Genomic DNA, 144,179 nt, shown 5'->3' with positions numbered 1-144,179 from the left:
GCCAGAACCTGAAAAAAAACTAGATGCCCATCAACGGAGGAATGGATACAGAAATTGTGGCACATTTACACAATGGAATACTACTCAGCAATTAAAAGCAAGGAAATTATGAAATTTGCAGGGAAATGGTGGGATCTGGAAAAGATCATCCAGAGTGATGTATCTCAGAAGCAGAAAGACACACAGGGTATATATTCACTTATAAGTGGTATTAGACATATAATATAGGATAATCATACTAAAATCTGTACAACTAAGGAAGCTAATCAAGAAGGAGGAGCCTGGTAAGAGGCTCAATCCTCACTGAGAAAGGCAAATAGGATGGATATCAGAAGAAAGAGAAAACAGGGAACAGGACAGGAGCCTATCACAGAGGGCCTCTGAAAGACTACCCAGCAGGGTATCAAAACATATGCTGAGATTCATAGCCATCTTTTTGCAGAGTGCAAGGAATCTTATGAAAGAAGGGGGAAATAGAAAGACCTGGAGGGAGCAGGAACTCCACACTGAGAGAAACAGACCCAAAATATCTGGGCACAGGGGTCTTTTCTGAGACTGATACTCCACATAAAGGCCGTGCATGGAGATAACTTAGAACCCTTGAACAGAAGTAGCCCATGGCAGCTCAGTGTCCGAGAGGCTTTCCCAATAATAGGAACAGGGACCATCTCTGACATGAACTCATGGGCTGGCTCTTTGATCACCTCCACGTGAGGGGGGAGCAGCCTTACCAGTCCACAGAGGAAGACAAAAAAAGCCAGCCCTAATGAGGTATGATAGACTAGGGTCAGATGGAAGAGGAGGAGGACCTACCCTATCATTGGACTGGGGGAGGGGCATAGGAAAATTTTAACTACAGTAAACTTGTCAAAAAAGCATAAAGAACACATTTGCTGGATCTTGAGGTAGCACTATTCCTAATTTTCTGAGAAAGTGCCAGACTGATTTCCAAAGTGGTTGTACAAATTTACATTCCTACCAGCAATGGAGAGGGGTTGGTTCCCTTTTCTCCACATCCTCTCCAGCATGTGTTGTCACTTTAGTTTTTGGTCTTAGCCATTCTGATAGGTATTGTTTGATTTGCATTTCCCTGATGACTAAGGATGTTCTACATTTCTTTAAGTGTTTCTCTGACATTCAGTGTTACTCTGTTGAAAATTCTCTGTTTAGCTCTGTACTCCATTTCCATTTTTAAATTGGATTACATGGCTTGTTGGTGTTTAACTTCTTGAATTCTTCATATATTCTAGATATTAGCCCTTTGTCAGATGTAAGGTTGATGAAGATATTTTCCCAGTCGGTAGGCTGTCTTTTGTTCCGTTAACAGTGTCCTTTGTTTTACAGAAGCTTTTCACTTTCATGAGGTCCCATTTAAAGAGGATCTAGACAATCCTGATGAGATCTGATAGGCTAGGGTCAAATAGTTGGGGAGAAAGACCTCCCCTCTCAGTGGACTAAGGGAGGGACATGGGGGGAGAAGTGGAAGAAAGGTACCTGGAGGAGATGAGGGAGCAGGCTACAGCTGGGATACAAAGTAAATAAATTGTAAGAAATAAAGAAATAAAGAAAGAAACCTTTAAAATTAAATTTAGCTTGCTCCACCAATGAAAGAAAATAAGCATTAATTCTAAAAAAAAAAAAAAAAAGAAAGAACGCATATGCTAAAACATTATCTAGGAAGTTTTCCTTCTTGTAGCACACTGTCATCACACATTCTTACTAATGTCTTGTCTGTCCTACTAGATCACTCAGGATTATTCTATGAATAGGTGTGACTTCCTCAACCATCGTTCTATAGGGGTTTTGAAAATTATTCAGAGAAAGGCCTTCTATTGGCCAAGGGGAAAAAAAATAAGAAAATTTGTGCTTTTTTTTAAATTGTTGTAATGATCTATTTCAAAATCACCTGCTGTACTAATTTTATCCCAAGCCGATTTTTTTTCCAATGTCAGAAAATTAATCTCTCGACCAAAAATTTCTAATAAACTTTTTGATTAGTTGATATTGTCACAGAATCTTGTTCACAGTGAAAAGTATTTAATAGTTTTTTTTTAATGTAATGTATATTTAGGTATTTTAAGCCTATTTGACTATGAAAGTAGAAATTTTCTCCCAAGCCTATAATAAAGCATGCAGTTACGAAGACACAACCAAGTGCAGACATTGATCATGGGCTAACAGGTTAACCTGGCAAAATGGGAAGCTCCTGTCCATAGAAGTGGTCAAAAGCATAGATTTAGAGAAAACCAGAAAGATCTCATTAACATTCAATCTGTATTCACCACATGACACTTTCCAGTCAGGAAGTCCTATATTTGCTCTCACATGCACTAGCACCTGCTCTTTTACATTGTATCAAGAGAAGTTAAATAGCAGAGTGTCTTAATTGCTATGTCTCTCTTTAAATGCTGACCTGGTACTTCCAGAAAATTTACATGAGAGCTTTGGGCAGTGTCTCTGTCAATATCTTTTGTTTAGGCATATTCTTCTCGCCTAGTTTACACATCTCACAATTAAAGATAAGAAAATTGTTTTCTGGAGGGTGGCATATTTGTTACTGAATATATAAAATTCTGAAGGATGAAATTTAGACAGATGTAGAACTCTGTTCTTTTCTTTCTGGGTTTCCATTGTCTTGTTTCTTCTTTGTCGTCCACCCCGCCTTTCTCATGGGATTCAGCCATCCTTTTCTCACAATCCCCTTTTCTTTAGGATCATACGGATATTAGAACAAATAAGACTGAGATTCCCTTACAGGCCAGTTTTTTTGTTTCCTATCTGAATGCTTTCTGATATGCCTGCAATATCTCCTTTTCATATTCCAATTACTGAAGGAAATGTTCCTTATGTATTTAAACCCTCTATCATATAATGAAGTGGGAATGGCTGATATTTACTGTGTGCGACATGTGGTATTTGATTTGCATGTTAAAGTGTATTTAAAATAAAATTATTGTTTGTCTTATGTGTAATATTTTTTTCCCATTTGGAATTCTAAAATCTTTACATTTTATAGACAAAAATGGATGTGAGTTTTTCTATCTTTTTTACTCTCTCCCTCTTTTTATTTGTAACTTTATGATGCCACCTAATAGAAGTAGAAACAGATAAAGTGTCCTTGAACTTAACATAAGACTAGAACACACTAGATGGTGCTGTTATCCAAACAGCAGCTATGCATTGAAATTAGTGTAGTGGAGAGAAAAACTAGAGTGAGGTAAGTAAGGCCCAGTGTGCATATTGGGCACCAGAGGATAAACCAAAATAAAATTACATAGCTCACTTTCATTGTGTTTATATTTATTCAGAGACAACTTGCTGAAGCTTGCGTTAGGATGGACAGTGTATCTTTGGGAGAACGGCAAATCTTGAGATTCTGCTGGGCCTTTACTTTTAGGACCCTGACAGGCCACTCACCTTGCAGAGCAATGACTCAGAAGGGCAGCTAGGGAAGAGACACAAAATAATTAAGGTGTGAAACCTCACATTCTCTATTCATTCATCTAATGGTTGTACTGTAAATATGCGTGTGTCTGAGACCATGAAAACATTTGGGAAGAGATGGGAAGCAGGCATTCTGGTTGTATCTGACTCATTTCTCTATTTTATGGCATTGTTTCTTTTTTTTTTTTTTTCAATGCAGTTTATTCAGGAACCTTGAACAATCCTCGAACAACGGGGAAAGCCAGCCCACAGCTTAAATAGCCTCTGGGTAGCCAACCCCAGCGTGCCACGTGGGCAATGCAGATAGGTCCACATACATGGAAGCAAGCCAGATCCTCGGCCTTAGCCAAATATGGAGTTGTTTGTGACAGAGAGCACTCACCATCAGGAAGGTGGAAGGTGGAAACCAGCTCCATCTTTAAGGCGCGGCATTACACAGCTCTCTGCAGTTCCCCCTTTTTGTTTTAGACACATCAGACAAGAGTAGAGGTCTGATCTCTGATATTAGAAATAAATTGGGACTTTGTACCGATGTTCATTTAGGTGTCATCCACCCAAAGAACATCAGACCCGTCTGATACCTTTTTCTCAGAGGCGGGACCTGGGGCATCAACCCGCATGCAATCAGACAATGGCATTGTTTCTTGAAGCAACACTGTCACTAAATACCAGTACAGACTTTCTGCACATCTTCTTTCACATCTGGAAAGAAGACACCCCACATCGTCTCCTCCAAGTGAGATATCACCGCCACGCATTTCTACCAATATCTTATCCATTCCAGAAGAACAAGCTCATACTCTATGCCTGCAAAAATGAATTGGCTCAAAAAGAAATCATTCTTTCTGATAATGTGATCAGGATCTGGCTTTAAAGGGGATGTTTATTGAACTGTGATTTGATCTTAGTTTATCGGCAGGTTAAGGCAGTCAGATTTGCAGAATCATTTGAAATAAACATCTTGGTTATTTTATCTAATGTCTGGAAAAGTGATTAAACACATAAAGCTAAGGACAGTTTTCCAAGTGTTTAGCCAACGTGCTAGTTATATCATCAACTTTTTAAGACATCTCATCAATTATGTTACTGTTAACACAAAAATCACTGGGTCATAGAACTAAAACTGAGTTTAAATCATTTCTAAGGCACTTAAAATCTCAATTTAAAATTTAGTATTAACATGATGAAAAAACACACATGGAAATTTCTTAGGTTTTTTTTTTCAACATCTGATCCATATAATGATAAAATATTGAAAAATATTGTAGTGACAGTATTGAGAATTCATTGTCTAATATATTATGATTGAAAGTAGTATGCTCACAGTGATGTGTATTTTCTGAATTTTTTCTTACAGCTATAGAAAGGTGGCAACTTAGCTAACCCATGTTTTGGGAAAATTAAATGATGTAACTTATATAAAACATGCTGCAAATAGCTGGATGTCTGTGCTTTTCACATTCTGGCTCATTCCTCTATAGCCATTCACTTAATAGAAAGGGTTCAAAGTAAAAACAAAAGATTATAGAAAAAAATACTCAAAATATACTGAGAATAATTATCAGTATGTCTTGAAAGCGAACCACGTCGGTACTATATTCTCCTGCTAAGTTTCAATTTTCTCTCCCTTTCCCTGGGAGTTTGCGGTAACGCTTTGCGGTCAGGATGTTGAGCGTGACCCTGTGCAGGTCTACTTAACTCTTCTGGAGTGTTCCACTGATTACTGTGTTCTGCATGATCTATTAGCCTGCTAGCAAGTATCCAGTGTCCTTACAACTATTTTCAGATTCACCATCTCTCTTGATGCATTTGCTAAAAGATTGCCTGAAATATTAAACCTTTATTACTAACATTTTATACATATTTAAAGTGCTCTGGAGAGCTCTGGATGCCAAATTGGGGATGTTATCATGGGAATGGCTGCGTTCCAAGGTCTCTGCCTCTAAGAGTTGTATTTTCAGCTCTCTCTGAACTGTCTGCTTTACTAAACGTAAGGAAGAAGATTATATCCTGCATGTTCTCATGGGAAGTGTTCCTTTCCTGGCTCAAAGCATATATATATAATGAATAAATCCAACCATATCAAGATGCCTTTTCTCCTATACATTTTAATGTCTCTCTTGGTGGCAATGGTTTAAGGGAATTCTCTTGTACATTTACCTCCTTTCTTGAATGTTTGGCACTCTGTGGTGAAGGTTTTCGTGATATACCAATCACTTGATATAAACTGAATAAAAAGGCACTGCTTGACTATTGAACCACATTAATTTAACACACTTTGTCTATACCTCTAAGCTTTAAAGGAATTATCTTTTTGGTTTGTTTTACATTCATAACTTGTAACAACACACATAGGCGGTTAGACACATATTAGAGGAAATATCCAACAAACATTACTATCTGATCTTATCTACAGGTCATTGTATAACAAGTTTACATTCCTCTGAGAATATGACTTAAGAAACTACAATATGATAATCATCAAAATTCCTTGAAGAATTTTCAAAATCTGTAAAGTGTTAGCAGTTCGTATCCAAGAAAATAATAAATATTCTTTCTTAAAACTGTCAGAGCTCACAAAAGACACTAGACCAAAATATGCCACCAAAGGTCTGTTAAAGTCTTCTTACAATCCATATGAAAGAAGAGGTCATGGATTTTGAAAACCTTTGTTGAGTCTTGGTTCTTGGATATCTATTTCCCACACCACTAAATGTTTATTAATATCAAGCATGGTAAAACTGTATTATGTGACTGCAGAGTTTTGATTGATAAAGCTAACCAATCCATTCCTATGAAGGTTACCTTTTTGTTTGGCAAGAATCAGCATTAATTAATATTCCATTATAAGGCAAGAAAACCCAAGTTTCACTAAAGTCAATACTGTTAAATTCTTCCTGACCAGGCAGGACACTTAAGAGTTTGTAGTTGATTGTTTTGAAGCATTAGTGTGAAATAAGATATAGAAATAATCCAAAGCAAAAGATGAAGAAGATCCCTATCAGTGGACTTGAGAAGGGGCATGGGTGGAGAAAGGGGAGGGAGAGTAGAGATGGGAGGGGAGGAGGGAGGAACTACAGGGGGGGATACAAAATGAATGAACTGTAATTAATAAAAATAAAAAGATGAAGGAAAAAATAATAAAAATATAAAGTATTGGAGAAGAGCCAGAAAAAAAAAGATGGAGAAGAATCAACTTTGTATTTCTTTACAATACAACCTCAGTAACACAGAATATGAATGGATGAGTAGCCTGTCATGACAAACTTGCAATAAAGGAATAAATAAATAAATTAGTTTATTTATTTCCTTTTGTTTTTAAACTGCATTGATTTTCCTTTTTTTGTAAAGACATGGGGACATGGTCTTTTTTTTTTTTTCTTGTTTCTCCAGTTAGACAGTTTCAATACCAGACTTCTTTTGTATTTTATTTGAGAATTTTATCAGAGTTGTATTTATATCATTTATACCTCTTGATTTCCCCTCCTACATTTATTGTGTTCCCCCTACTTCCTTTCAAATTAATGCCTCTTCCTTTAATTATTATTGTATATACAGAGGCACACACAAATGTATATATAAATACAATATAATGAGTTTATTTGATGCTGTTTATATGTTTTTTAGGGATGACCACTTGGATTTGATAACTTATCAGTGAGCCTGTCCCTAGGAAAGATGGCATCTCCCTCTCTCAGAGGTCATTAATTATCCGTATTTCTTCATCTAAGGGTTGGGCCTTATTGCTTGTTAACTGGCCTCAATATGCTGGTTTTGTTTAGGTAACCCTGTGTAACTCTGATGAAGCTTCGTTCAGCAGCAGTTTGAAGAGCATTTCAGAAATCCATAACTAGTTAAAATGCAGTTGGCTGTAGAGTGCCCAATCCCATATTATACATCTACAATACAACATTTGTATCTAAAGCTCCTGGAGAACATCACGGAAGAGAGAGTGGAAGAATTGTAAGAGCTAGATGGCCAGGGTGTCTACTACAAGATTGTGTCTCCTATATATGACAGGGAGATGGTACCCATGAAATATTCACCTTCTTCTACCAAGCTTATATAGTATGTAAATAAACAGTAATTAAAAAAGAAGTCTAACAACAGAGCAAAATTTAAAGTGATTGACTGTAACATGAATTGTTTGCTTCTATGCACCTGTCATGATGGAATAATGACAATATGATTTTAATTTTTCATAATGAGATTTTGGTATGCATACAATTAAAGAACATTTTCAAATCTAGAAGTGCTTCTACTAACATATTGATGGGATGATGTGTACATATTGGCTTTTGAATGTTTCCATGTTAGCCTTCTGAGACCTCTGTGCTATCTACATATATCACAGAGTAAATCAATAAGTTAAGGATGTAAATTCAGAACAGTATCTGTCTTATTCCCATGCTCAGAGTGGTTGTTTTTCCCAGCCAGTACCCTCCCCCCTACTCTATATTTTGCTTAAGTCTGAACTTTAGCATTAGTACAATAATGTAGTTAGCTCTTACCAATAACTTTCTTGTCAGGAGACATCTGTTCTGTTATGAAAAGACTTTCCTAGTAAAGCATCAATCATATCGCACTTGTAAAGCCAAACACATATTTTAGTCCCTAGAAAGCAAAATACTGCTGAGAAAACAAACTGTGCAGAAATATTAACTGTGGCATATTAATGCATGTGTCCTGAGCATCCTTTATTTGTCTACCCTGAGTATCATGTGATTTTGACAGCACTCACCACTGACCTCTTGTCTCTGAAGCCACAGAGGACTCATCAATGTCCTCCTTAAAAGCACGATAGCGAGATGAGTGCCATGGAGATCCATATGATAAGAATATGATGCTGCATTTCAGCCACTTTGTGTTCATGTGCTAAAAGCATGGGTGTTAAAAATGGCTGCAGTTGTCTGAAAGGCTTCCAAAGCTGTGGCTACATAATATCAAGCTACCTGAAAGCTCATGGTCAATCATCTATATATTTTCAAATGCATAGATGATTTGCATCCTGGATGTACAATACCTCTTTGATGAACATAAACTTCTACCAGATGTCTTGATGTTTCCCTATTATATTGACATACTCACCACATCATTTATAAATAAGGATTCTTCGACTGTGAGATCCAGATAAAAGTCTTCTATGTTCAAATAAACCTCATAAATGTATAAAATATATTGAGTGAATTGTGAGTGCATTGCTCTTTAACTAGGGCAAGGCTGATATTGGGTAAAACATAAATATTTTGAGTCACTGCTTCTGTACCAACAATGACCTTGGGCATTGTTAGAATGAAAACTAATACATCAGTCAGTGTGCACTTAGAAAAATAAAACCATACTAAATAATTCAAGTAAAAGAGAATTGAACAGAGAAGATTTACAAAGACTAGAAGAGAGAATGAGAGAAAAGATCTGAAGGGACATAAATGGAAAGTGTGATCTAAAAAGATAAGGAATTTTGCTAGTATCTCTAAGCCATTCCCTGCAGCAATAAACAGCTGCTAGCAATGGATGCTGTGGTAGAAACTAGCAATCAGAAACTCCTCAGTCTCTTCTGCTTTCTGATTAGCCGAAGCCACTTCAAATGGCAGAGCTAAACAGGAAGCAAAAGGAAAAAAAAAGTGTGAAAAACAAAAGTCCACAAATTAGCAATCCCAGGAAGTAAAAGTCAGATATAGCAGGGCAGATATAGAAACTAGAGATAACAGGTACATTTGCTGGAGATAGGCAAAGGTTTTGGGGCAGTATATGTCTTACAACGACCAGAGTCTAATTAATATCAAGAACAAAATATAAATGTTGGAGACAAAGAGAGTTGTACAAAAAAGGGAAAGTTGACATAAAAGCACAGCAAAAGAATTATGGGGTGTATAAACAGAGGAATGGCATGTTCTTACATCGTCTTTGGCCTGCCTTTTAGTATAAACAATGACATTAGAACTTTTCTAAACTTTCTTTTAAGGTTCTTAAGTAGTAAGTGAATATATTCTTCTTATAAATTATTAAAATTTATGGATGTTGGGTAATCTCCTTGTGGATGCCAAGCCAATCATTATATCTTTCACAGAAATAAGTATTGTGAGTTTGAAATGGATTTCAAGAAATGAAAATATATTTCAGCTGAGCAAGTAAAATCCTTGTAACATGTTTACATATTGCTTGTGTGTGCGAGGGTACACATGTGTACAATACTCCTAGAGAGCAGGAGGGAGAGAGGAGAGCTATAATGGAATTTTGTAAGGAGATAATGTCAACTCAAGCAATATCTTCTAGGACAATGAAGTAGATATTCAATGGTTTTGTAAAAAGAAAATGGACTTTAAGAATGTATTTTGCCCTTATGCATTCAGAAAAATACAGACTAAAGTCATATTTTTTCATTAGCACGTGTCTCAAGAATTGTGGTTTTTACCTGCAATTTGCCTCAGTATATAGGTAATGACAGATAACCTAACTCTAATTTATTCATTTCCCATGTACTGTTCAGTTCACCACCAATGTCTAGGAATAGCAGGAACTGGGAAAATTGACAGCAAACAACTAAGTGAAGCAAACTGAATACACTTATTAATAACTTATAATTCTTTACTGCCAAAAACATTTACAGAAAAAAATTTCCTGGATTCTTGAATTTTTTCTAGGAGCTAATATTTGTTTTGATGTGTTTTCTGCTTCCTTTCTTTTTCCTTTCCTTCATTCCTTTCAATATTTAGATAACATATTCATATAAATAAAAATAATTAAATGTGAAAATATAGTAATTATCTTTATGTGAAATAGTCAGTAGTATACCCTAAAATTATATCTAAGGAAGGAATAGCTGAAAGAAATATTTTAAAAATAATTTAAGTAAAATACAATTAAACAGTTTAAGCATTGAAGCCCATTCCATGTTGTTTTATGGTCTTCCCAAGGAAGCTCCTAATGTGCATGTGTATGTGCATGTGTGCAGAAGTTATAATCCTAGGGAGCAGATGTGAGGGTTAACTGAGTGAAACCAGGAAGAAGACGATGTCACATAAGAAATGTTATCAAATTGCCCAGCTGTGTGTGCATAGGACAAATATTTGATTCCCCCATGACTTTCTAAGAAATATTTTTGTTTCTTTTTTACATTAATTAACTTATTTTTTATTCACTTTACATCCTTGTTGTAGTCCATCCTTTCTCCTTTCCCAGTCCCATCCTCTGTCCTTCTTCCCTTCCCCCTCACCTATTCCTCAGAAAAGGGGAGCTCCTTTCCCATCCAGTCCAGCTTATCAAGTTGATTAAGGTCTGAGCATTTTATCTTCCCTTGTGGCCTGGCAAGACAGTCCCATCAGGGAAAAGTTATCAAAAAGCTGTCAGTTGAATCCATGACAATGCAGTCCCCACATCCCTTACTAAAGGACACATGTGAGACCTAAGCTGCCTATTTGCTACATCTTTATAGGGGGCCTACGTCCAGTTTGTGCACGGTTTCAGCAAACCACTCTGAAACACTGTCAGTTTAAAGGATGAAAGAAAAGTTGCTTTCTGTCTGTTTTCAAGGACTTGAAAACATCTGAATTTTGCAACTAGTGGCTCACAGTTGAGTCCCTTTGAGTTATGTTTTTAGGAAAACAAAAGGTCATGTGTAGGCTTAGATGCCCTCCCCCAAACACCTACTTTATTTAGTGTTCTTATACACTTCTACCTACCATCTAACCCACTGACCAGAGGTAGGGAAGAAAGAAGGTTATTAGAAAAAGGGGGTTGTGGACCTTTTTAGACATAATTCCTTTGGCCGATTCCACTTTTCATTGTCCCTATTGTCCAGATACCAGCAGTCCAGTCAAATAGCAAACACCAAACAGGAATACAAATTAACAGCAACTGTGCAATTTAGTAGAAACAGCAAGACCCAGCAGGAGTGCCATGAGGAGTTCTCTGGAGCATTTGTCTTTTTGAAGTCAAGTGTTGAAAGACAAAGACCAGTGTAGCCACATTGGACCATAGCAAAAGGCAAAGATCCAAAAGTGTCCCCTTCCTGTCCGTGGGCTTCTATTTACTGATTCTCAGAGTCCACACAGGCTGTTTAAAAACCACACCCCTTGCATGAGACAGCTTCCAACAGAGCATCACTAGCCTCTCACGTGTCCCTTTTCAGCTGACCAACATGCCAGGCCCTCTCACATGTTTGTTTTTCAACTGAGGATGATCTAAAAACATTTTCACACCTCACATTAGGGACCAAAACAAAACAAAACAAACAAACAAAAACACATAAAAGAAAGGAAAACTTATACTACAACCATGAATATTTCCTATGTCACCTGGGTAGAAAAGATGCTATAAAGGAATCTGGGAGGGAAGAATCAAGTGTTGTGGATTAACAATTGTTGAGCCATGTCCATAAAAGAGGACAGCATAGAACTCATCACCACTGCTGTAATTGAGCCTGAGGTCAGGACACCTGAGACAGGATACAAATCACTGGATCTACAATCATACAAAACTGTCAGAATTTCAAAACATTGGTCATATATTGGTAAGTACACACGGATGCTATATCAATAGAATTTTATCTGCCTCTTTCTACTACAGGGCATTAAATAAGGAAGGTTAGATAAAATAACTACATGTATCTTGAATTAAAATCTATTTGGATGCTTAAAGTACTATTTGAGAGCCTGACCAGTCTTTTAATTATTTCATTGTTAAGTGCAGAGTAGGAGAACAGGCCATGAAAAGAAGTAGTAAATATTCAGGATTAGTAGGTAGTATACAAGAACATGACCTTCAAGGACAGACAAAATGAAAGGAAATCCTGCACACTGCTTTCTTTGAATATCAGAGAGATTTGAAGGAGTGAACCTTCAACATTCAATGTCTCCTGTTTTCCCCCTTCTTCTAGGAATGAAGACTGAAAGGAGGAGAGGATGATGAGAGGAATTGGGTGGGAGACTGTGGCAGAGTGGGAGAGAATTGAATACTTAGCCAAAATACACCAGATACATTGTAAATCATGTTTCTTGATCCCAATACATGGTGTTAGTGCATGCTCAGACTTTGATTTTCTCCCTTTGCTCCATTATTTCATACGTCTCTTGAACTGTTGGTCATTTGTTATCTTAATGTTCACCCTGTTCAACTCCTAGTTAAAATTATGGCATTAATATAGTTGTTTCTGAAATAACATGAGCAGAGGTGGAAGTTACAGAAAAATTTCTAGAGTCATCCCAAGTTCCTGGTTTTACCTTCCCTAGCTTCTCAGCAATTAAGCCAAACTTTAGAGAATGGTACTAGCTTAAGTGAGGACTGTCTGATGCAAGACTAAATCCGTTAATGATGTGTCTCGGCTTATCCACAGAGTCGTCCAGTCTGGGAGCAATGCTGGCTTCTTTTGCCGTTGGTCTGTTTACATGGAACTCACTTGATATTTTCATCTGTTTACAAAGTGGTGCAAAGTGTTTACACAGTAGTGACCTGGTTTTTCCTAATCTCGGAGTGATGTTTGCAGGAGAATGTTTTCTAATCTGCCATGAAGCCCTGGTCATTTGGGGGCTTCAGTTCCAGCTGAAGGGAGTTGTTTGGAGAAGGGCTCCACTTTAACCTCGATCTTGTTTTCTTTTGTCTTTGGAAGAGTGGTTTCAGGAGCATTCCTCATACACCAGACTGTTTGCCAAAACAGTGTTCAGAATTCCTGAAAATGAGTACTTTTTAATTAGAGTTAAATTTTTTGAGACCATAATACAATTACATCATCTGTCCTTCTGTTTTCTCCCTCTAAGCTCTCCTATCTATACCCCTAGTCTCTCTCAAATCCATGGCTCACTTTTTCTTTAATTTTTGTTACCTAAATATGTGAATGCCTAAACTCTTCTCGGTTTACATAATGTCACTTGTTTTCAGGGCTAACTGCTTTGTACTTGATAACCAATTGGTATGTTAGTCCCTGGCAAAGACTATTTCTTCTGGTCTTAGAAATCTTTAGTTACCTGTGGTTCTGTGTCTAAGATTGAGACTGCTTTCAACATCCATTTTAGCATGTACTTTGAAATCTTTGCCTAGGTCATCATTAAGAAATCAGAATTCCATCTACCTTATGCAACAATAAACCACCATCATCATTATCAACATCAGAGAGTTTAGCATAGACTCTGGTTATTCACAATTTTCTCAGCACCATATTTCTCATTAAGTGTATCAAACTTACCTTTGATCTAATTAAACTGCTCTTGGATCTACATCCAGAAAATACAACTGAGTTGTCCTACTTTAATATGATATTTACTTATGGGGACAGAGAACCTTTCACTTAAGGCTAGGCTGTAAATCTCAGTGATGAAGGAAGCTGGGATGGCCCAATTCACCGTACAAGGCTGATGTGACGGTCAAATGTAGTAATGAATACAGCAGCATCTGGTAAGCAACAAGGAACTCAATGTGAACCGAATGTGTGTTAGCTAATATAAATGTGCACTATGTTTGACCCCAGCCCAGAGCACTATTCCTGGACTTAAATTCATTATTCAATAATGAAATGTGAAGGCCACAGAAAATTAGAAGTTGCAAGCCTTATGATTTGAGCCTCAGTGTTCTCATAATATCTGGTTTCTCACTTATCTTCTTAGGGTCTTTAGCAACCAGGTTAAGTGCTTAGTGAATCCATCTCAGTCCTGTAGTAGTTTACATTTTTGAAAGCTTGGATATGTAGCTTACATTTTTGATGGAATAGAAAAGCCTTTTGTTGCATTGCCTAACTAAAAAGAAAAGGGATTTTGAACTTTTTAGTTCCAATTTTTTTGGAAAAATCTTTTATAATTATATCTCTTTGCAACTAGATTTGGATTTATAATATACTATAAGAAAGTGATTACCATTATTTTCAAAATAATAGGCAATTTGAAACAAATTAGGGTGACAATGTCAAGAGGAATTTACTTTGGCTTTTGATGTGACTATAAAAATCCTTGGACCATATTCCCAGCCTCCTTCCATACCTGAGCCCATAGAACTGATTGGTAGATTTGTACATTAACGGTTCATCCTTCTGACCAATGTTTCTCAAAGCCTGGTTCTTAGATTGTTAATTCTATAAGCTCTTATAGAAAAAAAATATGACTAATGGCTTCATGATTAAATAAATGTTTGTGACAGTGGATTCAGGAAATATAAGTAGATGTCTTAGTCATAAAACTTTCTCAGAGATTTTAGATGGGAATTCTGTTATTTCCAGTACATAGGGACAGTGGGTATGTGCTGTACAACTCTGACTTATCAGAACGACTTTTTACTTGAATAATTATAACAAATGACCAGGAGAAGGTGAAGAATGTGGTTTTGTGTATTTTATAATTTTAATTTAAAAATTTAATTTAACTGTGTTTCTGTCTTTCATCAGCATGTATGTATGTGTGGGAGCAGATGTATGCCACAGAACACACATATGTGGTGAACAGAAGACAATTTGCAGTTGTCCTGGGAATCAAACTTAGGTCTTCAAGCCTGAGAGAAAGTAATTTTACCTATGGAGACAGCTCCCTTTTAAAATTAACACAGGAAAATAACTATTTAGTGAAACAGTAAGTCTTAAAAAGTTATGGGAGACATTAATGGAAAATTTTCACTATTCACGATATAATTTTATAATTCTGAATAATATGGAGTTATCTTTAGCTTCATATTTACCTGAAACCATATTTAGCATGTCACTTCCACATCTTGCTGTGTTAATGAATCCTTATCAAAAGTCAATAAGAGAGGAAACAAATTTCTAGGTTGAAAAACAAAAGGCCTTTGGTAAACAATGAGGATAAGATAAGGTCATTAGAATGGAGCTCCCTTGATTAAATCTTGGTGGCTTTATACAAAGAGGAAGAATGATTAGAAAAGACTCACATGTAAGTTCTTTATCTCATGCTAAGCAATATCCTGTACCTGCCAAGAATTGTGCCTGGAAGAAAGCAATCACCAGATGTGGACCTTGGAACTTGGACCTCTAAAGAATGAGCCAAAATAAACCTCTTTTCATAAGAACTTACCAATGAATAGTGCGTTATTAGCAACAGAAAATGACTAATATGATATTCCACCAGCTAACTAGGTTTGCATGTTAGTCAGTCCACACAAACATTTCACCAGTGTTTTGCATACTAAGTTACATCTTCACACACACACAGTGTTATGTAGCTGGTTAGTGAAGGCTTTATGGACCTCTTATTTAACTTTTCTTTCTTTTTTTAGCAAGCACTCACTGAGCATCAATTCCCAAGACTTTTTCCAGATTCTGGGGCTGCATCATTGATCGCTTAGAGAAGAGCCTTACTAAATAAGTCATGACTAAGTAGGAGAAGGTTCCATGCATTTTAAAGCTGTATCATGTGACAAATACAGAGCAGAAAATCAATGAGAAAGAAAAAGATCAACCAATCCTTTTTTCTTTAAAAAAAAAATGCCAATAAATGTTTTCCAGAGAGACATCTATATGAATCTTGAAAGGAAAATATAAGTTTCATAGACAGAATATACCAGTTGATTTGAGCATCAGTGTTAAATATATCAGAGCCAAGGACATATGCAGGAACTTGCTTGGGGAGATAGTCTAAGTAATTCTACATTAATGAAAAATGAAGTAGACGGCGCAAAGAAGAAATCTATAAGGCTTACACTTTGGGAGCAGTCATGTGGTTTAAGCTTTCTGTGCTTTGTAAAATGACCCTCAGTCTAACCAGGGAATAAAGAACCATGAAGTGCTTATAGGGCTTCTAGAAAGGCTAAAGGTAGGGTGATCCGTTGTCAGGTACTGACGTTTTCTAAGTGAGATATGATGGATAGGACACTAGCAGTGTCCCATTTGGGTGCCATTGAATATATTTGAAAAGTTATTGATGTAAATTTAATATTTGGATGCAACCTTGGGGCTTTCCCAGCCACAGGACTTCTGGTTTGAGAAAACTGATGAGTGGTGATGTTTGAAATATGTAAGGGTTGAATTACGATTTTGTTTCCAAGTGTCAAATGCAGGTACCTTTTTATTCTTTCCTCCTCCTTCTCCCCCTATTCCTCATTTGTTTTTTGATAGAGTCTCACCATGTAGCTTTAACTGGCCTTTAACTTACTAAGCCTGGCCCAGAACTTACGGATATCTGCCTGCCTCTGTCTCCAGAGTGTGCGACACTTCAGCTAACTGCAAGTTTTTCACACATAAAATCAAAAGAGCTGCACTTGTCTTATGTCTTACAGATGTACTTTGCTTAAAGTAGTATTCATGTTTCAAGAGTCTTTGGGTGGTATTATAATAATCCTAAAAGGGATGTATTCTTAGAAGATGATATTATACTAGAGGAGATAAAATACAGAACTCACCATTATCTCAAAACAAAGATATTAATTTATGTGGTGACACGTGATCAAAATTCTAGCCTTTGGAAAACTAAGGTAGGAGGATCATGAGTTTGAGACCACTCTGAGCTACATAGTGGCATCTATAAGGTGGAGTTATAAACAAAAAAAAAAAAAAAGAAAGAAAAAGAAGGGTTCTAAAAAAGGAAAATGAAAAGTTCTTACTCTGAGGTCTAAGGAAGTCAAATGTGAAATGCATAGAAAGAGAGATGTTATGGTTGTACAAAAAAATTAAATAAATAAAACAAAAACATGGGGGAGGAGGTAAGGAAGAGGGAAGAAGGTAGAAGAAAACAGAGGAACGTTTTCAGTATATAAGTTACAATATTCCTCAGCCTGAAAGGAAAAGTTGACAGGGAAACGCCAACAATGAAAGAACTACTTAAAATCTCTAACTGAAGCCCCAAGCTTAGAAAACCTGAACTTTAATGGGCACTACTTCCAACAGATGCATGTTTTCAGCTCCTCACTTATATGGCTGCCATGGCAATGCAGGTTTTTAGGGAATATGACATAGTAGGTGCCATGATACAGAGAAAAACGAGGTGATGGGTAACTTCAGAAATGAGCAAACACTCTCAGGAAGTATCTACTTTATAAATTTTCAACCAAAAACAAACCAGTAAAACCTTTTTTTTAAGTTTAATAGTTTAAGTTTATTCTTTGAATGTTTCATATGTGTATAACATATGTTATAAATATGTCTTTACCCCTCAAACTCTCATTGGACTTCTTGAAACATTTTCCCTAATAACTTTATTTCTACTTTTTATTGATAATAACCCACTAAGCCCAACTAATGCTGACAATATTTGAATAGATGTGAGTTCATCCACTGGGGTTTAGGAATTATAACACTGGACACAACCATAAAGAAAAGTGACTCTTTCTCATTCCAATAGAGCTTCAGTTTGAGGAAGAGCCTTGAGAGATCTTCTCTATTTATGATGGAAATTTTATTATTATTATTTTATTTTTTTGAAATTCTTTTTTAAATTTTAAATATTTAACTAATTGTTATCAAAACTTTAGAAATCATATCTACTGTAACGGACATGCCAAAAAATTAAAATTTACCAAGTACCAGTCTTATCTAGTCTATTTATATTCTTATTTTTAATTATACTTTATTTACTTTGTATCCCCCCTCTAGTTCCCTTTTCACCCCTCTCAATCTCTCCCTTCCTCCCTTTTCTCCACACACTCCCATCCCCAAGTCCACTGGTAAGGGAGGGTTTCTTTTTCTTCCTTCTGATCCTAGTCTGTTAGGTCTCATCAGGAGTGGCTGCATTGTCTTCTTCTGTGGCCTGGTAAGGCTGCTCCCCCCTCAGGGGGAGGTGATCAAAGAGCAGGCCAATCAGTTCATGTAAGAAGCAGTCTCTGTTCCCATTACTACAGAACTCACTTGGACACTGAACTGCCATGGGCTACATCTGTGCAGGGGTTCTAGGTTATCTCCATGCATGGTAGTTGGTTGGAGTATGAGTCTCATGAAAGACCCCTGTGCTCAAATTTTTTGGTTCTGTTGCTCTCCTTGTGGACCTCCTGTCTTCTCCAGCTCTTACTATTATTTCCCACTTCTTTCATAAGATTCCCTTCATTCTGCCCAAAGTTTGGCCATTAAGTCTCAACATCTGCTTTGATTGTTTGCAGGGCAGACCCTTTCAGAGGCCCTCTGTGGCAGGCTCCTAACTTGTTTCCTGTTTTCTTCTTCTGGTGTCCATCCTCTTTGCCTTTCAGAGTGGTGGTTGAGCATTCTAGCCAGAGTCCTTCCTCTTGATTAGTTTCTTTAGATGTACAGATTTTAGTAGGTTTATCCTATATTATATGTCTATATGAGTGACTATATACAGTGTGTGTCTTTCTGCTTCTGGGATAGCTCACTCAGGATGAATTTTCCCCTTTCCTTTCCTTCTTCCAAACCCTTGTTGTTGTTGTTGTTTTTCTTCTCTCTTTCAAATTTATGACACCTACACCCATTCCATGTGTTACTTATGCATAAATTATTTCAGCTATGACCATTTCATATTGGATAACCAATTGGTTCTGCTCACAGAATTTCTTACTTGTAGTTCTTTGCTTAGGATAAAAAATCGAGAGCTCTCACCCTTCCTTTTTTAGCATGTTTATTAGTGTCATACTTATTTTCAGGTCATGTTTAGGAAACCTTGTTGGTGACACTTTCTGGCTGTAGCGTCTAACATTCTTCTTTTCGAGATTCAATAAAAATTATCTTTACAATTTATTATTATGTGTTTTTATACTTATAATGAGATGAATAAATTTTAAGATAGAAAACATCCTTTTCAGAATTTTATAAATTTATAATTATATTTTTATACCTTTGGTAATTGTCTGTTAAAATTTTGACAATAATCTGTGTTCTGATATTATAAATGTGTGTTTAATGTGTGCCTAGCTGATTATTTTTTGTTTCACACTTTCTTTATTTTACTTTTTAAAATTAGTTACAGTTTATTAACTTTGTATTCCAGCTGTATTCCCCTCCCTCATTCCCACTCTCATCTCCTCCCTGCCCCTTTCCAGGTCCACTGATAAGGGAGGTCCTCCTACCCTTTCATCTGACCCTGGTTTATCAGGTATCTTCAGGACTGGCTGGCATCTGATATTCTTAGGAGACACTCTCACAACTAGTTCCCCACTCCTCTGGTCTTACAATTTTTCATCACCTCTTCTGGGATGATCCCAGGCCATAGATGTAGAAGTTGTGTTATAGATGTATCAGTTGGGACTAGGTTCCACAACTTGGTTCCACAACCAATTTTAATTGGTTGTAGTTTTCTGCAATGGTTTCTATATGTTGCAAAAGAGAATTTTCTTTGCGGGAAGATGATGACTCCACTTATCCATAAGTATAAAGACAAATATTTAGAATGTAGTTATAGCTTATGTTGGTTTAGTAAAGTGATGGTTGTAGGGTCTCCTTCAAGATCCTTGATGACACTAGTCCTGAGTAGTTAGCTGTGATTCTAGTGCCAGGCATAATTTACCTTTTGTTGAGATGGCTTTCCATTTAGAAAGTTGTAGGTTACTGCCAAGGCATGTGGCCATTATTTTAGCATTAGGGTTATTATGCCATGCTGATTGTTATTGTTCATAGGAATTTATATATTGAGGGTTCCTCTGTTCTATGTCCCCAAAGTGCATACTGTCCTCAGCAATAGGAACTTCTACGTCTTGGGAGCACACAAAGGCAATAGCAATAGCCAACAAAGTTTTGAGCGTATATTAGACAATGCTGACCAACAACTTAAAAGAGTTATTTTCATGTCTGGTATGTGGTTTGTTAGATGGTCTGTAGCATATGGAGGGAACACTGCCAGCCCAGATGAGAAAATTTCATTAAAGAGTATATATATATATATATATATATATATATACTCTCTCTCTTTATATATATATATTATTGGCAGTTAGTTACTACTATGATTCCTCATGGCTTTTTTGTCCATGTAAGCATAGCTTTTCTGATTTGCTATGCAAAAGACATATAGCTTCAGAGGACAGCATTTCATCACTCTTCCATCTTATAGTTCTTACAGTCTTTCTGAAACCATCCTCTATAATGTTCCCTTGGCTTTACTTTGGCACAAGCTTGAGATAGATGTCCCATTTAATGAAATCTAGCAAAAAGATAAATGATAATACTTCAATATTTAAGTCATCCTGGACATTAAGTGAGATTGAGAGTAACCTATATTTTAAAAATAATTTTCATATTCTTATATTTGAGTACATGAAAATAAGATATTTTCTTTTACTGATAGACTTGTCAGATCTCTTTATATATTGGATAAATGAACTTGATGTACTGAAAAGATTTATTGTACTTTAATCTGCTTTTATCTTCTCATATTATCTGCAATTTTATTCAGGTCAGGAATAGCTTTATAGTTAAGTATTCCATATATCAATATGTTCTATTAAATCATGGAAGGTTTGGATTTCCTTATAAAATGATTTTTCATGCAGATATAAAAATATCTGCTCTCATATTTTCTCCTGTAGTGTTACAGCTTTCATTTTTTACACATTTACATATGTGGTGCTAGTGGAAATTTGTTTTGGCATAGGAAGCATGCTAGGAGTATAATTTAATATTTTCCCAAAGTACACAAATACCTCCACACATGTTTTCTTTTTTTTTTAATTTGTTTTTCTTATCAGTTATATTTTATTAACTCTGTATCCCAGCCGTGTCCTGATCGATCCCTCATTCCCTCCCAGGCCCTCCCTCCCTCCCTCATCTCCACCGTGCCCCTTTCCAAGTCCACTGATAGGGGGGGACCTCCTCCCCATTCATCTGATCCTATTTTATCAGGTATCTTCAGGACTGGCTGCAAAGCCCTCCTCTGTGGCCTAACAGGACTGCTCCTCCCTTGGGGGATGGGGAGGCCAAAGAGCCAGTCATTGAGTTCCTGTTAGAAATAGTCCTTGTTCCCCTCACTTTGGGAAACCAATTGGTTACTGAGCTACCACAGGCTACATCTGAGCAGAGGTTCTAGGTTATATCCATACATGGTCCTTGGTTGAATGTCAGTCTCAGAAAAGACCCTGTGCCCAGATATATTTGGTCCTTGTGGAGCTCCTATCCTTTCCCCATCAGACTAACTCCCCTTCTTTCTTATGATTCCCTGTACTCTGCCAAAGGTTTGGTCATGAGTCTTTGCTTTGAAAACATTGCTAGTTAGAGTCTTTCAGATGCGCTCAGTAGACTCCTGTCATACGTTCAATGCACATCCCATCTGTCTTTCTAAACAAGGATTGATCATCTTACCCCATGTTTGCTCTCTTGATTATCTTTTTTAGGTGTATAGATTTCATTATGTTTATCATATCTTATAGGTGTATATAAGTGAGTATATACCGTGTTTGTCTTTCTCCTTCTGGGATATTTCACTCAGAATGATCTTTTCTAGATGCCACCATTTGCCTGCAAATTTCATTATTTCAAGGGGATACAAATCGGAAAGGAAGAGGTCAAAGTTGTCACTATTTGCAGATGATATGATAGTATACATGAGCGACCCCAAAAATTCAACCAGAGAACTCCTTCAGCTGATAAATACCTTTAGCAAAGTGGCAGGATACAAAATCAACTCAAAAAAATCAGAAGCCCTCCTGTATATCAAAGACAAAAATGCTGAGAAAGAAATTAGGGAAACAACACCCTTCACAATAGCCACTAATAACATAAAGTACCTTGGGGTGACTCTAACCAAGCAAGTGAAAGACCTGTTTGAGAAAAACTTCAAGTCTCTGAAGAAAGAAATCGAAGAAGATATCAGAAGATGGAAAGATCTCCCATTCTCATGATTGGTAGGATTAATATTGTGAAAATGGCCATCCTGCCAAAAGCAATCTACAGATTCAATGCAATTCCCATCAAAATACCAACTCAATTCTTTACATGTTTTCAAATACTATCTTTTCCCACTGTTAAGCAATACTATTTTTTTTTTTCTAAAAAATACATTCATGCAAATAGTTGGGTCTATTAAACGTTATTGACCTACATGTTTATGGTAAGCTACTGCTTAGACTACATTATTTTTTTAAATGTTGCCTAAAGGATTCAAGTGGTTTTCAGAAATAATTCAAGTAAAGATAAGAACCTAAAATTCATGTATTTATTGTTAGTAATGAATACATTTGAATCTCATTATCTTACTATGAACCAGTGAGTTTTTTTAATGTTAATAATTATTGACTATTTACAGAGTCAATCATGTTGTTTTGGTTATTTTGGTTACAGGCTGAGTGAGTGGCAAGGAAGGCTGGTGGGAAGAGCCAGAGTTTGTAGGTAATAATTGGTTTGTGGTCCTGAAAGCTCCCCATTCTTCATCTCATGCTGTAGCTGCAGGTAGAAGATTGTGAGCACTTTGGGGGTAAAGAGAAGATTGTGCTAAGATTGTGTGTCCCTGAAATGGCAATTTGAAGATAAAGTCCTAAGGCACAGAAAACAAGTACAGATATTGTCTCTGGAGATGGATGGGCATGTATTTAACTTGGTCTACAAACTACTTTTCAGTGGTTTGTCTAACAAAATGTTTCCTTAAACATTATGTGTTTGTTTCATGTTGATATGTTTTCCCCTTTCTTATGAAGACTGTAACAGAAAGAAAAGTTTGTGCATTAGTTCCCTATGTGGCTTTTACTTCAAGGCTGCAAGTTTTTTTTTTTTTTTCAACCACCCTGAGTCTTGTTTTATTTTATTTTTTCCATAATTTTATTTTTCTCATTAGTTACATTTTGTTAATTCTGTATCCCAGCTGTATCCCTCATTCCCTCCCCAATCCCACCCTCCCTCCCTCATCTCCTCCCTGTCCCTTTCCAAGTCCACTAATAGGGAAGGACCTCCTCCCCTTTCATATGACTCCATTTTGTCAGGTATTTTCAAGACTGGCTGTGTAGATGTACCACAATTTCTACATCCATTCTTCAGTTGAGGGGCATCTGGGTTGTTTCCAGCTTCTGGCTATTACAAATAAAGCTGCTACAAACATGGTTGAGCAAATGTCCTTTTTGTGTACTTGAGCCTCTTTTGGATATATGCCCAGTAGTGGTATGGCTGGATCTTGAGGAAGCGCTATTTCTAGTTGTCTGAGAAAGCGCCAGATTGATTTCCAGAGTGGTTGTACAAGTTTACATTCCCACCAGCAGTGCAGAAGGGTTCCCCTTTCTCCACAACCTCTCCAGAATGTGTTGTCACTTGAGTTTTTGATCTTGGCCATTCTGATGGGTGTAAGGTGAAATCTCAGGGTTGTTTTGATTTGCATTTCCCTAATGGCTAGTGAGGTTGAGCATTTCTTTAAGTGCTTCTCTGCCATTCGGTATTCCTCTACAGAGAATTCTCTGTTTAGCTCTGTTCCCCATTTTTTAAGTGGATTACTTGGTTTGCTGCTTTGCAATGAAAAATAAGGAAATCATGAAATTTGCAGGTAAATGGGATCTGGAAAGGATCATCCTGAGTGAGTTGTCCCAGAAGCAAAAAGACACACATGGTATATACTCACTCATATAGACATACAACATAGGACAAACCCACTAAAACCTGTGCATCTAACGAAACTAAGCAAGAGAGAGGACCCTAACAAAAATGTCCAATACCAATCCGGAAAGACAAAGAGGATGGACATCAGAAGAAGAAGAAAACAGGAAACAACCTAGGAACCTACCACAGAGGGCCTCTGAAAGCCTCTACCCTTCAGACTATCAAAGCAGATGCTGAGCTTGATGGGCAACTGTTGGGCAGAGTGAATGGAATTTTAGGTAAGAACTGGGAAATAGTAAGAGCTGGAGAGGACAGGGTCTCCACAAGGAGAGCAACAGAACCAGAAAATTTGAACACAGGGAACTTCCCAGAGACTCATACTCCAACCAAGGACTATTCATGGAAATAACCCAGAACCCCTGCACAGATGTAGCCCAGGGCAGTTCGGAGTCCAATTGGGTTACATAGTAATGTGAAGAGGGACTGCCTCTGACATAATCTGATTGGCCTGCTCTTTGTTCACCTCCCCCTGGGGGGGGAGCAGCCTTACCAGGCCATAGTAGAAGACAATGCAGCCACTTTTGATGTGAACTGATAGACTAAGATCAGAAAGGAGAGGAGAACCTCCCCTATCAGTGGACTTGGGGAGTGGCATGCCAGTAGAGGGAGGAGGAAGGGTGGGATTGGGAGGGGAGGAGGGAGGGGCTTATGGGGGGATGCAGAATGAATAAAATGTAATTGATGAAAAATTAAAAAAAAAAAAAGAAAAGAAAGAGATTAAAAAAAAAAAAAGACTGGCTGCAAAGTCCTCCTCTGTGGCCTAACAGTACTGCTCCTCCCTTGGGAGGTGGGGAGGTCAAAGAGCCAGTCATTGAGTTCCTGTTAGAAATAGTCCTTGTTCCCCTTACTATGGGAAACCAATTGATTACTGAGCTATCACGGGTCACATCCGAGCAGAGGTTCTAGGTTTTATCCTCTCATGGACTTTGGTTGAGTGTCCATCTCAAGGCTGCAAGTTTAACTCTGCACTTTTAATGAAAGGATACTTTAATATTATTATTGGGCTATTTTACCTTGGCATTCTTATAGGTTTCTGAAGCAATTTACCATTTAGAGAAATCAGTTATCTTACCATTTAGAAGCTTGGATATGACTTACAACAAACCTTCATAGTTCTTGTAAGTATAAAATAGAGTTTATCAGCCAATTGTATCAAATATGAGATAAAAAAGAACTGGTTCACATTTCAGAACACTGTAAAGGATATTGGCAGATTCTATCTCAAATAGAATATACACATACGACGGTAGAATAGTTTTTCTTACCGAAAGTAAAAGCTACCATCACCACTAAAATTAAGTATAGATTTAATGAGAATAGCATCTTCAGAAAGATTTAATTAAATTCACATTTCCTTCTTCTCTTTAATTAGTATAACACAACTGAAGGAAAAAAAAACCCATACGCTGTCTACCCATAAAATTTATTTCCACCTCCCAAGGGATCAATATGTACCCCTAGAGCCATCCTCTTTACCAATGGAGTAAATGAAAATGTCTCTGTGTCTATGGATGATAGCTTGGTTACCATTGACTTAATGGCTAATATCTGCTTGTAAGCAAACACACAGCATTTTCATCTTTTGGGTCTGGGTTACCTCATTTAGAATGATTGTTTTCTAATTACATCCATTTGCCAACAAATTCCATAATGTCATTTTTTTTAATATCTGAGGAATACTTCATTGTGTAAATGTACCACAATATCTTTATTCTTCTGTTGAGGGGTATTTAGGTTATATCCAGTTTCTGACTATTATAAATAAAACCACAATGAACATGGTTGAGCAACTCTCCTTGTGGCAGGATGGAAAGTCCTTTGGGTATGTTCCCAAGAGTTGCATAGCTGTATTTTATGGCAAATCGATTCCCAACTTTCTGAAGAACTGCCATATTGATTTTCATAGTGGCTATACAACTTTGCACTCCCACAAGCAATGGAGGAGTGTTCCCCTTACTGAACATCTTCACTAGCATGAGTTGGTTTTGTGATTTTGATCTTAGCCATTCTAACAGGTGTAACACAAAATCTCAAAACACTTTTCATTTGCATTTTCCTGATGGCTAAGAATGCTGAGCATTGAACATTTCTTTAAGTGTTTCTCAGCCATTTAAGATTTCTCCATAGAGAATTCTCTGTTTAGATCTGTACCCGATTTTTAATTAGAGTATTTACTTTTTCTTAATATACAGTTCCTTGAGTACCTCATATATTTTGGATATTAGTCCTCTATCAGATGTGGAATTGATAAAAATCTTTCCCATTTTGTATCTTCCTCCTTGTCCAATTGACAGTGTCCAATGCCTTAAAGAAGTTTTTAGTTTCATGACATTTTATCTTTTTTGTTCCTCCATTTACTTAATCCATGAGGTTCTTGAGAACAATTTTATTTATCTTTTTTTTGAGATTATGTACATGTGTATACATATATATTACTAAATATAACTTGTTCAGCCCATAAAATGCTACTTGTATGTATGTTTTAAGGTCTGACTGATTAGTACCAGACAAGCAATTGGTATGCTGTTTCCTGGGAAAAGCTGTTCCTCATTTGCCTATAATTCTTTGTGTAGGGTTGAGGCCTTTGCGCATTTTCATCCAGTTTGACATGTTCACTGGTGACATCATTATTCATGAGCAGTCATGTTGCTGAGACTTTATGAGTTTCACTTTTCATATTACTAGAAGACACAATCTCACGGTAAAAGTTTTAATCCCCTGGTTCTTACAACTTTCCATCTTCATTCTAAAACTGAGCATCATTTTAAAAATAATGAGAATTAGTGAATTGCTTAAGTCTGGAGAGCATAATTCCTAAGTGGATTGATTGGTTGTAAATTAAGATGATTGTTACTGAAGGGTTTTCAAGATGGCAGCAACCAGTGTGTACTGTTTCTAGAGGGCAGAAGATCAGAGTCTGTGATACCGGTGAGAAAAAGAGGCAGCTGGCTCCAACATAGTGACTTTGGTGCATGTTGAGAGTCGGGATGATCAGATTCTGCCCTTAAAATCACCTGTACCTGCATACCTGCCCTTTGAGGCACCCAGGCCCCATCACTGCCGCATCCCTGCCTTCTGAAACACTCACCCAGGCATGGCTGAATCGAAATTCCTTTTTCCCCTGGACTTATCTTGCCATCATGAAGACTACTCCAGACTCCAGAGATGGGCAGATCCAGTCTTCTGTGCAGCTCTTCTAGTTGAGGAGACCACAGGTCCTCATCTGATGATAAAGACCATAGAACTCCAGCAGCTTTAGCAGCAAATAACCAAAACTACAGACAATCAGATGGCTAAAGGCCAATGTAAGAACACAGTCAACAAAAATCTGGACATCATGCCTCTACCAGAAACTCCCCCCAAAAAATGGAGAACCATAATGCAGCTGAAACACAGGAAAAGGACCTTAAATCTATACTTATGCAGTCACTAGAGTCATATAAAGAGGAAATTAATAAATCCCTCAAAAAACACAGGAAAATACAAGCAAATAAAGTCCATCAAGGAAACAGAAAACTGCAATCAAACAGATGAAGGGAATGAATAAAACAATACAACACCTGAAAACAGAATTAGAATGAATAAAGAAAACACAAACTGAGAAAACCTGGAGATATAGAATTAGAGAAAAGATCAGGAACCACAGAGGTGAGTGTCACCAGCAGACTACAAGAGATTGAAGAGAGAATCTCAGGCGCTGAAGATACAATTGCAGAAATTGATACATCTCTCAAAGAAAGTATTAAAATGGGAAAGTTCCTGACACAAAACATCCAAGAAATCAAGGACACCATGAAAAGCAAAACTTAGGAATAATAGGATTAAACAAGAAAGAAGATTCTAGACTCCAAGGACCAGAAAATATTTTTAAGAAAATAATAGAAAAAAATTTTCAAAAAAAATCCATGCATCCTAGCTGTAGCCCCATCTTTTATCCCCACCCAATCCCATTCTCACTCTTTCTTCTCATCCCTTGCCACTCCCCCAGTCCACAATGCCTGAAAGACAATGCATGGAGAGGACCTAAAACCCCAGCTCAGATGTAGTCCATAGGTTCCGTATCCAAGTGGGTTCCCTAGTAAGGGGAAAAGGGACTTTCTCTGGTATGAACTCAGTGACAAGTTCTCTAATTACCTCCCTCTGGGGGATGCAGTCTTCCAGGCCACAGAAGAAGACAATGCAACCAGTCCTGATGGGACCTGATAGGTTAAGGTCAAATAGTAGGGGAGGAGGACCTCCTTTATAAGTGGTATAGGGGAGTGGCATAGGGAGAAAAGAGGGAGGGAAGGTGAAATTGGGAGTAGATGAGGAAGGGGGCTACAGCTGGGATACAAATTGAATAAATTGTAATAAGTGATAATAATATAAGTGATAATAATAAAAAATGTTAAAAATTTTGTCCAACCTAAAGAAAGAGATGCCCTTCAACATTTCTTACAGAGGCTTACAGAACACTAAATAGACTAGACCAGAAAAGAAACTCCTCCTGCCAAAAAATAATAAAATCTACAGAATAAAGAAAACTCAAGTGATAACACATGCTGGAGAGGTTGTGGAGAAAGGGGAACCCTCCTCCACTGCTGGTGGGAATGTAAACTGGTACAACCACTCTGGAAAGCTATCTGGCGCTTTCTAAGACAAATAGGAATAGTGCTTCCTCCAGACCCAGCTATACCACTGCTAGGTATATACCCAAAGTTTGTTCAAGTACACAAAAAGGACACTTGCTCAACCATGTTTATAGCAGCTCTATTTGTAATAGCCAGAACCTGGAAACAACCCAGATGTCCATTAACGGTGGAATGGGTACAGAAATTGTGGTATTTTTATACAATGGAATACTACTCAGCAATCAAAAAGGAGGAAATCATGAAATTTGCAGGCAAATGGTGGGATCTAGAAAAGATCATTCTCAGTGAAATATCCCAGAAGGAGAAAGACAAACATGGGATATACTCACTTATATAGACCTATAAGATATGATAAACATAATGAAATGTATACACCTAAAAATGATAATCAATTGAGCGGACATGGGGTAAGATGATCAATCCTCGTTTAGAAAGACAGATGGGATGTGCATTGAACGTGTGACAGGAGTCTACTGAGCGCATCTGAAAGACTCTAAGTAGCAGTGTTTTCAAAGCAAAGACTCATGACCAAACCTTTGGCAGAGTACAGGGAATCATAAGAAAGAAGGGGAGTTAGTCTGATGGGGAAAGGATAGGAGCTCCACAAGGACCAAATATATCTGGGCACAGGGTCTTTTCTGAGACTGACATTCAACCAAGGACCATGTATGGATATAACCTAGAACCTCCACTCAGATGTAGCCTGTGGTAGCTCAGTAACCAATTGGTTTCCCAAAGTGAGGGGAACAAGGACTATTTCTAACAGGAACTCAATGACTGGCTCTTTGGTCTCCCCACCCCTGAAGGGAGGAGCAGTCCTGTTAGGCCACAGAGGAGGGCTTTGCAGCCAGTCCTGAAGATACCTGATAAAACAGGATCAGATGATTGGGGAGGAGGTGCCCCCTATCAGTGGACTTGGAAAGGGGCACGGTGGAGATGAGGGAGGGAGGGAGGGACTGGAAGGGAATGAGGGATCGGGACACGGCTGGGATACAGAGTTAATAAAATGTAACTGATAAAAAAAATAAAAAAAATAAAGTATTATATATCAAAAAAAGAAAAATATTAAAAGCAGAAAGAGAGAAATTCCAAGTAACATATAAACATAAACCTATCAAAATCACACCTGACTTCTCAACAGAGACTATGAATTCCAGAAGGGCCTGGGCAGATGCCATGCAGACACCAAAAGACCACATGTACCAACCCAGACTACTATACCCAGCAAAACGTTCAGTTACCATAGATGTAGAAAAGAAGATATTCCACGACAACACCAAATGTTAACAATATCTGTGCACCAACCCAGCCCAGAAGAAGATTCTAAAAGAAAAACTCCAACCCAACATGGTCAACCCAAGAAAACACAGCGTATAGATAATTTCAGGACTGCAAAACCAAAAGAAAACAAGGACACAAACACACTATCAGAACCAACTCTACAACAAAAGGGCAATAATAATCATTGGTCACTAACATCTGGAATAGCCATTCTAATATCTAATAAAATAGACTTTAAAGAAAATTAATCAAAAGAGAAAGGGGAGGACAGTTCATTCTCATCAAAGGAAAGATCCACCAAAAGGACATCACAATCCTGAATATCTATGCCCCAAATACAAGGGCACCTGCATTTGTAAAAGAATCATTATTACAGCTTAAGTCACACATTGACCCCAAGACATTAATAGTGGGAGATTTCAACACCCCACTCTCACCAATGGACAGATCATTAAGACAGAAGCTAAATAGAGAAACATTGAAGCTAACACAAATCAAACGGACCTAATTGATGTCTACAGAACTTTTCACCCAAACACAAAAGAACATACTGTTTTTCCATCACCACAGGAAACTTTCTCTAAAATTGACCTCATAGTCAGTCACAAAACAAACCTTTCTGATACAAGAAAATTTCATTAACCCATTGTTCTTTATCAGATCACCATGGATTAAAGCTAGACCTCAACAACAGAAACAACAAAAAGCCTACGCCCTCATTGAAATTGAACAACTGCCTGCTGAATGATCACTGGGTGAGGGAAGATACAAAGAAACAAATTAAAGACTTCCTAGGCCACAGAGGAAGACAATGCAGCCAACCCTGATGAGACCTGATAAACTAGGCTCAGATGGAAGTAGAGGAGGTCCTCCCCTATCAGTGGACTTAGAGAGGAGCAGGGAGGGTGGGGTTGGGAGGGAATAAGGAAGGGAGCTACAGCTGGGATACAAAGTGAACAAACTGTAATTAATACAAAAAATAAAAAATTGGGAAAAAAGAAGTAGGGACAGTATGACATTCCTCTATAGGATGTTATGGCTGGATAGACAAAATATTTACAATTTTAAAGGTATTTGCATTGAATAACTACTTAGGCTTCAAATATATATATGTGATAATTTATGCAAAGTATTACCTCAAGGGATATGTTTCTTATTGACTCAATGCACAGAAAATAATCTTTATGTTTTAGAAAACTGTGCAATAATAGGAATGCAATAACTTGGAATTAAGAACTTTTTAATAATAGCATTAAATATGCTTACAACTTAAAAAAAGACTTTCTAGAATTCAATGAAAATTGGAGCAATTATCTTACCTCAATACCCAGCTATTCCACTCCTTGGCATAAACCTGTGAAAGATGTTCCACCATAAAACAAGGTGCATTTGTTCAACCATATTCATAGCAGCTTTATTGGTAATAGTCAGAAACTGGAAACAACCTAGATGTTCCTCAACTGAAGAATGGATAAAGAAAGTGTGGTAGATTTACACAAAGGGATGCTAACAGGGAAATCATGAATGTGCAGGCAAATGGGTAGAACTAGAAAAGATCATCCTGAGTGTGGTAACACAGACCCAGAAAGACACACATGGTATATACTCACTTATAAGCAGATTTTAGTCATATAATAGAGGATATGTGTACTACAATGCATAGATCCCAGGATGTCTGATGGGCATCTTAGGCTTCAAGTGGGCCCACTAGTTAGGGGAGTGGGGGATATTTCTGACATGGACTATGTTGTCTGCTTTTTGATCACTTCCCCTTGATGGAACTTTCATACAAGGCCACAGGGAGGAAAATGAACTCATTCCTCATGTGAATAGATGAACTTGGATGTCTGGATAGGAAGGCTCTCTATTCTGAAGAATAAGGGTGAGGGGTTGCTGGAGAAAGGTTAGAAATGAGATGAGAAGAGGGAGAGCCCTATGACCAAGATGCAAATTTAATTAATTAATTAAAAAGAAAATGAGAGCAAAAATTACCCAAAATGAAAGCTGTGCTAAAAAGAAAGTTCAAAGCACTAAGTGCCTTCCTAAAGATTGAAGAGATCCCATTGTAGCAACTTAACAAGTTACCTGAAAACTTTAGAAAAAAACAAAAGTAAACACACCCAAGAAAATTAGATAGTAGGAGATAATAAAACTCATGGCTGAAATCAATAAATTTAAAACATGAGAGCAATACAAAGAATCAACGAAACCCAGAGTTGGTTCTTTGAGAAAATAAATAAGATAGACAACCTCCTAGCCAAAGTAAGAAAAAAAAAAAAAAAAAAAAAAGACAGACACAATACCCAAATTAACAAAATCAGAAATGGAAAGGGCGATATAACAACAGACAATGAGGAAATTCAAGGAATCATTACATCTTTCTTCACAAGCCTGTATTCCACGAAACTGGAAAATCTATAGAAAACTGATGATTTTCTTGACAGATTTCACCTACCAAAGTTAAATAAAGAGTAGGTAAATAGATTAAACAGCCCTATAATTCCTAAGGAGATAGAAGCAGTTATGAAAGGAAGGAAAGAAGACCTCTCCTATCAGTGGACTTAGGGAGGGGCATGCATGCAGAGGGTGTAAGAAGGGGGGAAGTGAATAAAGTGTAATTAATAAAGAATTTAAAAAAGTTTCCCAATTGGTTTCAGTGCAGAATTCTACTAGACTTTCAAAGAGGAGCTAACACTAATACTCCTCAAACTCTTGCATAAAATAGAGACAGAAGGAATATTACCAAACTCATTCTATGAAGCCACAGTCACCTTGATACCTAAATGACACAAAGATTCAACAGAGAAAGAAAATTTCAGAACAATCTCCCTTATAAACATTGATGCAAAAATATTCAGTAAGATACTTGTAATCAACGGGCACAGGCACCCAGTGAGGCATGCGAGTAACCAGGGCATACCTAAATTTACTAGCATTCCAGCATTGGGCAAAAAAGCAAGTATCATTACCACAATTACTTGGCTCTATCTGGCTAATAATGAATAAAAATGGAGGATATAGACAAACAGTTGCGGGCTTATAGGAAATATTATGAGAAGCCTTAACCCCTCGTTGGAACATCCTGCGTCAGTTCTAGAACTAGCAGTGGTGGTGTCCGAGGTCAATATCAGAGATCAGACCTCTACTCTTGCCTGATGCGTCTGAAACAAAAAGGGGGAACTGTAGAGAGCTGCGGAATGCTATGCCTTAAAGATGGAGCTGGTTTCCGCCTTCCACCTTCCCGATGGTGAGTGCTCTCTGTCACGAACAACTCCACATTTGGCTAAGGCCGAGGATCTGGCTTGCTTCCATGTATGTGGACTTATCTGCATTGCCCCCGTGGCACGCCTGGGTTGGCTACCCAGAGGCTATTTAAGCTGTGGGCTGGCTTTCCCCGTTGTTCGAGGATTGTTCAATGTTCCTGAATAAACTGCATTGGAAAAAAAAAAAAGATACTTGTAATCTGAATTCAAGAACACAGCAAACACATCATCCACCATGATCAAAAAGTCTTCATTCCAGGGATGTAGGGATGATTCAACATACAAAAATCCATCATTGTTATTCATCATATAAACAAACTGAAAGAAAAAATTCACAGGATCATCTCATTAGATGCAGAAAAAGCCTTTGACAAAATTCATCACCCCTTCAATGATAAATATCTCAGAGAGATCAGGGATACAAGGCCCATACCTAAACATATAAAAGGCTATATACAGCAAGCTGATAGCCAACATCAAATTAAATGGAGAGTAACTCAAAGCAATCCCACTAAAACAGGTTTCCCACTCTCTCCATATCTTTTAAATATAGTACTCAGAGTTCTAGCTAGAGCAATAAGACAACTAAAGGAGATCAAAGGGATACAAACTGGAAAAGAAGAAGCTGAAGTATTACTATTCTCAGATGATATGATAGTACACATAAGCAAGCCCAAAATTCTACCAGAGAACTCCTGCAGCTGAAAACTCCTTCAGGAAAGGGGCTGGAAATAAGATTAATTTAAAAAAAATCAGTAGCTCTTCTTTATACAAATGACAAACTTGCTGAGAAGGAAATTAGGGAACCACACCCTTTATAATAGACACAAATACTATGAAGTTTCTAGGAATAACTCAAATCAAAAAAGTTAAATACTTGTATGACAAGAACTCCAAATATCTGAAGAAAGAAAAAGAAGACAATACCAGAAGATGGAAAGATCTCCCATGCATATAGATTGGAACATCTGAAGGAAAGGGGATGTTTAACAGTAGCAAAAAGGAATAAATAAGGCATTGAGTTCAGGATATATTGAGTATCAAGATTTATTAAAGCACAGAGGTTCAAAAAGTTATTGATGCCACTGTGGAGGAAAATGAGATGCTGAGCTACAAGTTAAAGATTTCAAACATCCTTAGAGTCTCATCTCTCACTGATGAGATTTGAAAGAATCAGAATCAAACACTTCAGCAGGAGAGAAGAGGAAATCTGAGAATAGAAGGTTTAGAAAGCCTAAAATCAAGCCGCTGAAAAGATGAGATCACATTGTGTGGTGGGGCTTAAAGGAGAATCAATAACAGGCATGTCAGAGAGCGGAGGACAGTAATTTGAAAGAACCAACAATGGTTACTGGTTAGTTGCCACAGCAGCTTTTGATGGGGAACACTATGAGGAAACTCTGAGTTGGGCATTGAATAGGGCATTCTGTGCACTGTGTGAGGTGTTCTATTTCAGATTTAAGGACAAAAGTCAAGAGGGAGTGATAAGACCCAGTGCATGATGTGGGGACAGAAGATGAAAAATCATGCTATGACAATTTTAACTGAGCACTCCAGTTACACACTGAAAATACTTCTTGATCGTGTTCTATACGCCACAGATTACTTTGATGTTAGATTCACAACTAAATAAAAGGCATATTACGGATCTCTTATGAGTCCATCTTCTATGAGGAGGAGGGGGACATATAAATACATCATTACTAAAGTAATTTTGGGTGATACCTGACAAAGAGGCCCAATATGGTCTAATATTGACACTAAGCTACTTACAAAAACATAATATAACACAACCTAATAATTATAATTAAACTAGTGTAAGAAACTTCAAGTTTTCTCTAAGGTATGAATTAATGGAGTTTGATTGATGGGTATGCTTGGAGGTCTATACTATGTTCTCACTCAAAGCACAGTGGAATTACTGGTTTGAACAGGATCCATTATAGTGATCTTTATTGATATTTCTTCACTGGTATTTCAAAACCTATATTAGAAGATTTCAAACATTTTCCCTCTTCAAACAATGTTTCCCTCAATATCCTTGTATATCTCTTTTTAAGAAAAAAAAATTTTAAGGGAAAATTAAAAGATGAGATTTGCAGGGAAGTAGATTGACATAGAACATATTATATTTAGGTGTCCCTGGTTAAGAAAGATAAAAATTGCATGTTCTCTCTTATATACAGATCCTAACCTTTAATATTTGTATATAGGTAAATAAGGGCTATGATAAAAGTAATAGGCTATGAAACTAGATAGGAAATCTTTAAGATTTGTAATAAGGGGTGTTAATGGGAAGTCAGGGTTGGTAAAATTCATATAACATGAAGCAGGGAAGATGAAAAGGAAGCCAGAGACAAGAATGAGAAAGAAAGACAACAGAAACAAATTTTGTTTCGATAATTGACTCAGTAAGACATAGTCAAACATTAAAAAAACAAGATACTATAACATGATGTTCTTGCTTACAATGTAAGAAAAGCCACAAAACTGTTAAAATCAGCAGAATGATACAGTAACTAGGATATAGAGTTTAAGGAGAGGCAAGACTTAAAAGTGGCAGTTTAGTTTAGACATGCATATTTCTAGTCCTCTGAAAGTTCAAGTGCTTATTAGTGACCAGGTACTAGTTTTAATAAAACTTTTACCTTTTTACATAATTGGAGAGATTTTTAAAAAGGTTAAATCAGGTGAGACAAAACACCAGGGCAAATAAACTATATTGCATCACTAATATAGCATGTCATCCTTTGGGGAAACCTTACCAACTAGGAAACTGAGTGGGACTGTATGTAAGAAGACACACCTTCTGCTAACAGAATAAAGCTTCAGGTGTTAGAATTGACACAAAACTAACTAAATAGCTATAGTAATTAAAAAAAAAAGGGAATTATTTAACTGTTAACTTTAACATGACTATACGTATCTGTATCTTACAAAAATGTAATTAAACAAGAAACACAATTTAAAAATTGTTTTATCACCTTTCTTGAAGAGGAGAAAATATATAATAAAGACTTTTTTTTTTTTTAATCGCGCTATAGATCTTCTTATGTTGTTTCTGTTCAAATAGCTTGTCTGTATTCTCTGGTCTTTTACCCCACTCATCTCTTTCTAAGCATCTCCAAAGAAAAAGGCAAAAACAAAACAAGAACCTAAAACAAAAACAAATACAAAACAACAACAAAACAATATACCTTTCTACTTCTGCTCTCAATGAACTCTTTACTTTTTTTAATTCAATAAATTAATTTACTTTCTTAGTTTCATTCAGTACTATGTTTCAGGTTTAACTGTCAAAATGAATTCCAAGGAAATTAGATGTAAACAAATGCCTTAGAAGGGAAGGGAAAAGTGAAGGTATGGGGGAAATGCATATGTTAATAAATTTTATTTTAGAGATACTTTGGTATAGTGAAATACTGGATGAAGAGATAATGCTGAGGTGATTACTTGTCATTCCATTCACTGTTTTATGTTTAAAGACTTGTATGAATGCCACCAAAAAGTACTGTCCTTTAATTTTTGTGGAATAAGAATCAGAGGGAGAGGAAAAAGGAGAGGGAGAGGAGAGGAGAGAGAGAGAAGACATAAACATTTTGTCTTTTCCTTGGTGACTAAAACAAAAGAATTGAGTGACGTGGTAGACCACAACAAAATAAGAGATATGCCATCTGCTGTACAAGGCCAGCATTCTAGCCAAACCTTTCAGGTGTTTCAATACTCTCTCTCTTAATTCATACATCCTCTCAATTCATGATGTGTTCTAAGATGATTTTCTACATTTTCATATTTATCTGATGTTCAGGCAGTATTGAACATTTTGCTTAAATTAGCAACAATTGTTTTATTTTTCTTGTAACAAAACTGTATAATTAAATACATATTAGTAAATACTGAGGTTATAGACAACACCTTTTATAATGACAGGAAAAGGTGGATGAGAGATGGTAATTTAGGGGCATAGTGGGCTCCATTTAAGTGAAAGAACAAAAATATTGTTAGTAATGGAAGACAATATTGCACATAGCACACTGAGCTCAAATCATCAAATTACATAGTTCTAGAATTTTCTAAGAAAGCCATTTGGCCTACTTTGGAAGTATATGAGAAGCATGAACAGTTTCAAAACTTGGGTCAAGGTGATGGCTTTCAGTGGCACAGGGCAACAAAGTGAAAATGATACCTCCAGAAGATCTTTTATTGTAGAGGATTGTTTTAAAGATTCTGGGTCTCTTGTTATTCCATATGAAGCTGAGAATTTTTTCTTTCAAGGTCTGTAAAGAATTGTGTTGGTAATTTGATGGGAATTGCATTGAATCTGTAGATTGTTTTTGGTAGGATGGCCATTTTTACTATGTTGATCCTGCCAAGGCATGAGCATGGGAGATCATCCCATCTTCTGATGCCTTCTTCTAATTCTTTCTTCAGAGAATGAAAGGTTTTTTTCATACAAGTCTTTGACTTGCTTGGTTAGAGTTACACCAAGGATATAGAGTCCCAAATCAGGATAGAGGAACTTTGAGGGAAGTTCCAAAGTAGCAGAGCCGAGAGGTCATGGTTGATTGAAGAGGAAATTGTATTTCTTACTGGATGATAGGGGCATCATGGGCTGCACACATGGCTGAACACTGGAGCAAAACTCCTATGTTAGACTGGACAAGCCAGAGCATGACAGGCTGGGTCTTTTACTGGGTGTTTGAGCCATGTGTTCCAGGCTCCTGAGGGAAGATTCCTAGGTTACAGTAGATAAAAAAGTGAAGAATTTTAATGTCTTCCTATTGTTATTGAATATGTAAGTATCTAATTAATATAATGTTAGATTGTACTGTGTTAGAATTGAGTGGCAGATTTGAAATTTTTAAATGTTAAACATATTTTGGTTTGGTGTTAAGAAACACCAAAATTATTGTTATTTTCTTCCAATTTCTGAAATGACTCTAGACATAATCCTGTGATTTGAACTATAAATGTAAACAAATCATTACCACTTATAAAATCAACATTGATTTGTCTGAAAAGCATTGAGGATATTCTATGTCTTTCAGGATCACACATCTACCAATCACTTCAATCCCATTAGTACACAAATTTACTTCCATCTTTATAATTATAAAAAATGTATATCAAAGAATTATTATTTAAAATAAATGTATGATTTTTATCAGTAAAAAAAAGAAAATGATAGATAGTCCAAAACTCTAATTATTCTTTAGAAATAGATTAAACTCTAAGGGAATTCTAAAGCCAAACTAATAAAGCTTAGAACTGATAAGGTAATGTTGATATGACTAATATCAAAACATATTTTGATTCTGTTAACTACCAAAGTTTTAATATAATTTGCATAAATATTAATTCTGCATCAGTTAGAAGGAATGACAAAGCATTTGGTGCAGGCTGGAGAATGGATCAGCAAGAACCAGAAGGCAGCTTTTGTAATTTTTTTAAAATTTATTTTATTTTTATTAATTACAGTTTATTCACTTTGTATCTCAGCTGTAGGCCCTCTCCCATCTTCTCCCAATCCCACCCTCTGTCCTTCTTCTTCTCCTATGACCCTCTCCCAGTCCAGGATATAGGGTAATCAGAATATCTCTATTCCGTGATTTTATCTATATTATCATTACTATTTGGAGTACTTGTCATTCCCCTTTTTAATAAATATTTTATTTATTCTTTGAGAATTTAATACACATATATAATGTAATATATCATATTTACACTGCTTCTCCTCTCTAGCCTGCTGGTGTCATTCCTCTTTCAACTCCTCAATCATAAAAATTCCCACTCTCTAGAATCTGCTACTCCGAAAAGACAGGTGTCATCCCATAATTATTACAAAAGCCAGATCCAAAGATGTCATGGGAAGTTAAGTTTTGTGGCCAAAAGAATTGCAGGACTTTGTTCTTTTATATAAACAAAAATCTAGACCATCCGCATGCATCTGAATTCCTAAAATCATTAACCAAGAAGAGAGACAGGCTGAATCTACCAATCTATATGGATGTGTCTGAGATTCTAGATTTGGTGTGTTGGGTGGAGCCTCTGGACCTTGTGTTAGTTGTTTACTCAACTGGCTGACAGATTCTGTGTTCAATGTTGATCCCCTGTAAACAAAACCGAGATATGAGAATTACCTTTTTTAATGTAAAGGAACAATCCAAATGGTTTTAGAGATATGAATGCTAGAGTAAATTTATAATATGTAAACCACCTACTTTTTCTCCAAACATGCCTCTCCAGGAGGCCACAAAAAGATTTTCTGTTTAAATGGGTTTTGAGGAAGGTCCTGATAAGGTCAGGAGTTTTAGAGTATCTTTTAATGTTAATTGGGTTTGTTTTTGTTTTTGTTTTCTGTATTGGGGGTTAAGCCAAGAGTTTCATGCATACCACTCCAGCACTCCAGCACTGAGTCATACCTCCAGTACTAAGGTAACTTTTCTTTAAAGATTAATAGGAGGATTCAGAATTGTTATAGAAGCATTAGGAATATCATGTAACAAGACAGCAGAGTTTAAGCATTAAGAACAACATAGACTCAACTACTGTAATAAACAAGAAGGCTGGTATGTTAATGTTAATCAGAGTGGACTGGCCCCAAGGAAGTGATGTTTGATTATGGATAATTTGCACAGGTTCACCCCTATTTCATAAATAAATGATCAGTCCATTAAGATAATACATTTATTTATTTGTTTGTTTATTGCCTAGAAATTCCTAGGCAATTCCTAGGTAATTCAAGTAAGCAGAACCCAATGTAAGTCACCATGAATTTGATTGATACCCCTAATTCTCATATCTAAGTAGATTCATATACTCAGAGGTGGAATTAGGTGAACCCAAGTTGGACAGAGTATGTTTAGCTGGCTGGTGTCTATAAGGCCACAGTGTTCTTCACTAAGGTTACAGGTTGCTGGCGTACTGACCCCTCAGCTTTTAGAAGATATAGATAGGCCACAGAAAGCAATGGGTTTTCAGGACAAACACAGACCGTTACATTGACCTATGCGTTGAACATTTTATACTGTAGAAATTTCATTGTGTGGCATGTTACACAATTGGAGAGCCTTAACATGAAGCACCCTTATAACAAACTCCTAAAAGCATTTGGAAAATGCTCCTGCTAGGCAATCCCACAGGAACAGCTCTCTTTATCTCTCAATCTGCAGACTGTTAAGTTAGCTGAAATGTGTTGCAATGGATGGGAGTTTCAGATGATTATTCTGTGCAGAGAATAGTATTCTATTCTGACCAAGGATTATCTAGATTTGGATATAGGATCACATTGTACAGTATGTCAACTAAGAAAAAGAACCTGCCACATGCTTTTTAACCAACATAAGTACATTTACACAATAGATATATGTATCTAAATATGACTATATATATACTGATATAGTATGTTAATCTCCATAACTATGTATTTATAAGTACACTCATATTCTTTCTGAGTTCTGCAAAAGAGAACTACTTACCAATCAAAATAATAACTATAAATCGATACCACATTTAAAAATCATATAAGGCCTTGATACACACAGGTATTAATCACAGGCATGAATTCAGCACAAAGAAAAGGCCAAATAACTTTTTAAAACTGAGAAATTAAATGAGTGCAATTAGAAAGCAAACTGACAGCATGATAAGAACACTATGAAATTAATAAATGATGTTGTACCTCAAAAACATTGACAATATGAATTACCTTTATTGCCCACCCAAAATGAAACTGATAAAATTTCTTCTATTCCACCACGGCAATAACACCAGAGAACATTTTATTCTCCCCATAAGAGCATCTGCAATAGAAATTCACCATATGAACTCAGGGTTCCCTTGGTTTTTTAGCTTTGGAATTTATGTTTAAAGGGCATCAGACTGAGGAACTTCAAGAATTGAGGCGTTATAATCTCTGTCCACCTTGGTAAAAACTATGGATCTCACAAAACAGGAGGCAGAATAAAGCCAAACCCACTGCTCTGCTCATCAGGCCCTACAAAAAATTGTATCTTCTACAATCTTCAAGAAAATTTCCCATGTTTTCTTCTTAAAGATTTTAGTGAGCTCTTTGCCTTATAGAAGGACTATAGGCTTGCATGAGATACTCTGGGTGAATGGAAAGACCGCCAGGCTTACTAGAAATCCAGAGAAGTGGGGATTTCTAGCATATTTAGGCAGTTGTGCAAGTTGCTCTGAAACTCAGCCCTTATTACCCATTTATTTAGTTAATTACAAAGCTAGTAGATGATTAATTCCTGCCACCAAGGACAGTAAGAATGCTGCAATATATTTTGGGGAAGAACTTAGGTCATCTTCAAACATATCTCATCATGTCACCAAATTTTAAAAGGAAACCTAATAGAGCCCAGAGACAACTAAGTAAAAAGATCCCTAAAAGGACTTACATCTTTTAGAGGAAATTTTGTGGGTGACCCAGCAGTCTAAGAAACCCTCACACAGAGCTTTGGACATGCAAAATGGAACCTGGAACTGAAATTAGGGAAGAAGCATTATAAAAGGGATTCATAATCATTGTTCAAATGAAGGTTCTGATCTTCCCTTGCTGTGATATATATTTGTTTACATATTTTACATTTTTTATTGCTAAACTCCCTCATTATCGTATACAGGGTTTAATTTATTCTATAGCTGGCACGTTATTGAAACAAAAATTCAGCAGAATCTGAGCAATAATTGAGTTGTTCAGATCTAAGCCAGGTGCAGTAGCTCATTTCTCTAGGAGTTGATATGCATATGATTTAAATCCAATTCCATGGCATAGTATTATCACAAGCAGAGATGATTTTTGTAAAATATGAACATATTATAAATTATATGTGGAGATAAAGACAAAACAAAGGGGTAATTAGACATTTTTCAACTTCTGTCTGTCATGCAGCTGTACTTCCTTGATTCAGGGAACTTTCCCTTCTAATCCAGGTTGTGTTAGAGAGTGAAAAGTATTTTCTTTTTTTTTGTGAACAATATTTTCAATCTTCAATTTTTTTTCAGGTAACACAGTTCAAAGATAAAACCTTTTTTTTCCTCTCTCTGTCTCTCGCTCTCTAAGATTATGGTAATTACGCCTATTCATCTTTAAAAGCTGAAGAAATTACATAGAGATTTGTGAATGATTTAGGGAGATCATAAGATATCTCACAAATCCTGCAACAGCAGCTAGAACAAGAAATAGTGGAAAACAGGATCATGTCCTCAAATAACCTCAAATTTACTATGTAATTGAGGGTGACCTCGAATTCCTGATTCTTTACCCTCCCTGCACTGTATCACTACACCTGATTCATGCACTATTAGGAATGAGACTCCGAGGTTTGTGTGAATTCTAGGTCAGTGTCTATAAGACTGTTAGTAGAAGATAGCTCAGATGATGATGGTTAAGGAGGACGGAGGGGACTAGGAATATTGCTGGTGAGGTTATAAGGGCAGTGTAGGAGAAATAGCTGCCTAGCTCAAGGTAAATAAGGCAATTATAAAATCTAACAGGAGTCTCTGTCTTATTATTTGGGATAACAGTTAGATAATACTGCATGATAAAGTTAGGGCTGCAATAAACACTATATGGCCCAACACTCATTTTTTTATTTACAACAACACATTAGTAAATGATTTGGTCAGTTCATGTCATTGAAATTTTACAATGCCATCTGCTTTATCTACTTTGCTTTGATATGTATTTATTTTGACCATTTATACTTTAATATTTGAGTTTTCAGTCGTATTTTTGTTTTAATTTTGTGCTTAAAATTTTTCTAATTATACAGAACAAAGAAAAAAATGCTAAAACCTGCAAGGGAAAAAGGCCAAGTAACATATAATGGCAAACCCATTAGAATCACACCTGACTTTTCAACAGAGACTATGAAAGCCAGAAGGGCCTGGACAGATATGCAGACCCTAAGAGAACACAAATGTCAGCCCAGGTTACTATATCCAGCAAAACTTTCAATCCTCATAGATGTAGAAAACAAGATAATTAATGAAAAAACAAATTTCAACAAAACATGCACATAAATCCAGCATTACAGAAGACACTAGAAGGGAAAATACAACCCAAGAAAACTAGCTACTTTCAAGAAAATACGGGAAATAATTAACCTCACTACAGTAAAACCAAAAGCAACCAAGCACACATCCTTATGACTACAGCCAACATCAAAATCAAAGGATCTAACAGCCACTGGTCATTAATCTCTCTCAACATCAACGGACTCAATTCTCCAATAAAAAGACACAGACTAACAGAATCGAGGTATAAACAAAACCCAGCAATCTGTTGCATACAAAAAACACACCTAAGTCACAAAGATAGTCATTACCTGTGGGTAAAGGGTTGGAAGACTGCTTTCCAAGCAAATGGACCCAAGAAGCAAGCAGGAGTAGCCATTCTAATATCTTATAAAATAGACTTTAAAACCAAAATTAATCAAAAGGACACTTCATACTCATTAAGGGAAAATTCCACCAGGAAGACATCACAAGCCTGAACTTCTATGCCCCAAATACGAGGGCACCCACATTTGTAAAAGAAACATTGATAAAACTTAAATCACACATAGATCCCCACACATTAATAGTGGGAAACTTTACTGCTCCACTCTCAATAAAGGAGAGGTCAACAAAATGGAAATTAAACAAAGAAACAATGTCTCTAAGAGGTCATGAATCAAATGGACCTAACAGACATTTACAGAACCTTACACCCAAACACAAAAGAATTTACCTTCTTCTCAGCACCTCATGGAACCTTCTCCAAAGTAGACCATATAGTGGGTCACAAGCGAGCCTCAACAGATACAAGAAGATTGAAATAATCCCTTGTATCCTGTCTGATCACCATGGAATAAAGCTGGACCTCAACAACAACAGAAATAGCTAAAAGCCTACACACACATGGAAAATGAACAACTTGCTACTAAATGACAGCTGGGTCAGAGAAGAAATAAAAGAACTTAAAGTCTTCCTAGAACTCAATGAAAATGAAGACAAAACATACCCAAACTTTGGGACACAATGAAAGCAGTGGTAAGAGGGAAGTTCATAGCATTAAGTGCCTTCAAGAAGAACATCTGTACAAAGTCCCAATATATTTCTAATATCAGAGATCAGACCTCTACTCTTGCCTGATGCGTCTAAAACAAAAAGGGGGAACTGTAGAGAGCTGCGGAATGCTATGACTTAAAGATGGAGCTGGTTTCCACCTTCCACCTTCCCGATGGTGAGTGCTCTCTGTCACGAACAATTCCACATTTGGCTAAGGCCGAGGATCTGGCTTGCTTCCATGTATGTGGACCTATCTGCATTGCCCCCGTGGCACACCTGGGTTGGCTACCCAGAGGCTATTTAAGCTGTGGGCTGGCTTTCCCCGGGATCCGACGATTGTTCAATGTTCCTGAATAAACTGCATTGAAAAAAAAAAAGAAAAAAAAAAAAAAGAAAAAAAAAAAGAAGAAATTCGAGACAGCTCATTTAAGCAACTTAATGGTTCACTTAAAAACCCTAGAAAAAGAAGAAGCAGACACACCAAACACATTTATGAAGCCACAGCCACCTTGGTACCTAAACCTCACAAAGACCCAACAAAGATTCAGGCCAATCTCCCTTATGACCATTGATGCAAAAATACTCAACAAAATATTTGCAAACCAAATACAAGAACACATCAAAGATATCATCCACTATGACCAAGTAGGCTTCATCCCAAGTATGCAGGGGTGGTTCAATCACATCAATGTGATCCACCATATTAACAAACTGAAAGAAAAAAAAAACATATGATAATCTCCCTAGATGCTGAAAAAGCATTTGACAAAATCCAACATCCATTCATGTTTAAAGTATTGGAGAGATCAGGGATACAAGGCACATATCTAAACATACTAAAGGCGATATACAGCAAACCTATAGCCAACATCAAACTGAATGGAGAGAAACTTAAAGCAATCCCACTGAAATCAGGGACAAGACAAGGCTGCCCACTCTCTCCATATCTCTTCAACATAGTGCTGGAAGTCCTTGCTAGAGCAATAAGACAGTTGAAGGAGATCAAGGGGATACAAATTGGAAAAGAAGAAGTCAAATTATCACTATTTGCAGATGATATGATAGTATACGTGAGTGTCCCCAAAAACTCTACCAGGGACCTCCTACAGCTGATAAACACCTTCAGCAAAGTGGCTGGATACAAAATTAACTCAAAAAAAATCAGTATCCCTCCTGTATACAAAAGACAAAAGAGCTGAGAAAGAAATTAGGGAAACAACACCCTTCACAATAGCCACAAATGACATAAAGTACTTTGCTGTAACCCTAACCAAGGAAGTCAAAGACTTGTATGAAAAAAATTTCAAGTCTCTGAAGAAAGAATTAGAAGAAATCAGAAGATGGAAAGATCTCCCATGCTCATGGCTTGGCAGGATTAACATAGTAAAAATGGTTATCTTACCAAAAGCAATCTACAGATTCAATGCAATTCCCATCAAATTATCAACACAATTCTTTACAGTCCTTGAAAGGAAAATTCTCAACTTCATATGGAATAACACGAAACCCAGAATTGCTAAAACAATCCTCTACAATAAAAGATCTTCTGGAGGTATCTCCATCCCTGATCTTAAGCTGTACTATAGAGCAACAGTGAAAAAACTACATCATACTGGCATAGAAACAGAATGGTGGATCAATGGAACCAAACAGAAGGCCCAGAAATAAATCCATACACTTATGGCCACCTGAACTTTGACAAAGATGCCAAAACCATACAATGTAGAAAAGATAGCATCTTCAACAAATGGTGCTGGTCCAACTGTATGTCTACATGTAGAAAAATGCAAATAGATCCACACTTATCACCCTGCACAAAAGTAAAGTCCAAGTGAATCAAAGATGTCATCATAAAACCAGACACATTAAATCGGTTAGAAGAAAAAGTGGGGAATACCCTAGAACTCATTGGTACAGGAGAAAACTTCCTGAACAGATCACCAACAGCACCTACTCTAAGAGCAACAATCAATAAATGGGACCTCATGAAGCCGAAAAGCTTCTGTAAAACAAAGGACACCGTCATCAAAACAAAATGACTGCCTACATATTGGGAAAGAATCTTCACCAACCCTCTATCTGATAGAGGGCTAATATCCAGTATATATAAAGAACTAAAGAAGCTGAAAAGCAGCAAACCAAGTAATCCACTTAAAAAATGGGGAACAGAGCTAAACAGAGAACTATCTGTAGAGGAATATCGAATGGCAGAGAAGCATTTAAAGAAATGCTCAACCTCATTAGCCATTAGGGAAATGCAAATCAAAACAACCCTGAGATTTCACCTGACACCCATCAGAATGGCCAAGATGAAAAACTGGAGTGACAACACATGCTGGAGAGGATGTGGAGAAAGGGGAACCCTCCTCCACTGCTGGTGGGAATGTAAACTTGTACAACCATTCTGGAAATCAGGAAACAACTTAGGAACCTGCCACAGAGGACCTCTGAAAGGCTCTGCCCTGCAGACTATCAATGTAGATACTGAGACTTATGGGCAACCTTTGGGCAGAGTGCAGGGAATCTTAGGAAAGAAGTGGGAAACAGTAAGATCTGGAGAGGACAGGAACTCCATAAGGAGAGCAACAGAACCAAAAAAAATCTGAACACAGGGGTCTTTCCTGAGACTGCTATTCCAACCAAGGACTATGCATGGAGTTAACCTAAGACCCCTGCACAGATGTAGTCCATGGCAGTTCAGTATCCAAGTGGGTTCCATTGTGATAGGAACAGGGACTGTCTCTGACATGAACTGATTGGCCTGCTCTTTAATTACCTCTCCCTGAGTGGGAAGCAGCATTGCCAGGCCACAGAAGAGGACAAGACAGCCACTCCTGATGAGACCTAATTGACTAGGATCAGAAGGAAGGAGAGGAGGACCTCCCCTATCAGTGGACTTGGGGAGGGGCATGGGTGAAAAAGGGGGAGGGAGGGTGGGTTTGGGAGGGGAGGAGGGAGGGACTTATGGGGGATACAAAGTGAATAAAATGTAATTAATAAAATAAAATTTAATTTAAAAAAATAAAAAAAATCTAATTATTTTTTAGTCTCTCTTTGTTTCACATAGCATATTTTTATCAAATAACTGTGTAATCATGAGTTTTGTAATTCATCTTTATCATTTTTTCTTTGTTTTTTGCCTTTTTACATTGTTATGGTTTTTGTAACTTGTTTTGTTATGTGAGTTATTTAGTAACCGACTTTTCAATTATTTTTTTCTTTAATAAACACACACACAATCACATACATTATAAGTTAATTTTCTGTATAAATATTGTTTTTAGTTTTTCATATAGATTGCAGTAAGTGATGGTTTTATCATCATTCATCTTGAGTGTTGTTTTTAATTTCTAGTGGAACTGCCTTTTTAACCCTAGGGCAAGTAGTAGCCTGTTTTACTTGTTATTGATTTTAATTTTAACATTATATTTCATGTTATAGTTTTCATGATTAGTATTTTTTAATATATTAATGCTACTTTTGTGACCTCATATAAATCTGATATTTTCTTATTATGATGCAGATGAATATTTACCATGCCCCTGGATAAATGTGAAGCTCTCTATATTAACACAAACTTATTCAATAATTCAGACCTTCTGCAGCAGTGGCTATTTGTATATTCTAATCAGTTTTAGAATACAGGAACTCTTATGAAAGACCTGGAGGGGACAAGAACTCCACAAGGCAACCAACAGAACCAAAAAATCTGGGCCAGGGGGTCTTTTCAAAGACCAATACTCCAACCAAAGACTGTGCATGGGGATAACCTAGAACACTTGCTCAGACGTAGCCCATGGCAGCTAAGCTTTCAAGTGGGTTCTCTAGTAAGAGAAGCAGGGGCTGTCTCTGACATGAACTCAGTGGCTGGCTCTTTGATCACATACTCCTGAGGGGGGAACATCCTTATGGGGCCACAAAGGAAAACAATGCAGCCAGTCCTAATGAGACCTGATAGGTAAGAGATGGTAAGGGAGGAGCACTTCCCTTATCAGTTGACTGGGGGATGGGTATGAGAGGAGATGAGGGAGGGAGGGCAGGATTGGGAGGGACTGAGAGAGGGGGCCACAGCTGGGTTACAAAGTATTTCTTCAACATAGTGCTTGGAGTCCTACCTAGAACAGAAAGACAACTCAAGGAGATCAAGGGGATACAAATTATAAAGGAAGTCAAAGTATCACTACTTGATGGTAATATGGTAGTATACATGAGTGACCACAAAAAGTCAGCCAGACAACTCCTTCATTTGATAAGCACCTTCAGCAAAGTGGCTGGATACAAAATCAACTAAAAAAAAATTAAAAATTCAGTAGCCCTCCTGTATACAAACGACAAAAGGGCTGAGAAAGAAATTAGGGAATCTACACTCTTCACAATAGCACAAATAACATAAAGTACCTTGTTGTGACTCTAACCAAGTAAGTGAAAGACCATTTTGAAAAAAAAGTCAAGTCTTTGAAGAAAGAAATTAAAGAAGATATCAGAAGAAGGAAAGATCTCCCATTCTCATGGATCAAAAGGATTAACAGTGAAAATGACCATCGAGCCAAAACCAAACTATAGCTTCAATGCATTGCCTACCAAAATAACAACATCATTTTTTACAGAACTTGAAAGAACAATTGTCAATTTCATATGGAAAAAAAACCCAGTATTGCTAAAACAATCCTGTACAACAACAGATTGTCTGGAGTTATCTCCATCCCTGATCTCAAGCTGTACTGTAGAGCAATAGTAATAAAGACTGCACAATGCTGGCATAGAAACAGAATGATGGATCAATAGAAACAAATAGAAGATCCAGAAATGAACCCACATACCTAGTGATACTTGAATTTTGACAAAAGAGGTCTAAATCATAAAATGAAATAAAAAGATAGCATCTTCAACAGATGGCAGTGATCTAACTGGATGACTACATGGAGGAAAATGCAAATAAACCCATATTTATCATCCTTCAGAAAACTAAAGTCCATGTGGATCAAAGACTTCAACATAAAGCCAGACACACTAAATATTTTAGAAGAAAGAGTGGGGAAGAGCCTTGACCTCATTGACACAGGAGACAACTTCCTGAACAGAACACTAACAGTACAGGCTCTAAGATAAACAATCAATAAATGGGACCTCATGAAACTGAAAAGCTTATGTAAAGCAAAGGACACTGTCATCAAAACAGAATGACAGCCTACAGACCGGGAAAGGATCTTTACCAACTCTATATATCTGACAGAGGGCTAATATCTAGAATATATAAAGAACTCATGAAATTAAACAGCAACAAATCAGGTAATTCAGTTAAAAAATGGGGTATAGAGTTAAACGGAATTCTCAATAGAGGAATATCAAATGGCAGAGAAACACTTAAAGTAATGCTCAACATCCTTAGTCATCAGGGAAATGCAAATCAAAATGACCCTGAGATTTCTCCTTACACTCATCAGAATGACTAAGATAAAAAGCTCAAGTGACAACACATGCTGGAGAGGATGTGGAGAAAAGGGAACCCTCCTCCATTGCTGGTGGGAATGTAAACTTGTACAACCTCTTTGGAAATCAATCTGGTGCATTCTCAAACAATTAGGAATAGTGCTGCCTCAAGATCCAGCTATACCACTCCTAGGCATACATCCAAAATATGCTCAAAAGTACAAAAAGTTTTGCTCATTCATGTTTGCAGCAGCTTTATTTTTCATAACCCAGATGTTCCTCAACAGAGTAATGGACACAGAAATTGTGTTACATTTACACAATGGAATACTACTTAGCAATTCAAAACAAGGAAATCATGAAATTTGTAGGGAAATCGTGGGAACTAGAAAAGATCATCCTGAGTGAGCTATTCCAGAGCCAGAAAGACACACATGGTATATACTCAATTATAAGTGGATATTAGACATAAATATAGAATAAACATACTAAAATCTGTACACCTAAAGAAGCTAAGCAAGAAGGAGGACCATGGGTAAGATGCTTAATCTTAATTCAGAGAGGCAAATGGGATAGACATAAAAAGAGGGCCTCTGAAAGACTCTACCCAGCAGGGTATCAAAGCAGATGCTGAGACCCATAGCCAAACTTTGGGCAGAGTGCAGAGAATCTTATGAAAGAAGGGGGAGATAGAAAGACCTGGAGGGAACAGAAGCTACATCAGGAGAGCAGCAGAATCATAATAAAATAAAATAAAATAAAATAAAATAAAATAAAATAAAATAAAATAAAATAAAATAAAATAAAATAAAATAAAAATTAAAAACCTGGGCCCACGGGTCTTTTCTGAGACTGATACTCCAACCAAGGACCATGTATTGAGATAACCTAGAATCCCTGCACAGATGTAGCCCACGGCAGCTCAGTCTGTAAGTGGGTTCCCTAGTAAGGAGTACAACAGTTTTCTCTGACATGAACTCAGTGGCTGGCTGTTTGATCACCTCCCACTAATGGGGAAGCAGCCTTACCAGGCCACAAAAGAAGAAATGCAGCCAGTCTTGATAAGACCTGATAGGTTAGGGTCAGAGGGAAGGGCAGGAGGACCTCCCCTATCAGTGGGCTTGGAGAGTGTCATGGGAAGAGATGAGGGAGGGAGGGCAGGATTGGGAGTGGACAAGTTAGGGGGCTATAGCAGGACACAAAGTGAATAATTGTAACAAATTAAAATAAATCAATAAATAATAAAATATCCTTTTATAATTTTTACATAAAAATTTTTAAATATATTTATTTACATATGTTTGTATTGGATATAGCTGCTTGGGTTATAGCCATTGTTCATTTGTGTGGGATATATCCTTTGGGACTGTAGAGATGGCTTAGTAGTTAAGCATCTATAGTAATCTTGCAGAAGACAAAAGTAAGATTCATAGCATTCAAGTCAGGCAGTTTACAAGAGCCTGCATCTTCAGCTGGAGGGAGATTTGATGATTCCACAGTCACCTGCACTCATGCATGTACACAGACACATAAATAGTGGAAGTTTTGGTTATGTTATGTAGATATGTTGTTGTTGTTGTTGTTTTTGTAATCCCAAGTGTATGGTATGGAAATGCTTTTTTCATAGCGCATAACTGCCTTGTAAGAGGGATCTTTGTCAGATGAAAACTACCTTGTGTGGTGGCCATGGTTTTTGCCAGCTGCAAAACATCCTGGTATGTACTTTGAGAATGTATAAATAGGAGCCAAGAGACAGAGATACAAAGAGAGTCAGAAAGAGACACACAGAGAGACACAGAGAGAAAGAGAGAGAGAATGCTTCACTTCGAGATGTTCCTAGAGAGAAAACTTCAGTGAGGTTGCTGGTGCTGGTCCTTGTTGCTGATTTTGCTGTTGCTGGATTGCTGCTTTTTTGGATTGCTATTTTCTGGACTTTTGGAATCCTGATGGTAAAGAGTGGAATTCTCTAAGGAACTAAGTACAAGAAGTCTACAACCCCTGTCCTTACCAAACTTCTTTAGTTCCTATTTAGGGAGGGGGAAATTGAAGGGTGGTAGAGAAGTTTGGGAATCTAGTAGGAACCCAGTGACCCTAATCAGCAGGAAGTAGCTAAAAAGAAATATGCCCCCTCTTCCCACTACTCTTCTTTCTCTCCTAATTGGTATTGGGGTGTTGGCAGGGAATGGGGTAGAGAACAGGGAAAGAGACATAAATAACCTAAAGTAAAGTCAGTTTAAAACATCAAAGTCTACACGCATAGAACATTCCTTTTGTGTCATTAGAAATAGAATAAGCCAATCTGTTTCTACTTGTAAATGATGGTCCCATACTTTAATGAAATGAAAGTTTCCAACAGAAATCTCTGAAGTGTGACAAGTACTTTTAGCAAAGTAATTGTATTCAAAATCAACATACAGAACCAGCTTTCTTAGATACTAATAATGAATATCCCAAAAAAGAAATCTAAAAAATCTGTTTCACAATAAAAACCTATCAATAAATTTAACTGAGGGAATCAATAGCTTCTACAATGAAGACCTTAAAATACTGAAGAAATAAAATTGAACAAGACACTAGAAGATGGCAAATCCTACCATCTTCACATATTCAGAAATAATATTCAAAAGAGTTTTTTCGTATTGAGATCTACAAATTCAACATACTCAACATCAAAATTCCAATGAAACTTTTCTTAGAATGAGAAAATATTATCCTAAATGTCACACAGAATCACAAAACACTCTGTACAGCAAAAGCAATTGTAAGCAGGGAATAGCAATGCTGAAAGTAACAGACATTCTTCCCAATTTACTGCAAAGATACACTAACACATACAGCATAGTTTGACAGACAATGGATACATAGACTTAATATAAAAATGTACAGAATTAGGACCAAGACACAACTCTAACCACATAATTTTGACAAAGATTCTAGGAACATATATTGGAAAACATAGTTTCTTCAAATAGTGCTGAAAAAAAAACAGATATTCACAGATAAAAGAGAAATTAGGCTCTTGTACAAAAATCAAATTTAAATTAATCAAAGAATATAAGATATGAAATGCTAAAAGTGTTGGAGGAAATAGGTATTTCACTATATTATAATATACTTTCTGAAAAAGACACTGAAAACAGAAGACATAATCTTGTTGGCAAAAGATTATTATCTTTTGCATACAGCAGAGATAACAATTAGCAGAATGAAGAGACAACCAGTAGAATGAAAAAAATTCTTTAACTATACATTCAGCAGTATAACTTAGGGAGGGGCATGTGTGGAGAAGGGGAAGAAAGGGTAGAATTGGGAGGGGAGGGGGGGACCACGTGGGGATACAGAGTGAATAAAGTGTAATTAATAAAAATTAAAATAAAAATGGAAAGAAAAAAGATTACAAATATAAAAAAAATAAAAAGCTCAAAAGTTAAACAACAAAACTCCAAGTAATATAGTTAATAATTAAATAGCTTGCAAAAGAGTAAATACAAATTACCAATAAATACCAAGAACAGTGTTTGACATTCTTAGCCTTCAGAAAAATGCAAGTAAAAACTTAATTGAGATTCCAACTCAATGATGCCAAAATTGGAGTCATCATGAAAACAAAAATGCTGGGCAGTGTTATATTAAAAGAGGAGCAATTATTCATTGCTGGAGGGAATACAAACTTGTACAATATCTATGGAAGTCAGTGTGGTGGTTCTTTAAGTAACCAAGAATAGAATTATCATATAATTAAACTATAGTAGTATTTGGTATACACACAAAAGAACCAATGTTAACATATACAAAGACATTTAGTCATTTATGTTTATTGATAAATTATTCACAATAACCAAGGTATGGAAAGGGCTAGATGCTCTTTAATAGATAAATGGATAAAGAAAATGTGATATAGATGAATGATAGGTGAGTAGATAGATATAAGTGATAGAAAGATGATTATCGGACTCAAAATGGAATTTTTTCACCAATAAAGGGTAAAGTTGTAATATTAGATGAAAGTAGATGGAACTAGAGATCATTGTGCTATGAGAGAATCCAGAATCAGAATGACATGTATCACTTATTTTTCTCCCGCATACAGAACCTAGACTTCAATGCCTACGTAATGTGAAAAGCAAAACCTCAGGACTTTTGGGCACAGTAGGAGGAATATTGCTGAGTAGTAAGAGGTAAAGGTAAATAAAGTAGCAAAATACATACTTATGAAAATATAATGAATCTATTATTTTAACAATAGAAATAATTTAGATTTTTTTAAACAAAAGCCTTTAATAAGTCAATTTTGAATTGTTATTTTTTAAATCACATAGTTAATTATCTTTATTTTGAGCCATTATTTTTGATTAATGAGTTTTTATTAAAAAAATTCAGGTGTGGTGGTATGCACCATTATTTCCAACACTCAGGATACAGAAACAGGTAGATCTCTATGAGTTTGAGGAGAGCCTGGTCTGAAGAGGGAGTTCTGGGTAGGACATAAAGTGAGACTGTCTCAAGAAAAGAAATCTGTTTGTGTATACATGTGTGTGGTTAAGTGCAGGTGTGTAGAGCCCGAAAGTAGGAGTTGAGTGTCTTCCTCGGTTAATCCCCGTACTTTTTGAGGCAGAATCTCTCATGGAACCTGGAGCTCACAGATTTGGATAGACCAGTTGGCCTCAGGAATCCTCTTGTATCTTTTGACTCCATGCTTAGAGTCATTACATGCCACCATTTCAAGGTTTTTATATGAGTGCAAAGAATCTCTACTCCATGCTTCATGCATTTGCAGTAGACTTTTTACCTATGTAGCTCCAGTGATTTTAAGCTTTTCTGGAAAGTTGTTTAATTCAGGCATTATTCTCCTATTTTACTTTGCATTTGTTTTTTTTTAAAAAAATCATTATTATTAAACAATAATTCATATTTTCTGTTACCCGTTATCTCTTGGCTGGGTCAATTTTGCATTTCTTGAATTGAAATTATGATTTTTAATGTTTTTTTTTCATCTGGTGAGCACCAAGTTAAGCCTCATGTGCACATTAGTCTTACAATATCTTTGCCTTTTTCCCAAGCAATGTAAGTAATTTAGTGTTCTTTGCTCTCTACCACCTTCACTTGGATTTTACTTTTATATTATCATACATGGCAAAAGTTTAGCATTCATTATAGAACATTTTGTTAGTTACTTTTCTTATGTATTTCTTTTTCTTCCTATATTTTCCGCTATTATTGATTCAATGTCATTGAAGATATTTTTGAGCTAAAATATTAGCCTTTCATGTATGACATCACTGTATGGCATTTTACTAAACATTTAATTTCATATACAAAGTTCTTTTTCTTGGCATGTATAAAGTCCTACCTCACTGCCTTCTCTCATGCCATTGAGAAGCATACTGTCAAAATAGTTCCTATTTCCAAATAAACAATCTACATATTATAAAAACCTCCCTTAACATTATTAAGAAGAAAGCAAATGAGCTATTTTATTCTGAGGTTTTGCATCTTGTCTTTATGTGAAATTCTTGATAATTATGCCCTCTTATATTTAAATATTTATTTTAACCATTTTATTTCTATTTAAATATTTTAATTCACCAATTTATCTTCTGTTCTTGGACTGCTTCTATTTTCTGGGTAAATAACACTTCTACTCACATGTTACTCTTTTTTGTTTGTTTGTTTTGTTTCTATTGTTTGTATTGTCTTATCCTGTTTGATGGAGATCTAACTTACATTCCTAACCACTGACTGTATAGTAGTGTAGTCCTTCAAGCCATAAAGTTGATTTATTTTACTAGCTTTTGTAGAAAATATTTTCTATTGAAACATCTTACATCTTCCACCAATATTTCTTACTTTCTCTAACATGTTTGAGAGTATATTAATCTAATTTGTATTTCCCATCTTTTAGGACTATAAATTCTTTTTCCAGAAGGGGACTTAACTTGTCTTTCTTTCATGTCTACAGTCTAGGAGGAGGCCAAAATACAGAATGCCAGTTTGTTCCCTTGTGAGTTTAGGAGCAGAGTTTAAAAGATTTCCTCAGGGTAGAGAACCTTGGCTTTGAAATGCAAGGCCTAAGTTTTTCCATTTCTTCTTATTGCTAGTAATGTTTTGCTTCTCAGGAAACATGTGGTTTCCTCTGGGCCAGCTACTATTCTTCTCTAAGAGATACTTTTGTAGTCTGTACTAGTCTTACCCAGAAGGTGGAAATTTCTCCTATAATACAGAGGGGCTGACCTACAAGTTTGCATATTTCATATCAGCCCCAGCACAGCTGGAGTGAAACCTCAGCCACAAAGAATGTCCCTGTAGATCAGTCTGCTATCTAGCCTGTCATTAGAAACATGTTAGAAATAGAATAGCATGAAGGAAAGCATCATAGAACAGCATCATCCAGTGTACATTCCCGGTCTTCTCTCTTTTGTATAATGTTGTTTGTCTTTCTCATGAACAACAACAAACAAACAAACAAACAAACAAACAAATGAAGTCTAACAGAAATTCTTACTTTTTCTCTATTAGTATATGTTGTATAGTAGTTTCCTCTGAGATTAAAACCTTCCATCTTGAAGGGAAACTGTAAACCATATACGTTAAAGGGGAGGTAAAACAACAGGATGTTCTAAAGCAGTGGTTCTGAACCTTCCTCACGCTGCAACCCTGCAACCCTTTAATACAGTTCCTTATGTGGTGACCTCCACCCATAAAAATATTTTGTTGCTACTTCATAACTGTAATTCCGCTACTGTTATGAACTGTGATGTAAATATCGATATGCAAACCCTATGAAAAGCTCATTCAAACTCCCAAAGGGGTCACAGCCCACAGGTTGAGAACCATGTTCTAAGGTAGGGTGAAGCATTCCACCCAGTAGGAAAGCTCTTGAACTTCAGAAAATAAACAACTCAATGGCTCCAAGAAGTTCCTAAATTTGACTAGATTTGCTAATCCTCTTGCTTCAAGAATATATAAACAATAAAGACTGCTGAGTGACACTCAGAGACCAGATGAGCTGCCAGGAAGAGCTGATAAGCCAAAGTACCTGAAGGAACAGGCTCAGACCAACTTAGCTAACTGAAATCTCCAAGCAGTTGAGCTGACAGCCATTAGCACAGTACTCTGGAGATTTTCAAGTTTCATGAGCTGTACCCTGTTACCCATACTGTGGTGGTTTTAGTAATGTAGCTGTCCTTTAGTCATTTCTGCTCCTGTACGTAAGCTCTTACCGTATCCCAGTAAGTAATGTGGCAATGCATAAATTATTATGAAAATATTTCTTATATTCAAAGAGCTTTTGCTTGATATCTCTGTCAAAGTTAATATATCTTGAAGAAGCCTAAGATTTAAGAGTGATGTCCTACTGTGTGCTCACCTTATTTTTTTAAACATGCCTTTAGTAGAACAATATAAAAAAACAACCCTACTGCCCTGTATTTCTCATGTAACCAACTTTTAGAAGGTAAGGTAATGCATACTTATAATCTTAAGATATGTATACTTCTGTACCTCTCACCCATGTGTAATACATACATGTATGAGTGTTGTGGTAATACATGAGAGAAGCAGAAAAACAGTTGAAAGAAAATTTATAAAATCAATATTTATCATAAGTACTGAAAGCAACAAACAGACATGGTTGATAGAAATTTTTTGTTTGGTATTTGGACCAATTTGGGTCAAATAGGATCATTAAAATTTCAATCCTTGTAAAACCCTTAAAGTTTCTGTGAAGTATCCATTATGCTTTCCCCATGTGTTGATTTCTGTGCTGTTCATTAAATGCAGAACAAAATACCTTTGTTATGGACACACATGGATTGTCCTTTTCAGTTAGCTAAGTTAGTCTGAGCCTATTCCTTCAGTCCAGCTGGTCTCTGAGTGTCTCTCAGCAGTCTTGACTGTTTATGTATTCTTTAAAGGCAAGGGGTTTAGCAAATCTAGTCTCACAAAGACACAGTGATAGTCAGAAAACCATATCCAGGCAGGCATAGATTTGGATTCATACAACAGGCAGGGAATGAGAGAAGACATGGGACAGGGAAGGAGAGAATAAACTCTGTATTTGCTCTTGGTTGAATTACTCTAAGGGGAAATATTTTTAAGTTCTTTTATTTAATGTGACAGAAAGAGTTTCTTGGCGACTCTGAATTTATTAGTAATTCTGAGAGAACTAGGCCTGACCCCCCCCCACATACATATATACACACACAAAGTCATCAGTACCAAGAATTAGGCCATAGGTCACCAATTCCAGGAACAAGATCTCCTACCCAAGGAATAGCTTGGAGGTAGCCCACAAAAAATTGCTTCTACCACTCACTTTTGGTAATATTTAAACATCAACCCTAGTAACAGCTAATCAGTGAATACCTGGAGTTTATCCAGGTGTGCTTTACCATAGGTTGGGTAAAACAATTATGGTTTGGCCCTCCAGACACTCATTATTTGCTAAATGTTAATCAGTCATAGAACTGCCAAGCTGGAATTCCCTGGTCCTTTCTCAGACCCCAGTAAAAACCCTCTTCCACCTGAGCTCGGGGCTATACACTTGAGAACCACTGCATCTGTGACACTGTGGGCTTGAACTCAAGCTTGTAATAAAGACCCTACTGCATTTGCTTTGGAATCTGCTCCTTGCTGGTTTCTGGGGTCGTGAAACTTGAGTATGACATCTTAGGGCCTTGTCCACGATCCCCAAGAACTTTAGAATCCCGAAATGAAGTGTTAAGGACCTTCCAGTAAGTGTCTTGTCAGTATCTTTTTGTCTGTGTCTGTCTTGGTGTTTCTCTAGTTTCTGTTTGGGGCCTCTAGGCTAAATCTGTAATCTGTGTGGTCGAGAATGGTGAGGGCAGATATGCTGAACAACTGTGGGGACTGTATCTGACATGGACTCACTTGCTAGATTTTTGATCACCTTTCCCTGGTGAGACTGCCTTTTCAGGCCAAAGAGGAAAATGACATGCTCAGTCCTTAATCAACTTGATGAGCTGAGATGATAAGAAAGGAAGCTCCCCTTTTCTAAGAAAAAGTGAAAAGGGGAACGAGAGAGGGTGGGAATAGGAGGGAAGGAGGGAAGTGGTTACAAGGGTTAGGGTTAGATTTAGGGTTATGCTTAGGGTTGGGTTAGGTTTAGGTCTAGGGTTAGGGATAGCAGTGGGGTTAGAGTTAGGGTTAGGGTAAGAGGTAGGGTTAAAGTTATTGACTAAAATAGTGTAAATCAAATAAAATAAATGAGAAAAATATTTTAATTAAAAAAATTCAACAGATACTGTAGAATAGAGTCTTGCAAGACATTTACTCTGTGTTACACTTGGTATATCCATTGACTCTGAAGACTGTCTTCATTGGAAGAAACCCTCCTTCCAAAGTTCATGAGTATGCCTCATCTTTACCCTTCCATGATGGAAATGATGAAATGAATTCCTGTGATGAGTTTAGAGTCTGTGGAAGCTCAGCAATTTACACAGCTGCAATAGGACCCCTCCAAGTCATTGTTTTATTCTTTCCCTCTCAAGATCTCATTCATCCAGTGGTTTTGTTTAATCAAATAAGAGCCCTTCTGTAGTTTCCCATTGTGAATAGTTCAGTACTTCTCAAAGAGCAAAGGTATTACTAGTCTGTTTTGTGACTAGCCATAAAATTTTGAAAACAGTTTTTAAAGATCTTTACCATTTTATATATGTAAGTATTTGCCAGCATAAGTGCACCACTTCTGTGCCAGGTGCCCAGAGATGTTGGAAGACAGCATTGGATACTTTTGAACTGGAGTTAAGGATGGTTGTTAGCCAAAATGTGGGTGTTGGGAACTGAGGCTGTGGCATGTGCAAGAGCAGCAAGTGCTCTTAGCCACTGAACCAGATCCACAGCTATATAGAAAAAAAAAAATGAAAATGGCCAGTTCAACAAAGACCCTGAACTATAAGCTCAAAAATATGCACCGTGTGCTTTTCTGAATTTAAAATGTAAGTTGCCCATTAAAAAAATTAAAAACACACAAAAAATCTGTAAGATAATATGTACCAATATATTTTTAGAAAGCCGTTAGACTAAAAAGGTGAAAAGTCCAGTACTAAAGTACCCAAGATTCAGTGTCCTATTACTCCACATGTCCTGCAACAGAAATGCTGATTACTCTGAAGATAAAAAGCACTAGGAAATATGAAGGAGGCTGCAGAAAGTTTTAGACATTTGGTCAAGAGAGTGAATGAGGCAAAAACAAAACAAAACAAAACAACAACAACAACAAACAAACAACCATCACCAAAAAACTGAAGCAGAAAACAATCAAAAATAAGAATAATGCTAGGAAAAGACTGCTATGAGATATAGGTTGTCTTTGACAGGTGGTCTTCTATGTCTGACATCAGTCAACAATAGGTCTTTAAAATGATAACAAATAATTTTTTTTTCCTTGAGAAGAGAAAACATTGCATTTCAAGTCAGTAAATTAAGGATATAATCTTAAAAATAAGGAAAAAAATATACATTTATATGCATTTTATATTCATTTAAAAAAATATTTATTTCAGTAACTGCATGGGTGTGTGTGTGTGTGTGTGTGTGTGTGTGTTTGTGTGTGTGTGTGTGTGTGTGTGTGTGAATAAGACCTAGTCTGTGGGATCACTGACATAAAAAACAAATCATCAGGGTTGGAGGGATGACTTGGAAGTTCAAAATACTGGCTGCTCTTCTAGAGAACCAAGGTTTGAGTCCTAACACCAACCTAGTGTCTCACAATTGTTTAAAACTCCAAATCCAGGAGACCTGCCACACTCTGGCCTGTCAGGGCTCTAAACAATCATGTGTCTCAGAAATATAAACCAGGTAAAATGCCCATACACATAAAAACAAACAAACAAACAAAAAAACATTAAACAGATTAGTGCTGTAGATATCCTTCCTTCTCAGCAGAAGTTCCATTCTGTGGTGGGCATTGCTTAAATACAGAGACTCACAAACAGTCAAAAGATAGAGAAGAGGTGACTATGAAGAGCTTGTACCTAAACAAGACATCTTATTTCACTTTTCCTTAGAAAAGGGGAGCTCCCTTTCTTACCCATCTCAGCTCATCAAGTTGATTAATGACTGAACATGTCATCTTTCTCTCTGGCCTGGAAAAGCAGTCCCACCAAGGGAAGGTGATCAAAAATCTAGCAAGTGAGTCCATGTCAGATACAGTCCCCACTTCCATTTCAAGGTATAGCTCTTCAAAGGGGGCATCGCCAACATGGGTAGAGAAAGAGCATAAGAGCCAAAGGTTTGGAAAGCCTGTTTGAAATGCCGCATTCCTGACATGCTATGAAAAACTAATCATGATCTACTCACAAGAGAGGTTACTTACAGATGTAACCATTCCATCATTCACAGGAGTCGATTCTCCTTCTTAGATTCTCCTCCTCCCTAAAGGACGGAGGCCAGTAATTGGGTACTGGGGGAGTCACTATGTTTAGTGGTGTTCTCACTAATTAGTTGTGGTCCAATAAATAGCCTACAAATGCTTATGAAAAAAATCAGATTTAAACTCACCAAGTTTAAAGTTAAAAACAAAAAATCATCAGAATAGAACAGGGTATGTTGGGAAGCATTAGAGAGTTTCATGAGAAGAAAGGCATATGAAAGTATAACATGGATGAAAATTCCCAAAACTACCTATATACATGTAAGAAATTGGAAAAAAAAACCTAGCTAAATAAACATAAAGAAATCACAACCAGAATTTATTCTCAGGATTTGACCTCTGGATTTAGGTCAGAACTTTTGTGGTTTTCTCTGTTCTTGATTTATGGTCTTTTGCTATCTCTTGACTTCATAAGAAATAAATAAATGCACATCTTTGAACATTACTTCCATGATGATTCTATTAACTATGAGCACTAATCCAAAACATGGAATTAGAACTGGAAATGATATTTATTCCAAAAGTTATTTTAAAATACTCTATTTCTTGTTAGAAGAGGTACAAGTGAAGAAATATGGGTAATGTTGAAAGCATCAGGTCCACATTTTATTCCTCTGGGGTATTTGTCAAGAACATTTTGTCCTTTAAAAATGTTACTTTTGAAATAGTGCCAAGGTCAGTGACAGCTTGGATAATCCTCAAGGTATGAACTGACATTAAATGCGACCTGGCAAGTAACTCATTCTGTACTTCTTATCGTAAAAGTATTTGTAACATGTCTCATGGATGATAAGTTAAAATACATCCTAGGACACCTGTTTATTCTTTCCTAGTTGTTCTCTTTATGGAGAAAATGTCTAGATAGATTTCCTTCTTGGAGCTTAAATAGCACAAATACACAACACAGTGAAGACATGGGAAAGGGTTTGAAGGATTTGGAATGAATCCCAGCAGAGTAAAACCAGTAGACTTCAGCTATGTAGATGTGTTAGGAATAGAATAATGATTTGGAAAAATGCATGAAACGGTATTATTGGTGCAAGCATGAGAGGAAATTACATATTGTCTATACTGCTGGCCCTCCTAACAGTGGGTTTCATATTGGTTTTGGAAACTCTCCAAAACCCACTTTTCTGTGCCTCTTCACTGAATATGTTTATTGAATGAATCATCCCTTCAATCCCTCACCCTCCATCCTACTACAAGAAATAGCAGGGTACTAATTAATCCAAGATATACGAAGCCTGCAATATGAAGAGCAGCTACTTGGCATTTCAAATGGCATAAACCTAAAGCAAAGTTCCCTACTATGAGGATTAAAGGATGCAACATATGACATGTTTCACAATGATTGACATCTTTCCTTCTGATTCCTGTGACATTTACCTGACATTTATGTTGCTCATGGGGAAGAGTAACCATCAGCACCTTCGCTGCACTATCTACTCTCTTTATCTTTATTATGCTATTATTGTCAGGCAGCTTGGTTACTACTGAACTTTTAAGGACAGAAGAAACACTCGATAGTACAGGGCTTAATGACAGAAAACACGAAAACACGGAAGCTCAGTAACTGTGGGAGTTTTCACTCGGAAGCAGAGAGGGTGGAGATGGAGACTGTTTTTCTTTCTTACATGTTAGAACTCAGCGAGTTTGAGGCCAGCTGTTTCTGTTCTGTCAAGATTACAACTCTTCGGAGGTTTATTTATGCACAGTTTCTTGGAGGTAACCCTGTGGGAAGTTTTTCCACTGTAGCTGAAAATGGAGTTAAATGTTTTCCTGTCTGCATCAATATCTTATGAGACAGTAACACCCCCCCCATCCACTTGCAGCCATGTATGAGTAAGTTATATGAAGAAGGAAAAGAGTGATTGTTTTGATTCTCAAGAGATTGAGGGAACAAAGGTAAAGCGACCTCTTTCTGCCTTGTTACTAATGGAAACTCCTTTTGTTTAGGAATTGAGATGAATCCTCCGAAAAGGTATTTTGAATCTCTATCCCAGGGTATTCTGATTACAACCTACTGTAGAATAGGCTGCCTTCATATTAATTGGATAGGGTCATAAGGGCATAGGCCCAGGCCTATTCCATATGATTGGCATCTTCTAAGAAGAGAAAATATGATAGAGACATGGGGAGGATTACATGAGAAGACAAAGGTATAGAGTTTTGTCTCCACAAGCGGAAGGACACTTAGAGCCGATGCATGCCAGAAGAGGCTAGCTAACAATGGGATTTCAGAATTCTTTGTTCCAGAACTATGGGACAATAAGTTTCTAACTACTTTATGTCATTCGGTTTGTAATATTTGGTTAGAACATCCGTAGGAATCATATTTAGCAGTGTTTTACATAAAGTCAAGTTAAAACCAGAAATAACCTTTTCCAGTCTTCTACTATATGCCATTGAAACATTTTAACTTAAATATTTATCTAATTTATTCTTTAATATAAAAATATATTACACCCTGCTCACATTTTCCCCTCCCTCCCTCTGCCCACCACTCCATCCCCATCCACTCCTCCTGTTTCCTTCAGAAAAGGACAGGCCTCATAGAGATATCAGTCAAACATGACATATCAAGTTTCAATAACATTAGGCATCATATTAAGGCTGGACAAGACCACCCGGTGGGAGAGCAAGGGTCTCCAAAGCAGGCAAAAGCATTAGAAACGGGCCTTGCTTCCTCTGTTAGGAGTCCCACAAAAACACCAAGCTAAACAACTGTAACTTATACACAGAGAGCCTAGGTTAGACCCATGTAGAGTTCAGATTAGTTGATTCTGTGGGTTTTTGTGGTCTCCTTGACATCTCTGGCTCCTACAATTCTTCCTCCCCATCATTAGCAGGATTTCCCAAACGCCTCCTAATGTTTGGCTGTGGGTCTCTGCATCTGCTTCCATCAGTTGCTGGATGAAGTCTTGCTTATGACAGTTGGGTTAGGCACCCATCTTCGAGCACAGCAGAATATCATTAGACATCATTTCATTGACATTATTATTAATATTATTATTGTTATTATTATTATTATTATTATTATTATTATTATTAATTATTTTGGCCAGTCATGATTGGTGCTATCTTAGGTCTTGGGGCCACCTGACCTCTGGTTTCTGGTCCTCCAGGCAGTGTCTGAGGTGGGCTCCCATGCATGGAATGGGTCCCAAGCTAGACCAGTCATTGATTAGCCACTCCCATAGTTTCTGTGCCACCTTTAACTCAGCACAGCATGATGGCAGGACAAACTGTAGGTCAAAGGTTTTGTAGCTGGGTTCATGACCCAACATCTTCGCTGGAAATCTTGCCTGGTTATAGGAGGTGGCCAGTTCAGGCTCTGTATCTCCTACTACTAGGAGTCTAGCTGGAATCACACCAATAGATCCCTGGGAGTGTCTGTTTCACTAGGTTTCTACCTTGATCCCGAATTGCCCCTCAATTCTAATTATCATTCCCAGTACTCTCTCCCTCCATTCTCTCCTGACCTGATGTTCCCATCCCCACCAAACCCTTTTTTTTTCCACATTGTTTCAGTTATTTATCATGGAATAGAGCACACTAGAGAGGGTGGGTGTAAGTTGGTTGTTTATTTCATGACAGCAAGCTTTGAAAAGGAAATCTCTTTGGGCTCCTAGTAGCAAGAAACACTTCTGCCCTATGACAAAATGTGATTGCAGCACATACCCTGAACAATGAGCCTCCTTCTCCAAATGATGAGAGGTTCCCTAGCTCACATACTTAACAACATCCGTTCTTCTACACAATAACTACATGTTATTTGAGGCAATGTTCTATATGTGCTTAATGTTTTTTTTTAAGTAAATAATATTTCTTTTTTTATTAAGATTACTTTTCTTTATTAATTTCATTCATTCACTTTGTATCCCCCCTCTGGTTCTCTCCCTCCTCCAGTCCCAATCCCTCCCTTCCTCCGCCCTCTGCATGCATGCCCCTCCCCAAGTCCACTGATAGGGGAGGACTTCTTTTCCTTCCTTCTGATCCTAGTCAATTAGGTCTCATCAGGAGTGGCTGCATTGTCTTCTTCTGTGGCCTGGTAATGCTGCTTCTCTCTCAGGGGGAGGTAATTAAAGAGCAGGTCAATCAGTTCATATCAGAGACAGTCCCTGTTCCTATTAAATGGAACCCACTTGGATACTGAACTGCCATGGGCTACATCTATGCAGGGGTCTTAGGTTATCTCCATGCATAGTCCTTGGTTGGAATATCAGTCTCAGGAAAGACCCCGGTGCTCAAATTTTTTGGTTCTGTTGCTCTCTTTGTGGAGTTCCTGTCCTCTCCAGATCTTACTGTTTCCCACTTCTTTCCTAAGATTCCCTGCACTCTGCCCCAAGGTTGCCCTCTTGCTAAAATGCTCAATTCCTATCCAGAAAGGCAAAGAGGCTGGACATCAGAAGAAGGAGAAAAGAGGGAACAAGTCAGGAGCCTGATACAGAGGACCTCTGAAAAGCTCTGCCCTGCAGACTATTAATGTTGATGCTGAGACTTATGTGCTTAATGTTTTTATACCCACTCAGGGTTGATATATCTACATCACTTTAAATTGCCTGAGTCTTCTTCTTCTGATGTCCATCCTCTTTGCCTTTCCAGATGGGGATTGGACATTTTTGTTAGGGTCTTCTCTCTTGCTTAGTTTCTTTAGATGCACAGGTTTTAGTGGGTTTGTCCTATGTTGTATGTCTGTATGAGTGAGTATATACCATGTGTGTCTTTTTGCTTCTGGGACAACTCACTCAGGATGATCCTTTCCAGTTCCCACCATTTACCTGCAAATTTCATGATTTCCTTATTTTTCATTGCTGAGTAATATTCCATTGTGTAGATGTACCACAATTTCTGCATCCATTCTTCAGTTGAGGGGCATCTGGGTTGTTTCCAGCTTCTGGCTATTACAAATAAAGCTGCTACAAACATGGTTGAGCAAATGTCCTTTTTGTGTACTTGAGCCTCTTTTGGATATATGCCCAGTAGTGGTATGGCTGGATCTTGAGGAAGCGCTATTCCTAGTTGTCTGAGAAAGCACCAGATTGATTTCCAGAGTGGTTGCACAAGTTTACATTCCCACCAGCAGTGCAGAAGGGTTCCCCTTTCTCCACAACCTCTCCAGAATGTGTTGTCACTTGAGTTTTTGATCTTGGCCATTCTCATGGGTGTAAGGTGAAATCTCAGGGTTGTTTTGATTTGCATTTCCCTAATGGCTAGTGAGGTTGAGCATTTCTTTAAGTGCTTCTCTGCCATTCGGTATTCCTCTACAGAGAATTCTCTGTTTAGCTCTGTTCCCCATTTTTTAAGTGGATTACTTGGTTTGCTGCTTTTCAGCTTCTTTAGTTCTTTATATATACTGGATATGAGTCCTCTGTCAGATAAAGGGTTGGTGAAGATTCTTTCCCAATCTGTAGGCGGTCGATTTGTTTTGATGACGGTGTCCTTTGCTTTACAGAAGCTTAGAAGAAAACAGGAAACAACCTAGGAACCTACCACAGAGGGCCTTTGAAAGCCTCTGCCCTTCAGACTATCAAAGCAGATGCTGAGCCTGATGGGCAACTGTTGGGCAGAGTGAATGGAATTTTAGGTTAAGAACTGGGAAATACTAAGAGCTGGAGAGGACAGGGTCTCCACAAGGAGAGCAACAGAACCAGAAAATTTGAACACAGGGAACTTCCCAGAGACTCATACTCCAACCAAGGACTATTCATGGAGATAACCCAGAACCCCTGCACAGATGTAGCCCAGGGCAGTTCAGAGTCCAATTGGGTTACATAGTAATGTGAAAAGGGACTGCCTCTGACATAATCTGATTGGCCTGCTCTTTGATCACCTCCCTCTGGGGGGCAGCAGCCTTACCAGGCCACTTACCAGGACAATGCAGCCACTTTTGATGTGAACTGATAGACTAAGATCAGAAAGGAGAGGAGAACCTCCCCTATCAGTGGACTTGGGGAGTGGCATGCAAGCAGAGGGAGGAGGGAGGGTGGGATTGGGAGGGGAGGAGGGAGGGGCTTATGGGGGATGCAGAATGAATAAAGTGTAATTGATGAAAAATTTAAAAAAAAGGAAAAAAATAAAAGTTTTATTTGCCTAAAAAAAAAAAATAAATAAATAAATTGCCTGAGTCAAAACTGAACATGAGAAAGTTTATATAAAATTGATCTGAAATGCATGCTTCTTTCAATTTATTTTAAATTTTATTACAATTTATTCACTTTGTATCCCAGCTGTAGCCCCATCCTTCATACCTTTCTAATTTACCCTCCCTCTTCTTCTCCCATCCCCCTTCTCCAGTCCACTGATAGAAGAGGTCCTCCTCCCCTTCTAGCTGAGCCTAGCCAATCAGGTCTCTTCAGGACTGGCTGCATTGTCTTCTCTGTGGCCTGGTGAGGCTATTCTCTTCCTCAGGGGGGAGGTGATCAAAGAACCAGTCACTGAGTTCATGTCAGAGACAGTCACTGTTCCTCTTACTAGAACACTCAGCTAAACACTGAGCTGCCATGGGCTACATCTGTGCAGGGATTCTAGGTTATCTCCATGCATGGTCCTTGGTTGTAGTATCAGTCTCATAGAAGACCCTTGGGCAAAGATAATAAGGGTTCTGTTGCTTTCCTTGTGGAGCTCCTATTCCTCCAGGTCTTTCTACAGACCCTTTCTTTCATAAGATTTTCCACACTCTGCCCAAAGATTGGCTATGAATCTCAGCATCTGCTTTAATACCCTGCTAGGTAGAGACTTTCACAGGTCCTCTGTGGTAGGATCCTGTCCTGTTCCCTGTTTTCTTCCCCTTCCGATGTCTATCCCATTTACCTTTCTGAATAGGATTGAGCATTTTATCCAAGGTCCTCCTTCTTGCTTAGCTTCTTCTTTAGCTGTACAGATTGTAGTATGTTTATCCTATTTTATATGTCTAATATCCACGTATAAACTAAAATCCAGGTGGATTAAAGACCTCAGCATAACACCAGACACAATAAATTTTTTAGAAGAAAAAGTAGGGAAGGGCCTTGATCTCATTGGCACAGGAGTCAACTTCCTGAACAGAACACCAACAACATAGGCTCTAAGATCAACAATAAATGGGGACCTAATGAAACTGAAAAGCTTCTGTAAAGCAAAGCACACTGTCATCAGAACAAAATGCCAGCCTAACAGACAGGGAAATGATCTTTACAAACCCTATATGTGACAGAGGGCAAATATCCAGAATATATAAAGAATGCATGAAATTAAACACCAACAAACCAAGTAGTCCAATTAAAAAATGGGGTACAGAGCTAAACAGAGAATTCTCAATAAAGGCATGTCCAATGGCAGAAAAATACTTAAAGAAATATTCAACATCCTTAGTCATCAGGGAAATACAAATCAAATCGACCCTGAGATTTCATCTTACACCCATCAGAATGGCTAAGATAAAAAGCTCAAGTGACAATACATGCTGTAGAGGATGTGGAGAAATGGGAACCCTCCTCCATTGCTGGTGAGAATATAAACTTGTACAACCACTTGGACGTCTATCTGGTGCTTTCTCAGAAAATTAGGAATAGTGCTTCCTCACGATCCAGCTATAACCCTCTCAGGGATATATCTAAAATACGCTCAAGTATATAACAAGAACATTTGCTCAGTCATGTTTGTAGCAGATTTATCCATAATTGCCAGTATCTGGTAACAACTCAGATGTCCCTCAACTGATGAATGAATACAGAAATTGTGGTACATTTACACAATGGAATATTACTCAGCAATTGAAAACAAGGAAATCATGAAATTTGCAGCAAAATGGTGAGAACTAGAAAAGATTATTCTGAATGAGGTATTCTAGAAGCATCACGACACACATGGTATATACTCACTTAGAAATGTAAGTTTCTTAAAAGCTAATTTGTGTTAAAAAAATGAAAGCTTTATCAATGAGTGAACATTTCTAAGTGGACACCCCTTATTTACATATTCTGAAGGACATTTGTTTTCTCGACCTGAAAGATATTTTATTTTTTTCACACTGCACAAGCAACTATATGTCCCTAGACAAAACTTGTCATACAAAACAGAGACCATTTTCAGTTCTGTTTATAGAATGTACTTTTCCATAATCTTAGCCAGGTCTAGTTCAGATTTACTTTAGGGAAATGCTATGATCTAAATAGTGTTCTCAGACACAATCCACTAAATGACAACAGTCCCCAATTGTCTGGGGAAGGGTAAGATGTTTCCTTTCCTTAATCTTAACAGATACAAATTGAGATCCTAGAATTATGCTTTTGATTTTAATCACAAGGCAACACCCAACAAATACATACACAAAAGCCTGTTACTATTGAGTATGTTATGAGAGACCTGCTTTGATTTATATTCCTGTCTTAGTTTGCTTTCTCTTGTTGCAAACACCATGATTAAAAGCAAGTTGAGAAAGAAAGATTTCCATCTTGCTAGACTTTCATTTTACAGTCCATCACAGAGTGTCGCCAGGAAGGGACTCAACCAAAAACTGAAATTTTTAAAAAAAAAAAAAGAACAAAAACAAAAAACAAAAAACAAATGTGGAGGAATGGTGGTTATTATTTTGTATTTATTTATTTTTAATTACACTTTATTCACTTTGTATCCCCCAATAAGCCCCTCCCTCCTCCCCTTCTTCATGCATGCCCCTCCCCAAGTCCACTGATATGGAAGGTCCTCTTCTCCTTCCTTCTGATCTTAGTCTATCAGATCACATCGGGAGTGGCTGCATTGTCAGCTTCTGTGGCCTAGTAAGGCTGCTCCCCCCTCAGGGGGAGGTGATCAAAGAGCAGGCCAATCAGATTGTATCAGAGGCAGTCCCTCTTCCCATTACTATGGAACCCACTTGGACACTGAACTGTCATGTATTACATCTGTGCAGGGGTTTTAGGTTATCTCTATGAATAGTCCTTGGTTGGAGAATGAGTCTCTGTGAAGTTCCCTGTGTTCAAATTTTCTGGTTCTGTTGCTCTCCTTGTGTGGTTCCGGTCCTCTCCAGCTCTTACTATTTAAGATTCTGTGCACTCTGCCCAATAGTTGTCCATCAGGCTCAGCTTCTGCTTTGATAATCTACAGGGCAGAGGCTTTCAGAGGGCCTCTGTGGTAGGTTCCTAGGTTGTTTCCTGTTTTCTTCTTCTTCTGATGTCCATCCTCTTTGCCTTTCATGATGGGGATTGAACATTTTAGTCACGGTCCTCTCTCTTGATTAGTTTCTTTAGATGTACAGATTTTAGTAGGTTTATCCTATGTTGTATGTCTATATGAGAGAGTATATACCCTGTGTGTCTTTCTGCTTCTGGGACAGCTCACTCAGGATGATCTTTTCCAGTTCCCACCATTTACCTGCAAATTTCATGATTTCCTTATTTTTCATTGCTGAGTAATAATCCATTGTGTAGATGCACCACAATTTCTGCATCCATTCTTCAGTTGAGGGGCATCTGGGCTGTTTCCAGCTTCTGGCTATTGCAAATAAAGCTGCTACAAACATGGTTGAGCAAATGTCCTTATTGTGTACTTGAGCCTCTTTTGGATATATGCCTAGGAGTGGTATGGCTGGATCTTGAGGAAGAGCTATTCCTAGTTGTCTGAGAAAGCGCCAGATTGATTTCCAGAGTGGTTGTACGAGTTTACATTCCCACCAGCAGTGGAGGAGGGTTCCCCTTTCTCCACATCCTCTCCAGCATGTGTTGTCACTCGAGTTTTTCATCTTGGCCATTTTGATGGGCGTAAGGTGAAATCTCAAGGTCATTTTGATTTGCATTTCCCTAATGGCTAATGAGGTTGAGCATTTCTTTAAGTGTTTCTCTGCCATTCGATATTCCTCTACAATGTATTGGAGAGATTAGGAATACAAGGCACATATCTAAACATAGTAAAGGTGATATACAGCAAGCCTATAGCCAACATCAAACTGAACGGAGAGAAACAAAGCAATCCCACTGAAATCAGGGAAAAGACAAGGCTGTCCACTCTCTCCATATCTCTTCAATATAGTCCTGTAAGTCCTTGCTAGAGCAATAAGACAGTTGAAGGAGATCAAGGGGATACAAATTCGAAAAGAAAAAGTCAAATTATCACTATTTGCAGATGATATGATGGTATACGTGAGTGACCCCAAAAAACTCTACCAGGGAACTCTTACAGCTGATAAACACCTTCAGCAAAGTGGCCAGATACAAAATTAACTCAAAAAAATCAGTAACCTTCCTGTATACAAAAGACAAAAGGGCTGAGAAAGAAATTAAGGAAACAATACCCTTCACAATAGCCACAAATGACATAAAGCACTTTGGTGTAACCCTAACCAAGGAAGTCAAAGACTTGTATGAAAAAAAAAAAAAAAACTTCAAGTCTCTGAAGAAAGAATTAGAAGAAGATATCAGAAGATGGAAAGATCTCCCATGCTCATGGCTTGGCAGGCTTAACATAGTAAAAATGGTTATCTTACCAAAAGCAATCTACAGATTCAATGCAATTCCCATCAAATTGCCAACACAATTCTTTACAGACCTGGAAAGAAAAATTCTCAACTTTGTATGGAATAAAAAGAAACCCAGAATTGCTAAAACAATCCTCTACAATAAAAGAACTTCTGGAAGTATCTCCATCCCTGATCTTAAGCTGTACTATAGAGCAATAGTTATAAAAACTGCATGGTACTAGCAAGAAACAGAATGGTGGATCAATGGAACCGAACAGAGGACCCAGAAATAAACCCACACACTTATGGATACCTGATCTTTGACAAAGATGCCAAAACCATACAATGGTGAAAAGATAGCGTCTTCAACAAATGGTGCTGGTCTAACTGGATGTCTACATGTAGAAAAATGCAAATAGATCCATATTTATCACCCTGCACAATACTAAAGTCCAAGTGGATCAAAGACCTCAACATAAAACCAGACACATTAAATTGGCTAGAAAAAAAACTGGGGAATACCCTTGAACTCAGTGGCACAGGAGAGAACTTCCTGAACAGAACACCAACAGCACAGGCTCTAAGAACAACAATCAATAAATGGGACCTCATGAAACTGAAAAGCTTCTGTAAATCAAAGGACACTGTCATCCAAACAAAACGACTACTTACTGATTGGGAAAGAATCTTCACCAACCCTTTATCTGACAGAGGACTAATATCCAGTATATATAGAGAACTAAAGAAGCTGAAAAACAGCAAACCAAGTAATCCAATTAAAAAATGGGGAACAGAGCTAAACAGAGAACTCTCTTTAGAGGTGGTTATTCTTTCAGGCCTTCTGACCTGAGTTTCTTATATATCATAAACCCATTGCCCTAAGGATGGTTCTACCTACAGTGGCCTGGGCTCTACCACATTTGTCAATAAATCATGACAATTTCCCATACATGGGTACAAGCCAATCTGATCTTGGCACTTTCTCAGTTGGAGTTTCCTCTTCCCAAGTATGTCAAGTTGACAATGAAAACTAACTAGCAAAAACTACCCTTTGTCAACATAATATACAAACATATCTGTGTTATAACAGAACTTTTTGTTTCTGAAAGACATCATGGAAATATAACTTAAAGCAGAGTCTAATTTTAGTAACCCTCTTGTCTTAAAAAATCCTATCACTTAAAAGTCCAAGATCTCTTTGAAAGTTCAAAGTTAAATAATTAAGGTGCTCTTATAAAACAAACAAGTTACATACGTACGTTTTTTGCAAGAAAAACCAGGTATAGTTATAGTTATATCAAACCCAAACCAAAATTTAACAGTTAGCTCCGTGTCCAGAATCTGAGACTCTTTCATAATCTTCTGGCTTCCAAAGGACACAGGTCACCTTACTTATTCAGATATGACCTACAGCACATACACACAATTTGCCTGGCATGCTCTGGTAAGCTTCTTGTCACACCAACCATTGCCTTGCTAGCTAGACATCCCATGGTCCTGGTGTATTTAGCATCTTTTTTTGCTTGTTTGTTTCTTTTATTTTTTAATTTTTTAATAATTACATTTTATTCACTTTGTATTCCCTCACAAGCCGCTCTCTCCTCCCCTCATGATCCCACCCTCCCACCCCCTTCTTCATGCATACCCCTCCCCAAGTCCACTGATAGGGGAGGTGCTCCTCTCCTTCCTTCTGATCTTTGTCTATCAGATTTCATCAGGAGTGGCTGCATTGTCATCTTCTGTGGCTCAGGGGGAGGTGATCAAAGAGCAGACCAATCAGATTATGTAAGAGGCAGTCCCTCTTCTCATTACTATGTAACCCATTTAGTATCTTAAGATTTCTTCTCCATTTGAAACCTTGGCACCAACCAATGGTCTCTTCTAGCCTCTTATTAGTGACTCTAAACTGCCCCCATGGTGTCAAACTTCAGCTTTTCTCCATGCCTTCAAAACCAGTACCATGTGAAGGACACTTAATATATTATTCATCATTGTTCTTCAATTTGTGCTGCTAACTTGGTGTGTAGGGTTGTTCCTGTTGGACTGCAGTTTCTATTTATGCTCTGACACAACCAAAATACTTCCATGAAAATTTATCTCAATCATGGTTTCTTATTAATTATACCTGATTCTAAGCAATCATAGCTGACTCTTCAGTCCCAGCTAGCCAGAAAACAGATTCTTAAACCAAAACATAACATTATTAGCATGGATAAAATATTTGTTTTCTTCTGAAGATTCCCAAAGCTAGACCCCATCATATATATATTTTTCTTAATGTTCTTTTCTTCCAAACTCCCACAAAATAGTCCATTGGAATTCAACTATTCAACAGTGTTTACAGTCCCAAATTCCAAATGCTACTTCAGTCCTCTCAAAACTCAATACTTTCACTTTGAGATAGCAACAGTTCACTTCTTCTGGTACTAATTTATTTCCTCGTACTGTGATAAATAAGATAACCAAAGAAACTTGGGGAGGAAAGGGATTATTTCATTTTACACTTACAGGTCATAAACCATCATTGAAAGAGGCCAACCCATGAATGCAATAGAGGGATGAGGAGGTAGGAACTGAAACAGAGGCCATGGGGGAGTGCTGCTTTGAAGCTTAATATTTTTCTCACTGGTTTACTCAACCAGGTTTCTTATACAAACCAGGCCTACCTGCATAGGAATGGTTTTATAGATTGGGGGATGGAACTTCCTACATTAGTCTGTTGTAATGAATACGGTTTTTCACAGTCATGGCCACAGGCCAATCTGATCTTGAAAATTTCTTTGTCAAGGTTCCCCCTTGCCAGACCTGTCATGTTGACAATAAAACTAACCAGCATCATACTAATCTACCATTCCAACTCCAATTGTATGTGGTTCACTGTGCCAAGAATCACAGAAGAATTACTCTAAATTAGGGAGTAATTTCTTTTATGAAAGAATTACAAGTTGTTTGCGGATATACGGAAGAAACATAAATATTGAAAAGAATACTCTCGTTGCTTCTAATTCACACATTTCCAGTTTTGTTTGGTGAGCCAGTGAAGCAGATGATCAGAATGTCTAAAGATTGATTTGGTTTGGGGGCTGAGACTGTCCTCCTATGGTTAGAGACTTGCAATCTAAGAGCAACAGTTTCTCTCCCATAAATTCATCCTGAGATGTAACATAAATAACAGTATCTTTTATATTAATACAAAAGCATAATTCTTTCAGACACCATGGTGATTTTGAGGCTATAGAAGCACACTTGCAATAAAATTTCTGGATGCACCTACACCAACCATCACACCCTTAAGGGGTTTGGCAGAACAGTGTCCCTAAGAGATGAAGAGGAGAATACCTGCTCACATTCTGGAAAAATGACATCCCCTGACCCAGAAACTGTTGGAAAGGCTTGTAGCATAGTGAGCACTATTTATTGAATATCTACATGTGGTAAACTTTTGTGGCTGTGATCTCCTTGGCTGTTATTCCTAGAGAAACTTGTTATGAATATTTATTTTCTCAAGAGTTAAGCTATTGTTTGTGGTTTGATGGTCCCAGCATCTGAAAGTTATTTCCAAAGAACCCTTTAAAGTCTAATGTAACTGTTTCATTTTGAAGTGGATACTTTTAATAGCTTCTGTGGATGGAGGGGTTTCCAGGTTGAGACTATATTGATAAAATTAAAACTTCATAGAGGTCCCTGTGTTCCCACGTGACAGACAACTTAGGCTGAATGTCTGAATAACAGCTAACTAATGCCTAATTCAAAGCATCTGTGGGTATAAAGCTCACAGCTTTCAGGTTTTATTACAGGAGGATTTGATCTGACCGTCCATGTTAAGTGGTCTTTGGAGCATTTACCATTCTTCCAAAAGCAACCATGATAACTCTACCTTAACTCAGTGGCTGTTCATTTGCTGAGGAAAGGCTTCAGGGAAAAATGTTTTTCTGTAGTAGTTCTCATTCGTATGTCTGGAATGTGGCCCCCTTTTATTGGCAATTTCAGAATTATAATTATTTTCTTCTTCTTCTGTGCCTAAAATATATTTTACCTATATATCTTTACATATATGTTTGCATATATTTCACCAATTTATATAATTTATTCTTAATGTGAAGGTTGGCTTAAATTATCTACCTTGCTATGAAACATTGACCATTAAATTAGGGTTTTCTCTCAGCATTATTGATACTTTGTTCAACACAATTCTTTATAATTATTTTTAATTAAAATTTTATTTTTTACATTAGTTACATTTTATTCGCTTTGTATCCCAGCTGTAGCCCCCTCCTTCATTCCGTCCCAATCCTATTCTCCCTCCCTTATCTCCTCCCATATCCCTCTATAAGTCCACCAATGAGGGGAAGTCCTCATCTCCTTCCATCTTATCCTAGCTTATCAGGTCTCCTCAGGACTGACTGCAATGTCCTCCTTTGTGACCTGGCAAGGCTGCTCCTCCTTCAGGGGGGTGGTGGTCAAAGAGCCAGCCAGCGAGTTCATGTCAGACAGTCCCTTTTCCTCTTACTAGGCAACCCACTTGGATACTGAGCTTCCATAGGCTACATCTGAGCAGGGGTTTTAGGTTATATTCATGAATGTACCTTGGTTGGAGTATCAGTCTCAGGAAACACCCCTGAGCCCAGATATTTTGTTTCTGTTGCTCTCCTTGTGGAGCTCCTATACACTCCAGGTCTTACTAACTCCCTCTACTTTCATATGATTCCCTGCACTATGCCCAGAGTTTGGTTATGAGTCTCAGCATCTGCTTTGATACATAGCTTGGTAGAGTCTTTCAGAGGCCCTCTATGGTAGGCTCCTGTCCTGTTTCTTGTTTTCTCCTTCTTCCAATGTCGATCCCCTTTGTCTTTCTAAGTGAGGACTGATCCTCTTACTCCAGGTCCTCCTTCTTGTTTAGCTTCTGTAGGTAAATAGATTTTGGTATGTTTATCTTAGCTTATAGGTCTGGTCACTTATAAGTGAGTATATACCAAGTGTGTCTTTCTGCTTCTAGGATACTTTACTCAGGACGATCTTTTCTAGATCCTACCATTTGCCTGCAAATTTCATAATTTCCTTGTTATTAATTGCTGAGTAGTATTCTGTATGGAAACACAATAACACACCTTGTAGACATGCACGTGTAGTGTTGCATGAGAGTAACATACAGTCCTCTCATTCACAACTATCTCTACCTCTTTTCAAATATTCCTTGAGAAACAATATTGGTGACTTAGTTTGGAGCCACATCCCTAGGTGATTGATATTTATGGCAATATTTGCAGTGTTTTGTGAGCTAAGAATAATTATACTTCAATGCAGATGCATTAGATCTTAGATTTGTAGTTTTAATAAGTAGGAGCTTTAAAGTTAAATGGAAAATTAGTGAATAATGACATAGAGTTGAAAATATCATGAGTTTAGAATCAAGACAAACTTGGAATCTAAGCCTGGGTCAACTGCGTGTTTTAAGTGGTTACAAGCAGCATGGCCTCAGGAAAGTGTCTACAACCTTCAGTTTTGCTTTCTACTTCTGTCAGTGCCCATCCCCCAAAGGATTGATTGTAATTGCTTTCTTGTTTGGTTTTAATTACTCTTTCAGAGAATCCTGAGAACATAAAACTAATTTCTTATCTCTTTCAAGTACTTTCTCCGATGTAGACTTTATCATTGATGCTTTTTAAAATTTTTATTATTAGTTACATTTTATTAACTCTGTATCCCAGCTATATCCCACTCCTTCATTCCCTCCCAATCCCACCCTCCCTTCCTCATCTCCCCCAAGGACCATGTATGGATATAACCTAGAACCTCTGCTCTGATGTAGCCCGTGGTGGTAGCTCAGTAACCAAGTGGGTTTCCCTAGTAAGGGGAACAGGGACTATTTCTGACATGAACTCAACAGCAGGTTCTTTGACCACCCCACCCCCAAAAGGGGGAGCAGCCCTGTTAGGCCACAGAGGAGGACTTTGCAGCCAGTCCTGAAGATACCTGATAAAACAGGGTCATATTATTGATGCTTTTGCTGCTAATTTGCTAATCCACTGAATCAAACACACAAATCCAGGTACTATTTTGCTTGTATTCTTAAAAAGTCTTAAAAAGCGGAGTCCCTATGAAAAGAAAAACCATGTCAATGTTAAACATTCCCAAGGCTGAATAATTGCTCCAAATTCTGTGACGCTATAGAGTTAGAATGTTGCAGATCCAGTCAAGTGATGATCTTGAGCCACTTGTAGTCCTTTAGCAACCATCTATTGCCCACCCTTGTGTCTAATTTAATATCCATTTTACTATTAGGTAACATCTTTACAGTGTGTTTTTAGCAGACCACTAGCTTTTACCAATGAAAATGTTAAGAATGTCATTGGATAGCTTAAAAGTTATTTTGGAGTTTTCCATCCTCTGTTATAATCTACTTACCTGAGGTTCCCAGCCAAATAACTAGTAAATTCCCTCATTTATGCCTTTTTTTTGGTGTTCAGTAACTAACAAAATCTCATGTAACCTGTTCTACAGTGGTTACAGTGGAACATTGCTTCAGTGTTATTTGGGGCAATCTGAAAAATTTTCCCCAGGGCACAATCTCTCATAGTTGGCTCAGAATAAACTGGTTTGTTCCCTTTGAAGTAAGAACTGTGTTTTTTATTTTAAGTCTCCACAGTAAAATAAAATTTCAATATTACTTTTAAAACATTTTACAGGTTGAAAAATAGAAAAAAATTTTACAAAATCCTAGAAACAGTCACTCAAATTTTATTTTTGCCCTTGATTTATGGTTTCCTCGTACTGTATACGGATTATTGAGGTAGAAAAATCAGGACATTTTTGTTATAAAACAGAAAACTCAAAACTTTTATTGTATAATTTTAATTCTTCTTATTAATTTGAATCAGAGTAATCAGTATCTTCTTTAAAAGTTGCCAGCCCCAATTTAACATTTTGCTAACACTTTGTTTTTATAAAGGAAGACTGCAGCAATGCTATTCCCATTTCACAAACTTCAGAAACCTCAAGTATTTTTATCAATATGCATCTATGTTCATCCAGCTAAACATAAATAAATGTGCTCATTTATTTACTTCATTTCATGAAAGCCAGTCAGTTTAACATATCATTATGCTCATAACCAAATACAAAAGGGGGGGATAAAGACTCAAGGAACACTGGCCAGATAGTGTGCTATTGCAGGGACATAAAAGAGGAAGTAATCTTGAGGAAAGACAGAGGTTTAGAATATGAAAAACAGAAGATGAATAAACCATGAAAAAAGAATTAAAATGGGGTCAGAATCACAAGTTTATAAATGACTCATGACATTTATCAGATTAAATGGAACATTTTTGTTTTTAATTCAGTAGAACCCACTATAGCAGCATGTGTAAGTACAGAATTATAAATGCTACATCATGCCCATGAAGAGTGTCCTTACGGAAAATGAACCTCCCTTTGACACAATGACGGTCTTCTTAATCATCAGATTGTTTTAGCATTTGGACACTTACAGAACCAGAGAATTACAGTTTTAAGCTTCCGTTGAGTGCAGGAATGCCCAATGGCCATTTTGTCTCAGTAAGAAGCATAGATCTTGGATCATAGATCTTAGATAGAAAAGACCTTTGAGGCTCTCAGGTGGATTTTCCTGACAGAGCAAAAGAAGTAATGAACACTATTACATGAAGGCTCTATAGACCATACTTCAACAAGTACTGCTTAGCAATGTCTCACACTCTGGATTGTGCCTGTCAAAGAAAGATTAAGTACATCCCAAGCCATTTCAGAACAGCTTCTATTTAGCTATCATAACTATTCATCCTTTCACTCTGTAACATCCACTTTCTCCTAAGAATAGAGATAGAATCAGTGATGGTCAGGAAAAAGTGTGAGGATTTGTTTAGCTAGTATGATTTTCACTTCAAGGTAGCTACATTTCCTAAATAATATAGTTTTGAACAGTTAGGTGATACTTACTATTGATGTTAAAGGGAGTTTAATTATGGTTTTGTAGGCTTCTAAAAGACTAGTGCTCCTCAACCTTCCTAATTCTGAGACTGTTTAATACAGTTCTTGTTGTGATAACCTGAACTATAAAATTATTTTCGTTGCTACTTAATAACTATAATTTTTCTACTGTTATGAATCATACTGAATATATCTGTGTTTTCTGGTGGTCTTTGACTACCCCTGTAAACCCCCAAAGGGGGCTGGACCCACGGGTTGAGAACTACTGTTAAGAGAGCCTTAGTTCAAGTGCTTGTTTTTAAAGAGAAGCTTTGTAAAAACCTATTTTGATATGATCACCTCACTTACTGAAATTATTCTACCAACTGCAGTATTTGAAAGCAGTATATTAGTCACATAGTCTTTTTGTCCTTTGAAGGGGTATGAGAGCTGCCAGTTTAGGTACTTGTGAAGAAAAATAGCAACTCATGTGGGATCTAGCACAGAAACACATTCTGTCTGGGCAGGCCACAATGATGAAAGGAAAATTATGAATGAAGTCTGGCATCTGTCTTGGAAATTCATGGTTATCAGTCTTTGGGCTGCTTATTTAATTTTTATTTTTCTCTATATTTTGTTACTTTGTAAATAAAGCAATAAGAACAGCCTCACTGAAGTTTTATGAAAAGAGAACAGAACATTGTATGAGTCTGCTAAAAGGTAAATGAGTATCATGTCAACATGTATCTGTTTTACTAGCCTACATATACAACATTTTTTACCATATTCTACAATTCAGTCATACTATCTTAGACGCCTGTTTATCTCTTGTTGTCTACCTCTGCTTATTTCTTCCTGACTACCCAATCCAGATGCATGATCCAAGAGAGGACTGGTGGATCATTACGTGTCCAAGTCTTATTTGTACTCTTCAGAAAATCTGATAGCAGCTGAAAATTTATAAAAAGAGGAAGAAAATGGTACTAAAAACATGGTGAGAAAACATGCATATGAGGATAGTGAAAAACTCATTCCTGGATTCACTCAGTTCTGACTAACTACAGTGCTGTATGTGTTTGCCTATTCCCAGCAGCCTCACTGATCCCCAATGCATAACCTTATTGCCTCTTTTCCTGTCTCTTTAGTGTCTGAAGACTGGCAGTTCATAACACTGTTCTGCCATACTGCTGACCACACTTTGAGCTTCTCATTCTTGAGTCAACACCCAGCACTCTACCTTACTTTCCAGTCTCTTATGCCATAAGCTGCTGATGGTGACAACAAAGGAACGGTGTCACATGGACTCAGCTGCACTTCAGTTGCCATTTCAGCTTAGGTTCTAACAGGAGAGCATGGCCTTTCTCCATTGGCTGTGCACAACTGTTTCAAAATCAGTAAGTATTTTTATCTTTCTTTGTACTTGAGTTTCTACATGTTGCCAAGAGACATGGTGGGAAAACTTGTTTATTTATTGTTCTGTAATATATTACATCCCTACTGCAGTTTCCCCTCCCTCTTCTCCTCCTAGCATCACCCACTTCTCCTCTACTCCACATCCATTCCTTCTTCATTTTCCTTTAGAAAAGAGTAGGTTGATATTTGGTTGGATTATCAACCAAATATGCACTATGAAGTTGCAATAAGACTAGGTCCATCTGTTCATATTAAGGGTGGACAAGGCAACCCAGCAAAAGGAAGAGTCCCCAAAGCAGGAAAAAGAAGTAGATACAACCTCATTTCCTCTGTTAAAAGTCCCATAAGAGTACTGAGCTATACAACCATAACATATATGCAGAGGACCTAGGCCAGACTCATGCAGGCTCTCCGATTGTGTTTTCAGAACCTATGAACCCAAAGTAGTTGATTCTGTTGGTTTCATTGTTTTGTCCTTGGCCCTTCTGGCTCCTACATTCCTCAATTCCTTGCCTTTTTTTTTTTTTTGCCAGATTCCCCAAGCTCTGCCTAAACTGAATTTTGAGATTAACTTGTTTTTAAAAGAAATGGGGACAAATTTTTTATATTTAGATTCTTGTGCTAGAAATAATAGCTTGAAAGTGAAAAATGGAGAGAATATGATTGATGCTTTTTAAGTGAGTACTGCTTTATACAGTTTACACAAAACATACAATTGTTTTACTTGTACATATTAATAGAATGATGTTTTAACATACATTCAAAATATTTTTACCATATTCTACAAATCAGTAATGCTGTGATTGAAACCTGTTTATCTCTCACTACTCAATCCAGAATCCAGAAACTCACATTTCATTTAAGTGAAAGAGATGAATGAAGAATATTCAAATGCAAGCTAAAGTATGTAAGTTCAATTTATTGCAACACAAGCCAACAAATTTACATATACCTTGAAAACTAAGATTTCAGGTATTAGACTACCCAGTGTTAAATGGCTCATAGAACTTTGAGTAAATCTTGCTTTGTTACTTTTAGATTTCCTGACCCAAGAATATTCTGCCTATTCCAATGTGTTGGGTAGTAAGGTAGTTGCTAGGAGAAAAGTGTTCACCTCGAAAAACCTCCCATTTCCTCTCAGAGAACAAATATTTATTGCCATGGAGAAGTAGAACAAAACTCCTTTAAAAACCGTCTCAAGATAAGCAGGCTTTATCTGAAAAAATTAGTCTTGTGCAAAGAATGAAACAGACGACATCAACACACTTGATTATAAGGGAATTGCCCTTAATTTTTGTAACTTGTATGTTTTAATAACCTGGAAAGAGTGTGGAGTGATTTGATGTACTTGAAGATTATAGGATGATGATGTTTCTAACTACAACTATGGAGCTGGAAAAAAGACAATGTTACTTTTATGCTTCATGTTCTCTACCTTAATAAATCATAGATTTAAGAAATAAAGTCAGTTGTGAACTATAACCTTCTACATGTAAGTTAAAAAATCTTAGTTGGTAACATATCACAGAAATACATATATGCATGCATATATATACAAATATACATATACATATATACATATGTATATATATTCTGCTTCCATGTCCTTTGGCTGGTCTGTGCCATTTTGTGGCAGAGTTGAAATATTTCCCTCTAACTTAACAAAGTCAAATTCAAGGTCTTCCTAGCATGACTTGGGAAAATGCCAAGCATAGCAGCATGCTGTTCTTGTCAGGTACAACTCCATCACTTTCTTTAGAAAGAGAAAGATTTGCCGAATATGCCAGAGGGAAATAGAGCAAACTCTTCATATATAATGTTGAATTATAGGCACGTTGTACATGTATCTTTTATATAGCCACTGGAAAAAAGATGACAGGACTGAAAATTATGTGCAAATCTTGGTGGAAAGGGTTTGTATCTGACCAGTCAACACTCAGAATTGAGGATTTTTAAGGCAGTGTCTCAGATAAGCACAGCAGTGAATTAATTGTGTGATGTAGACTTGACCTTCTCTTTTGCAGCTAACAGACATGCCAGTCAACTTTCTAATGTGCGTTTTCATTATGATACTGTCAAACTTTACAGCTCATCTCAGGATGTGGGCTCATTATTTTTGGATTGGTTATACAATGTTTAAACATCTTCATCATTATCAGACAGAGGATCAAATTTTCTTTGGGAATATAACCTGAATCATGTGTCAATCAACTATCAACTTAGCCAAAGTTCGTAAGTTAAAAGTCAAACTGAAGGAATGGGTATGACTTTCTATTGTCATAGCTTCCTTTGCTTTTGCTCTGCTTACAAAAGCCAAAATCCAGAGAAAACACCCTGTTTGACCTAGAAGACTGATTACTTACTCTTAAGACAGATTGTTTCTTTCATAACAAGCATTCATTCTTCCATTGCTTCCATGCACTAAGACTTGTCTAAACAATGGTTCTGGACAAATGAGAATCTAGTCTGTCAAAAACAAAACAAAACAAAACAAAACAAACAAACAAACAAACAAACAAAAAAAAAACTATTGAAAAACACTTCACAGCTACCTATATAGCCCATGTAGATTATTTGTAATGTTCCTTTTAATACATAATTGTCCAAACATAAGCCTGCTATCATAGTTATACGTAATTATCTGAGAGAAATATTTTAAATAAACCATTATACCTAGTGTGGTGGTTTGAATAGGTATGGACTCCATAGACTCAAGTGTTTGAATGATTGATCCACAAGGAATGGCACTATTAGGAGGTGTGGCCTTGCTGGAGTAGTTGTGGCCCTGTTAAAGGAAGTGTGTTAGTGTGGAGGCAGGCTTTGAGGATATATATTTTCAAGCTATACCCAGTGATACAGAAAGTTCCACCTTGCTGCGTGTGGATCCAGATGTAGAACTCTGGGCTCCTCCAATATCATGTCTCCCTGCATGCTGCCATACTTCCCGCCATGATGATAATGGGCCAAACCTCTGAAACTGTAAGCCAGCCCCAATTAAATGTTTTTCTTACATGAGTTGCCTTGGTCAAGGTATCTCTTCACAACAATGAAACCTTAACTAAGACATCTAGGAACTATTTTCAAACAACCAAATAAATGTGTTTCTAAAAACATTTGAGTAATGGTATTGAAATAGCCAGAATTACTATTAAATCAAACTGTATGATAGGTGCTAGTCTGAGGAGAAATTTTGCACAATCCAAACAGTGGAGCAAGATGAGCAGGACTAGTGCACATGCTCTTCTTGATGCCCAGGATTGGCCTGAGGGAGATATGGTAAATAGGTTCACTTCACTAATCACAGGAAGGTCTGCTCCAGCTGGCTCATCCCCAGAACTCCCCACCCCAGGGAGACTAAGCACAGCAGAGGCAGAGTTATTCCTTCTTGAGTGTCCTCGGTGACGTCTGTGGGCAAACCCAGATTCCTCATCTCCAGTCGTGATGAGAATGTTATTCCTTCTTCCTTCACACAAGAAAAATTCTGACACTATAGTTAACAATGGGTTAGATTTTACCTAATGATAATATTTATTGGATTGTTCCAGGCAAATGCTTTAAAACTATACATATTTATGACCACTTGGATTCTACTTTATCATAGGTGGACATCCCATGTCTTTTCTCTTTATGAATTGTTTCTCATGCTCATAATTATCTGCCTACTACACTTATTATAATGGACATTATGAATCTTAGCACAAGAAGGGCAAACTGATTCAATAGCAGGATCTACCACCAACTCAACATGTTGGAATCAGATCACATGTCTCAGCTCTTCTTGCACCATGAATCTGGACTGAAATGGACATCATAGAGAATGACAGAGTACATACAGGAGAAACATTGTGAATTCAAAAGGAGATGAACAGAACTTCACTCAAAAACTTCCATTTTGGCTTTATTTGAAGGAGTGCCTCTGTGATTAATCTTCAAAACAATTATTTTGACACAAAGCACATATATAAATCTGCATTTTTCATAGTGGAGTGACGTGAATGAAGTCCCAATAGCCTGCCGCTCCAGGTATTTCACCCCTGACTTCTATGCTGTGTTCTATATTCTTCTACTAAGTCTCTCGCATTCTCCTTTTCTTCTACCCTCTTTTCAGGAAGTGACCTCATGGTTAATTTCTTTATTTTCTTCCAGTTTGTGTTGCTTGGTTTATATCTACGAGTGGGCCCAAGCCCCACATGGTGGCCACACCTCCAATTGCAGCACTTGCAAGGCTGAGTCAGCCTGATTATAATCTCAAGGCCAACCTGCACACAGATTCAAAGGAGACAAGGCTGGGCTATATGTTAAGACTTAGCTCAAAAGAACTTTTTCTTCTGCTCAAATTATGTCATGAAGGTATAAGACAAGGTCATACAACTCTAAATGACAGGTCACTTTCTAATCTGGTCAGCTTTCATTCTGGCTGCTACACACACTGAGAGTAAAGTGTTTGTCATATCCAAAAGACAAGATGGCTTGTGTCCTTGCATTTGTTCCTTTTTACCTTTCCATGTGTGTGCTATGCTCACCGTCTCCCTCACCACTTTCAGCTCTCCCACCAATTCAAGCATTTCTGTTTAACAGAGGGGTCCCTTCTTGACATCACAAGTGTCCTGCTTTCTTGTACCCTTTCTTCCCTAAGGAACCTCACATAAGTCAGATTGAAATTGTAAACACGTATAAAGCCCTGACTAAGAGTTGTTTCAGACTGAGTCTATGGGCTACACCTGAGCAGGGATTTTAGGTCTTTCCATGCATGGTCTTCAGTTGGGGTATCAGTCTCTGAAGGGCCCAGGGCCCAGTTCTTTTTTCTTCTGTTGGTATTTTTTTAGAGCTCCTGTCTTCTCCTGATCTTTCTATCTCCCCCTTCTTTCATAAGATTCCCTGCACTCTGCTCAAAGTTTAACTATGAATCTCATCCTCCGCTTCAATACTTCGATCAGTAGAGACTTTCAGAGCTTGTCTGTGTTAGGCTCTTGTCCTGTTCTTTGTCTTCTCCTGCTTCCTATGTCTATCACGATTACCCTTCTGAATGAGGATTGAGCATCATCCCTAGGGTCTTCCTTGTTGTATAGCTTCCTTGTTGTATAGATTTTAGTATGTTTATTTTATATTATATGTCTAATAACCACTTATGAATGAATATAGACCATGTGTGTCTTTCTGCTTCTAGGTTTCCTAGATGATCTTTTCTACTTTTCACCATTTGCCTGCAAATTTCATGATTTCCTTGTTTTTAATAGCTGAATAGTATTCTATTGTGTAAATGTACCACAATTTCTTTATCCATTCCTCCTTTGAGGGATATCTAGTTTGTTTCCAGATTTTGGCTATTACAAATAGAGCTGCTATCCATGTCCAGATGTAGCCCATACACTCAGTCTCCAAGTGGAATTCCCATAATGGAAGCAAGGCATGTCTTTGGCATGAATTCAGTGGCAAGCTTTCTGATCACCTCTCCCTGGGGTGCAGCCTTGCTAGGCCACAGAGGAAGACAATGCAGCCAGTCCTGATGAGACCTGATAGGCTAGGGTCAGATGGAAGGGGAGGAGGACCTCCCCTATCAGTGGACTAGGTGAGGGGCATAGGAAGAGAAGAAGGAGGAGACCAGAGAGGGGGCCACAGCTGGGATATAAAATGAATAAATTGTAATAAATATTAATAATTAATAAAAAATTAAAAAGAAAATAAAAAAGAGTCATGTCAGTAGATGTTCTTTAATTGTCTGTGGTACAAATGGACACGTTAAGAACTATGACCATGTGGTGAACTTATTTAGTGAAGAAAACTGCCCCATCTTTATCATTTCTTCAGTTATATATATATATATATATATATATATATATATATATATATTTCAATCATAAGACTTCTGATTACTTATTTAGAGACAGAGTTTCTCTGTGTAGCCCTGGCTCTTCTGGAACTCACTCTGTAGACCATGTTGGCCTCACCCAGAGATCTGTCTGCCTCTGCCTCCCAAATGCTGGGATTAAAGGCATGCACTGCCACCACCACCTAGACTCATATTCTTCTTGAAATAGAATTTTGTTTCTATGTTGTAGAGATTATTGCAGACCACTAGGATAGTTTACAGGAGTAGGGTATATCCAATCTACAACTATTTTTTTGTGAAATACACAAAGCAGTAAAGTTTTAGCATTCAGTAATTTTTTTATTACATTTTAAAAAGTATAATATAATTACATTTTTCTCTTCTTTTTCCTCCCTCCGAACCCTTCCATATAATCCTCCATGCTCTCTTTCAAGTTCATGCTGTTGATCCTTTTTCATTGCTATTGCATTTATCTATGAGTGTGTGTGTGTGTGTGTGTGTGTGTGTGTGTGTATTCCTGTATATAACCTGCTCAGTCTGAAGTTCATGCTGTTGATCCTCTTTCATTGTTATTGCGTGTATCTAAGAGTGTGTGTGTGTATTCCTAAATATAACCTGCTAAATATAACAGGAGCTCTAAATAATTTCGCTTGTATGCATGTTCTTAGGGCTCGTCATTCGCTATTGGATAAGCAACTGGTGGGCTTTTCTTTGGGGGAGAATGTTTCTCCTGCTTTCGCCATTCCTTAGTTGCATGTAGTTCTTTATGTAGGGCTGAAGCTACATAGATTTTTCCCATATATTTTGGCATGGCTACTGGTACCATCCTTCCTCAGCTCATGTATGGGAAGTACTGTCCATAAGACACACCATTCAGGGGATCTTGAGGCTTTCAAGCCTCTGTATGCTGTGCATGAAATGAAGGTGGAAAAGGATGACTAGGAAATACTGAAACTAATATTTATCTATTATGGTGATTTTCTTTTCTTAGTCTAAGTTGAGGTATCTCTTGGGGAAAGAGCTGGGGTCCTTTCCCTTAACCCCTTGCTCCTATTGGAGACTCTAGCATTGATTGAAGCTGAAGACTCTTCAAAATTCTTGGTCCATATCTCATTCTATCTTTCCGAGATGCTATGCTTGCAAGTTGTGTAGTTCCTGCTTTCATGCATCCAAGAAAGACTTCTCAGGATTTCTGAGCAATCTATGTTTTATTCAAATGGTAGTTCTTAGAAGTGCATCACATGTTTCTGGTATTATTGAAGAAGGAGTCACGTTTAAATTTAAGATAAAACTTTTATTGTTGTAGTTCTCCTGCTTTGACAAACACTATGGCCAAAAACAACTTATGAGAAAAATGGCTTATTTATTACATTTCCAGGTCATAATACATTATTGAGAGAAGACAGCCAAAAATCCAGGGTAGAAACTTGAAGGCAGGACTGCCTACTATTGCATGTAGCACACCCTCTAATCAAAGGACTCATTTATAGCCAACCAAGTACAATAGAGGATACCACTTGCTAGTTGGCTCACTCTCTGGCTTGCTGAATAGCTTTCTTTCACAGCTTATTTCCCTGCATCAAATTATAATCAAAACAATCCCTCATAGACCTTTCATTGAACAACCTGATAAAAGCAATTACTCAATTGGGCCTGTTTTTCAGGTGATCCTAGGCTGTTCTGGATGATAATTGATGCTAATTAGAACATCAATGCTGAAGAGATATGTTCAGACTTCCAACAAGTTTGCCAGGCTCAAAGATTTTATTGTTTCTGTATATAATGAATTTGGTTATCTTCAACTTTTAAAATATTTTTGTTATTCGTATTTAGGCTTTTTATAGGAAAATCTACATTAATGGTATTCAATGTGTTAAAATGGGTTTATTTAAATCAATATTTGGCTGATATGATTAATGGATCTTTGTGGCCCCTCTTTTATTCTTTTTCTTTATTTTGCTCTTTCTACTTTTCTCCTGTAGCTTGTAATAAAGTTCAGGGTTGTATATGTGTGTGTGTGTGTTTTCTGTGTTCAGGGAGGATATGCACAGTGAAAGTGGACCAGAGGATGCTATCATGGGGATCCTGCTCTATACCACTCCTTGTTCCCTTGAGACATTCTCTCTGACTGAAGCTGAAGTAGCTTGAGTGATTCTGCTGTTTCCAGCACTTCATAGTATTGGTATTAGAGGTGCCAGTGGCTTCATCTAGGTTTTTATGTGGATTCTGAAAACTTGAACTCAGGTTCTCATGGTGTGTTCAATAAGCAATCCTATCCATTTGGCATCTACCCAGCTATCACTTTTTGAATCTGCTAATTTAAGAAAGCTCCAGTCTCTAACAGGATCCTGGAAACACTACAGCTAAAGCTCAGGCCCTGTACTAACCTCTGAGTCCCCTGAGCTGGCTTGCTTTTTGCAATGTGGTGTCTGGCTCTGAGGAAGCCAGAAGTCTGAATGCTCATGCTCTCTTTTTCCTCATAGAAATTACCTTTTTAAGAACTGACAAGAATCACAGCAGCCACCCAAAATATAACTGGAAATATATAACTAATCTCTTGCTACCTCAATGAAAGCACTTGAGGTGAAGCAAGGTTTTGTGCCCTGTACGGTGGCCAGCACATAAAGTGTCTCAAGACTGTAGAGCTCTAGACAAAAACAAAATGATTAAGAGTTTAATTTTTAATTCTTAGGTTTCCTGCAAGCCTGAGAACTGAAGATGAAGATGTCCATCTCTTCTGACACTTGGGAGAAGGTGCTTTCCTGCAGCGTATTTTATTTCAACTCTTTGGTCCAGGGGATTGGGCTTTCTGAACATAGTATTACTGTGACAGCATGCTTGCTCTGACACAGGATCTGTTGACCTATCTGGTGCCAAGGTCTATTCAGAACAGATTTCCTGCAAGGAACTAGGTCAAGGGAAGGTTTCCCTGGGTGCATGATTTATTTTATATTTCCACATTGCCTTCTTTCTACTCTGAGAGTGCTGTTCACAAACTTCTTAATGGGATGAACAGGCATGACATTTGATGCCCTTATGTAAGTATATTCTCAGTTTCTTTGCATAAGATGGGTTTGCATGTTCAAGGTGGTTTGTTATTTTAAGAGCCTTCAGACACGGAGTAAATCAATGCCCGTTGGGTTGGCATGTCCTCATTTTCCGAGGGAGATTCCGATAATCCTGATAGCTTTCAGACTCTTTACAAATATCTGGTGGATACCATGCTGTTCCTTATGTACACAAGTCACACTGAAAACCCAGGGAAGGGCATTCATGCTAACATCATGCAGGCTGGAATTTCCTATAATGGAATTTTCTGTTCTGAAAGAGTCCATACAATAGAATTAGCCCCAAATAATGATAGAGTTTGTCTTTGCTGAGGTGTTCTTGGAGAATATTTGGCTTGAGTTGTACCATCTGCAGAAGGATGAAATAGCTTGGTTACTTCTGGAGAGACTGACGACAATTTGATTTTCAATTCAAAGTGCAGATAGCTCTGCCTGACAAGACAAGAACTATCAATCAGAAAAGTATCTTGCAAAGATAATGGATGTTTCTGCAAGACGTTATGCATTGCATCTTTAGTACTAAGCATTATAATTAGATCTGAGAGCATATGAAAATGAAATAAGTAAAGGCAATAAGGCTGTACTGCTGTCCACTCAAAATGATTGAAAGATTTTGCAAAGAAAATTTTCTCAGAATGTGGCATGACCATAACTCAATTTCTATCAGTCCTGAAAGAAAAACTATAACTTGACAGATTCTAAAATTGTTACTTTTTTCAATAGATAATTCATTGTTTATTTTGTGAAAACCAAATCATTGGAGTAGAAACTTCCCTAATCTTCCTAACACTCATGTTTTACGGATTTAATCATAATTAAGAGTGATCAAACTAAAGCCCAAAAGATTAAATATGGATTACCTTGAGTGCTCATTACATCTATCAAAAATGTCAGTATTGTTGGAATTATTATTAACAGGACTTTATAAAAACACTTATTATTATAAGTGCCTAAATAATCATGGTCTTTTAGCTTTTATTGAGGCATTAAAAAAAGCAAAACAAAAGGGATGGGAAATAATATTTCTCTCTCTCCCTCTCTCATCTTCCATTTTCTTCCTTGTCCAAAGCTTTAGTTGATTTAAATGTTAAAATTTCTCATCAGTGAATGTTTCATTTTCTTCTAGAAAAATTTATTGTTATTTTATTCCTTTAATTCACATTCATTTAAGATATTCTCGAATATCTGGAAAATATACAGAAATTGCTATAAAAAGTAATATTTATCACATAACTCCAAACTATTATTGTCAAACTTTAATTATTGTGGAACTAAAACCAATCTAATTGCATTCAATTCTACAGGTATCCGTCTTAGTATAGCAATGAAATACTCTCAGCCCATTAACTGCATTTGATATGAAATTACTGTTTTTAATTTAATTGCATAAGTTATTCTGAATGTAAGCATGGGAGTGAGATTTGCTGGGTCAAACTTTCAGTTTCCTAATTCCAGATGTGTGACCTGTGGAAAATGACTTCACCTTCTCATGACTCACATTTTCATCTAAAAAATGGTGATTAAGATTTTATGCTTACTTCACACAGTATTCACGAAGTTGTGTGTGGTGGCATACATCTTTAACCCCAACATTCAGGATCCTAAGAAAGGAGCATTACCACAAGTTTGAGAACAGCCTTGGCTACATGGTGATATATCAACTCCTTGATTAAAAACATAGACAAGCAGAGAGAGAAAAAGTGTGACTATAATGTGAATTAGTATTTAAATCACTTACAAGAATACAATCTTAGCTACGTTAGTAACAACATTAACAGAAATGTGCAACAAGATACATGATTAAATATCTTTTATCTATCATAGATTTTTGATTGAATTTATCTCGTGCAGGTTTATGCAGGCAGCCACAGCTCTTGTGAATTCTTGTGTGCAATCATCTTATCATAAACAGAAGACACTGCCTTACCGAAATCCTTCCTGAATTCTGGCCCTTAAAAATCTCTCTTTCCCCTCTTCTGCTCTTCTGTGGTGATCCATTAGCCTAGGGTAAAGGGTGAAGGGTGAAGGGTGGCATGCTATGGTGTGCTTTTGTGGAAGTCAGAGTACTACTAGGGTGAATCAGCTCTCTGCTTCTACTGTGTAGGTCCCGAGGATCAAACTCAGGGTGTCTGACCAGGCAGCAGGTATCAACACTCTCTAAGCCCCCCCATTTGCCTCAAGCTTTCCTTTGGTTCTTATATCTCTTTTCCAATAAATGATATTATAGGTACTTCCCTATCATATAAGCCCAAGAAAACTAGATGCCTTCTGAAGTGTAAGAGCTAGATGGAAGTTACTTAGAAATTTCATATGAAGAAAATATTTTTATTTAACACAAAACAACAAAACCTATTTCTTGCATAAAGAAATAGGTAAATATCTATTGTCAAGAATGATAGTCACAATAGTTCTCATCCCTAGGACCATCTAGTTCTAATCTAGGACCAAAGTCCCTAGTTCCTCAGAACTTACAGAACAATATATTTAATTACTCATGACTTACTGCTGAGCTCTTTTCTAAGAATTATCTTGAGCTGATAGAGCTACCTAAGTCATGGTCGCTCTGTGAGGAGCAATTAATTTTGTTGACTTACAATGAAGGTACTTGAAATTTAACATCCTCTTTTCAATTTTGGACTATATTATAGGCTTATCCAAGTCCAGAGTTCATAGTTTTGGTTGAGATCTTTCCAAAGAGTACATCATGTCTTAAGAAAAGCTTCTCAGAACGTGTCATCACTTTTATACTTCAAAGAAGTTAAAAAGTAATTGAGTGAATAATCATACTTTTGGGATAGTGTTCACATAAAAAGAATTATGAGTACACAAAGCTAGATAAAAGAATGCCCTGGAAACTAAAGACCCAAAGAATAGCATAGTGCTTACTCTCCCTGGGTCTCCTGTTAGCATGGGCATGAAGAGGGCAGCAACTCGGGGTTTATCAATAATGTTATCTGCCAGGAGATATTGCTTGATGTTAAGGATTCCCTAGGCAATTAAAACATTTCAGAAAAGATTTCTCAGTGAGTAACTTTTAGAAGAAACTTGAAGGATGGCTGAGAGGTCTAAGGTGTTGAATTCAGTAGCAATTTGATATTTCTGTTTACTAAAAGCTGTTTGGCACCTTAGATGGGACAGTGGACATGTAACTGCAGTGTCTTAAGACTGGTTTTGATTTTATGATATGGACATTAATTGTTTTTTTTAAATCATCACTAGATGTTTATATCTAAAATTAAAAATCCTATATCTTTAACTTATGACATTTAATGATCCTGAAATTTCAAATGCCTGAAAAAGGAGGCACAGATAAATTAATTTGAAAAGTCATGATGGGAAGTTTTCCCATCATTAGATTTGTGACTGCAAACAGATGGCCAAAAAGAATGAGAACAACTTCATTGTCCTAACTGTGTATTCCAAAGCATGTGCAATCTTCAACCAGCCCTGTATTTTGAGCTGTATTTTTAGAAAATATTTGAGCACTTTGACTGTTACCATTCCCATTTCCATTTCTGTTTCCTCGTTAACATGTCAGTACATTTTGATGTATGGGGCATTGCATACCAAAATTGATGTTAAACTCAAGACATTGCTTACATAAAGTCAAAACAGATAATTAGAAATAAGTACATGATTGACTGTTCACATATTTTTCATTCAGAATCTTGGCCTCAAGTAAACACAGCACAAAATATGAACTCTAGACAGATTATGTCTTGTCTTTCCTCCTTCTTATATTAAACACCAGAGCCTTTCTGATGGACTGCTCTTCTCATAGTTAACGTTTTTTTTCCTACTTGGGATCAAATACTGTTAATGATGAACATCTATTCTGTTTATGATGCAATAATCTTTTAGCTGGGAGAACATTGCATGCCATTAGAATTATATTCCCATCTGGAATAAAAATCATTCCTAGGACCAGTCTCAGGGTTTAAATTTTGGTATTTCTTGTGAGTCTCAATACACTGCTCCTTAACATCCCCTAGGGGAAGTATGCTGGATAGCTTTCACCTTGATTGTCCCACAACAAAAATAAGCACTCATCAAACAAACTGTGGGAACTTTCACTTAGTTCAAGACGAGAAAGAAAATGCTTATTCCTATCACATGCATCTTTCCCTCCTGATAAAAATGATGAGAAAGAATGATCATTTTAGAATGCTTTGGCAAAAGTATTCTATCCTATAACTAAATGTTAGGCAATTAGAAAAACACCAACATATGTTGTTATTTTGTGTATTAAGAAATATACCAGAATCTTTTCAGTTTCATGAGGTCCCATTTATTAACTGTTGCTCTTAGAGCCTGTGCTGGTATTCTGTTCAGTAAGTTGTTTCCTGTACGACTGAGTTCAAGGCTCTTCTCCACTTTTTCTTCTAACAGATTTAGTGTGTCTAGTTTTATATTGAGGTCTTTGATTCACTTGGACTTTAGTTTTGTGCAGGGTGATAAATATGGATCTATTTGCATTTTTCTACATGTAGACATCCAGTTAGACCAGCACCATTTGTTGAAGATGCTATCTTTTTCCATTGTATGGTTTTGGCATCTTTGTCAAAGATCACGTGTCCATAAGTGTGTGGGTGTATTTCTGGGTTTTCTATTCAGTTCCATTGATCCACCATTCTGTTTCTATGCCAGTACCATGCAGTTTTTATTACTGTTGCTCTATAGTACAGCTTGAGATCAGGGATGGAGATCTTCAGAAGATCTTTTATTGTACAGAATTGTTTTAGCAATTCTGGGTTGGGTAGAGGACAGAGAATCTTATGAAAGAAGTGGGGATAGTAAGACCTGGAGAGGACAGGAGCTCCACAAGGACAGCGACAGATCCTAAACTTCTGGGCACAAGGGTCTTTTCTGAAACTGATACTCCAACCTAGGACCACTCATGGAGATGGCCTGGAACCCCTGCACAGGGGTAGCCTATAGCAGTTCAGTATCCAAGTGGCCTCCATAGTAATGGGGAAAGGGACTGTCTCTGACAGGAACTGATTGACCTGCTATTTGATCACCTCCCCCAATGCTGGAGCAGCCTTACCAAGCCACAGAAGAAAACAGCCACTCATCAGCCACTCCTGATGAGATCTGATAGTCTAGGATCAGAGAGAAGGAGAGGAGGCCCTCCCTTTTCAGTGGACTGAGAGAGGGACATAGGTGGGGAAAAGGGAGGGTGGGATTGGGAGGGGAGGAGAGAGGGAGGTATACAGGTGGACACAAAGTGAATAAACTGTAATTAATAAAAATAAAAAAAAACATAACTTAAAAAAAGAACATACCTATAAAATGACATTTTGCTATACTCATTAATCAATGCCTTTCAGTCATTATCTAAGAAGCTTCATCCTGCAGTGGTTAGGAACAAATACAGAGACCCACAACCAGAAAAAAAATGTAGAAAGTGAGAAACTTCAGGACAATTAGCCCTAAATAAGATGTTTCCACCAAATCCCTCCCCTCAGGACTTCTGCTGATTTCTGCTGATAAGGAGTCAAAAGGAGTGTAAGAGCCAGAGGGTATGGAGGACACCAAGAAAACAAGGATCTCAACATGGTCATTATGATCAGTGCACAGATGAATTTGATAACAGTGTGGCAGCATGCACAGGGCCTACACAGATCTGTACCAGACTGGGTTCTAAAGCTAAAAGAAGTGGACATGTGTCCCCATCCCTCAGTCAGAAACCATCTCCAATTGACAGTCACTTGCGAATGAAAATTTAGTTTCCTCCAAGGGCATCTCACTGAGGAAATAAACTAATCTTAAGAGTAGGTTGCATGCCCAGCAGCAGATGTCCAACAGAAAATGAATTCATTGGCATCTTTGAAGGTTCTTTGTCTCATAATGTCAGGTCAGGGTTTTTATTTTCATTTATATGTATATATATATATATATATATATGAAAACATATATGTATATATACATATATACATACACACATATATATGAATATATATATGTATATATATATATATATATATATATATATGAATCCTGTTTGTCCTTTGTGTATAGAGTATAGCTTCCTGTTTGGTCTTCTTATGGGATTACTGAGTGTCCAAATGTATGGGTCTCTGAATCTATATCTATTTCTGCTGTCTTTCCTTGGGCATTTTTCTCCCTTCATTTTGTTTGTTTGTTTTCTTGTTCCCGTGTGGTAGTCTTTGTTTAATCTTCTTATATTTTTGTCATATTATATCATATTGTATCATTAGGCCATAGAAAACTGTTTGTTCTTTAACAAGAGACAGAAATGTGGTGGATATGAATGGAAAGGGAGGTAGGGAGAAATTGGAAAAAGCAGAGTGAATAAACATACTTTTATGTGAGAAAAAACATCTATTTTAAATAACAGAAAAAATGTAAAATTAAACAAGAGAAAGATTTTCTTTATACAGCATATTCTGATTACTTCTTCACCCTCCCAATTCATTCTTGATTTTCCCCACTTCCCATATCATCCAAACCATATCCATATTTTTCTTTCTTTAGAAAAATCTAAAAAACAATAATAAAATAAAGTATTATTAAACAAAACAAAAAAAAAAAAACAAGAATAGGACAAAACAAATAAAGAAAAGAAAAAGAGCCAAGCATTGAGGAAAATAACTTGAAAATTTGTGCCACTTGCATTTTCTATATTGAATTGGATATTCACTCATAGTATGAAAATGAAATCAAGTTACATCAGTGTAAAGTCTAGCTTATTACACGTATTTTATTTTTTTCCCTATGTCTCTCTAAAAATGATGTAAGAAATATCCCTTAACTAACAAAATGCCTTCAATTTGATCTGATACTTATTCTTTTTAAAGCCTAATATTATAGTGCTGACTTTATTACCATCTGAGTATGTATGTTTCTATTTTTATATCACTTATATAGCTAACTATTTATATAAAATCCAATTATTGTTCCACCCACCCTAGGCTGTAACTCAGTCTGAACTCAAATTCACAGCTACCTCCTGCCTGGTTCTCTTGAGGGTTGGCTTTCAGCAATGTTGTACTACTTACAACTACTTTATTCACTTTGAAATTAATACTGGCTCATTCATTAGGACACATTTTTTTTCCATTTTGTTCAGTTCACATACTTTTCATAGTTAGACCTCTCTTAAAACTCTATTTTTTAGATGTGGAAATTTATACAGAAATATTCACAAAACCTGTACAAACTACTGCCAAAATGTTATTCTATACCCTAGTCAAATAACAGAAATTTTCATGCTCTTGTGCATTTATGGAATGCCCTTGTAAGAGAGCAGAGAAATCAATTTCTCAAAAGTGATTATAAAATTTAGAAAATAATTATACGTTTAAAAATGCCTCAAAGGCAGTAACTTTATTTAGAACTCTTGAATTTTTATCTAAAGAAAGAAAGACTAGCTACAGGTCTTGACTTCTATGTTCCTTCAAATCCTATCTGTAGCCCATCCAAAGCTCTGCAGGAGAAAGAAATTAAATACAACAGACAAACAAACATAATACAAAGAACCAATAAAATAAACACTTGGTTCTTTGAGAAAATTATCAATATTAACAAATGCTCATCAAAATTAGCTAAAAGGTAGAGGGAAAATATCTAAATTAACAAAGTTAAAGATGAAAAGGAAGACAACAACAGACATAAGAAAGTCCAGAGAATCATAAGGATTTACTTTAAAAATTTATAGTACATTAAATCTGAAAATCTATAAGTAATGGATATTTTTCTGGATATGTATCACTTTCATAAATAAATCAGATAAACAATCTAAACAAACCTATAATCCATAGTGAAATAAAACTGTTCATCAAATGTCTCCCAGGCAAAGAAAGCTCATGGCCAGATATGGGTTTTTGTTTGTCTGTTTGGCTTTTTAAATGTTTGTGATTTTTGTTTTGTTGTTTCATTTTGTTGTTACTGTTTTTGTTTTTTAGACAGCTTTTCCTTGTGAAACCTTGGCTATCCTGGAACTAGCTCTGTAGAGCAGGCTGGCCTTAAATTCAGAGATCAGCCGGTCTTTGCTTGCCAAGAACTAAGATTAAAGACATTCCCCACCACTGCCTGAATAGGGCAAATGGTGTCAGTGTTTAGTTCTGCCATATTCCAAAGATGTCAGCATTCCTCCAATTATTTCACAAAAGAGAAACAAAATGAAAGTTCCCTAATTTGTTTTAATAGGGCAGAGTTAACCTGATATACAAACTACATAAAGACCCAACAATCACTTTCCCTTACGAGCACAGATGAAAAAGTACTCAATGAGACACTTGCCTACCAAATCTAAAAACACATCAAAAAGATCATCCACCATGATCATGTAGACTTTACCCCAGAGATTCAGGGATAGTTCAAAAATATATAAATCAATAAATGTAGCTCACTATATAAAGAAACTGAAATAAAAATTTAAAAAAATACACATGATCATTTCATTAGATGCAGAAAAGGCTTTTGACAAAATACAAAACTCCTTCATGATAAGATTCCTGTAGAGATTTAGAGATACAAGGGACACACCTCAGTGGAGTAAATAAAATTTAAAGAAATATTCAGCATCCTTACCCACCAGGGAAATGCAAATCAAAACTACTGTGAGATGTCCTCTTATACCAGTCATAATGACTTTGATCAACAAGATAAGTGACATCCTTACACCCATGAGAATGGCCAAGATCAAAAACTCAAGTGACAACACATTCTGGAGAGGTTGTGGAGAAAGGGGAACCCTTCTGCACTGCTGGTGGGAATGTAAACTTGTGCAACCACTCTGGAAATCAATCTGGCGCTTTCTCAGACAACTAGGAATAGCGCTTCCTCAAGATCCAGCCATACCACTACTGGGCATATATCCAAAAGAGGCTCAAGTACACAAAAAGGACATTTGCTCAACCATGTTTGTAGCAGCTTTATTTGTAATAGCCAGAAGCTGGAAACAACCCAGATGCCCCTCAACTGAAGAATGGATGCAGAAATTGTGGTACATCTACACAATGGAATATTACTCAGCAATGAAAAATAAGGAAATCATGAAATTTGCAGGTAAATGGTGGGATCTGGAAATGATCATCCTGAGTGAGTTGTCCCAGAAGCAAAAAGACACACATGGTATATACTCACTCATATAGACATACAACATAGGACAAACCCACTAAAACCTGTGCATCTAAAGAAACTAAGCAAGAGAGAGGACCCTAACTAAAATGTCCAATCCCCATCCGGAAAGCCAAAGAGGATGGACATCAGAAGAAGAAGAAAACAGGAAACAACCTAGGAACCTACCACAGAGGGCCTCTGAAAGTCTCTGCCCTTCAGACTATCAAAGCAGATGCTGAGCCGGATGGGCAACTGTTGGGCAGAGTGAATGGAATTTTAGGTAAGAATTGGGAAATAGTAAGAGCTGGAGAGGACAGGGTCTCCACAAGGAGAGCAACAGAACAAGAAAATTTGAACACAGGGAACTTCCAAGAGACTCATACTCCAACCAAGGACTATTCATGGAGATAACCCAGAACCCCTGCACAGATGTAGCCCAGGGCAGTTCAGAGTCCAATTGGGTTACATAGTAATCGGAAGAGGGACTGCCTCTGACATAATCTGATTGGCCTGCTTTTTGATCACCTCCCTCTGGGTGGGGAGCAGCCTTACCAGGCCATAGTAGAGGACAATACAGCCACTTTTGATGTGAACTGACAGACTAAGATCAGAAAGGAGAGGAGAACCTCCCCTATTAGTGGACTTGGGGAGTGGCATGCAAGCAGAGGGAGGAGGGAGGGTGGGATTGGGAGGGGAGGAGGGAGGGGCTTATGGGGGGATGCAGAATGAATAAAGTGTAATTGATGAAAAATTAAAAAAATAAAAAATAAAGTAATTTATAAGTGGAAAAAAAAAGATAAGTGACATCTCATACTTACAATGATTTGAAGTAAGAAGAAAAATCATCCAATGCTGTGAGAGTTCAAACCCTACCAGCAACTATGGAAATCAGTGCAGTGGTTCCTCAGGAAGATAGAAATTGATGTAACTCCAGATCCAGCTTGTTGCCTCTTGGACATATACCCAAAGTATGTTTCATCCCGCCATAGAGACATTTGCTCAGCCATGATTATTCCTATCCTATTCATATTAGCCAGAAATTGGAGACAACCTAGATGTACTTCAACAGAAAAATGGATAGAGAAAATATGGTACATTTACACAATGAACAATTGTTCAGTTGTCAAAAAAAAATGAAATTTTCAGGTAAATGGATGGAACTAGAAAAAAAAAAAAACATTATCCTGAGTGAAGTAATCCAGACACAGAAACACAACTATGGTAGTGTGCATTTGCTTATATGTGCATATTAGTTGTTAAGTCAATGATAACCAAGCTATAACCAGTGGTTAAGTAAAAAGTAAGGGACTAGGAATTATAAATGGATTTCATTAGGAAAGAGAAATAGAATTGATAGCTATGGATGGAGGTGGAAGGGCTGGGACAAGTGGATCAAGTGGGAGGGAGAAGGGGAGAGATGAGGGAGGAAATAAGGGAGAAACATTTAAGAAGAATTTTCTTAAAGATATGCTAGATGATAGATAGATAGATAGATAGATAGATAGATAGATAGATAGATAGATAGATAGATAGATCAATCTTAGTTTAGGGCTACCAGCTGTGTTCAGTTCTCTGATTAGTGCTAAGTGTAACTTTGGTCCTTTAATCTTTTTCTGTTCAGTTTTAATGCAATGTGGTAGGCTCAGCAAGATTTGCTAGCCTCTCTATGAACTGTATCTGATTAAAAGGTTTCTTTGATTTTAGTTCAGAAAGAGCAGACTTAAAGTCATGCTAAGAACTGCAGTTGAGTACAAGATTGAGCTTTACCTAGTTTCTTTGTTTAGGTTTTTTTTAAGGTTAAGCTTAGGCTGGGTAACTATGAAGTTTGCCTATATAGAGCTACTTGAAAGATAGTCCTAAAACGTGCGACTAAGGAATATGCCAGAATTAGAGATTATAGCATTCTGTTTTATAAGATGCAGTTTAGAGGAGATTTTAAAGATAGACAAAGAGTAACTCAGATATGCTGGTCCTCAAGCTTGTCAGAGATGTCACGAATATAGCAATTTAACGTGTAAGCTTATTGTGACAGAGAGTCCCAAAATCCTGGCAGTAGCTCCCCAAGGTCTCCAAGAAGATTTGGGCACCATGACGGATGACTGCAACTCTGGATTGTGGTATGCTAGCCACTGGGCAAGACTGCCCCGACTGTCTCACTGCTAGGGCCCTCTGTGGACAAAGGTATGGACACCTGGAGAGCTATTGTTTCACATTGTGGGAGGCAAGGTGAGATCAATCTCTTATGTTCCTTTTTCCACAGAGCAATTTTTCATCTTCTGTGCCTGATGGCTGAACTGCCTGTGCTCAGGATGCTATGTGACCACAGGAGCCAGGGACACTACCTGGGTGATGGACTAACTAGTCATCATTGTCATTTTGATTCGTACACTTAACTTATTTATCCTTCTCAGGTCTCTGATCACATTGACGGCTAAGCTAAGCTAATGGTAGCTTTGCAGCTAATGAGCAGACAATTAGATCCACTGTTAGTTCATTGGTCAGTTCATTAGCTAATTAGAACTACAAGATACTGGATATTTTATTTAGAACGGCAAACAGCTTTGCCTTGTTCACAGGCTTCAAGTTAGTTGCCTGTGTCTTATGGTAAATAGCTGGCTAGAAAAATACGGATTTGTGTAAGATTTGAGGATATAGGAGTTTAGGTTGTAAGAATCTAGAGAATGTTGCCTGATGGTCTGGGAAAATGTTTCTAAGTTAGTGAATGCAAGAAAGATTAGAGAGTCTAATTAGGTGTTTTAAGGTATATAAATGTGAGTTGTAATGATATAGAAAAATGACTTAAGGCATATTAAAAATGGGAGATATTTAGATTTCCCCCTCCTCTCTGCTATTGATGTGCTTACGTTGTTATAAGATTTCAGAAGTTCAGAGTTTTGACGTTGATCAATAAAATTCTGATAAGTTGATGGAGCACCTGACTGCTTATTATTCATCACAAGTTTGAGATTTTAATTTCTTTTGGTAATCTTCTGGAGATAGAATTAAAGGTGCTTCTCATCATGCTAAAAATATCTATTTAATGAGTATATCTGACCCAAAAGCCATAACTTTTATTTTGGTATTCTTAATATCTGCCATTTCTGAGGCACACTTTGAAACATAAATATCTTAAACATATTCCTTCTAGTTTCTTTGTTAAGAAAAGTCCAAGCATCCAGGGTTTAGCAGTAAAGCCATTAATGTATTTCTGCCTAACTTTCCAGTGTGACATGGAGGTGGGGGTTAAAAGTAGATGCTGAGTGTACAAAAAGTGGCCAAGCTCCATTGGTGTCTGATTGCCAACAGCTGTGCCCACAGAAAAAGTGTTATAGTTTCAAACTGTGGACACACTTAAATTGTTTATAAAGGTTACAAAACAAAACAAAACAGCTAAGAAGAACTGATACTCATTCAGTTAGATGCAGTTTTACCTGTTACTCTCAGAATGCTATTATATTAGATTTGCTGATATGTTGCTTTTCTGAGTTTTTAAAAAACTATTTGTTTCCTTTTGTGTGCTAAAAATTTATATGAGTTTCAGAAAATAAAAATGTCATGCTTGACACCTAGATCTGGCATAGCTCAAATGGACAACAGATGAGTATTTCCCCTGGTCTTGGGATTACTCACTTTTCCCATTCAATAGACAAATTTTAACTCTGTCTCTAGTCTGAATTGATATCAGCAGATTTTCACCTGGTCGACTCTATTCCGTGATCAGCTATGGATTGCAAGCTGAAATCTGGACTTGCTGGAAATGGACATGATCACTCCCTGTCTCTTCAGTTAGATCAACTAACCAGATGCTTCTGAGGACTTGTATTTCAGCCTTCCTAGCCCCTGATGTCAACAGTCCTATTGTCATAACTGAAGCAATTTCAGAAGTCGAGACTCTTGGCCCAAAATCCCACCTAGCAGGCTACAGTGCTAAGTCAAAAGGGGCTCCCTGACAGTAGCTATTATCTTGGGAACCTGCTTAGCTGCAGTGGGAACTAGTATTGCATCCTGGAGAGATGCTAGAGAGAAAAGATTCGATAGGATAGTTTAAATCCTGGTATAATAGTATAATATAGGACTTACTACCCCCATGTCCACTCTGAAGGGACCCCTACTCATTTTGACATTTACCTTTGGGCCTCGTATTTTAAATCACTTGATGGCTTTCATGAAGGAATGCTTGAGAGCAATATAGCTAATGGTACTCAGATCCTATTATTGAAATGTAAATTTGGAGGACTGATTCCAGGGGTCATATGTGGAAGACCCAAGATTGGGTCTTCAAATGATTGGGGGGGGGATGAGAGATCAAAGACTTAAAAATCAGTGGGTATTGTTTTAAAGGCTAGCTAGATGGAGACATGTCCAGTAATGCCCCAAGGGGAAGAACTAACCTTACTGCATTCTTTCTCTGCTCACTAATTATGCAGTTGCTAGGAAACCAGCCCATAGGATCAGGCCAGAACTGTTTGTAGTCTTGGCACCTAAAGTGTACCAGTCATTTCAAAAGTCAATTTCCCTTACCCAGCCATGTAATGCTAAAGCATGTAAGTCCCTGCTTGCATTTTTTCTCTTTAAAAACTCTGTACCCCTAGACTTCAGGGCCTCATTCCTCTCCTGTTTCCACAGGCGGTTTGCGTCCCATGTTCAAAAGCGTATACAATTAAAAAATGTCATGTTTTTAAAATATATGAAGATAGATAGATAAAGATGATATAGATATAGATAGATATAGATTATGTAGATAGATATAGATATAGAATGAAGGTGATCTAGATAAAGTTGCCAAATAATGGGGGACACAGAACCCAAACTGGCCATCTTCTCTTATCAAATGAAGATTCCAGCACCAGGACTGGTTTATATCTAATTGAGTTGTTGGCCAAAGGGGTCAAATGGAAATCCCTAAATAACCTGGGCTGTTGCCAAAACTATAAGTAGCTTTCTACAGACTAAACACAAGGACCTACTTCTGAAGGGCAACACCTACTCAATTCACTCAACATGGAGAACTCAAGCTGGTAAGCTGGTGCCTACAAAGAGCCTTCACCTCATATGCTAGCATTTGTTTGTTTGTTTTTTTGGCAGGGGACATTGTTTGGTACAACCCAGCCTCAAACCCTTTGATCTACAGTGGCATCCTGCCTGTAAGAGATGTTGGGCAATGGTGGCACAAAGCTTGTAGGAGTAACCAACTAATATCTGATTTGACTAAAGGTTTAATCCACAAGATACAAGCCATACCTAACACTGTTTGGGTGATCAATAACTTGAGTCTAGACAGTAACTTAGAGTAAAACCAATTACTGCTATTATAAAACAAATTAAAACAAACAACAAAACATAGCAATAAAATGACTACTAATGACATTCTGCGTTACTCATAGATCAATGCCTTGCTCACCTATCAGAGAAGCTTCCTCTGCATTAGATGGAAATAAATAGAGATCCACAGCCAGACATTACACAGAGAGTAAGAGACCTAAGAACAGTCCTCCCTAAACAGAATCTCTTTATCAAATACCTCTGCTTAGGACTCAAGGAAGCTTGTGGAAAAGAAGACAAAAAGAATGTAAGATCCAGAGGGAATGGAGGACTGTAAGAAAATAAGACCTTCTAAACCAACAGGATCAAAGCTTATATGAATTCTCAGAGACTAAGGCAGCATGAATAGGGCCTGCATCAATCTGCACCAGGTCCTCTTTGCATATTTTATGGCTTCCAGTTTAGTATTTGGAATTCCTGATTGTGCAAACAAGAGGATCTCTGATTTGGGGGCCTTTTCTTGGGCGTTTTTCCTTTTTGTTTTGTCCAATTGCAATGTGTTAGTTTTTGTTTTATTTGAAGACAATGAAGCCAGTCCTGATGAGACCTAATTGACTAGGATCAGAAGGAAGCAAAAGAAGACCTGCCCTATCAGTGGACTTGGGGAGGGGCATGCATGCAGAGGGTGGAGGAAGGGAGAGATTGGGACAGGAGGAGGGAGGGCACCACAGGGGGGATACAAAGTGAATAAAGTGTAATTGAAAAATAAAAATAAAAAGGCAATGTAGGTACCAATAAGGTAATTAGTAAATGTTACTTCTCACTAATCCTGGGAGGCTTCACAACATCCTGAAAAGAAAACAGGAAAGTATCAGAGAAGCTGTTATCCCTAGCTGGAGACTGTTAGCCCTTAAATAAACCTTTGTCTTTCAGTTTCTCTACTTTAAATATACATGATTATATATGCCCTGCTAATTTGTTACAAATTTAAAATAAACCCTTTCATTAAATTCTCAGAATTCCACATGCATTACAGAATAAAATTATGTAGACTATGTGATTTCATCTCTAACATACTCAGTTCTTTCTCTCTTCTCTCTATCTACTTTTTAATTCCAGGGAGCAGTGAGCACATGGTCTTTTGTACCTCTTACCTTCAGGTTAAATCTAATGCCCTAGTAAAACAAGGAAGCAATGATCATTTTATTGTTTTTTTTTTAATTAGATTTTTGAGCTTTAAGATGGATGTTATTAAAGAAAAACATTTTAACAAGCATGTGTGAAATAGAAAAAAAAAACAGATAGATTGATAATATTCAAGATTCTAAAGGGTGAGAAGAAGAAGAAAATATGCCAAGGGAAAAGCACAGTAAGAGTCTGTTAGAGACGGGGTGTGCTCCTTTCTCAGTCTCCAGTCTGGCCGTTGTGCAACGTAGTTTGATTGAAACATCAAAGAAGCAGAGTGACAGCATATACTGGCCTGTTACCCAGAAGGATGAACATAGTAGCCTAAATTATTGAAGCAGAAATGTCTTGATAAAATAATGTAGTCTCCTGTGTCATAAAAGCCATCTGTTTCTTAGGACCTCTAAAAGAAGGTGTCTGAAAATAGAACAGTACATCTGAGTCAAGTCAAGGAGAATATAGAACATACTGACTTTGAACCAGAGTGAAACGGCAAAGGAGGCATCTCAGCACGTGGTGAGCTACCCAACCACATCTAAAGGGGAGGACATGGAATAACTCCCAGCCAGCCATCCAGAACCCATGTCAATTTCAAACGATAGGTGTTCCCTTCAACATCAAGATGTCCCTTAAGTTCCTCATGGCTAAGATGCTGATTTATTTGAATCAAAAGTCTGAAATGACTAACTTTACTCATAATTGATCATAGTTGGGTTTTTTTTTCTAATAATATATACACTGCCTCAAATGACAGAGAAAATTCATATTATAAAATAGTATATTTTTATATCACTGAAACATGAAAATTCACATTGTATTCACAAATATTATTTTAGAGTCCTTGAAAGAAACTATTGCCATTACCATCTTCAAATAGACAATTGCAGGATTTGAACAAGAAACTTATTTGAACTAGTATAGTACATATTTAGAAAAATTGGCAATCAAAACTAAAAATATCTTATAATGAAATTCTAATTTTAAATAAAATGAAATAATGAATGTTATGGAATTAGAAAACTAAACAATACTATTATTATACAATAAAATTAATCTCATATATATAAATGATAGCAGTATGGCCATCAATGGATACAATACATATAGTATAAAGGCAACCAAACACCCATTTCAAATACAGTTGTATTCTGATGTATTTTTAATATACATATATATATATAATGAGGTAATATCTAGGATATATAAAGAATGTCAGAATGTCAGCATTCAAAAATGATAATCTTCAATTTTAAAATGAACACTTGATATGAGTAGATATTTCATCAGAGAAGATACTCAAGTGTACAAAAAGCATATGTAATGACAATCAACATTGTCAATAATTAGAGATGTGTGATAAATAACTAGTATTATGAATAATGAGTAGTTGAGAATGAGGAAAAATAAACCCCTTTGCATTATCAGAAATACAGTATGTCATAGCCTCTATGAAGAACAGTTTTGTCAAACTTCAAGGCTGGCAAGAGAAACACTAGTTGACTAAATCCAGGTATATATGCAAAGAAACTAAAATCAGGGTCTCACAGAGCTATGCCAATGCCAAAGTTTGAAGAAGCAACATTGCAAATCACAAACTGTGGAAACTATACAAGTACATAGCAATGAGTGAATAGATAAAATAACTTTCAGAGTTAAAAGGGAAGGGAATACATGAACAAACTTTGAGGACATTAAGCCTGTCATAAGAGACAGTTTACTATTCCACCCACATGATATATCTGCAGTAGTCAAATCCACATTAGAAAAGAGAATTAGGATTGCCAGACTAGAAGGAAGAATTGAGTTCTTTCTTAGTTAATGGATATATAGAGTTTTGGTTTTTCAGTGAGAGGAGAAAAGTCCTAGACACTGACATCATGACAAGAAAATCTTGACACTGCAGAACTGTGTGCCTAAAATTATCAAAACATTGTGTTTTATTAATGCATAATTTACCATTGAGTTAAAACATGTTGACATATTAAAAAAGTCTATTTTATTTCATTCTAATCTTTATAATTATAAACACAGGCATATTAAAAACAGTCATTTTAATGATTTTAATATTTTTTCCAATTCTCTATGTCATATTGAAAAATACACATACTGTTATATTTAATAGCTTATATATATAAATATTATATGAAATGAATAGCTAAATGTACCAGTATGCTTATCTACATTAATCATTTGGAAAATATTGTGATTTATCACCTGTATAAAATTATACAGGGGAGGAAAAAGAACTCAGTTCTCACGTGAATAGTTGAGCTGGGGTGTCTGGGGAAGGGAGCTCCCTTATTCTAAAGAATAAGGGAGAGGAGATGTGGGAGGGAGGGTGGGACTGAGAGGAGAGGAGAGAGGGGCCTATGACATAGATATAAATTCAATCAATTAATAAAAAATTATATCCACCCAAAAGTCAAATATGAATGTATTAGTAAGGAATATAATTGTATGTTAATGTTGATATTAATCAAGATAGTCTGGCCTATGTTGTAACAACAACAAACCATCTGCAAGTCTCAAGTGCCTATTGAAACAAAGAATGAAGGAAATTTTACTGTGATTCTGATCAGCAACCATGGTTTTTACTACTTTTGTCCATTGCAACTCAACATGAGTTCTCTTCAATGATTAAGCCTGATGGTCTTTTTACAGTTTAGCTATCAAGGTGACTTCGGCCTCATATAATGAGTTGGTAATATTCCTTCTGTTTCTATTTTATGGAATAGTATTTTGTGAAGAGAATTGTTGTTAGCTCTTCTTTGAAGGTCTTGTAGAATTCTGTGCTGAAACCTTCTGGCCCTGAGCTTTTTTTAGATGGGAGACTTTTGATGATAGCCTCTATTTCCTTAGGGGATATAAGACTATTTAATTTATTTACTTGAACTTGATTCAGCTTTGGTAAATGGACTCTATCAAGAAAATTGTCCATTTAATTTACATTTTCAAAGCATATAGGCTTTTGAAGTAGGACCTAATGATTCTTTGGATTTCCTCAGTGCCTGCTGTTGTGTCCCCCTTTTCATTTCTGATTTTGTTGATTTGGACAGTGTTCCTCTATCTTTTAGTTAGACTGGCTAAGGGTTTGTCTATCTTTTTGTTTTCCTCAAAGAAGTTTTTGGTTTCATTGATATTTGATTTGTTTTCTTTGTTTTTAAATTATTGATTTCAGCCCTGATTTTGATTACTTATCACACCCTGTGCAAAAGTAAAATCCAGGTGGATCAAAGACCTCAACATAAAACCAGACACACTGAAACTGTTAGATAAAATGTAGGGAAGAACATTGAACTCATTGGCACAGAAGATGACTTCCTGAACAGGACACCAACAGCTCAGGTTTTAATAGCAGCAATCAATAAATGAGACCTCATGAAACTTAAGAGCTTCTGTAAAGCAAAGGACAGTGTTGTCAGAACAAAACAACAGCCTACAAACTGGGAAAAGAACTTCACCAACCCTAAATATGACATATATATTCTGGGCTAATATCCAGAATATATAAAGAACTCAAGAAGATAAACATAACAAACCAAGTAATCCAACTAATAAATGGGTACAGAGCTAAACAGACAATTCTCAATAGAGGCTTACCAGGCCATAGTAGAGGACAATGCAGCCACTTTTGATGTGAAGTGATAGACTAAGATCAGAAAGGAGAGGAGAACCTCCCCTATCAGTGGACTTGGGGAGTGGCATGCATGCAGAAGGAGGAGGGAGGGTGGGATTGGGAGGAGAGGAGGTAGGGGCTTATGGGGGGATGCAGAATGAATAAAGTGTAATTGATGAAAAATTAAAAAAATAAAATGAAATATTTTGTAAAAAAAAAAAAAAAAGAAATGCTCAACATCGTCCTTAGTCATTCGAGAACGAGAAATGCAAATTAAACCTAGCCTGAGAATCCATCTCACACCCATCAGAATCACTAATAAAAACTCAAGGGCTGACACATGCTAGAGAGGTTGTAGAGAAAAGGGAACCCTCCTCTATTGCTGGTGGAAATGTAACCTTGCTCAACCGCTTTGGAAATCAAGCTGGCACTTTCTCAGAAAATTAGAAGTAGTACTACTTCAAGATTCAGGTATACCACTCCTGAGCATATGAAATGCTCAACCACACAACAAAGACATTTGCTCAATTACAGAATGGAATACTTTTCAGCAATTAAAAACAAGGAAATCATAAAATTTGTAAGCAAATAGTGGGAATTAGAAAAGATTATTCTGAGTGAAGTAACCCAGAAGCAAAAAAACACAAATGGTTTATATTCGCTTATAGGTGGATATTAGCCATATAATATAGGAAAAAAACATACTAAATCTGAAGTTCTAAAGAAGCAAAACAGCAAGGAAGACCCTAGGGAAGATGCTGAAACCTCACTCAGAAGGGCAAACAGGATAGACATCAGAAGTAGAAGACAAGGCTCAGGACAGGGACCTTCCACAGGGGTCCTCTGAAAAACTCTACTCACTAGAGTATTGAAGGAGGTACTGAGACTCATAGCCAAACTTTGGGCAAAGTGCTGGAAACCTTATGGAAGAGGAGAGAGAAAGAAACACCTGGAGGAGGCAGGAATTCCACAAGGAGACCAACAGAGCCCTAAAACCTGGGCCCAGGAGTCCTGCACAGACTGATACCATGAAGTATGCATGGAGAAGACCTAGAACCCCTGCTCAGAGGAAGACCATTGGCTGTTCTGTTTTCAATTAGGTATTCTAGTAAGGGGAGTAGGGGTTGTTTCTGACATGAATTCTGTGGGAGGCTCTTTGATAACCTCCCTCTGGGGGTTGCAGCCTTACCAGGCCACGAAGGAAGAAGATGCAGCCAGTCCTAATGAGACCTAATAGTCTAGGGTCAGATAGAAAGGGAGGAGATCCTCACGTATCAGTGGACTAGGGGAGGGACATAGGGAAAGAAAAGGGAAGGTGGATGGGACTGGGAGGGAATGAGGGAGGTGGCTACAGCCGAGATACAAAGTGAATAAATTATAATAAACAAACAAATAACTAAAGACTGATGGCTTATCTGCCTTAACAAAATGCTATAGCCATGGTTCCTTAGAACAACAAGTTTGTTGCCTAGTAGTTCTAGAGAATAGAAGCCCCAAATCACTCTACTAGTACAATGCAAAGGCTCTAGGACAGAATCTCTTCCAGTTTTCTCAGTTTGTGTCTAGTGACTCTGGTGATCCATGGCTTCTGACTCTAGTCTCTGTCTTCATGCCTCCTGGGGATTTTTTTCTGTAAAAATTTTGTCCTTTTGGAGTCTACACTGATATAGTCTGAATCTTTAGCAACTTCCCCACACTCCTGTTTGAATCCGTAGTAGATTTCCCAGACTTCTGTTTGACGTGTGTTCCCCAGTTGTTGAAAGATGTGGAGCCTTTAAGAGGTAGTGCCTTATTTACAGAAGTAGTCTACTATTGGGTCCAACTCTGCAAACTATAGCAACCCTTTGCTCTTATAGGCACTTTCTGCTTCTTGCCTGACATATGAACAAGCATTTGCATCATTCTCTACCATGGCCAGCACTGATTTTGCCACTCTGTCCTCCAAACCAGGACAAACTGAAATGATTCTGAAATTATGAACCCAAATGAACTTTTTTCCCCTAAGTTGTTTAATTATGCATTTTGGTCACAACAGTGCTAAAGGATCAGTCCGGCTTATAACAAGGAAGAAGGCCATAGTGGCTCTAGGGTGTTCTGGGCAAATATCACAGGGCTTCAACTCACAAATGAGGGCCAGGAATAGCCACATGGGTCAACCTTATTACCAGTGGATGGACAATATCCTGCCAATTCCCCAAAAGGAGAAGAAACCAGGCTACAAGAAAAGTCTGCATGCCTTTATGACAGACAGTCAGTTAACATTATACAAAGAAGGGCACATTTGAATAACTGTAGGAATATTCTAGATCTTTTAAACACTTTTAGTAATATAATGATGTTATTTTATGAATCTCATCTCCTAACTATAATATACAATTGTTTGGCCTATATTGTGTGGTCCACCTTCTGGGAAATTTCATCTATTCTTTCTGAGGTGGTTTACAAGCACATTTATGAATTCTCAGACCTCCATCCGCATCTGACTATTTTCTGTCTTAAACTGGAGCTGCGGCTGGCAAGATGGCGACACTGGGACAACTCTCATTCTGACCAGCAGCACAGCAGGATCGGCACAGTGACCAGCAATCAGAACTCGCGGCCATAAAACACAAGTGATTGTGTTTCCCAGGTGAGAGGATACCCCACAGTGGGGGATTCAATCAGCTTTAACTCACCTGACTAAATGGCAGAAAGAGATCCCAGTTCCACCAGGCTCTTGGTCACCAGCCCAGAGCCACAAGCCAGAGTGATCTGGTCACTGTCCCAGACTGAACTGTGGGCCCACAACATCCCAGACTGGGTTTTCCAGTCGAGAGATAACCCCATGGAGCAGGAAACGATTGGGACGGACCTTAGGTCACCCAGACATCCCCTGGAAAAGACTCAGATTCCGCGGGCGCCCCACTGGAGCCAGAGCTGAGGACCCAGGTGCCTGCAAAGAGCCCTGCCTGCACACCTGATTCGCTGCCTCAGATAGAACTGTGGGGCCCAGGGCATCAGATACTGAGTTTCACTGTCAGGTGCAAACCCACAGGGAGGGAAACGGCTGGTCTGATCTCAGAGCACTCAGCTGATAACACCACCCCGAAAAGGTCTAGAGAAAAATTACCCAGTTTAGGCAGATGCCCAGGCTCCCAAAGGCAAGAAAGGCAGAGCCACAAGCGGGCATATGTGCCTGTGGGTTCTACTCACCACCCCAAACAGAAAGGCGGTCCCCAAAGCAAAGACTGGGTGTCCCTGTCAGAAGGAAACCCCACAGCGGGGAGGATCATCAGGTCCAACGCTCAGGATACTCAGCACCAAAAGACTTTCTGGATTCACGCAGATTCTAGGCTTTAGCTTTCTAATACAGGCAGGAGCGCTGTCCTCAGCCGCCATTATTGAGTACCCCTAGGGCACGGGCCACACAGCTGCATCCTCAGACCTACAAAAGCCAGAGAGCCATTACAGCAGCCTCAGATACTGTGCCAAGGATCAACCCCTAGCTAGACTGACAAAACTGTGGGAATCCCTGGTCAATCAAGAGGGCTGCACCCACAGCCACCAGACCAGAGCAGTGCCCGCAGCCGCCATCAAGGCAGGGACACACAGCTTCCAGTCCAGAGTGAGGCACCCAGCCTCCAGATCAGAGTGGAGCCCTCAGTTACCAGCCTACAGACCAGAGCGGCAACCCCAGGTGCCAACTCAACCTAGGTGCACATTCTCCAGGCCCACAGCAGAGCACTCAGCCTCTAGCCCTGAGACTTGCTGGGCACTCCTCTCACTTTCCCGGACAGAAATATGTGCCCCAGGATAAAATACTGAGTTTCCCTGTTGGGAGAAAACCCCACACCTAGGGAATCAGCAGGTTCTTCAAGAGGACTGTACCTGGAAAACTGTAACAACAGCAGCAGCTCACCAAATTTATAACGAGAAACCCAGCAGTGGGGCAGCTGTCTTGAGAACTTCTATGTGTAAGAGGAGAGCCCCCCCCCGCCTAACAGAGACCACAGCTACTACTCAGTTCTATACACCTGAGGTGAGCAGTGGCAATTCCTAAGAAGCGCTGGCCATACAGTGACCATAACCAAAAAGCAGAGAAGGACTCCTTCAGGAAAAATCATCTTCCGGCCAAAGGGATTCTCCCTACCTCAGAACTCCAGGAAGCACAGAAACTAACAGCCAACACCTAAAACAGCCCAATGGGTAGAGGTCAGCATAAAAGCTCAACCAACAAAAGACAGAGCAATATGACATCTCCTTAACCCAGCCATCCAGGGGCGAACAGCCCTGGACAACGCAATTAATAGAAAATCAAGAAGATGACCTTACATCTATGCTGAAGAAGAAGATAATAGAGGAAACAAATAAAATACGTAAAGAATTAGAGGAAGATAAAACCAAACAGATCATGGCTATCCATAAAGAAATGGAAGAAGTTAAAGACAAGCAGATTATGGCCATCTGTGAAGAAATACGGGGAAGATGCAGCCAAACAGTTTGCAGCCATCAGAGAAGAAATAATTAAATCACTGAAAGAAATAAAAGAAATAGAGTTGAAGGAACTAAAAGAAAAACAGGAAAATACAATCAGACAAGTGAAGGAAGTAAACAGAACAACTCAAGACCTGAAGATAGAATTGGAAAAATTAAAGAAAACACAAATGGAGGAAATAATGGAGAGGAAGAATTTAGGGAAGAAAACAGGAACTACAGAGGTAAGCATAACCAACAGACTACAAGAGATGGAAGAAAGAATCTCAGGTATAGATGATACAATGGAAGAAATTGATGTATCTGTCAAAGAAAATGTTAAATCCGAAAAATTCCTGATACAGAATGTCCAAGAAATCCAAGACAATATGAAAAGACAAAACCTAAGAATAATAGGTATAGAGGAAAAAGAAGACTCCTTTCTCCAAGGCCCAGAAAATATTTTCAACAAAATCATTGAAGAAAATTTCCCCAAGCTAAAGGAGAGGCCAATAAGAATACATGAGGCCTACAGAACACCCAACAAATTTGACCAGAAAAGAAAATCCTCCCGCCACATAATAATCAAAACAGTAAGCATACAGAACAAAGAAAAAATACTAAAAGCTGCAAGGGAAAAAGGCCAAGTAACATATAATGGCAAACCCATTAGAATCACACCTGACTTTTCAACAAAGACAATGAAAGACAGAAGGGCATGGACTGATATCATGCAGACCCTAAGAGAACACAGATGTCAGCCCAGGCTACTATACCCTGCAAAACTCTCAGTCCTCATAGACGAAGAAAACAAGATATTCAATGTCAAAAACAAATTTCAACAATACCTACACACAAATCCAGCATTACAGAAGACACTAGAAGGGAAAATACAACCCAACAAAATTAGCTTCTGTCAAGAAAACACGGGAAATAATTAACCTTACTACAGTAAAACAAAAAGCAACCAAGCACACAACCTTATGACCACAGCCAACATCAAAATCAAAGGATCTAACAGCCAATGGTCATTAATATCTCAACATCAATGGACTCAACTCTACAGTAAAAAGAAACAGATTAACAGAATCGAGGTCTAAACAAAACCCAGCAATCTGTTGCATATAAGAAACACACCTAAGGCACAAAGATAGACATTACCCGAGGGTAAAAGGTTGGAAGACGACTTTCCAAGCAAATGGACCCAAGAAACAAGCAGGAGTAGCCATTCTAATATCTGATAAAATAGACTTTCAACCAAAATTAATAAAAAGAGATGGGGAAGGACATTTCATACTCATCAAGGGAAAATTCCACCAGGAAGACATCACAATCCTGAACATCTATGCCCCAAATACAAGGACACCCACATTTGTAAAAGAAACTGATACAATTTAAACCACATATAGATCCCCACACATTAATAGTGGGAGAGTTCAACACTCTCCTCTCAACAAAAGACAGGTCAACAAAACAGAAATTTAACAAAGAAACAATATCTCTAACAGAGATCATGAATCAAATGGACCTAACAAACATTTACAGAACCTTACACCCAAACACAAAAGACTTTACCTTCTTCTCAGCACCTCATGGAACCTTCTCCAAAATAGACCATATAGTTGGTCACAAAGCAAGGCTCAACAGATACAAGAAGATTGAAATAATCCCTTGTATCTTGTCTGATCACCATGGAATAAAGCTGGACATCAACAACAACAGAAATAGCAAAAAGCCTACACACACATGGAAACTGAACAACTTGTTACTAAATGACAGCTGGGTCAGGGAAGAAATAAAGAAAGAAATTAAAGTCTTTTTAAAACTCAATGAAAATGAAGACACAACATACCCAAACTTGTGGGACACAATGAAAACAGTGCTGAGAAGAAAGTTCATAGCACCAAGTGCCTTCAAGAAGAAATGCGAGACAGCATATTCAAGCAACTCAATGGCTCACTTAAAAACTCTAGAAAAAGAAGAAGCAGAAACATCAAAAAGGAGTAGACGGCTGCAAATAATCAAACTCAGGGCTGAAATCAATCAATTAGAAAGAAATAAAACAATTCAAAGAATCAATCAAACCAAGAGCTGGTTCTTTGAGAAAATCAACAAGACAGACAAACCCTTAGCCAAGCTAACTAAAAGGCAGAGAGACACAACCCAAATCAACAAAATCAGAAATGAAAAGTGGGACATAACTACAGACACTGAGGAAATCCAAACAATCATTAGGACTTACTTCAGAAGTCTATATGCCACAAAATTTGAATTTCTAAATGAAATGGACAATTTTCTCGATCAATTTGACTTACCAAAACTGAATCAGGACCAAGTAAATCAATTAATTAAATAGTCCTATATCCACCAAGGAAATAGAGGCAGTCATCGAAAGTCTCCCATTCACAAAAAGCCCAGGACCAGATGGCTTCAGTGAAGAATTCTACCAGACCTTCAAAGAAGAGCTAACTCCAATTCTCTTCAAACTATTCCACAAAATAGAAACAAAAGGAACATTACCAAACTCATTCTATAAAGGCAAAGTCACCTTGGTACCTAAACCTCACAAAGACTCAACAAAGAAAGAGAATTTCAGGCCAATCTCCCTTATGAACATTGATGCAAAAACACTTAACAAAATACTTTCAAACCGAATCCAAGAACACATCAAAGATATCATCCACTATGACCAAGTAGGCTTCATCCCAGGTATGCAGGGGTGGTTCAATATACGGAAATCCATCAATGTGATCCACCATATTAACAAACTGAAAGAAAAAAACCACATGATAATCTCCCTAGATGCTGAAAAAACATTTGACAAAATCCAACATCCACTCATGTTTAAAGTATTGGAGAGATCAGGGATACAAGGCACATTTCTAAACATAGTAAAGGCAATATTCAGCAAAACTATAGCCAACATCAAACTGAACAGAAAAAAACTTAAAGCAATCCGACTGAAATCAGGAACAAGACAAGGCTGCCCACTCTCTCCATATCTCTTCAACATAGTGCTGGAAGTCCTTGCTAGAGCCATAAGACAGTTGAAGGAGATCAACGGGATACAGATGAGAAAGGAAGAAGTCAAATTATCACTATTTGCAGATGATATGATATACCTGACTGACCCCAAAAAAACTCTACCAGGGAACTCCTACAGCTGATAAACACCTTCAGCAAAGTGGCTGGATACAAAATTAACGCAAAAAAATCAGTATCCCTCCTGTATACAAAAGACAAAAGAGCTGAGAAAGAAATTAGGGAAACAACACCCTTCACAATAGCCACAAATGACATAAAGTACTTTGGTGTAACCCTAACCAAGGAAGTCAAAGACTTGTATGAAAAACATTTCAAGTCTCTGAAGAAAGAATTAGAAGAAATCAGAAGATGGAAAGATCTCCCATGCCCATGGCTTGGCAGGATTAACATAGTAAAAATGGTTATCTTACCAAAAGCAATCTACAGATTCAATGCAATTCCCATCAAATTACCAACATAATTCTTTACAGTCCTTGAAAGGAAAATTCTCAACTTCATATGGAATAACACGAAACCCAGAATTGCTAAAACAATCCTCTACAATAAAAGATCTTCTGGAGGTATCTCCATCCCTGATCTTAAGCTGTACTATAGAGCAAGAGTGAAAAAACTACATCATACTGGCATAGAAACAAAATGGTGGATCAACGGAACCAAACAGAAGACCCAGAAATAAGCCCAAACACTTATGGACGCCTGATTTTTGACAAAGATCCCTGAACCATAGAATGGAAAAAAGATAGCATCTTCAAAAAATGGTGCTGGTCCAACTGGATGTCTACATGTAGAAAAATGAAAATAGTTCCATACTTATCACCCTGCACAAAACTGAAGTCCAAGTGGATCAAAGACCTCAACATAAAAGCAGACAGATTAAATTGGCTAGAAAAGAAAAGTGGGGAATACCCTAGAACTCATTGGTACAGGAGAAAACTTCCTGAACAGAACACCAACAGCAATGCTCTAAGAGCAACAATCAATAAATGGGACCTCATCAAACTGAAAAGCTTCTGTAAAGCAAAGGACACCGTCATCAAAACAAAAGGACTGCCTACAGATTGGGAAAGAATCATCACCAACCCTTTATCTGACAGAGGACTCATATCCAGTTTATATAAAGAACTAAAGAAGCTGAAAAGCAGCAAACCAAGTATTCCACTTAAAAAATGGGGAACAGAGCTAAACAGAGAACTCTCTGTAGAGGAATATCAAATGGCAGAGAAGCACTTAAAGAAATGCTCAACTTCATTAACCATTAGGGAAATGCAAATCAAAATAACTGTGAGATTTCACCTTACTCCCATCAGAATGGCCAAGATCAAAAACTCAAGTGACAACACATGCTGGAGAGGTTGTGGAGAAAGGGGAACCCTTCTGCACTGCTGGTGGGAATGTAAACTTGTACAACCACTCTGGAAATCAATCTGGTGCTTTCTCAGACAACTAGGATAGCGCTTCCTCAAGATCCAGCCATACCACTCCTAGGTATATATCCAAAATTTGCTCAAGTACACAAAAAAGACATTTGCTCAACCATGTTTGTAGAAGCTTTATTTGTGATAGCCAGAAGCTGGAAACAGCCCAGAAGACCCTCAACTGAAGAATGGATGCAGAAACTGTGGTACATCTATACAATGGAGTATTACTCCGCAATGAAAAATAAGGAAATCGAGGGGGGGGGGCAAGATGGCGGCGCTGGGAGGACTCTCATTCTGAACAGCAGCAGCAGGATCAGCACAGTGACCAGTAATCAGAACTCGAGGCCATAAAACACAGTCATTGTGTTTCCCAGGTGAGAGAATACCCCACGGTGGGGGATTCAATCAGCTTTTAACTCACCCGGCTAAACCGCAGAAGAGATCCCTGTTCAGCCAGATGCTTGGCTGCCAGCCGCCAGCCCCAGCCCCAGCCCAGAGCCACAGCCAGTGTCTCTGGTCATGGTCCCAGACTGAACCGTGCACACCACACTATCAGAGACTGGAATTTTCAGTCAAGAGATAACCCCAGGGTACAGGAAATGATTGGGGCCAGCCTTAGGTCACCCAGACATCCCCTGGAAAAGACTCTGGTTCCAAGGGCACCCCAGGAGCCAGCCCAGAGCCAGAGCCGGGGGCCCAGGCTCCAGCACCACAGAGCTCTGCCTGCCTGCGCGCCTGATTCGCCGCCTGAGATAGAACTGTGGGCACCAGGGCACCAGCGAATGAGTTTCACTGTCCGGTGCAAACACACAGGGAGGGAAACGGCTGGTCTGATCTCAGAGCACTCAGCTGACACCCCCAGCCTGAAAAGGTCCCCGGAAAATTACCCAGCTTAGGGAGGCACCCAGGCTCCCAAAGGCCGGAAAGGCAGACACAGGCAGGTTCTGCGCACCAGACAGCTGGCAGAGACTGAGCTGCCATCAATCAGCTGTGCTCCAGGCACAGGCAGTTTCTGTGGCCAGCCAGCTGGTGAACACTAAGCAATGTGCACCAGGGCAAAAAAAGACACTGGGAGTCCGTGTCTCCAGAGAATCCACAGGGAAGGAAGGAAAGTGTACTGACTTAAATCACCCAATCCTTCCCTAGAAAAAGTCTAGCAGACCAGTGGAGCAAAGGCGCGATCACTCAGCTGTGCTCCAGACACAGGAACAAACAGTTGCTGTGCACCTGATGTCCAACTGGGTCACAGCAGCTGATCATTAAATTTACAACAAGAAACCCAGAAACAGGGCAGCTGCCCTCACGACTTCCCTGGGTGAGAGGAGAACCCTCTCGACTAACAAAGACCACAGTTACCACTCAGGTCTATATCCCTGAGGTGAGCAACTCCTGAAAAAACACCAACCATCCAGGGACTATAACCAAAAAGCTGAGAAGACATCCTTCAGGAAAAACCAGCTTTCTACAAAGGGGACTCTCTCCATCACAGGATCCCCAGGAACCACCAGAAAATAACCCCAAACACCTAAGATAGCACAATGGGTAGAGGCCAGCGTAAAAGCTCAAGCAACAAAAGACAGAGCAATATGGCATCTCCAGAACCCAGTTACCCAGGGGCAAGTAGCCCTGAACACCCCAGCATAACTGAAATCCAAGAAGATGACCTAACAACTATGCTCATGAAGATGATAACAGAGGAAACAAATAAGATACGTAAAGACATAGAGGAAGATAAACTCAAACAGAATATTGCCATCCGTAAAGAAATAGAGGAAGCTGCAGCCAAACAGTTTATGGCCTTTAGAAAGGAAATGCTTAAAGCACTGAATGAAATGAAAGAAACAGAGTTGAAGGAACTAAAAGAAAAACAGGAAAGTACAATCAGACAGGTGAAGGAAGTAAACAAAACAACTCAAAACCTGAAGATAGAATTGGAAAAATTAAAAAAAGCACAAATGGAGGAAATAATGGAAAGGAAGAATCTAGGGAAGAAAACAGGAACTACAGAGGTAAGCATAACCAACAGACTACAAGAGATGGAAGAAAGAATCTCAGGTGTAGAAGATACAATGGAAGAAATCGATGTATCTGTCAAAGAAAATGTTAAATCTAAAAAATTCCTGACACAGATCATCCAAGAAATCCAAGACAATATGAAAAGACAAAACCTAAGAATAATAGGTATAGAGGAAAAAGAAGACTCCCTTCTTCAAGGCCCAGAAAATATTTTCAACAAAATCATTGAAGAAAATTTCCCCAAGCTAAAGGAAAGGCCAATTAGAATACATGAGGCCTACAGAACACCCAACAAATTTGACCAGAAAAGAAAATCCTCCCGCCACATAATAATCAAAACAGTAAGTATACAGAACAAAGAAAAAATACTAAAAGCTGCAAGGGAAAAAGGCCAAGTAACATATAATGGCAAACCCATTAGAATCACACCTGACTTTTCAACAGAGACTATGAAAGCCAGAAGGGCCTGGACTGATATCATGCAGACCCTAAGAGAACACAGATGTCAGCTACTATACCCCGCAAAACTCTCAGTCCTCATAGATGGAAAAAACAAGGTATTCAATGACAAAAACAAATTTCAACAATACCTACACACAAATCCAGCATTACAGAAGACACTAGAAGGGAAAATACAACCCAGGAAAACTAGCTACATTCAAGAAAACACAGGAAATAAATAACCTCACTTCAGTAAAACAAAAAGCAACCAAGCAGACAACCTGATGACCACAGCCAATATCAAAATCAAGGGATCTAACAGCCACTGGTCATTAATCTCTCACAACATCAATGGACTCAACTCTCCAATAAAAAGACATAGATTAACAGAATGGATACGTAAACTAAACTCAGCAATCTGTTGCATACAAGAAACACACCTAAGACACAAAGATAGATATTACCTGAGGGTAAAGGGTTGGAAGACGACTTTCCAAGCAAATGGACCCAAGAAGCAAGCAGGAGTAGCCATTCTAATATCTGATAAAATAGACTTTCAACCAAAATTAATAAAAAGAGATGGGGAAGGACACTTCATACTCATCAAGGGAAAATTCGAACAGGAAGACATTACAATCCTGAACATCTATGCCCCAAATACAAAGATACCCACATTTGTGAAAGAAACATTGATAAAATTTAAAGCACATATAGATCCCCACACATTAATAGTGGGAGACTTCAACACCCCACTCTCAACAAAGGACAGGTCAATAAAACAGAAAATAAAGAAAGAAACATTGTCTCTGACAGAGGTCATGAATCAAATGGACCTAACAGACATTTACAGAACTTACACCCAAACACAAAAGAATTTACCTTCTTCTCAGCACCTCATGGAACCGTCTTGAAAATAGACCATATAGTGGGTCACAAAGCAAGGCTCAACAGATACAAGAAGATTGAAATAATCCCTTGTATTTTGTCTGATCACCATGGAATAAAGCTGGACCTCAACAATAACAGAAATAGCAAAAAGCCTACACACACATGGAAACTGAACAACTTGTTACTAAATGACAGCTGGGTCAGGGAAGAAATACAGAAAGAAATTAAAGTCTTTCTAGAAATCAATGAAAATGAAGACACAACATACCCAAACTTGTGGGACACAATGAAAGCAGTGCTAAAAGGAAAGTTCATAGCCCTAAGTGCCTTCAAGAAGAAATTTGAGACAGCTCATTCAAAAACCTTAATGGCTCACTTAAAAACCCTAGAAAAACAAGAAGCAGACACACCAAGAAGGAGTAGATGGCTGAAAATAATCAAACTCAGGGCTGAACAGAACACCAACAGCACAGGCTCTAAGAGCAACAATCAATAAATGGGACCTCATGAAACTGAAGAGCTTCTGCAAAGCAAAGGACACTGTCATCAAAGCAAAGCGACCGCCTACAGATTGGGAAAAAATCTTCACCAACCCTTTATCTGACAGAGGACTCATATCCAGTATATATAAAGAACTAAATAAGCTGAAAAGCAGCAAACCAAGTATTCCACTTAAAAAATGGGGAACAGAGCTAAACAGAGATTTCTCTGTGGAGCAATATCGAATGGCAGAGAAGCACTTAAAGAAATGCTCAACCTCATTAGCCATTAGGGAAATGCAAATCAAAACAACCCTGAGATTTCACCTTACACCCATCAGAATGGCCAAGATCAAAAACTCAAGTGACAACACATGCTGGAGAGGTTGTGGAGAAAGGAGAACCCTTCTCTACTGCTGGTGGGAATGTAAACTTGTACAACCACTCTGGAAATCAATCTGGTGCTTTCTCAGACAACTAGGAATAGCGCTTCCTCAAGATCCAGCCATACCACTCCTGGGCATATATCCAAAAGAGGCTCAAGTACACAAAAAGGACATTTGCTCAACCATGTTTGTAGCAGCTTTATTTGTAATAGCCAGAAGCTGGAAACAACCCAGATGCCCCTCAACTGAAGAATGGATGCAGAAATTGTGGTACATCTACACAATGGAATATTACTCAGCAATGAAAAATAGGGAAATCATGAAATTTGCAGGTAAATGGTGGGATCTGGAAATGATCATCCTGAGTGAGTTGTCCCAGAAGCAAAAAGACACACATGGTATATACTCACTCATATAGACATACAACATAGGACAAACCCACTAAAACCTGTGCATCTAAAGAAACTAAGCAAGAGAGAGGACCCTAACAAAAATGTCCAATCCCCATCCGGAAAGGCAAAGAGGATGGACATCAGAAGAAGAAGAAAACAGGAAACAACCTAGGAACCTACCACAGAGGGCCTCTGAAAGCCTCTGCCCTACAGACTATCAATGCAGATGCTGAACCTGATGGGCAACTGTTGGGCAGAGTGAAGGGAATTTTATGTAAGAAGTGGGAAATAGTAAGAGCTGGAGAGGACAGCGTCTCCACAAGGAGAGCAACAGAACCAGAAAATTTGAACATAGGGAACTTCCCAGAGACTCATACTCCAACCAAGGACTATTCAGAGATAACCCAGAACCCCTGCACAGATGTAGCCCAGGGCAGTTCAGAGTCCAATTGGGTTACATAGTAATGTGAAGAGGGACTGTCTCTGACATAATCTGATTGGCCTGCTCTTTGATCACCTCCCCCTGGGGGGGAGCAGCCTACCAGGCCATAGTAGAGGACAATGAAGCCACTTTTGATGTGAACTGACAGACTAAGATCAGAAAGGAGAGGAGAACCTCCCCTATCAGTGGACTTGGGGAGTGGCATGCATGCAGAGGGAGGAGGGAGGGTGGGATTGGGAGGGGAGGAGGGAGGGGCTTATGGGGGATGCAGAATAAATAAAGTGTAATTGATGAAAAATTAAAAAAAAGGAGAAAAAAAAAGAAAAATAAGGAAATCATGAAATTTGCAGGCAAATGGTGGGACCTGGAAAGGATCATCCTGAGTGAGTTGTCCTAGAAGCAAAAAGACATACACTGTATATACTCACTCATATAAATGTATAACATAGGATAAACCTACTAAAATCTGTACATCTAAACAAACTAATCAAAAGAGAGGACCCTAACTAAAATGTTCATTCCCCATCCTGAAAAGCAAAGAGGATGTACATCAGAAGAAGAAAACAGGAAACAACCTAGGAACCTGCTAGAGAGGGCCTCTGAAAGCCTTTGCCGTGCAGACTGTCAAAGCAGATGCTGAGCCTGATGGCCAACTGTCGGGCAGAGTGAATGGAATTTTATGTAAGAAATGGGAAATAGTAAGAGCTGGAGAAGACAGGAACTCCACAAGGAGAACAACAGAACAAGAAAATTTGAACACAGGGAACTTCCCAGAGACTCATACTCCAACCAAGGACTATTCATGGAGATAACCTAGAACCCTGACAATGTAGCCATTTCTGATGAGAACTGATAGGCTAAGATCAGAAAGAAGGAGAGGAGGACCTCCCCTATCAGTGGACTTGGGGAGGGGCATGCATGCAGAAAGTAGGAGAGGCAGGCCTTGAGGGGAGGAGGGTGGGGCTTATGGGGGGATACAAAATGAATAAAGTGTAATTAATAAAAGTTAAATAAAAAACTAAAAAAAAAAACTGGAGCTGCAGTTTTGACTCACTTCTAACAAAAGGATGTTGATGAGCTGATGCTAGAAGGATTTAATCTCTTTCTCTCTCAGACAGAAAAAATCAAATTTCAAGTTATTCTTTTTTTGCAGGATACAACAAGCCTTGAGATCCTTGACAAGACAAAGCAGAATTTCCACTGAGGCCACCAGCCTACAAAGCTCACTGTGGCAAAGCAGGAAAGCAGTATAATTACTGTGGATCACCTTGGATGTTACTGTGGATCATCTTGGATGTTAGACAGCAGCCATTTTAATTTTCACAGGATTGGTGAGCCTTCCAATGCTTCTAGTCTTTGCATCTTCAGTTAGACTGAGATATTGTAGAGGTGTGCTCACTCTGGATTCCTGATCCCCAGAATCTGAACAGAAAATATGTATCAGTAACCACTGAAGAAATTCTTTGTATTTTCATAGTAGCATACATCATGCTATTTGTATTTCCTTGGAAATATCATCTGTGACAAGGATAAGTTCAGAAGCACATGGTTGTAATCCAAACACACCCTTGTTCTGTGTCTGTGTTGTCACCAGAAAAGACTTCACATTTATTCCTTGTAGTAACTGGTAGAAATAGAGGTTTACTGTGTAATATTTTGCCAGTAAAAGTTGATTGTTCTTGAAGACTGGTCACAATGTAATCTCTTTGGAAAAGACATTGTGCTTAGTTATTGGGGCACAATCCTATATAACCCCAGCACTGAGGAACCTGAGGAAGGATGATCACAGATTTAGGTCAGCCTGACTCCATTGTCTTTATAGCTGTAAAGTTTTCTCTATTGTTTTTCAAAAGATACTGTTGTCTAGGAAAGAAAACTCATGCAATAAAATATAAGAGGAAATTAGCATGGTTTTACCAGTGATGATGTCTTAGTGTGGTGCATATCATTTAAGATAGAAGCCACTCTGATGAGGTTACACTTATCTGTGGGTAAAAGGGTAAGAGTTATAATGTAGTAAGGAATGCTTGTATAGCAAGAAGTATTAGTAGATTCTTTTCTAAGACCCAACTTTATTAACCCTGAGAAGCTAGGCTGATTTTGAGTACCAGGCCTGATTTTTCTCCTACTGAGTGAGCCATTATTATAAATAGACAATTTGTTGCCACTGACATGTGAATTCCACTTATTGAACATTTATGCATATCTTGTCAAGATGGTAATCGTCATGGCTCATTTGTGTTGCAGCTGGGTAGGACTATTTATTTGCTTCCCTTACTTGTGAATTTGAATAATATTTCCTGAAATAAACAAAAAAAATACAGGCAACCATTGACAACTAGGAAAAGGAGAACTAACCTCTCCCAAGAATGAGCTCCCTTATTAGTGGTTAATGCTGATTGTAATTATACATTTTTTATACGCACACACACACACACACACACACACGCAAGTACATACATGTTTGTATGTATACATGTCTGTATATTTGAATGTAACAAATACAATCAAAGAAACACAAGGTGTCAACTTGAGAGGAAGAGGCTTGATATGGTTCCAGGAAGGGTAGCTGGGAGGGCCAGGAGAAAAAAAATCTGAGAGATGGAGATGATGTGTGAAGAACAATATCATTGTCTTCCTCTATGGACTGGTAAGGATACTTGCCCCTCATATGGAGGTGATCAAAGAACCAGCCCATGAATTCATGTCAGAGACGATCTCTGTTTCTATTACTGGGGAACCCACTTGGACACTGAGCTGCCATGGGCTACATCTGATGAGGCCTGATAGACTAGGGTCAGATAGAAGGGGAAGAGGACACGCCCTATCACTGGACTGGGGGAGGGGCATAGTAGAAGAAGAGGGAGGAAGGGTGAGATTGGGAGAGGAGGGGAGGGGGCTACATCTGGGATACAAAGTGAATAAACTGTAATGAATAAAAATAAAATAAAAATTAACAAAGAACAATCTCTGATTCCTACCAAAGGAAAAAATAAAATTACAAATTCAGGGTGAGTTTCCTTTGTTGTACGTATTACCAGAAATTTTGAATAAAATGTAAAATAAGGAGAAGTAGTACTTTGTTAGTCTACTGAGGGCCCATGGAACACTTCCATTGTAACAGAGAAAATGTGTTGCTTTGAGACCAAGACTCTAACGTAGCTTATGAGTGATGAGATTGCATGTGTGGGCTGTTCTGCCTCGTCCTGGGGAAACTATTAAAACATTTATCCCAGGTTTCATATCTAGACTGTATTATTATAGGCCAGTATTGAACATCATATCTATCATCTTGGTTGTAGAGATGACTATAGTTTCTTAAATTATTTATATTGTATGTTATGCAACAAGGTGATTGTGAAGACAGAAAAGCAAATTTAAAAAAAAGAAAAGTGACTGTGAAATAACATGCTAGTTGCATCAGACCACTTAGGTTTTTTTTCATATTCATTTAAAAATCAGAACCAGTTTCTTTTTAAACTGAGAATCAGAGACCATTGATACACAGATGTAGTTTTATGTATAAAGATTCCCATGCTCTTCTTCAGCATAGGCCTCTTCATTACTTAAATTTATGGCATGCTTGTGATTCTCATGTGGAAACATTCCCATGCAGTCAAGTCAGGCCTTTGATGTTGTGCACATCCCACGCCCCTTCTGTCATATGGATCACTTTAAGAATATTATGAAAATTTGTTTTAAAGAAAGTTTTTTTCCCCTTTGGGACCATCTTCTGTTATAATTCTGATTCAATATATTTTAACATATATTTCATCCATAGTGTTCTCTGATTCAACTTGCAGCAAAAGATAGTTCTTTGTATGATAATAGCTATATATACTATTGAATATATTGTTTGCTTAATTATGGGGCATTTTCTTATGGTAAACAATAAAATATAAAATTTTAGGTCATGTGCATATCACTGAAATAGTCCTTATTCTGGTAGTTATAAATGGACACATTGCCTAGCCAGAATAGATTCTGATTCTAGGATTTTCTCTCTGTTTTTCACACTCAGTATCAGAGGCAGTATCATTAGTTTGCAAAGTTAAGTAATATACCACTTTTGAGAACTTGATAGAGATATAAACAGATATTCATTGGCTTGTCTATAATGTACTAGCTTAGAAATATAGTTTATGAGATATTATGCCACATGTGATATCTTTTTGGAAAATCAGCAACAGTACATCCCAAAGTTAATAGTGATTTTCTCCAGATAAAACCAAATTGAATTTATGATTCTCTTCTGGGCTTCACTTATTTTCTAAATATTTCATAAAAAATATGTTGTCCTTAAAATCTAGCTTGAAATAAAAAGAGAGTCAGAGAGGTCACACAACAAAATCAAGTCATTGAGACCTTGAGGAAAGACAGTATTGGAAAAATAGGAAGGAAATTCAGGGAAACAAACACTGTTCTTAATATTCCCAAAATCCAGGTAGTGGAAAATCCTGTAAGTATTTCTGTGGTGTGTATTGAACCTTAAAGTAAGATTCTAACATTGCTTGCATGGAAACATTGTAAATATGTAAACCACATAACTAGAATTGTATATCTTTACACTATTTTAATGCTGCTTAGTTGAAAATATAATGAAAAGTGAGGAATAAGAATTGATTTAAAAATAGTTTGCCCTCTACTTACTAGAGCAAAAGCTTTCTGATAATTAATGTGAACTCACATGATAATCAGATTATCTCTTTAGAGTGTAAAAAGAAAAATCATGTAATAAGTGAAACTACACTATTCAACAAATTAAGTTTACATTCTTTGTAAACTCTATAAAATGATTTTCTTTACAAAGGACTTAGTTTCTACACACTAGACATTCATTTCCTAAAGGATTCACAGTTGAAACTCACTTTCAAAACTAGTAAAATTACACACTTAATTTAAACTTTTATTGTAATTTTTGAGATTACAATAAAATTACATTCTTTCTGCCTTCCTTTTGCTCTCTCTGGGGCCTCTCACATACACTTTCTTGTTCTCTTTCAAATTCATGAACTCTTTTTTTCATTGTTGCTACACACATATACATATATGCATATGTATTAAAAATACATAAATACAACCTGTTCTGAACAACTTGTTTTTCATTATGTGCAATGTTACTTGTATGTATATCCTCAGGGTTGGCCATTCGTCATTGGATAAACACTTGGTGAGTTCTTCCTTGGGAAGACTATTTCTCTCACTCACAGCATTCCTTAGCTGAAAGATTGTAAGAGCCAAGCCACATGGAGTTTGCTGTGAGACTGTGTCTCTTAGAATATTCAGGGGATAAACTCACTAAGTCTCACCAAATGACTGTTTAAAATGAACAGAAGAAGCACAACAGTAGACAAGGTAACATGGATAGTGAGACTTCAAACCTACACAGAGTAGTACAGGTAACATGCTTACTTTTGATTTGAATTGAGCAAGCAGTTTCTTCCAGCAGGTCCTTTGGTATACTAGTAGTCTCATGATGGGTATATGGCTCTCAGCTGAATAGAAGTGTGAACGTGCAATGGCCAGTACAAAAAACAAAAAAAACAAAACAAAAAAACCCAAAGAATTTGGAAAATTTTCCAATGGAAAATAATCTTACATTTTTCTATCTGCAGCTTATTTTAAAATTTATCTTAATAAATGGGATAAATGTAATTATTCAAATTATCAAATAAGCACTTCATAAGTTTAAGAATTTCTGAAAACTTTAGGAAGCTTTTCTCTAGTTATGGAATGGCATCTTGGAGTTCTCTTCTGTTGTACATTTCCAATAGCTTTTCAGTTTTTTTTTCTTTTCTTAACTTTCTTAAGTTTAATGATAGAAAGCAGCCCTGTGACTCCAAATATCTCGAGTAGCTACAGATGAATTGATGTCAATGCCAGCTCTCTGGTTTGGTTCAATCTATTGTCTTTGTAGTAGCTTTTGATACTTGACGCTTTTCAACTCTCAAGAGAGAAATGTAGTTGGTTGTTTTTTTTTTTTTCTCTTTTGTTTTTATGGAGACAATGTGCTCAAGCAAGACATGTTTTTCTAAGATTGTTTTTTTCCCCCTTGTATCAGAGGAAAAAGAAAATAAAAACCCAAACTCAGAAACATCTGGTTTTCTTCACGTTTCTAAGACTTTCCATGTCCATTCCACAGTTATTACCAACAGCTAATAGTAAAGTAGGTAATTTGTCTAGGTTGTTCTCCGAAGAGGAATTGGAGTGCATATACTTGGGAATATTATTTTTCTGAACCCCTAAGGTAAGCACTTTCAACAGTCAAGCAGTTCTTAGTGTTTACTAGATAAAGCTGTGATCTGGGTTAACTTGCTGTTAGAATTTGATCTGTATTGTCTCCTTTGTTATGCTGTCTACATGCACTGGATGGTAGAAACATTTGGGCACATGGGAATGACCATAAAGGTAGTTTTATGTCCCATCAATCTGTGTAAAAATTAGGCATGTCTGCAAATAGGAAGCTAATGTCCTAAAACCTTCATGGATTTCAAATTACCTTATGGAAAAGCTCCTTTAGTTGGCTCCAGATCTTTCCAGTAAAGCGAGATTAAATAAAAGCAAAATTATATTACTCATTGAAATGTTCTGAATTTTTATAAGTAGGGAGATAAGCAATTTACTTCAAAAATTGATGGAAAGAATCATGATTAATACTAGACACCAATCCAAAATAATGCTGTAATTAAATGAATAGACATTTTCAGAGCACGCTAGCATTATTTTTAAATCAAATTTTCCACATATTTCTTTTTATTCATAACCATATTGATATTAACTGGCATAGCCCAACTTTGAAACTGCTGTTGTGCCAATGATTCATTTTAAATATCCATCTACTCATGGTTTGTGTGTGCCTTTATTTATTTAATGTTTCAGATACAAAGATAGGAACATGGGGAAACATTTATTTTAAGACATATTCAAGAAAGAAATGCAAATGCATCACTACCCGAGGAAATGGGGTTGAAGTAAGACCATAAACATATAGTCAACATACAATTGTGTAGAGGATGGGCCACCAGAGACAAGGGATTTCTCTTGAGAGTCTACTATATACAAAGCATAGTACTATGTATCTTTAGATTCAGCACTTTATATAGTACTCATAGAACCAAAGAAGTGAGCACTGATATTTTTATTATTAATATTTTTCTAAATGAAAATCTTGGGGTTTAGTTTGAAGGTGCTTCAGGAACCACAGAGGTAGCTAGAAATAGAAGAAGAACTCAAACCAATCTCCTCCTCCTCCCTCTTTTTCTCCCCACACTCTCCCTCAGACATGATCTTGATACTTGACTTGCTTGTCTTATAGTCACTAAGTAGTTCAAATTAACCTCAAAAGCAAAACGATCCTTCTTCCTAGGTCTCCCAAATGCTGAGAACACAGGTGTGTCCTACCGTTACCACATTCAAAGATACTTTCTGAGTTTAAAACTTAGAATTGAGAGAGTTATATTCCAGGGCTCAAAACTGAAATTGCTGTCTAAATGGGAAAAACGAAAGTCAATTAGTGTGTTTTTAAAGAAAGTGTTAGGAATGTAGGCCTGTTGATAAAAATGAGGTATTCAGTACTGTAAGATGAACAGAATCTTCTACCAGGAATGCTTATTATGTTACAAGACAGAACGGATCCTGCAGATTTGAGAGTTGATAATCACTTTGTGTGAAAAATAGGTAGATTTTCTGCATGGATCTGAGTCACAAGAGCATTCAAAACTGTCTTCAGCATGTTGCAGAAGAGACACCCAGATATTCTGAGCATGGGAAGAATTCCACATGAGGAAAGTGGACCCTTGTCAGAAGTAGGTCCCTGGAGTAAGACCTGAGAGTGGCCTCTAGCTGCTGCAAGTGGCCCCTGGCCAAAAACTAGCAAGAGATCAGGGAATCCATCTTACTTCAGTCAGGAACGGTAAGAGTGCCAACTGTGTGAATAAGCTTTGGAAGTAGAATTTCTTGGGAACTTCCAGTCTGTTTGTGACACAGGAATAGAAGAACCAACCTTCTAAGCTACAGCGATATCAGCTAATATACAAGTTTTTACGTTAAATCTCTGTAATTTGTTATGCAGCACTAAAGAGCTAACACATAGAGTTAATGGTCAAGTGAAGTTTGCACGTAAAATTACACATGAAACACTTCATTGCTTTCTGGCTTGGATACCTGGGTCATTTTATTTTATTTTATTTTTTTATTCTTTCTAATCTGAGGCTCTGTCTTTACCTGGAAGGCTAGTCTTATCTAAGCATACTAATCTCTATCAAATCAAAATAGGGCATGAATTCTGTCACTTTTTGTTTCTAACGCATTGTTTCTTTTAAAAGAGAGTTGAAGGTCATCTAAGCTATGTGTTCTGTATGCAGAAATATTAACCTATGTGCTGTGCTGTGTGTTTTATGCACTTGTGTCTATTGTGGGTGGCTACACATACCTGTGTATGCACGTGGAAGCAGAGTAGTGGGTCCTACTCTTTCACTCTCATGAGACATGGTGACACAGAGTTTCTCACTGAATTTAGCTAGACTGGTGGCCATCAAGCTTCGGTGATTGACTGCCCTGTCTCCTGCATTTCACATTGCTGGAATTATAAACACATAACACACCCAGCTTCTTTTTAAAAATATGGCTGCTGGGGATCTGAATGCAGATTCTCCTGTCTGCACAGCCAGCACTACTGCCCACAGAACCATCCTCTACCCCCATAGACCAGTGCTTCTCAATCTGTGGGTCATGACCACCAAAGGAGTTGCCGAAGACCATTGAATAACATGTATATTTCCATTGCAATTCACAACAGTAGCAAAATTATAGTTATGAAGTAAAAACAAAATGATTTTGTGGTTGGGTCACCACAACAGAAAGAACTGTATCAAAGGGTCTCAGCATTAAGGTTGAGAACCATCGTCATATACTGGGCTTTTAATAAGATATAGAAAGACTTACCGACTTACCCGATAGTAAAATGCCTTCTACAAAATGTCATTTGTGGAGGAACTAGGTCATCACACAAGAGCATCCTGTGCACTGTTAAGAATTAAAAAATGCTTTCAATGTACTGGAGTGTCTGGCAACTTTGTTCTAAAGTCTTGTTTTCATTAAAATGGCTTGGGCTGAACCTTTCTTTGATAATTTAAAATTCCTTTCCACTCTCCCTCCTTCCTGCCTCCAGCCTCCATGCTTAAAACATCACTGGTATTTTGGCAAATGAGGCAAGATTAAAAACAAAGTGCTTGCTTAGAGTTCCTCAAGCATCTGTTTAACAATAACGCAGAATGTGTCAATGGAGGTGCTTTCTTTTTGCTGCTGTTGTGTATGGATTTGATAGACCTTTATTCCTCAAGAACTGCTTATAATGAGAGTTGCTCATTATCCCCTTCATGAAGTTTTATGTCTCCTGTAAATCTAAGTGCTGAGAAGCTCTGGGTGAGTCAGCCACAGCACTTGTAGTATCCTGCCTCCACTTCTCCAGCATTTCCTTGGTCAGCTCCTTCATCACTCCAGCACCCTTTCATCTGTTCTTGTTGGCTGCTGATGCTGTATAACAGAGCATCCTACGTTTAGTACTTTAGATCTGCAACAACTGTGTCACAGGTCACTCTGTGGGTCAGGAATTCATGCAGGACATAGCAGGGATGGCTTATGTTTGTTCCATAATGCCTGGGGATGAGGGTGACTCAAACATTTGAGATCTGAATCATTTGCAGGCTTCGAATTTCTGGTGAGTTGGCATGACTCAAAGGCTGGATGTGGCCAGGACAAGTTACTGGACAACCTATCCATGGTCTGCCCCCTAGACTTAGGATTCTTCCCACGTAATCCCCATGGTAAGAGAACGTACCAAGAGAATGTCAAAGAGGTGAGTGTTTCAAACAACCAGACCAAAAGTCACTTTGGTGTTCATGACCTAGAAAAATCAAATAAAATGTGTACAGCAGTAGCAAACCTGCTGTGTTCTTCACAGCCACAGGCCCATGAGGGAAAAACACATCATTTGCTCTTCCTCTTGGGAGAGTAGCAAGATATTTTAGAAAAAATAGCTAAGATAGGCTTATTTGCCTTGAGCCAACAGTTTAAATTTACAATATACCTGCCAGGTAATTAACAGCACCCTATTTCCACCAGAAGTCTCACTCTGTTCTGAACTTCAGGCTCAAAGTCCGGATTTTGTCCAAGTAAACTAAAGTGTTGACAAAATTCACTAAGTTCAGTATGTCAAGCATGATTTCTTTTAATATGACTTGTGAATGACAAGAAACTATTTGTTCCCCAAACATTAATTATGGAATAGCAACACAAATACAAAAAAAAAATTGTTCCAATTCAAAAGTAAAATCACGGGATCGTAATAATTGAGACAGGTAGCAGAGAACACATTTTTATTTCCTTGATTGAGCCTTATCTGCAAACTAAGAGATGAACTGTGTGGCTGTTGGGAATCATCCTGGACTCTTTGTGCTGTTCTTTCCATAGTCTCTCTTTTATCTAAGCAATGTCTTAGTCTACAAACGAGCTAATTCACATTTGTTTGTACATGATGATGAGTTTTATAAAACTTCTTTCAAAATTCTGTATGTTGGCCATATTCATCTCTGCACGTCATTCACATATAATCTACATCCACAAAGAAGAACAAATAACTGAGTCTGGCTTGGTTGGCTGAAATATGATGATCACCACATTCATCCATTTTCCAGTAAATAAGATAATTTAATTCTTCTGTGGCTGAATAAAATTTCATCGTAAGCATGCATACACACACACACACACACACACACACACACACGAACACATACACACACATACCATTTTATCTCCTCATCTGTTTATGGATACTAGTCTGGTTCCACAGCAAGGGTATTTGAATAGTGTTGGAATAAAGATTCACATACAGGTATCCATAAATATTCACATACAAGTATCTATGTGACACTACTTAGAGTCCTCTGGGTATATACCCATGAGGATTATAGATGAACAATATTGTAATTCTGTTCTTCAGTATTTTTGAGGAATTTCCACAGGAATTTCTACATTGATTGCACTTTAAAATCTACCATAAATTTTTACAATCTATTAGAATTTTTTTTCTTTATGACAGACATTCTGCCTGGGATGATTGGGATCTCAGCATAGTTTTAATTTGCATTTCATTGATGTCTAATGATGTTCAACATTTCTTTTTTTATTTTTATTTTTATTTTTTATTTTTTATTTTTTTTTTATTTTTATTTTTTTTTTTTCAATGCAGTTTATTCAGGAACATTGAACAATCCTCGGACCCCGGGGAAAGCCAGCCCACAGCTTAAATAGCCTCTGGGTAGCCAACCCAGGCGTGCCACGGGGGCAATGCAGATAGGTCCACATACATGGAAGCAAGCCAGATCCTCGGCCTTAGCCAAATGTGGAATTGTTCGTGACAGAGAGCACTCACCATCGGGAAGGTGGAAGGCGGAAACCAGCTCCATCTTTAAGGCATAGCATTCCGCAGCTCTCTACAGTTCCCCCTTTTTGTTTTAGACGCATCAGGCAAGAGTAGAGGTCTGATCTCTGATTATTTTTTATTTTTTATTAATTACACTTTATTCATTTTGTATCCCCCCTAAGCCCCTCCCTCCTCCCCTCCTGATCCCACCCTTTCTCCCCTTTCTGCATGCATGCTCCTCCCCAAGTCCACTGATAGGCGAGGTTCTCCTCTCCTTTCTGATCTTAGTCTATCAGTTCTCATCAAAAGTGTCAACATTTCTTTTTATGTTTATTGACCATTTTTTACTTCACATTTGAGGATTTTATTACCCTATTATTGATCAAGTTGTTTAGAGTTTGAGGTATTTTGTTTTTCTTAAATGTATATATATATATATATATATATATATATATATATATATATTAAAATTAATCACAATCCTTGGTCAAATGTTTGGCTACAAAGGTTTCCTCATCCTACAGGCTTTCTCTTTATTGATTTTTTTTCCTTTGATGTTCAGAAACAATAATTTCACACATTCTCAAATACTGTTTCTTTGGTTACTTCTTGAGTTAGTAGAGTGCTCTTCTGAAGGCCCTTGCCTGCACCTACATTTTGAAATATTTTCCGTGTTTTCCTCTAGCACTTTAGATCTCATGACTCCTTTAAGTTCTTTCACACATTTGGAATTATATTTGTTCAGGGTTTAGAGATAGGTTTCTAGTTTTCTTCTTGTACATGTATATAACTGGTTATCACAGCACCGCTTCATAAAGAGATCACATTTCAACTAGTGTATGTTTGTGAAACCTTTCTCAAAAATCAGATGACTGTCAATATGTGGCTTGAATTCCAGGTTATCTCTAGTCTAGTTCATTGATCTATACTTTTCTGTACTGGTACATACTGATTTCACTATTATAGCTTTGTAGTATAAGTTGAAATCAGGTTTGTAATTTCTTTAGCATTATTCTTTTTTATTAGAGTTGCTTTGGCTGATCACTAAGATTTTAGACTTCTAAATGAATTTTAAAACTGCTTTGTTCTGTTTCTATAAAGAATGTCAGTCTTCGTGTGTATTTTATCAAATCTTTATGTGGCTTTGGGTAATACAAACACTTTCACTGTGTTAGTTCTACTAGTTTGAAACTATGGAAGGTGTTAGTCTTCTAGTGTCTTCTTTAATGTCTTCAGTGTTTCAGTTTTATAGGATTTCATTGGCGTTTTTTTTTTATTTTTTTTATTTTTTTTTTATCAGTTACATTTTATTAACTCTGTATCCCAGCCATGTCCCGATCCCTCATTCCCTCCCAGTCCCTCCCTCCCTCCCTCCCTCATCTCCACCGTGCCCCTTTCCAAGTCCACTGATAGGGGGGACCTCCTCCCCATTCATCTGATCCTGTTTTATCAGGTATCTTCAGACTGGCTGCAAAGCCCTCCTCTGTGGCCTAACAGGACTGCTCCTCCCTTCGGGGGTGGGGAGACCAAAGAGCCAGTCATTGAGTTCCTGTTAGAAATAGTCCCTGTTCCCCTCACTTTGGGAAACCAATTGGTTACTGAGCTACCACAGGCTACATCTGAGTGGAGGTTCTAGGTTATATCCATACATGGTCCTTGGTTGAATGTCAGTCTCAGAAAAGACCCTGTGCCCAGATATATTTGGTCCTTGTGGAGCTCCTATCCTTTCCCCATCAGACTAACTCCCCTTCTTTCTTATGATTCCCTGTACTCTGCCAAAGGTTTGGTCATGAGTCTTTGCTTTGAAAACACTGCTAGTTAGAGTCTTTCAGATGTGCTCAGTAGACTCCTGTCATACGTTCAATGCACATCCCATCTGTCTTTCTAAATGAAGATTGATCATCTTACCCCATGTCCGCTCAATTGATTATCTTTTTTAGGTGTATAGATTTCATTATGTTTATCATATCTTATAGGTCTATATAAGTGAGTATATCCCATGTTTGTCTTTCTCCTTCTGGGATATTTCACTGAGAATGATCTTTTCTAGATCCCACCATTTGCCTGCAAATTTCATGATTTCCTCCTTTTTGATTGCTGAGTAGTATTCCATTGTATAAAAATACCACAATTTCTGTACCCATTCCACCGTTGATGGACATCTGGGTTGTTTCCAGGTTCTGGCTATTACAAATAGAGCTGCTATAAACATGGTTGAGCAAGTGTCCTTTTTGTGTACTTGAACAAACTTTGGGTATATACCTAGCAGTGGTATAGCTGGGTCTGGAGGAAGCACTATTCCTATTTGTCTTAGAAAGCGCCAGATAGCTTTCCAGAGTGGTTGTACCAGTTTACATTCCCACCAGCAGTGGAGCAGGGTTCCCCTTTCTCCACAACCTCTCCAGCATGTGTTATCGCTTGAGTTTTTCATCTTGGCCATTCTGATGGGTGTAAGGTGATATCTCAGGGTCGTTTGGATTTGCATTTCCCTGATGGCTAATGAGGATGAGCATTTCTTTAAGTGTTTTTCTGCCATTCGATATTCCTCTGTCGAGAATTCTCTGTTTAGCTCTGTTCCCCATTTTTTAATTGGGTTACTTGGTTTGCTGCTTTTCAGCTTCTTTAGTTCTTTATATATACTGGATATTAGTCCTCTGTCAGATAAAGGGTTAGTGAAGATTCTTTCCCAATCTGTAGGCAGTCGTTTTGTTTTGATGACGGTATCCTTTGATTTACAGAAACTTTTCAGTTTCATGAGGTCCCATTTATTGATTGTTGCTCTTAGAGCCTGTGCTGTTGGTGTTCTGTTCAGGAAGTTGTCTCCTGTGCCAATGAGTTCTAGGCTGCTCCCCACTTTTTCTTCCAATTGATTTAGGGTATCTGGTTTTATGTTGAGGTCCTTGATCCACTTTGACTTTAGTTTTTTGCAGGGTGATAAATATGGATCTATTTTCATTTTTCTGCATGTAGACATCCAGTTGGTCCAGCACCATTTGTTGGAGATGCTGTCTTTTTTCCATTGAATGGAATTGGCTTCTTTGTCGAATATCGAGTATTCATAGGTGTGTGGATTTATTTCTGGGTCTTCTATGCGGTTCCATTGATCCTCCTTTCTGTTTCTATGCCAGTACCATGCAGTTTTTATTACTGTTGCCCTGTAGTACAGCTTGAGATCAGGAATGGAGATACCTCCAGATGATCTGTTGTTGTACAGGATCGTTTTGGAGATTCTGGGTTTTTTGTTTCTCCATATGAAGCTGAGAATCTTTTTTTCAAGGTCTGTAAAGAATTGAGTTGGTATTTTGATGGGAATTGCATTGAATCTGTAGATTGCTTTTGGCAGTATGGCCATTTTCACAATGTTAATCCTACCAATCCATGAGCACGGGAGATCTTTCCATCTTCTGATATCTTCTTCGATTTCTTTCTTCAGAGACTTGAAGTTTTTCTCAAACAGGTCTTTCACTTGCTTGGTTAGGGTCACACCAAGGTACTTTATGTTATTAGTGGCTATTGTGAAGGGTGTTGTTTCCCTAATTTCTTTCTCAGCCTTTTTGTCTTTGGTATATAGGAGGGCTTCTGATTTTTTTGGGTTGATTTTGTATCCTGCCACTTTGCTGAAGGTGTTTATCAGCTGAAGGAGTTCTCTGCTTGAATTTTTGGGGTCGCTCATGTATACTATCATATCATCTGCAAATAGTGACACTTTGACCTCTTCCTTTCCGATTTGTATCCCCTTGATCTCCTTTAGTTGTCTTATTGCTCTGGCTAGGACTTCAAGTACTATGTTGAAGAGATATGGGGACAATGGACAGCCTTGTCTTGTCCCTGATTTCAGTGGGATTGATTTAAGTTTCTCTCCATTGAGTTTGATGTTAGCTATAGGCTTGCTATATATTGCCTTTACTATGTTTAGGTATGTGCCTTGTATCCCTGATCTCTCCAAGACTTTAAACATGAATGGGTGTTGGACTTTGTCAAATGCTTTTTCGGCGTCTAAGGAGATGATCATGTGGTTTTTCTCCTTCAGTTTGTTTATGTAGTGGATTACATCGATGGATTTCCGTATGTTGAACCACCCTTGCATGCCTGGGATGAAGCCTACTTGGTCATGGTGGATGATATCTTTGATGTGTTCTTGGATTCGGTTTGCAAGTATTTTATTGAGTATTTTTGCGTCAATGTTCATAAGAGAGATAGGCCTAAAGTTCTCTTTTTTTGTTGGGTCTTTGTGTGGTTTAGGTATCAAGGTGACTGTGGCTTCATAGAAAGAGTTTGGTAGTGTTCCTTCTGTTTCTATTTTGTGGAATAGCTTGAGGAGAATTGGAGTTAGCACTTCTTTGAAGGTCTTGTAGAATTCTGCGCTGAAGCCATCTGGTCCAGGGCTTTTTTTGGAGGGGAGACTGTTAATGACTGCTTCGATTTCCTTGGGAGATATAGGGCTATTCAGTCTTTCTACCTGATCTTGACTTAGTTTTGGTAGATGGAATCTTTCAAGAAAATTATCCATTTCATTTAGATTTTCAAATTTTGTGGCATATAGGCTTTTGTAGTATGACCTAATAATTGTTTGGATTTCCTCAATGTCTGTGGTTATGTCCCCATTTTCATTTCTGATTTTGCTGATCTGGATAGTTTCTCTCTGCTTTTTAGTTAGTTTGGCTAAGGGTTTGTCTATCTTGTTGATTTTCTCAAAGAACCAGCTTTTTGTTTCATTGATTCTTTGGATAGTTTTATTTGTTTCTAGTTGATTGATTTCAGCCCTTAGTTTGATTATTTCCAGCCGTCTGCTCCTCTTGGGTATATCTGCTTCTTTTTTTTCTAGGGTTTTCAGTTGGGCCATTAAGTTGTTTGTATGTGATGTTACGAATTTCTTCTTGCAGGCACTTAGTGCTATAAATTTTCCTCTGAGCACTGCTTTCAATGTGTCCCATAAATTTGGGTATGTTGTGCCTTCCTTTTCATTGAATTCTAGGAAGTCTTTAATTTCTTTCTTTATTTCTTCCTTAACCCAGCTGTCATTGAGTAGTAAGTTGTTCAGTTTCCATGTGCGTGTCGGCTTTTTGTTGTTTCTGTTGTTGTTGAGGTCGAGCTTTAGTCCATGGTGGTCAGATAGTATACAAGGGATTATTTCAATCCTTTTGTATCTGTTGAGGCTTGCTTTGTGGCCCACTATATGGTCTATTTTGGAAAAGGTTCCATGCGGTGCTGAAAAGAAGGTGTACTCTTTTGAGTTTGGGTGAAATGATCTGTAGACGTCTATTAGGTCCATTTGATTTAGGGATTCTGTGAGTGCTTTTATTTCCCTATTTGGTGTCTGTCTAGTTGATCTGTCCCTTGGTGAGAGTGGAGTGTTGAAGTCTCCCACTATTAAGGTATTAGGATCAATGTATGATTTAAGCTTTAATAATGTTTCATTTACGAATGTCGGTGCTCTTGTATTTGGGGCATAGATATTCAAGATTGTGATGTCCTCTTGGTGGATTTTTCCTTTGATGAGAATATAGTGGCCCTCCTTATCTTTTTTGATTAACTTGGGTTGAAAGTCTATTTTATTAGATATTAGGATGGCTACTCCAGCTTGTTTTCTGGAACCGTTTGCTTGAAAAACAGTTTTCCAGCCCTTTACTCTGAGGTAGTGTTTGTCTTTGTTGCATAGGTGTGTTTCTTGGATGCAACAGAATGTTGGATCCTGTTTCCTTAACCATTCTGTTAGCCTGTGTCTTTTTATTGGTGAGTTGAGTCCATTGATATTGATAGATAATAGTGACCAATGCATGTTAGTTCCTTTTGTAATGGAGTCGATGATCTAACCCTGTTTCATTGCTTGTTTTCTTTTCATTTTTGTTGGGACATTATCTGTATGCCCTGTTTTCTTGGGTGAATTTGTTTTCATTGGATTGGAGTTTTCCTTCTAGTATCTTCTGTAGGGATGGTTTGCTGCGTAGATATTGTATAAATTTAGTTTTGTCATGGAATATTTTGTTTTCTCCATCTATGTTGATTGAAAGCTTTGCAGGGTAGAGTAGTCTGGGTTGACATTTGTGATCTCTTAGAGTCTCCATGATACTTGCCCAGGCCCTTCTGGCTTTCATAGTTTCTGATGAGAAGTCCGGCGTGATTCTGATAGGTCTACCTTCATATGTTACTTGGCCTTTTTCCCTTGCTGCTTTTAATATCTTTTCTTTGTTCTGTAGATTTAGTGTTTTGACTATGATGTGACGTGATGTGTTTCTTTTCTGGTCTAGTCTATTTGGAGTTCTGTAGGCCTCTTGTATATTTATGGACATCTCTTTCTTTAAGTTGGGAAAATTTTCTTCTATGATTTTCTTGAAAATATTTTCTGGACCTTGGAGTCTAGAGTCTTCTTTTTCGTGAATTCCTATTATTCTTAGATTTTGTCTTTTCATAGCATCCTTGATTTCTTGGATATTTTGTGATTGGAACTTTTCTGATTTTACTTTTTCTTTGAGAGAAGTATCCATTTCTGCAAGTGTGTCTTCAGCTCCAGAGATTCTCTCTTCCATCTCTTGTATTCTGTTGGTGATGCTTACTTTTGTGGTTCCTGATCTTTTCTCCCAGTTCTCCAGCTCAAGGGTTTTCTCATTTTGTGTTTTCTTTATTGATTCTAATTCTGTTTTCATGCCTTGCACCATTTCTTTCATGTGTTTGAATTTGGATTCCTGTCTCTCTACGATGGCCTCTATTTCTTTTTTCATTTCCTTCTTATATGCCACTAATTTTTCCTCTACTTGTGTATCTATTTGTTTGGCTATGTTTGCCTGTGTTTCTTTAAGGATATTGTCTATTTCTTCTTTCTTTGCCTCCAATTGACTGGCCATCTCTTTGAAAGACTTGTTCATTTCCTCCTTATGAGCCTCAAATAATTGGGCAAGCATGGCTTTAAAATCATTTTCCTGTGCTTCTGCTGAATTGGTGTATCCATCGATTTTGGGGTTTGCTGGTGAAGTCATGATGTCCTGATTTATGTTGGAAGTGTTCTTTCGCCTACCTCTGGCCATTGGCTTATCTGAAACCTTCCCTGTTTGTTTTTGGATTCTGCAGATCAGACTGGTGCTGTCTCTCTCTGGTGTCTGGAGAGTTCTTCAGGAAGCTGAGCACTCTCAGCGTGTGCTGAGGACTAGCTGTACCTGTGGGAGGAAAGTACGCAGGCGCAAACGGGGCAAATGCAAGCGTGTGTGTGTGCGCGGGCGAGTGTGTGTCTGTGTGTGTAAGTGTGCGTGGATGAGTTTCTCGAGGGACAGAGTGATGGCTAATGTTGAACCCTTGAGTGTGTGGGAGGGGCTCTGCACTGTATATGTCGCAGGCGCTAATGATGATCGCAGTGCAATTTCTCTCATTAACTGTCTTAGCTCCTCAATCAGGCCCACAGGGCAGGAACTTCAATGTCCCTAGTGCCCCTCTGTTTCCCAAAGTGGGTATGTGGGTGGGAGGGGGGTTCGATGCCTGGCTTCTGATTTAGAAGGACCCAGGATCTGGGGAACTGCAGATTCTCAAGGGTGCACTCACTTACAGGCAGGTCTCTTGGCCGAGATCGTGGTATCCGGGGCTCTCTGCTCTCTGGTTTGGCCCTGCTTCTTTGATGTGTTCTGCCAGTTCTGTGCTGCTGTCACTGCCAGGTTCTGAGGTCTTGCTGCAGCTCGAGATTTCAGGGTGGTCACTTCAGCAGGGAAGGGGTAACCAGGCTCTCTGTTCTCTGGTTTGGCCCTGGTTAGTCTTAAACTGGAGGGCTGTGGTGCCCCGCCAGTTCAGTACTGCTCCGCTGCCACGTCCCGCTGTAACTGGAGACTGGCTTGCTAGTCCCAATGCTTTCTGGGAAGTCCTGGGATCTCTTCGTTGTGCTCTCCAAGCTTGGGAGGCCCAGTGCCTGGTGTGTCCAGGTTGTATGACGTTTCTGCCTGGTTTTGGTGAGTATATAGCGTATTCTCTGTCACTGTGGGATTGGGCGGGCCGTACTGTCAGTGATGGCGATCCTGCGGAGCTAGTATGGTGTCTAGCAGATTCGCGCCCTGGAGGATGGTGCAACCGCTGCGCGAATCTGGGACTCCGGGGCACGTACTGCTGGCTTTTGTCTGCTGCTAAAGTGCTTGGGGCTCCGTCTCAGCGGCTGTATACCCCAGGCAGTTAGGTCTGCGCTGAGAAAGATGAGTCAGCTGTGCAGCTGTGACGAGGAGGAAGGAGGTCTGGGGGAAGGGAGTGCCGCAAGAACAAAGGATCGTTTCTCTCCTTCCCCAAGCAAGTCTCCGGGTGACCGGAGGCCAAAGTTTTCACCTCCTGCGATGTTCTCTGGTGTTCAGAAAGCCTCACTGTGGTTTTCCTGGGTTGGGGGTCCTTCCATTCTCCAACTCAGAAGATCAGGTATCCCACCGCTCAGAAACTGTGTGTGCTAGTCGCCATCTTGGCTCTGCCCTCATTGGCGTTTTAAGGTTCATTCATAGGTATGTTTTATGAAACCTCATGAATGGGAATGTTTTTCTGCTTCCTTCATTTTGAAAAGATGTGAATTTTGCATGCTGAATGTGCTTATTGGTTTCAAGAGTATCTGTTTGTATCACTTTTTAATTTTCTTTAATTAATTACACTTTATTCACTTTGTATCCCCCCATAAGCCCCTCCCTCCTCCCCTCCTAATCCTACCCTCCCTCCCCTTCTTCATGCATGCCCCTCCCCAAGTCCACTGATAGGGGAGGTCCTCCTCTTCTTCCTTCTGATCTTAGTCTATCAGATTACATCAGGAGTGGCCTCATTGTCATCTTCTGTGGCCTGTAAGGCTACTCCCCCCTCAGGGGGAGGTGATCAAAGAGCAGGCCAAGCAGTTTATGTCAGAGGCAGCCCCTCTTTCCATGACTGTGGAACCCACTTGGACACTGAACTGTTATGGGCTACATCTGTGCAGGGGCTCTAAATTATTTCCATGCATGGTACTTGGTTGGAGTATAAGTCTCTGGAAAGACCCCTGTGTTCAAATTTTCTGGTTCCGTTGCTCTCCTTGTGGGGTTCCTGTCTCCAGATCTTACTATTTTCCACTTCTTACATAAGATTCCATGCACTCTGCCCAACAGTTGGCCATAAGTCTCAGCATCCACTTTGATAGTCTGCAGGGCAGAGCCTTTCAGAGGTCCTCTGTGGCAGGCTCCTAACTTGTTTCCTGTTTTCTTCTTCTTCTGATGTCCATCCTCTTTGCCTTTCAGGATGGGGATTGAGCATTTTAGTCAGGGTCCTCCTATCACTTTTATGTCTTTCTCTTATTACAGTAACTAAGGCTTCATGAACAAATATAATTTGAGTAATTATAATGGAATTTTACATTTTCCATTTAGCATAATATTGGTTATAAGTTTGTGGCACCAGCCTAACACCTCACTCTGAGAGAGAGAGAAAGAGAGAGAGAGAGAGAGATTTCTGTTTATGTTAAGGAGTGTTTCTTTGATTCCTAGTTTCTTCTGGGCTTTATTTAGAGGACTTTGTCAGCAGCCTTCTCTGCAACTATTGGGAAGATCATGTGATTTATGCCTTTGTCTCTACCAGTGTGTTATATTTCATGTATTGATTTGCTTATGTTTAATCTTTATATTCCTGACATGAAGTTCACTTGGTAAGGGCAAATGCTTTTGATTTACAGTTGAATTCAGTTTATAAGAACTGAATTGAAATCTTCTGCATTCATGTTCTATTGGGAGATAGTCCTGTGTGTGTATGTGTGTGCATGTGTGTGTGTGTGTGTGCATGTGTGTGAATTGTATTTGGTGTTTGACTTCATAGTATGAGTTTAGTAGCATCCTTTCATCTCTATTTTATGGACTATGTTTAGAAATGTTAGTGTATATTCTTATTGAAAAGTAGAATTCAACAGGTCTGACTTGGGTTTTGTTTAGACAGAAGACAATTGGTGGACCAGTCTCACCACTTGTTATAGAGCTACTTAAGTTGTTTATGTTATCTTTAGCATTGGTAGGTTATATGCATTCTGATATTTATTTATAAAATTTATATTTTCCAATTTTTGAAAAAAA

This window comes from Meriones unguiculatus, chromosome 4, assembly GCF_030254825.1.
Source record: "Meriones unguiculatus strain TT.TT164.6M chromosome 4, Bangor_MerUng_6.1, whole genome shotgun sequence".
In the NCBI taxonomy this organism is placed as follows: domain Eukaryota; kingdom Metazoa; phylum Chordata; class Mammalia; order Rodentia; family Muridae; genus Meriones; species Meriones unguiculatus.
Note: the sequence above shows the minus strand (reverse complement) of the source record.